The 144,179-nt window shown below is 41.2% G+C and overlaps 2 protein-coding genes across 4 annotated transcripts; both read left to right on the forward strand.

Annotated features, from left to right (window-relative positions):
• Positions 1–14,256: 14,256 nt before the first annotated feature.
• Positions 14,257–93,988, forward strand: LGR4 (leucine rich repeat containing G protein-coupled receptor 4). Its single transcript, XM_033063625.2, has 18 exons — positions 14,257–14,813; positions 49,142–49,213; positions 64,807–64,878; positions 67,156–67,227; positions 77,217–77,432; positions 78,057–78,128; positions 79,511–79,579; positions 80,754–80,825; positions 80,907–80,978; positions 81,627–81,695; positions 82,122–82,193; positions 83,292–83,357; positions 84,788–84,859; positions 85,708–85,779; positions 86,055–86,180; positions 87,318–87,439; positions 87,999–88,073; positions 91,021–93,988. The coding sequence occupies exons 1-18, from the start codon at positions 14,629–14,631 to the stop codon at positions 92,295–92,297; spliced, it is 2,853 nt and encodes a 950-aa protein (XP_032919516.1). The 5' UTR covers positions 14,257–14,628; the 3' UTR covers positions 92,298–93,988.
• A 7,951-nt stretch (positions 93,989–101,939) lies between these two features.
• On the forward strand, positions 101,940–127,679 carry CCDC34 (coiled-coil domain containing 34). Of its 3 annotated transcripts, none has more exons than XM_033063626.2 (6): positions 101,940–102,169; positions 105,833–105,965; positions 110,063–110,170; positions 125,284–125,442; positions 125,888–126,029; positions 127,218–127,679. In XM_033063626.2, exons 1-6 carry the CDS (start codon positions 102,006–102,008, stop codon positions 127,412–127,414), a joined length of 903 nt encoding a protein of 300 aa, XP_032919517.1. In that variant the 5' UTR covers positions 101,940–102,005; the 3' UTR covers positions 127,415–127,679. The 3 variants fall into 3 exon arrangements, with proteins under 3 accessions (XP_032919517.1, XP_032919518.1, XP_032919519.1); XM_033063627.2 differs by lacking the exon at positions 101,940–102,169 and adding an exon at positions 102,206–103,530; XM_033063628.2 differs by lacking the exon at positions 101,940–102,169 and adding an exon at positions 103,537–105,549.
• The last annotated feature ends 16,500 nt before the right edge of the window (positions 127,680–144,179 follow it).

The following is a 144,179-nucleotide window of genomic DNA, read 5'->3' on the forward strand; positions in this document are numbered from 1 at the left end:
AGAAGTTGGTTTCAGGGCAAAGTCTGGGTTGCACTGTTCACTTTTACAGAGGAATTGTCCGTAGTTGGGAGAGTCTAAGATGGCACACTCAACAAAAGACATCCAAGATTCAGAAGTGGGCCTCAGGATAAGATTGATTGGTAATTCTCAGCATTAAAAAACCCCAATAAAACTGCCCTTTAAAATTAAGTTAGAAAAAATTTAAAGATTTGATGTATTACTGTTTCCTGTTACTTTACAGACATGTCAGGTTTCGAGTGACAAAATCATGAAAAGTAAAACATGCTCTCTATCCCTCACTTTCCTTGGCTTTAATTGTGTGGTTGGTTGGGATTTTAGGGGGCAGGGTTGAGTAAATTGGGCATTTCATTGGTAACCAAAGTTTTAAAGTAAGTCTCCACAGATACTTGTTAATAATTTCTTACCTACTCCTCAAAAAAATAGCCAAAAGAACCTTGCCACACATTGCAAGGCTTAAGAAACTGCATCTATTAATTCCAAACTGAGCAATCCTCAGATCTCTGTGTGACTTTTGTATCTGTTTAATTGTATCATTTGATATATTGATAAATCTTGTCTAAAGAATGGCTTCTATATAATAATTAATAATATTAATATAAATTAATATAAGTTAATATAAAAGTTGGAGTAAGATGGATACCTTCCAATATTGCTGGATGTCTGTGTTCAGTCTATTAAAGCCTTACATGGGAATGGTGCCCTGTGGAGAAACAGTGTTATTGAAACAGTTGTTTTCTCCATCTTGAGTAACCTTCCATGCTGTGTTCTCCTCCCCACCACAGAATTTTTTTAAACAGAATATTTTTATTTTTCTGTCTGGTTGATCTCATTTGATAGAATAGAATGCAAACATGGCTCTAAGTACAACTCAGGGTTTTGTGTGAAGTTACTGATTTTTTTTTTCCGTTGTAACCTGTTTTAGGCACTCAGATATACATTCTTTGATGTTTCTGATTTCTCCCTGGCTTTCTAGAAGATCGATCTGTCGAGGGGGGAAAACTTGAAACAACTAAGCACTTCCCTCCCAACCCCACCATAAAGTTATCTTCCTAAACAATACAAGACTTCTAATTCTAGAAGAAAGTAAAACCACCTGTACCTGGTTCTAAGATAATCGCAGCTCTGCTACTCTGAGTGAGCAATACAGTAGGATTGTCTGAATAAAATCTCATCAGTGCTGGAGACTCGATGGCTAACAGCAGGGAAATAAGTCATCAGGCCTTCCACTTACTTCAAGTGGTAGCTGTAAGCAAAAGGCAAAAGTTAGGAATTTATTGCATTCCTGGCATTGCAGTAGTGTATGAAAGTCCTGGGTTTGAATTTGAGTTTGAAAATGCACACTGTACTGACCATATATTACCTTCCATTCTTGTAAATGACAGTGAAGTATAGTGACCTACTTTGCCTTCCCCTGACATTACAAAAATATAGAAAACAAGGGTCAGAGCAGCCAAACAGCATCAGAATATACACATAACGGACATTGAGAGCCATCTGAGGCTCAGGCATTTTTAGATTTCCTTATTGCAGAATGCTAAATTGGATTGTTGTGGACCTGCACTGTGCACCTTAGGCATTGGTCATCACACATAACTAGACATACTGATGCTTTAAGTTTTAGCTTTTATATTTTTCAGATTCTGCACTGCATTGGTGTGTGACTCTGAACTTCATATAAAGTGTTAGCAAGCTCTCCTCACAGTTTAGATAGACAAAACAGTCCTTTTCCAACCTGAGAACCAACTGAGGACACCGTTGCAGCCTCAGACCCACAAGTATAAAACCAGGAAATTGGTGAGAGCAATCTGGGAGGATGGGACTTCATAACCTGAAACTGTAATTAGACAATTAACCCAAATATGTAAATGAACCAAAACTTGTAGAAGTGTGAAAATTCATGACCAGTTGTGCATTTTGCATAGAGCCACTGCCAGGCTCTTGTACTACCCATTGAAGACTTTTTATTAAATACCCACTTGATTCCTTTAACACTGTCCAGCCTCTGTTCCAGGTAGTCTCTTTAGGCATCAATACAATGAAACTAAAGTGAATAATAATTTTGGTGAGTATTTTGAGGATTTTTCTGCAAAATCCTCATAGAGAGTTTTTGGAGCAGTCCACAATCTTCCCTAGTCCTCTAAGAACTGGGATCCTGTTCCATTTTGCAAAAGTAGAACAAATAGTTTGTCTCTAGAAGGCCTCTATCTATGGCTAAGAAATTTTAATTTTTATAGCTGGCATCATACCACTTCTGAGGAGTGGTAAAAAAATACAGTATAAGAAAATTAAATATGTGTTTTTGCAGTTTTCTGTATGATTTCATTTGAGGCAATTTTTTTTCCTTCAAGAAGTACAAAAGTGAGCTGTCCCTCAGCATGAGCAAACAGTTTAAGATGCAAAATTGGTATATTTATTAAAACTTGGGGGTTTTTGGCAGGCTTCTGACTGTATCCTTACTGAAGCTGAGAGCCATGGTTTTTTTCAGTTGCTTCTACGATAAATGTGGAGTACCTAAGAAGTTGTATTTGTCTTGCTGCTTCACAAAATTATTACAAAATTGCAGAATCAATTAGACTGGAAAAGACTTATGAGGTTGAGTCCAACCTATGACCAAACACCACATTGTCAACCAGACCATGGCACTAAGTGCCACATCCAGCCTTTCCTTAAATATCTGCAGGGACAGTGATTCCACCAGCTCCCTGGGCAGTCCATTCCAATGCCCAGTCACCCCTTCTGTAAGAAATTCTTGCTTGTGTCCAAGCTGAACCTCCCCTGGTGCATCTTAAGACTGTGTGTTCTTGTCCTGTTGTTGGTTGCCTGAGAGAAAGGACTGACAGCTGGCTACAGCCTCTTTCAGAGAGCTACCGACAGCATTAAGGTGAGCATGAGCCTCCTCTTCTCCAGGCTAAACAACTCCAACTCCCTCAGCCACTCCCAAGTCATGCACTACATGAGCTTTGTTGCCCTTGTCTAGACCAACTCCAGCACCTCCATGATCCTGAATTAAGGGGCCCTGCTGGCCACACTATTTATTCTTGGCCTTCTTGGCCACCTGGGTGCTGCTGACTCATGGTCACTGTTGACCAGCACACCTAAATCCTTTTCCGCTGGGCTGCTTCCCAGTCACTGTACCGCCACCTGTAGCAATGCAGGGGTTGTTGTGGCCAGAGTCCAGGACCCAGCATTGGGTCTGGCTGACCCTCATGCCATCGGCCTTGGCCCATCAATCCAGCCTGGCCAGGTGCTGCTGCAGAGCCTTCCTGCCCTCCAACAGATCAACACTGACCCAATTGGTGTCATCCACGAGTTTGCTGACAGCAGACACAATTCCAGCACCCAGATCATCAATAAAGATGTTAAACACGACTGGGCCCAACACCGATCCCTGAGGGACACTGTGTCAGGGACCAAAGATAGGTCTGAGGCCTGACATATTTGGTCTGCAGTTGTGCACATCAACAAGGTAACGTGGAAGAAGAACTTACTGTTAGCTGGTAGGACTTCAGAAATGAAACAATGTATCAGTCACCTGGTGGGATTTATCCCATGAAAGAGGTACAATATACAATAAAGCCATTGTTGGCATGGAGGTGTGACCATGCGCTGTTGTGACCTGATCTCATGCGTAGGTCCCACATGAGATGATGTTGAAACTGGGCACTCCTGAGGAGGAGATATAAGGTGTGGTCCTGGGGTGGAGAGCAAGGATGACATGATGCACACCGTTTTCATCCAGGGGACACCCTGATGGTGTGCTGCCCTCCTGCCCCTCCCACTCAGGAGCCATTCTCTTATGTCCTTCTCCTACTTGGCAGCTTCTCCAGCATCCAGGGGTCAGTATGTATTTATTGGTAACATGACTAATAAAATTTACTTGCTTTGCTATTTTGACCTGTCTTGACTTTTTTTGTGCATGGGCATCCTTCTGAACCCATAACAGACACCACTGGTGACTGGCTACCAACTAGATGTGGCACCATTCACCACAACTCTCTGGCCTGGCCATCCAACCAGTTCTGAACCCAGCAAAGAGCGCACCTGTCCGAGCCATGGGCTGCCAGCTTTTCCAGGAGAATGCCACGAGAGGAAGTGACAAAGGCTCTGCTGACATCCAGGTAGACAACATCCATGTGTATAACATGTGTGAGCTGCTGGTGGTGTTAGGCTGGATCACACTGCAGTTTAATCATGTGCAGCAGCAGCTTTAGATAGGTGCAAGGATGTTCTCAAATGATACAGCAAGAGTAATTGTAATTAGACAAGAAGAATCCAATTAACTAAGGAAAAAGAAGGATCACGATAAAAGACTACTGTTGCTTAAGAATTGTGATGGTTCTGTCTTTTCTAAAGCATTGCTAAATAGGCTTGTTGCCTTGTCCTAGGAGTCCCCAAAAGTTTTTACTTGCATTTTCATGTCCTGTAGCAGTTTATCAGGTTCTGGTAGGTTTGCTCCCCTCCCCAGTATCCTGCAATGTGCCTGGTCCCCTTAGAGGACATCAGTGCAAGCATGTGTCAGTACGGGAGCCTTTGTGGGGGACGGTGGTCAGGACAAACTCAGGCACTCTCTATATTCTGGTCTTGAAGTTTGCAGTTTATTGCATAGGGCATGGGTATAAAGGGCCCTGCCAGGAGCTGTCAGCCGCAGCTCTGAGCAGGACAGAAACAGAGTGAGGGGTGGTAGGAGTTCTAAGAGATAAGGGAGGGGAGTAAGAGGATGAAGTAAGAGAAGTAAGAGAAGTAAGAGCAGTAAAGAAGCATGTTGTGGGCTGGCGAGGTTTAGAAATTTTTCCCATTATTATATTAAGCTAGCCGGGATGGCTCCCCTATTAGCCGTTAAGAGCTGAAGACAAAGGAATGGCTGAACCAGCCCGATGGCTCCATTAGGGAAAGGTGGAGTCCTGCTTTTGTTTTTCGGCAAGTAGGAGGACACTCGGAGTAAGAGAACTCTCGCAGCTCGCAGCTCGCTGGCTGAACTCGAGGAGAGAGGTTCCTTTCTCCGTGGTTGGGATCAGGCTTCTTGGATTCGGACTGCTAAAGCTTTCCTGCTTCCTCTGAACAACTGGGAAGTGGGACGCCCACGGTGAGCAGAGTTCTTTCCTCACCCTTTCTTCCACCTGGGGCGGTGCCGCCACCTCGCCCCCCTGCTCCTGCAGCAGCCGCGACTGAGAGGCCGCCTGCCCTGCTCCATCGGACTGTGTGGAGGAGGAGAGCCATCGGTGACTGAAAAAAAGGGACTGGGACTGAGTTCCGTTCTCTTCTGTCACTGTTTTTTTTTTCTTTCATATAGCTGATGCTGTTTTTGTTTGTCTTATAAATATATCAGTAAAGAACTGTTATTCCCAACCTATACCTTTTTTGCCTGAGTTCCTGAATTTCCTTTTCCTGGTAATACTGTCCCTTTAAACCAGGACAAAGTAAGAGCATGATTTTTCATTTACAATACAATAAATCTTCTTCTGTGTTGAATATTCCAATTTCCACTAACCAATCTAATACAAGATACAAATTCTCTAACATTTGCATACAACCTATAGAAATCGCTATATTACCATGCTTTACTGCTTTCTTATCTCTAAACCTTATCTTGGACCCTTCCTGTCATGCCTGAAGAGGATCTCTGCTGGCTCTTTGGTATTTGTAGCATCTGGCATTATCTAAACAAAGGAAGGAGGCCTTCAAGCACCCACATTGTTGCTCTCAGCCACACAGTTGAAAACTGCTATCATTTCTATCTCGCTTATGATTTTCATATTCTCAAAATCTTTTGCTAGACAATCATATTTATAAGGTTTTCCTGATTCATTCTTCCCAACATGTCAGTTCTTGAATCAGCGCTGTAAGTATGTACTGTGTTTTACAGAACAAAACTTGAACCTCTCTGCATGGCAAACCAGAGAGAAATTACGAGAAATGATCTATCAGTGAGAAAAAAAGACAACGATAAAAAACTGTGAAAGTACTGAAATAGGATAAATTGCCCCAAAATTATGCTCCAAATTTTGAAGATAGCTTGGTGTCTCTGTTTGAAAGACAGGTGTCTGCCAAGGAAGGCAGGAATCTCCCCTGGAATAGAGAATATACAGTAATTTCACGACCATAAGGCGCACCGGACTACAAGGTGCACTTCCGGGTTCAGGGGAAAATTTTAGTCAAAAGGGTGCACCTTATAGTCGTGAAATTACTGTAATCCCCTTCCCTCCAAATTATTATAACTTTTAAATTAAGGGGCTTTCAGGCAAAGCTATGGGAAAAGGAATAACAGTTCTTTGCTGTATATTTATGTGTTACAAAGTAGATTTTAAGGTCAATTCTACTGAAACTATGGCACCCAAAGATTAGTAATGTACTTCTTCAAAATATGAGTAAAATACAAAATATTAATAAAAATACAAATATTTGCTCTGCTGCAGCATTTGAGAGACAAAGGAAAACATAAAGTGTTAGACAGTGCTGAGGAATTGGGTACTAAAACAAAGCAAACATAACACTTCTGTTCACCTTTAAAGCTCCAGGAAGAAATTGGTTTCATGCAGTGACCTAGTAATTTCAGAGAATGTCCCCAAAAAAGCTATCTGGCATAGGTGCAAACATGATATAAAATCAGTGCATTGTATCCAGGATGTTCATTGTCTAATTTATACAAATAGAAAATTCTACCCAAAACTTAGGAGGTGTGCATCTTCACAGTCTTCATCATGATATTAAAAAGAAACAATTTGTTACCACTACACTGAAAATTCTTCACTGTGCTATTCACAGAATTCACAGAATGACTAGGTTGGAAGAGACCTTCAAGATCGTCAAGTCCAACCCATGCCCTAACACCTCAACTAGACGATGGCACCAAGTGCCACATCCAGTCTTTTTTCAAGCACATCCAGGGATGGTGATTCTACCACCTCCCTGGGCAGACCATTCCAGTACTTTATCACTCTTCCAGTACTTTATCACTGTTTTAGATGCATGGAATGATAATTGGCTCTTGCAATTAAGAGATGAATATTGTGTGTGTGTTATGGGAAGTTTTGTTGAGAGGGATATATAAGGAAAATATTTGAATATGTATTTGGCTGATGCAACACCAGCGGTATACAAGGCGGAGCTGCCATTCTGGGGTGTGCCTCTGGCTGCAGCTAAGCAGCCAGCACTGTCCCTTTTTCCTTATTCAGTCCCCTGGTTGTGTTGTTGAGGTTTAAGAAACCTTTAAAATTTTAACGTGAGCAGTCACTTTTACAATTACCAAATTATTACATTATGATCAATTGTTTCCTTGTAAGATCTCCCGTATTTCTTCATGTGTATTTCTTTTTCCAAAGCATCTGAAGATAAGTTTACTCCTTCACACAACTTGGTCTCCACTATAAATTTTCAAAATAGGGTTTAAATAGAATTCAGAGCTATGTGCTCCTTAAGCTGGTCCTCTGCATTTCATCCTTGAAACACTGCATTGTTTACGTTTTTAATCCCTGGTGTATGTCTTGCCTTCAATTTTATACTGGTCAGCATTATGGTGGCTTATAAAAAAATAACAGTTTGTGTGACTTAAAAATGTGATTCTTATTGTTTCTTATGGAAGATCTCAGGGAAAGGGGTATTGACAGGTGGGAGCTGCTCTGGGTGGCTGAGCTCACTCTAGATGCTGCTGGAGAGCCCCTGTCTGCACCTGCCCACTCCCCATTCAAAGTGCTCTTTCTACTGCTTCTCAATTGGCCACATATGGTGAAATATGCCAAAATGAATAAAATATGTATTGGTGGATATGGATGTTGCCTTTTCATGGGATATGGATGCTGCCTTTTCATGCATTGACTCAGGCACCAGGTTTGGCTTTGAACTGCTCAGCTTTGTTCTTGCAGGTTGTTTCCCTATGTAGGTCTCAGTGGCTCTGTCATCACTAAATTCCACATATTACTTTATAACTCCTTTCCTGTGAAGTATTTGTTCAGCATATATAAACCGGCCCTCCTCATGAGCTGATTTTGTTTTGGTTACCCTTTGATTTGTCTTAATGTTTAAAGTATTTCACTCTAGAATGTCTGCAGAAATCCTTATTGTGCTGTATTTCTAATGAATATTCCATAGAAGAAAGTTTATTTTTAAGTTGTCTGCATTTTAGCACCAAGCATTCTGATTTCTTTCAGAAGAGCTCATTTCAGAAGAGCATCATTCAGAAGAGTTCATTAGCTCTGTCTAATTCTAAACTACGTTGAGTTACTGGAAAGTGCCTACAAAGTAAAATGATGCTCAAATCGAAACCAGGAAGCAAGTGGTCAGAAGACAGGCAAGATGCACAGTGTCTGCCCCATTGTGGTGTTCTTCCAAAGGCCTGCAGTTTGCGGTGGGTAGGGATTTCATCTGAAAGTGGGAGAAGCTCGGATTCTGACCAGGGAAGTGATGAGTCACTGTCACAGGTTGCACAGAGAAGCTGTGGCTGCCCCAACCCTGGAAGGGTTCAAGATCAGGTTGGATGGGGCTTGGAGGAACTTGGCCTAGTGGAAGGTATCCCTGCCCATGGCTGGGAGTTTGGAACTGGATGATCTTTAAGGTTCCTTCCAATCCAAACCATTCTGTGATTAGGCTGCCCATTGTTGCTCTGGGTTGGCTGGGTGTGGGAAGCCCGAGAAGGTGCAAAAGAAACAGGTGCTTGATGTTTTCTGCCTTATGCCTACTTCCATACAGTAAGACAGAAATGTTTTGTACTGTCTACTTACAGTGGAATGCCTCTAAAAGTTGCAAAATATTAATTAAAGCCTGTTCTTTTATTACAAAAACTTTCTAGATAGAATGCAGACTGACATGAATATTGGACTAAACCCTGAATTTAATTTTGTCCTAAATTGCTTTTTAATTCCTGTATGGCTAACTAATTTCAGCTGATGACTGGGTTAGAGCGACAAGATAAAATTAATTTGTTATTATGCTATTATGGTGTCCCTCTGTTATAAAGGAGAACAGATAGTACTGGAGTTAATTAACTCCAGAGTTAATTCTAGATAGCAGAAAACCTGGCACATCTAGGCTGAAAAACTCAAACAAAAAAACAAACAAAAAAAGAACAAAATAATACAAATAATAACCCTCCACACACACTTTTGTGAGCTGTCCTCTCTTTTGACTTTGCTTTATCCAATTTACAGAAGGTGTTGGAATAAACTGCCTGCAGTCATTCTCTTTTAGCTATAGTACAGCATCTCATTTCTACTTCCAGCTCAGCTCATTGCTTTTCAGAAGAATCTTTGGGAATAATCGAGCAAGGATATAATCACCAGGCCAAACTGTAAAATAAGTTATGCTCTGGATCATATAGAAAATGCATACACAGCAACAGTGGTAGAGACACTGTACCATTGGAAGTAAAGCATTGTTTACACATAAAGGTAATACTTAATCATAATCAATTTTAAAATTAATTTTCTCTCAGGTTTCTATTTAATATTTAACTTGTATATTTTTACCTTCACTCCCAATGGATCTTAGTGGTCTTGCTTGTCCTCAATAGTTTTTCTTGTTTTACAAAGGCATAAAGTAGATATGGGGAAACAAGTTTTCTGGGGAAACTTTTGACCCTACCACAATAATTTTTCAGAAGTTTTAAATAATTTCTGTATTTCTGCTACACTATGATTTGAATCTTTACCTTAATTTTCTTAACAAAGCTTTGAACTTGGCTGAGCCTTTCTTCTGTCACTTGTTTCCTGAAGTGACTTTCAGTCCTACTTCAACTGAGTAAAAGTTTCAGCCTTTTTTGTGGGAAGAAGTATACTTCCATTTTAAAGAGAACTTGTTTGTGAATGCAGATATTCCAGACTGCTCTTTTTTCACACACAGCAGCTCTTTGTCATGTTCTCCAGCATAACTTTAATTTCCTTGTGTCATAGTGTAACCCCAACCAGCCAAACCCACCACACCATGTAACTAAAATCCAAGTGTTAATTTAATTTCCCAGCAGTATGGGGCTAAATAACAGCAGCAGCAGCTTTTGCACATGATGCTTCTTCACAGTAAGCTTTGGATGAATCCTTCAGGTCAATTTCTAGCCTATTGGAGTATAAAGCTTATTTTTATCACTAGACAGAGATAAAATTTAAAGCTGTTCTAAACGGCATACATTTCTTTGTTTACATATGCATACTAAACTGAGTCTGGGCAATCCTTAGGGAGGGGAACAACCCTTGGGGCACATCCTGTCACACTAGCATTTCTTATGTAGGATAATTTGGATGCATGAAACCAGTGGTGATGGAAACCATGGATGAAACACCTCAACTTGCAGGACTAAAACACTGACTTACCCCAATTCATAAATGAAAATCTCCATGCAAATCCCATTTTTTTCCTGTAAAGTCTAATAAATTAGTAAAAGAAAACAAAGTTTTTATCATGACTATGATCTTTACACTCCACCTACCATCCTCTCATGGCACACTCTAGCATCAAGGAATTCTCATGCTCCAGTCTACCTTCACTTTGTATTTATTTTTGTGGCCATGCTTCAGGTCTTAATCTGCATCAAATTCCACATCAAACTCCCATTAAATCCAAATGAATTCATATCTCTGATGTGAAATTTTGTCAGAAGTGGGTACATTGCTGGACAATGTGGCAATAGAAGAAAAAAATCCAATATTCATACTTCTGTATTTTCCCCCTATATCTCAAGCTTTCCTAAGGCCTTTTCATCAAATGTCTGACAAAAGTTTCAAAACCATGTGCCTATACATCAGGCATGAAGTCCTGAAGATGTTATGCAGTAATAAATCACTTTATGGTGCTTATAATTTTCCCTGAAGAAGAACAGAGAATAGTTTCTCCACAGCTCAACCAAAATGAGCTAGTTTTATCTATTTTTTAAAATGACTTGATAGTTTGACCCTCATCTTCTTCACCTGGTTTAAAACACACCTCAGGATTTTTTTCTCCTTTACAGGTTTTTTTTTTGTTTTTTGGGTTTTTTTTAAAAATTAAATTAGCTAATTGCTGCCTTATGTTGTATTTTGGGGGATGCTTCTTGGAATTTGTGATATTAAGGGTTGCTTCAGACTAGATTTTTAAATTATGGCAATTTCAAAATCCAGTATAATTTTTAGTTAAATAGGTCATTTAGTAAAATACGGCTATTTTTTTGGCTTAAAAACATCTTAGCATGTAGATCTTTGTTACATAAATAAACCAGCTTCACAGAAAATGTTAGGGTTTTATTTTTAAAGGAAAATAAAATCAATAAATGACTGCTAGCAGGTGTCTGCCTAAGCAGAAAGTGCGAGAAATGGGAGTTGCTGATGGAGAAGGGAGAGCAGGGATCCATCAGTACTAGCAAGGGAGAAAAACTAAGGAAAGTATTAATTTGCTAGGACAAGTTACGGACTAACTGGAAGCAGCAAATCTGTATTGATGACTGGATAAAAAGGGGAAGTGGATTGTTCCTAGGACAGGAGTTTCAAATTTGGAGACTTCAGACAGCTGCACTAAGGAAAATACATCTGAAATGATGCTGGTAAAAGAGAAAGATTGAAATCAGGGAAGGATTGAGAGGAAAAGCTAGACTATTCCAGTGTTTCAAAGCATGCAGAAAAAAAAAAAAAAAGCTCTTACTAGGGTCCTTTTGTTCAGAGAACTTCTTGTGGCATTATAGAGTATCACTGCTAACCTCCAAGCTGCTATTTGTCTTCCAAAATCCAAGCAGGCACTGAGGGCCATTTCTGCTCCCATTATCTTTGGTTAGTGAACTGAAACTATTTGCAGAGTGAGTGCAACTGCTTTGTTATTTTTCTTTGCCAGTAGTAGAAGGAAAAGGTCATTTTTTCTTATGGGGGTTGGTTTGGATCTGTTTTGTTGAAGTAAGTTGAGAGAACTCCTTTAATTTTTTTCCCCTTCTATTCTGGTTGCTGCTTCTCCACTACTATCCCTGAGAACAGGCATGAAAAGTGACATGAATGCATGGTGTCTTTGACCCTGACATTTCTTACAACAACATGGCTTTGACAACAGCATTTCTCTGCCAAGATCAGCCAGGCAGGACAAAATATTACCTTATGTGTCTGTACTTTTACAGCAAAGTTTTAGCATACATTGGTAGATTCAACTTTGAGAATTTCGTATTTCTCACAAGGTACAGGACAAGCACACAGCCTGTTATTTAAATGGCCTTACTTTTTCACTTATAAGTGATGATGTTCATATAAAATCAGTGCATCAGGAACAGGATTCCTAAGTGCAAGAAAATAATTTTTTTTGCAACAAGATAAAATAATGCTAACACTTTTAGAAAGGAGTTAAAAGTTGAAAAATGATGAGAAGTGTAGGAGATGGAGGTGGTGGTGGCTGGAGGATCTGTATTGCTAGGGTCCTCACTGTGCATTCTACTTTCTTGGGCAGAGATGATTTAAAATCTTCAGGTCTCCACTATTTACATGCCTGATTTTTAATTTTCACCAAGTGACCATATTTTAAGCAAAGACTTTTGCTTTTTTTGCCCCACTTCAGTCAGCTCAAGAATTAGCATAGACCTCAGCCTTGCATGGGGTGTCCTCTGGGATGTCATAGTTGTTACAGGCAGTCGTTGGAAGGTGAAGTGTAAGGTATGAGCTCCTCAACTCCCAGCTGACCAGCACATGATCAGAGCACCAGTGCCAGGCCAGGGTTGCTATGAACACTCTCTCTTCACTGTGTGTCTGCTGGAAGCAGGCCTGATCCATCCCTGACCTGTTTGCCTTACCATGTATTTGCTGGTATTCAGCATTTTTTGTGTGCAATTGCAGGAACTTGAAGTAACTGCCACCAAGCCATGTGACACCCTTGCACAATTGCTTTTTCTTGGGATTAAGGGTTCAGTTATCCCTGCTCCTGGCTTTAGGGAAGTTTGGTGGAGCTCTGTGTATACACAGTGGTGTGGTTCATCCCATTTCCCTGCTGCAGCAGAGGCAGGTTGACAGGCACTGACCACTTTCTGTGCTTTTCCATGATTTATCTACAGAATGGACAGAATGGTATGTAGGTCTGTAGTGGGCTGTGTAGGTTTGTGGGGTTTAGGTTGGGCTGCACAGACACCTGCTTGGGTGTGACTCAAGCTGTGCTGGCAGTGTAGCTGGGCCAGCAACTTCCCAGGCAAGCTCAGAGCACCCAAATGAAACATGTAAAATAGGTGGTATGGGTGTGCATTAGGACAAGATCTGGTGACTTTGCTGTGCTTTCTTCAGCCAGGTCTGTTGGCTCAGAGCCTCTTGTGGGGTCTGGACCAGAGTGGGCCAACAGTGGGAAGTCTCATCTGGTTACCCCAGTACTGCTGTGACATCCCCAGTGAGATGTGGTGACTGCAATGGAGCATGGTACATGAGTGAGCTAAGCTAATGCAGCAGACTTATTCCTGGCGGTGGCTGTAGGTTAGAAGCATCCAAAGGAAAGCATTAAAAAAATCAGATGATGGAGGGCACTAACAACAAGGATAGACAGGGTTTCAGTTTCGTTTAGTACTCTTTTTTTTAAGGTAGTTAGGAGAAAAGGACCCAGACTGGCACAGGTTTGGTTGCAATGTGTATGTTGAATAAAAGCCAGGTACCACAGTAGTGTTTTGTGTGGGAAGGAAACAGCTTCTTTCAAAGCAAACCGGTTTCGAGAAGAGATTGTGCTGCAGTCACTGCTGCTTTAACAGGAGTGTGAAACGCTTTTGTGTCCCTGAGGCAGAAGGACGGCATGGCATCGTGCGCTCATTCGCAGGGAATGGATGTGCCGTGCCAGCTGGAATCCTCTAGTGACGGACTCGGAACGGGGTTGCCATTATCTCCTCCCGCTGCACTGTTGGGGCCCTATCGGGCCCGGTGCCTGCCGGCTGCGAGGGGATGCGGGCCCAGGCGCTCGCCCGCTCCTGCCGCGCAATGCTGGAGCTGGAAATGGTGTCCTGAGCTCACCATACGGCGCTGCCCTCACTCACAGGCCAGCCTGGCCCCTGTCCCGCGACTGCTCGGCTCAGTCGGTCCCGTTTCTGTGCGCACCAACACCAGGGGCCTGGGGGTCCGGGAGGTCCAGGCGCCGTCCTGGGAGCGGCCCCGGGGGAGCGGCGGCAGCGGGGGAAGAAGGGGCTGTCCCGCCCCGACCCCGCCCCATGCGCCCATTGGTTGCGGTCGAGCTGGTTTTTAGATATTCCCCGCCCCTCGCCGTCTCTGCACCAATAGCAGCGCGGGTGCGGCTGTCTCATTAGCATGCGCACCTCTGGTCTGGGCACGGAGTGCTTGCAGCACCGAGGGCTGGGAGGGGCGGGTGCTCCGAGTGGAGCCGCGGCTGCCGAGGGACTGGGGCGGACGGCCCGGCACCGCCGCGGCCTCCCCCTTGCTCTGCCTGCGGGGCTGAGATGAGCGGTGGCGAGCAGCACTGCGGGCTGTGCACGGGGCAGGCGGGCGGCGGAGGGCTGACTTCCTGCTAAGGCAGCCCCAGAGCCGCGCCGTACGGAGGAGCCTCTTTTTTTGATTTTTTTTTTGGTCGTTGTTATTTTTGGTGGGTTTTTACACGTTTTCTCGGCAGCCGGCCAGGCTCGGTACGGGAGAGCGCCAGCGGAGAGCCGCAGGCCGAGCCTAGCCGGGCCGGGGGGCTGGGCAGTCGGTGAGGTCGGCGATGCGGTGTCTCGCTCTGCTTGGCCTCGTCGCCTGGGGCCTGGGGAGCTGGGTCGGACACAGCGGCGGAGCGTCCACCCCGCCCTGCCCGGCTCCTTGCAGCTGCGACGGCGACCGCGGCGTGGACTGCTCCGGGCGGGGGCTTGCGGCCGTGCCTCCGGGACTCAGCGCCTTCACGCACGCCCTGTGAGTCGGGGCGTAGGCCGGGCTGGGGACGGGCGGGCAGGTAGCCGCGGTGGGTGCCGCCGACAATTGTGTGTACGTGGTTGTTGTTGTGGCTGCGGATCTAACGCGGCCGACTCCGGGGGGCCGCGCTCCCCCGGCCGAGCTCGCCGTGCGGCCTCCGGGCCCCACGCAGGGCCCGGCGCCGCTGGGGCAGGTGAGCTTGGCAGGGCCTGAGGCGGCACCTGGGGGACGTGAGCCCGAAGGGATCGGCCCTGGCGGTTTTAACAGACTGGGAGGAAGCTGCTCGGATCCTGTGGCAGCGAAAGGGGTGGTCTCGGGGGGTTCGGTGGGGCCCAAGTCGATCCCGGTGCCGCCCTGAGTCAGGGGGGGAGCTGCTGCCCTCACATGTGTGTGCTTCAGCGTGGTGTCCTCGCCCTGAATTGCCTTTCTCCTAGTTCTTCTCCAGAAACCAATTGCTAGGCTAGCCAGTTTCCTCACAAAGGTTAAGGCATTTTCAGTCCGATGAGCATCTAAGTCTGACTAAATACGGTGTCTTGGCTTTTACAAAATCTTTACTATAGTAAAGCACAGGGGAACCTTGAAAAAAACAGCATAACCAAACACCGAAGGTTCATCGGGTTTTGCTCGGGAATGAAGCTAAACATAAAGTCTTAAAACATGTTAATCCCATATTCTATGATAATGTTGTAAAGCAGGCAGAAACTTGTAGATCTTGTGTGGAGTTTTGGTAATTTTAATAATAAAATTTTAATTGAGGAATGAGCGCTGTTCTGCAGAGACATGACCGAGGAGGGATTTGCAGCTTTCAATACGTTAGCTTTGCTAATCCACAAACCTGTTAAGTTTCACAATAAAACCTGTCAGTCTTGCCCCACTTCTCAGCGCAGATTTCACAGGGTGGAGCAAGGTCTAGTATGGGCCAGTGGTCAAGTCTGGTATTACTGAAGCTTTGCCGTGTTTACAACATATAATACAGCACGCTACAACTAATGATGGTGCATAGTTTCAGAATTGCTGTTTTGTTAGAATACAACAGTGGTGTATGCCTTTGAAAATTGCACTTTTTACTTTTTTTTTTGCCTACACTTAATATGCAAAGTGTATTCTTAGTTTCTGGATATTTAGTTTACTGAGGCATTTCCAATTTCTCCTATGTATTTGGATTGGTTCTTTTAGTTGTTCAGGCTGGGTGGAGAAGGATTACTGGGCTTTTTTTCTTGTCTAGTATTTGATGGATGGTAGAAGTTGCAGGTCTCAGTTTTCACCTGTGCTTAAATATTTTGTTTCTATTTTTGTGCTCATAAGGTGCTAAGTGGGACCTCACTTTGTGGTGTTTTTCCTGTGGGCAGAAATGGTGGTTTCTGAGTGTTTGGGTTAGAGAGTTAGGTGCTGCCATCGTGAGCCCTTGGACTTAGTGTTAAACAGTCTTTTTCCTCTGCTGATAAAACAGGGAAGTTACCCACATTAATAAAGTCCTCAAAGCCTCTCTGGTAAAAGCTGAATTTAAGCATAAGATTTTATGTCTTCTATATTGTCTGGCTGTCTTTTAAAATGGACTGAGTGTCTGCAACATGACATGAGTTGTCTAATGGGCACAAGTTGCCATAGCCAGCACCCATTAGAGATAAAACTACCAAAGAGTTTCAGTTTATAAGTTTCTCCTTACTGTACAGGTAAATGTCACACAGCCAACGTGACACTTCTGGCAAAAGTGAGAGGAGACCTGCACACACTTCGGGGTATTTTGGAATGAGTTTTTGTAGGGTTTGATTTTATGCTCTTTAAACTTGAGAAGAAACTTTCTTGAACTTGAGAAGAATCCATGTGATGCTGTGGCAGTGGAGGATACCCTTGATCCCTGTTTGTGTATAGTTCCTGCTTCCTTACTTACAGAAGGAAAAAAAAAATTGATGACTTCTTGGTACTTCTGGGATTAACTAGTCTTTTGTGTAGGGAACCCTCTAGAAGTTTATGGTATGTAGAAGACAGTTTTGGAGACAATAAAAAACTCACTTCTGACCTGCTTGAACTGGACAATGTATAGTTTTGCCAGAGATGCTGAGCTGGTTAGTGTGAAAGAAGACATGAAAATAAAATTACACCCCTACATGACATCTTTGTCTCGTGGCAAAGCACCTTAGCTATGTAAAGACAACTTTCCTGTGCTCTGTCAGGCACCTTAATGATGTCAGGAAAGTCCCTTGGCATTACTACAGGGCTAGTTTTTGATTATAACCATGGCAGCAGAGAGCCTGTAGCATAGAGATAGCTGGAAGAGTGTTACAGGTGACGTTCTGTGATACTAAATCTATGCCTAGATTTTTGCTTTGGCCATGAGAGAGCAACAGAAGAAGAGTTGCTTACAATTAATGTTGGCAGTGAATGATTTCCAAGGCAGTTGAAAATTATGGAAGGAAGCTGGTATTTCATTTTTACTGTTTCTGTTTTCCTGAAGTCTTAATTTCTTTGTATTAAGCCTAATCATTTAGCCTAGCTTCCCAGGTGCTACCATGAATGGTCAGGCTAGGTTTTCTATAGAGCCTTAAAGGCATATTTATGGAATACCTTTCACATTCCTTATTTCGGTATATTCAGCTCTTGGCTGATCCCCTGCTCGTTTCTTGCTTACTGTGGTGGTTTAAAAGCAGAGAAAGAGGGGCTGGTGTTATAGTGGGGGTTTATATGATTACCCAAGTATGGTGAAGTCTCTTTAGGATAATTCTATCAGACTGTGCAGCTTGAAAAGATAGAGGATATGGTCACTCACTACTTTGGAGTCACTGGTGAACTTTGAGAGGTGATATTTGAATAAAACTGTCCCAGCTGCAGACATCTCAGTGAAGAGCTTACTGGGAGATGTACAAGTGCTCAGAAAAGACAGGTGACAGCACTCGATCGGAACTTCTGAGGGGATGGGATGGATGGGGAGGAGCTCAGAGGGAGTTTGGATGACATGACGAAGGATAATTGCTTGATACTTTTACTGTAGGCAACTGTTCGTTCTGTATAATTTAGGTAGGTGTTTATGTAACTCTTAATTACCATCTGCCAGTTTTTCTGTTTATGAAGATTCAGTTTGCTTGGTTGCAAAATAACTGTTGTCTGTGCAAGTGGTGCATGTGCTAAAATATGAAAATCGTCTTGGTTTGGGTTTTTTTAATGATGTATGCTCCTGATTTTTGCTGTGGTATTTCATGTGCCATGTTCTAGGAAACTTCATGCCAGTGAGTGGAAATTGCGGTAAGGCATACATGTTCCTGTGCTTCTTGTGGATGTCAGTTTGACAACTCAAATTCCAGTTTGGAGGGTTTAATATTTGTATGAGTCTTGTGCAGGAGATTAAAAGCAAATAATTCTAGATAATTACTTTTGGAGAGGTGTGTGGGCCTAGCTTGACTTAGGACTTGCCTGATAACCATGATGAATATAGTCCCTTCTCAGTGCCTGCTATTATATTTTAGGCACCTGAAATAAGAAAACAATGCGGGTAGTTTTCATTCTAGTGCTTCTTGTGTGTATTTTTAGGGTAGGGTCCCTTACTTTAAGTTTACTTTCTTTGAGTTGTGAAAGGGGGGGGGGGGGGGTGGGGGGCAGCTTGCACTCTGGTGGCCATAGAGTAGGGGATAGACCTTCAGGATGGACTTGTCATCTTGATCTTTTATGTTTTATTGCTCATTTAACCTAATAGTGCTGTATTTCTGTGTGCTGTTATGCACTGGTTTGGTGAGGTCGAGATGTGGCAGTTGAGATCCTTTTTCCACTTGTTTTTTACTACAGATTGCTTCAGCAATCACTGAGAGTTGACAATCTGTATTTTGGTATACATGCTATCTAAAAGTACCTACATGCTCTCACAATTGAGTGAGATGCCTTGCTCTGTTTATGTATAAATGGCAAAATGATGTGGTTCTGTTTGGACTGAGCGGAACTTACACTTTTTTTTTTGTCTTTTTAGCTATCACTGTTGATTTTTTGTAGAATGGTGATAAAATATAGTAGGAAGGTGTGAGATGTCTTCTTCTGATATACCTGGTATAAAAATAGAGATATTTAGCATACTGCTATGGTCAGATATCTAAGTATAGTAAGGACCTGGTTGAGTTTTATTAATGATGTCTGGTAGAGTTGTTATGGTTAAAAGTGACAATGTCCAGATGTCACCTGGAGTTTGGAAAATATTACATAATGCTATCTCTCCTGAGATAGAAAAGCCTTATCTAATTAGAGGTTTGAAGGTGTTAGAGGTAAACCATTTAGTTTTTTGCTTGCCTGTGCTACATATTGGTGATGTGATGGCAAGTAGTAATTCCATACTTCTTCTCGAAAGACACAGTCATGTCATTTCAATTTGAATATTCCTGTAAGTCAGCAGAACTGTTGTCATATTTGTACAGGCCTGTGAAATCCTACAGACAGGAGGAGTATTTCAGGTTGCTGACCACTCAGTGGTTCCAGCAACAGTCTTTCCAGCATGTATCACCTAAGGGTTGTAGTCTTTACCTTCATTTTAAGCAGGCCAATCGTCGTCAGTCTTGTAAAAAAAGTAGATGCTTTTAGGTAGTGTACCTAAAGTGAACCTGTTAGTGTTTCAGAGTTGCTATCAAATTTTGTGTTTTCCTCTTTACCTTTTATCCCTCCCCCCAAAATCCCCAATCTTCTGCCATAACATCTAATTCTGAGGTATTTGGCATTTGTTTTGTACACTGAGCTCATTTGTATCAACAGTATGTAATTTCTTGTTTGACGCTTACTAGCAGAGGCTTGTAAGTGTGATTTTGGGGAATAAATACTAAGATAAGTCTGCAACATGGAATAAAGTTGGACTTTAGTGTAAGCAAGTTTATGCTAGTAAATAATTGCAGTTTCAGTTCTTGAGAGGAATTTGCTGGTAACTATCTAGTTGAGAGGGGAAAAATATGGAAGCTGTAATATAAGGACTAAAAACCAAAACAAAACTAAAAAAAACCTCCTCTGCAAGGATCTTTGTTTTGTGTTTTACGTCTAAGCCAGCAATTTTTGCAGAACACAAACTCTTATTTACCCAGAGAAAATTACTGGCCTAGATTCCCAAAGGGCTGAGCACCCCTATCACATTTTAGAGAGCATGGTAGCTGTGGGGCTCTGGGAATATCTCTGAATGTCAGAGATACTCTTCTCAGCTACTCTTGTGAGTCTCCTAAAAGCTTCTTTGTAAAGATGAGTCTCCCCTTGGGAATGGGAAGGAGCTGATGTTCCGTTTATGTTCTGGGGGATTTGCCAACAGCCCAGGTTTGCCCGCTCCTTGTTTTACAAAAAAGCAAGGGAGTGAAATGGCTGGAACGGGTTTGTTTTAGCAAGGCTGCATGAAACTTCATGGCCCCTCTGTTAAGGGGTGAATGTGTTTCAGGCAGCAGCTCTGTGCTGCCAAACTGGCTTTTTGGGTCACTTTATGGAAGAAGCAGAAAGTCACAAATAGCTCGAGGAAGAATTAGGGAGATTTGTATGATCCTAGAAATAGGAGACAAAGGTAGGAGACGGTACGTAAGAGCAGAAGCAGCCATTCCCTTCTTGAATAAACTTGTAAATTGAAGCAACAGAGTTTTAAATGTTACATGACCTTTGCTTACAGAGATCAATAATATGTCATGGATTAGAGGTCTGTGGCCATTCTCTCCACCTTGTAGATTCACCATCTGCTTCAACAGTGACCTAGGATTTTGCTCCAGAGAAATACTCTTCTGTAGTTTTTCATATCTACCTTTCAGTTACTGTTGGAGTTTCTGATAAGATGTTCTCAAACTTTGGCCTGAAAATTGATTTCTGGTCATGTGGTGTTGATTCTCAGTGCACTCACACCACTTGTCCTGCACCACTGTGGAGGTAGCTATTGATATTTCCTTTGTTGATAGGTGAGCAGCTGGTTCCATTGATGCTGAATTGCATGCAGTGATGGTTGTCACAGGAACTCACACAGAGAGGAGGAGATCTTGGGGTTACTATATAAATACTGTTCTCACTATAAATATATCTGAGAGCTTTTCTTTCAGAATCAGGCCTACATTTATTTTGTTTCAAATAAAGCTGGTATGTTCAAATTTGAAACATGTGGCAACAGATATAAGGGTACCTGGAAAGTATAATTAAATAATGAAAAAATGTCCTGTGATGTACCTGCAAAACAGTTGACCTTTTTTGCCTTTTTTTTTAAGTTCATGTTCCTGTCAGTGAGTTTCACTGGAGTTGAAAGTTTCCAGAATTTTCAAATCATATGTACAGTAATTTCACGAGTATAAGCTGCACTTCCGGGTATGAGCAATTTTTTGTTCTTTGTCCATATATAAGCCGCACCGAATTATAAGCTGCACTTTCATTCACAGTGAGGATCCGTGCGCAATAAAGTAACGAATTAGTAACAGAATCATGCGATCACGGGGTTTACTGGCTCGGGGCCGTGCAGGCTCAACCTCGCTCGGGGCTGCCGATGGGGCCAGATGGCCCAGCTTGGCGCCGCTGCTTGGCGGGGCCGCTCGGCAGGGCGGTCTGCACTGCTGCTGCTGGGTTCACCTGGTCCGGTGGTGCCCCGCGGTGTTGGCGGGAGCCTGCTCCCCACCCCCTCCGTGCAACAGAGTAACCAATTTGTAACAATCATGCAATCACGGGTTTTACTGGCAGGTGCTCAATTTGCGAACTCGGCTCGGCCCGCAGCTCGTGCTTCTGGGTTGGCAAATTTCCCAAACTTTGTTCATATATTGGCCACTCCAGATTATAAGCCGCACTTCCAGGTTTGGACCAAAATTTTAGGCAAAAGGGTGCGGCTCATACTCGTGAAAATACATACTTAGCAGAACCCATTTTTTACTCTTGATTGTGACAAGGTCAGATCTTTCCACTTCCCAGAAACATACTCTTGTTCCTGAAAGAGTAAGGGAATTCTGTATTTCATCTTCACCACAAATTTGAAGGCCCAATGATATTATACATCTCTTACAAAACCACGGAGATCTGTAGTCACTGTAGTGATCTCAAAAATGACAGTTTAAAGTTCGTGTCTGAAAACTGCTATTGAATTTGAATGGGTAATAGCCAATTGATAGTATTATGCACAATGTCAGCCAATAGAGAACATGTTTTAGATAATACATATATAGTAATTTCATGAAAAGCTGCACGGACTATAAGCCGCATCTCTGGATGTTGACAAACATTTCGTTCTTTGTCCATAAATAAGCCGTTCTGTCGTTCACAGCGAGGACCCGCGTGCAACAAAGTTGCCAAATAGTAACAGAACCGCGGCAGGGCAGGGTTTACTGGCTCAGCTAAGGCTGTGCAGGCTCGGCCCACTTGGGGCTGCTGACGGGGCCAGGTGGCCCAGCTCGGCGCTGCTGCTCGGCGGGACCGCTCGGGGCCGGCCGCTGCTGCCACTGGGCTCAGTCACCCTGGCCCGGCGCTGCCCTGCGGTGGCAGGCAGGCACGGAGCCCCCCCTCACCCGCTGCGGCGGGCGGGGGCGGAGCCTGCCTGCTCCTGCTGCAGTAGCGGCAGGCGGGGATGGAGCTTCCCCGCTCCTGCCGCAGCGGCAGTGGGTGGGGATGGAGCCTGCCTGCTCCTGCCGCGGCAGGCGGGGGCAGGAGCCCCCCACTTACCCCCCAGGCCGCGGGGAAGGCAGCACGGGGCGCCCCCCCCCCCCCCCCCCCCCCCGTCTCTCCCCCCCGGGCTGTGGCAGAGGAGGGAAGGAGAGAGCTCTCCCTCCTCTCTCCCCGCCCCCTGTGCTGCCTGCAGGGAGCCAGACTCCACCTGCGGTGCAACAGAGTAACAATTTGTAACAATCGCGAAATGCCGGCTTTTACTGGCAAGTTGCTTGACTCGGCACCTTGGTTTCCACTTCTGGGGGTGGAAATGTCAGAAAATTATTCACATATTAGCCGCTCCTGAGTATTAGCCGCATTTCCGGTTTGGAAGCAAAATTTTAGTCAAAATGATGCGACTTGTATTCGTGAAACTACTGTAGCTATTTTTGAACAGGTGATGTTGATATGTATTCACTGGTGGACTGTGGGTCTGATGTCTGTGATGGATGTTTTGATTTTGGGAAATAAGAATATCACTTCAGGAATTTTTATCAGCTTCTTTTTCTTCCTGTGTTTATTTTATATTTGGTATTTACTGAGTTAAAAGGAAGTAATATTTTTCTTTGGTGACCAGTTTAGTCATACAGTATGTTTTGGAGTTAGTAAAACTTTGGCTGAGTTTTGAACTTTTTTTTTTTTTAAACCTACGTAAAGGTATGCTATTAAATATATTTTGTTTGGTTTGATGTCTTAATGGAAGAATGGTCTCCATAGCATGGCAGAAACAAACATTAATTCCTTAGGTTTTCTTTGTGTGTTTTTTGCATACATATCTGATGAGTGCAGTTCATTAAGGATACATATGAAGTAATGAGTGTGTGGAAGATAAGAATGATATCTTCACAATTCAAAAAAGTTTCTCAAGTCATAGCAGTTTTAAATGTGTTTGTATGTTTGTTGGTATAATGTCAAATGACTGTTAAACATTTAAGATTTTTTGCTGAAATTTGATGTTTGGTGTGCATCAGTATTGAGGTTTTTTGTTGATGTTCAAATCTAGTATTGATAAGCAGAGATTTTTAATTATGTGTATTTGTAACTTGGTCACCTTTAGGTAATTGAGACAGTGGTTAGTCTCAAGATTTTGCAGAGTAAATATATACTTGAAGTAATTGGAGTCTGAAAATTTTTTGTTTTGTTTTTGATCTAAAATTAAAATTATGAAAGGTAAAATTTTCCTTACAACTAGGAAATATGTTGCAAAAACTAGGAACACCATCACTTTTTTCAAATGTAGTAACTAATTCCTGCATGCTTTGCCTTAAAAAACGAGGAACCTCAAATCATTATGGTCTGGAAGATGGAATTGAAGTTGCACAGAAGGTTCTGTCTATGGGGCAGATTCCAAGAGAGCAAGTGCTGATTATTTACTTGGGGAAAAAACCACCAAAATGAATAAAAATCCAAAGTCAGGTGAAGTTGTTGAGAGGTCTGTGGAGAGCATCGTCAGAAGTCAGGTTCTTGGAGAGTAAACAGCCATCTTTGCAGCTCTCATTTGAACACTTTCTTTCTGAAATATGAAGGCTTTTTTTTTTTTTTCCTTTTAAAGTGATGTGCCCCCTCCTTATCTCTTTTCAACCAATTGTGGTGAAATGCTAGGTCTTGCAAGGACTTTTTTTGCCCTAAAACTTTTAAGCAAATATGTCTGGACTTTTAAATGGTTACATGATTAGTAGTGAATCATAAATGAATGTGCAATTTCAGAGGTACGTTTAATTTAGCTTAATAATGTTGCAGATATAGTTGTATATTTTATAAGGTTGCTCTCCAAAAATGTGTTTTAATCTGGGAGTTTTGCCATTACCTTCTTGACATCTGCATACAGATTAACAGCCTGACCCAGTGCCCCAGTGGGGAGAGCAGCATGGCTGTGCTTTCAATAGACATGTCTCTGACAATGAAAACATATGGACTATTTCACTCCCATCTTTGAAAGCCATGTATAGGGCTGTAAGGGCAGGGGGCTGGGGGCTTCAGACTTAATGGTTGTTTGGTAAACTAACCATAAGGTTTACTGTGAGCAATCAAAATGCTTTTACCAAAGCTGTTACGCTTTGCCTGACACTGTTTTGTGGGGGCACAAGAACCCTGGATGTAGAACAATACTGTTTTGACATTGCAGTAATGAAATGTATTGCAGAGACTATGCAGTACAGTTCGCTGTGGTTGTGTTTCATTCTTTTGTATGTGATACTATACAGTGTTTTTTCTCAATCATTTCGGCGCTATGGTGGTTGGTATTTGGTGTTCAGTAGATGCAGAAGACATGAATGCAGGTATTGGTCCTGCTGGGATGTACCTGGGGGTTGTTTCTCCTGTGTCCACTGCTTTCCCTTTCACAGCACAAAATGGCACCTGCTGTTCCTTGCCAACCAAAACAGGACATGGCAGCGTGTTAGCTTTCAAAGTGAAAATTTGTTTTCCTGCACTCAGGGCTTTAGGGTTGTGACAGGAAAGCAGGACAATTTGCTCCTTTTGCTGAAGGAGGAGAGGATGCAAGTCAGGAAAGGATGATTGGGGAAGTTTGCTGCTCCTTGACTGGCAGAAGGAGTCGGTGGTGTATAGCATCAGTCCTTTCTTTGTTAGTAGAATTTGATATATGGGATAAACTGACTGTCCTTTTTAAAACTTTGTCTCATTTTATTTTAAAAATAACTCTTACTTGAGAAGTTTCTTCACTGTTTTCTAAATTCTGATCCAGATTAGTAGCAGATGCAATTTGTTCATCTAGATAAGTGAAAAGACTGTGAAACCTGTGACTTTGGAGTGCAGGCTTCTCTCTCTGGTGCAGTAGGTCGTTATGTCTGGAAACACATGCATGGTGCTTTTCATGTGGCAGACCTGGTGGATCTGACCTTCACTCCACTTGTGCATGTAGAATCTGAAGAGGTGGTCATTTTTTTCAGGTACCATGGTTGGTTTTTTTTTTTTTTGACTAGAGGAAACCTTTCTGAGACTGGGGGATATGCCTGTAGTAGTGCTCTTAGCAGTTCTGTGAGCTCCTCCTGCAAATTGGAGTCCTTTAACCCACTGAAGGGAGCCCTGCACTGTTTTTCCAGAAGGTAGTTGCCAGACTTACCTGTTCTTTAAGGTAATTTTGCAAAGCCATTGTCAGCAGCAACCTACATATTTCTTGTTCATCTCCTTTATTTACGGTTTCACTCAAGTACCTGTTCTCTTGAGACATGAAATGCTCACCATGCTGGGTGTCCTCTTGCGGTCTTGGTGGCCCTTCCTGGAATTAGCTGGGGAGAGAAAAGGAAATGATCTTTACAAAGAGTCCTGCTCTGAGAATGTAGTTACTGATGATTTGGGCCTGCACAGGCTTCTGCCTTTTGGTAATGTTTTGCTGCTGTTGGTTTTAACATTTGGGTTAAAAAAAAACAGTGGACATGGATGGGCTAATATTGACCAAACTGTTAATATTTTACCGAACCTAGTGTGAGTCTTGCTGGGTGTAAAAAATAAAAAATCCATGTCTTTTGCAAGGGTAAATCTGTTGTCTCTGTGTTAGTATTGCTAAATATTGACTGGAGTCATTCTATCTCTTCAATATAATTTATTTAAAATTTACTTACTCTTGCTTGACATTTTTTTCAAAAATTTCAGCTAGCTTGTTTGCATGTTGTTTTTCTTTAACTTGCTTACTGCAAAGGCAGGTCTCTAGTTTTCAGACCAAAAATGTACAGTATCTCAATGTGCAAGAGGATTAAGCAGGGATTTAATTTGTTTTTGGGATAATAACTGGAAGTTGTTTACTTCTTCTGCAGAATACTTTACAGTATTGCAGCAAGACCGGTTTTTCCTCCTTAAAACTCTTCAACTCTCCTAAGCAACTACACCAGTAAAGCAAGTCTATGTATTCAAAAAACATGGAAACAATAATATATCTGAAATCCTGCTTAAGAATAGGACTGCTTGCACTGATTGTATATTCACTTACACAAAATATTTTTTTTCCCCTGATAGCATGATTGGGAGAAATTCTGTAACAAACATCAGATAAATATTCAAATACCCTTGGTATTTGTCTCACCAGATATATTCCCAATGTCCTTTAGGCAAAGTGCATCACCTCCTGGGTTTGTTCAGTGCCATCAAGAACAGAGAATAGCAGAATAATAATGTGAACATTTTAAAAAAGTGTTCCTCATGCCATTTTTCATTGAACTTGCCTCTGAATTTGGTGCTCAGTCTGATTTATTTTATTATAAAAAGGTCAAGATTTATATTGTTGGACACTTTACTGTGCAAATTGACTTTCCTACCAGTTTGTCCTTTGGCATCTTCAATGGGAATAGGCAGCTTCTGTTTCATCTCTGGCCTCCAATACCCATCACTCCAGAGGTACTGGAGAAGCTGAGGTTTCTACAGTGTTTATGATATATGTACATATTTCAGAAAAATCTGCTTCTTTCAAAAATGATACATCATTGTGCATTGTGCTGTTACTGAGAAAAAGAACAAGAATTATGTGGTGTCTGCTGCTATCCCATGTGCTAAGTAAGTTTTAATTGTTGGTGCCTTCCTTGAACTGTCAATTGAAAAGTGGTTTCTTAAGAGAACTTACAACTCTCAGTGTGAACCAACAGGCAAAGTGTAGAGTTAGTTTCCGTATGACCACTTTCAGTCTTGCAAGTCTTTTGCCTCTAATTTAAAGAAAGAAAAACTGTTGAATAGTAGCACCCTGCCTTGGGATTTGAGCCCTGCTCATGTTTGTGTTGAAGCAGAAGCTTTATGTATGATAGTGGTGAATTCTGTTTAGCTCTGCTGTACATCAGTGGGAATCTGCAGGAATTTATAGATATCTGGCTTAGTGACTTAATCTGAGGGCTTTGCTAAAAGAGCTGAGAGTGACTTACAAAATTTTAAGGTTTGGTAGAGGAGACAGGTTCTTGCAGCGGGAGCAGTGCTAGCAGATGCTTCTTTTGAGACAGCAGATATCTTAACTATCCATATCTGCAAAAGTATTGGGAAAGCCTTAGGATCTGTCAGTGTTGGAGATGTTGCTTAACTCTTTTGGGACCTCAAACATATAACCTTAAATGGGATTACTTCTTAACCTTTCACTATGAAGTAGTCGGTCTTGGTTTAGGTCTCCCTGAAGTGCATAGGATATTAAAAATACAGGATCTTGCTCCACATTTGCTTTGTATTTTAAAAGAAATTAACACATAGTATAATTTAAGAGAATATATGCAGATCACCCAAGAAGCTTCAGCAGATAATCACTGCATGTGCAGTTAAAAACACAAACAGGCCCTATTGTGCTGCCTTCTTGTCAGCAGCAGCAGTGCACTGCTGGTGTATCGAAACGCCTCTTTTCTCCAGGTGTGAAATTTGTAAGGCGGAGATTGAGTTACAGCTTTTCTTTACCAGCTTTTCAGCGCAAATAGCTTTCTGTAAGCTTTCACACAGTAGCCCAAGGCTTTTTGGGGAAGGACTAGGCTGGAAACTCAGCACTCTTGTTGTCATGTGTTGCGTGCATTTAGACAAGGTGGTGAATGAAGCACAAGAAGCATTTTAAACATTGAAAATCTTGGTCATATTTTAAGCTTTTTTTTAACTGTTATAAAGATAACATCTGTGGAGAGATTAATGAGCAATAAGTAAACTGTGTTGAATCCAGGATTGCAGAATGCAGTTTAACTGCTTTAGGTTTCAGCACACTCATTTAGTTACTGGGTTTCTGAAGGTTTTCTCTGCTGTGGGGAGTGTGTGTGTGTAAGGGAAAATGTGAACGTTTATACAAAGAACTGTGAATGCAGTTTGGGGATATTGCCTTCTTGTTGCCTACACAATCCCACTTCATATTATCCCTGCCTTAATTTCGTTCAAGAAGATTGTGGATAGGTCTTGCTATCACTTAAACTCAATTAATTATTTCAGTGTTCACTTCCCCATGTGATTTAACACACACAAGTTTAGTTATTCTTTTCTGGCCTAGGGAGAGATTTCCTTCCAGTAATTACCTTTACTGCCCTTTTCGCTTCTGCACATTAGTTTGTTTGGAGAAACATAGTTGCTTGGTAAGCAACTCCAAACAAGGCAGTGCCTGGAGCCGTCTTGGAAACATAAATTATACCTTTTAAATATCATGTTAAGCTTCAGTTTGCAGAAAGTAAACTACCAGATGGACTGAATAAGCAAACTTTTAACATTTCTCCCCTAACTAAAGGCCCTATGAGTTCAGCAGGAAAGCACCAGTTCACACTGCCCTTCAGTACTCTATTGGGGCAATACAAAGGAAGAAACATTCAAGTTACCTAATAACACCCATTAATTCAACCATTTCTTTCTACTGGCAGCTGTTTAGTCATACAGTATTAAAATGTATTTATAAGATGAATGTGAATGCTACCAGACAGATTTGCTCCTATGGTAGCAAAGAAATCCATATTTAATCTTGTGGAAATTTCACAGGATTATATCCTTCTGTTTGGCTTCCATGATGACCTACTTAAGACATAGTATGGATGAAAGAAAAGAAAATACAAATAGTAACCACCAGCAGGGATAAAGTGCATACATTCTTTGTTAAAACCATTTTTGTTTGAATTCAGTAGTAACTAGAAGAGAGAATTTCTTGAACTGCGTGGTACAGAATTAGTTCTAAAAGCTGCTTCATTTGCAACATTTATTAATCTGTAGGCTGTAAAAAATAGTCTGATATGTCTGGGATGGGTTGCTCTACTACATTTACTATAAATTGTCCTTATATCTAACTATTTTGTGGTAAATATAATGAAAAGTAGCAAAAGTTCCATTTGTCTTGAACCTTTGAATATTTAGTGTTCTTATTAAGATGGAATAATGATTTAACGCTACTGTTAATGACAGTATATATTTGTAAAGTTGACTGTCATTGTGTATGTGGAAAAAATTAACTGTTTTAACTTGAGAAAGCTATGCATGTTTTAAAATAAAATTTTCTTTATTGTACCCTGGTATTTGTTCAAAAACAGACAAAAAGTGATCATGTTTAGTGTGTTTCCTCACCATTTCCCCAAAGGTAGTCTCTTAAGCCACTAATCTGATCACCTGTCCCTCAACTAACATTTAAAATAAATCACTGCGTCTGCTTTACACTTTTCAGATTGGGTAGCGAATATAAAATATATTCTTATTTATTGTGGAATCTGACACTGTAGTTGTGGAGTATTATTTCATTTGTTGCATTAAAAATAACTTACCAGTTTCAATAGTAACCTTTTCACACTGTAAACTTTCAGGGCATTAATTTATTATTTTAATGTTATCTTCATAGTTTTGTGGGTGATAAATTGGAAAAATGAGTGTGTTAATGGAAGTAAATAATTAAATTGGTAATGAGGAAACAGGCTGTCAGTAGCTTAGAGGTGTCTGTGTTAGGAGCAGGTTTCAAGCTGCATGACAAGTTTTACTGGCCTTGGTTTTCTGATCCAATAAGACTCATAGTCTTTCAAGGTAGAAGGAACGAGACTTCTTCAAAACAAGCAAGACAAACCAGATCATGTTATTAATGGAGCTTGGGAAGGATACATTTTGTCCACCTTGTATCCATTACAGTTGTCTTAATCTGAATTTACATTGGTCTGTGGCCTTTAGGTAAGATCTGGAGTGTATTTCCTTGCCTATAGAATAGCTATGATGATGTAAAAATATGTCCATGTTTGTCATGTGGAGGTAACCAAGGAGACAAGTGTTCATAAGCCAAGTTGTGGTTTTGTTTTTTTTTTTTTTTTGGAGTTTATCTGTAAAATGCATGTACTATTTCTATCTATAAGCAAGCTAGAAATACATGCAGATTACTTGGTTGCCTTTTGTGGGTTGTTTGCTTTTCGATCATACATTAATTGGATATGTTTGTATAAAAATTGATTCTGTGTACATGATCAAAGTTGACAAGCATTAATCTCTATTGCAAAGAGTGTGGACCAGCTAGTTAATGTGTTAGATCTTCATTTTTCGTATGAATTCTTGAAATGTTCGTTTGCATTAAGTTATTTTTTTTCTTGACAGTTCAGCGATTAAAATCTGATCAGTTTTAAATAAATTTAAATAGTCATTTAAATACTGAGAACAAAGTTAAACTGAAGCGATAACCTTTTCAAGAAAATCACTAGTAATAAGTACTTCCTTGACCTCTTTTTTATAATTGCAAGTGATGGCTATCAGTGCTTTTTGGTAGGGGGTTTCTGTGAAGCACTTCATATGTTTGTATACATTTAACTTAAAAATTAGAAAATATGTTAAGTTTTTATTGGCTTATGTTGTTGGGTCGGCAATCGTAAATATTACTAATTTTATTCATGTTAGGGCAGAATCCAGAAGTCCAGAGCTGTCCTGCTAAATTTGATTAGAACAAATATCCAGTTGGGGATGCAATTCCTAACCAATAGTCATATTTGTGTGTGCCTCCAATGTCTGAGTAGATTTGGGGCATTTGTTTGGTTTCATTTTTTTCACAGAATTGTTGGGGTTGGGGGGACCTCTGGAGATCATCCAGTCTAACCCCCTGCCAAGGCAAGATCACCTGGAGCAGGTGACACAGGTACGTGTCCAGGTGGGGTTTGAATGTCCCCAGAGGGGGACTCAATGACTTCCCTGGGCAGCCTCTAATAGTGCTCTGCCCCTCTCAATGTAAAGAAGTACTTCCTCATCTTGTTGCCTGAATGAAACTTCCTGTGTTATAATTTGTGGCCATATTTGCTTGGTCTGGTTAGTTGTTGTTGTTTGTTTGAGGGTTTTTGATGACTTGTTAGATTGGGGGGAGTATTTGTTTCTTGACAACAGCAGATTAGACACTGAGGCATGCAACTTTGAGTGGCAAAACCTCACCTTCATGTGGGCCTTGGGTTGCACAGGATGGATGGAGTCTTGTCATGCTTTTTTATGTTACATTGCAATGGCATATTCTCACATTATATTGCAGCTTTATCAGATATTCCAGCAGTATTTTTATCAGCTTGATTTGGATTGTAGCTGATGTGTTGGATGCACTTAGGATGAGCTTTCATGCTTGGTTTTAGAATGTAAATTACAGTAATTTCAGGAGTATAACCCGCACATGATTATAAGCTGCACTTCTGGGTGTCGGCAACTTTTCGCCGGGGCTGGGCAGACGCTGCAGCTCAGTGCTGTTCTGCCACCGGGGCTGGGCGGGCTCGCACTTCCACGTTGGCAAATTTCTGAACTTCGTCCATATATATTGCCCGCTCCAGCGTATAAACCGCACTTCTGGGTTTGGACCTAAATTTTAGTAAAAAGGGTGCGACTTATACTTGTGAAATTACTGTTCTTTTCTTCCAGTTTGCTGCTAGAGAAGAGTTCTTCCTGAACTGCTGTGGTAAATGATCACAGAAATTGTCAATAATGTAACAGAACTTGAGTGCAAATACTTCCTTTATCAATATCCAACTCTGTTAAGGTCAGTGATATGAGACCTTCTGATAAAGGCCTGCGAATAGGTTTTCCGAAAATGTGCTTGGAGTTAGGCCTTCAAACCAAGCCATGCAGATATTGCTGTGCTTTTTTTCCCTTTTTTTTTTATTTTTGTATAGTTGCATCCTATTTTCTTGTAGGAGGAGGAAACAGGAACACCATTTAGGACAGGTGGTCATCATGTGTTATTTGTTGTGACCTTAATTCTGTGGTTTAAGGTAAGGCTAGAAAGAGATTTTGGTGTATAATACCGAAGTATTATAGGCCATCTTATCTTTGAGAAGCAAAATCACTGAGTACCATTAGATTACCATTGGTGAAAGGAAAGTTGCTTCTTTAATTATGTGAACAGAGTTACAAGCAGCTGACACTCTGGTGGGTTTTAAAAAATTACAAAAGGGTTTTTTATTATTTAAAAAAATAATGTAAAGGTCTATGTTGATTTGTACCCAGTTGCATTCTTATAAAATCATAGAATGGTTTGGATTGGAAGGGACTAAAGATCACTAGTTCCAACCCCCCTGCCATGTGCAGGGGCATTTTTTACTAGACCATGTTGCTCAGACTCCCATCCAACCTGGCCTTGAACAAGAGATGTTCCAGGGACGAGGCACACACAACTTCTCTGGGGAGCTTGTTCCAGTGTCTCACCACCCTTACACTAATTAGTGTCTTCCTACTATTTAATGTAAGCCTACTGTCTTTCAGTTTGATGCCATTCCCTGTTATTCTGCCACTACATGCTCATGTAAATAGTCTTTTTCCATTTCTTTTTTAGGTTCCCTTCAGGTATTGAGAGGCTGCAATTAGGTCACCCCAAAAGCTTCTCTTTTCCAAGCTGAACAATCCCAGGTTTTGCCTAGACACAGTTTTCTTTGTAGCATGTGGTACTTGTTAAAGAGTGCCTGCCTGATACGTAGGTGGTGTAGAGAGGATTTTAAAATACTGCTTTTTGCATTCACTGAGGTTGGTGTTTGTATTAAAAATCTTTTTGTCTGTTCTTCATGTTTTGGGAATTTCTGTCAATCACAAAAAGGCTATTCCCATTTTCTTTCAGGGGAGAAAGTGTTTTAGAGATTACCAGAGCCTCAGCCTGTAGTTCTTTGATGTGAAAAATATCCTCTGATAATGATTCTGGTGGTTTTTGGCTGGACTGGTTGTGCCAATCTCCTGCAGGAAGCTGCTTGTATTCACAGGACAAGGGCATTTACAGGATAATGGAGTAAGGCAGCAGCACACTGGAGGGTTTGGACCATGGTTGGGCAGGTGGTGGCTTTAAGTGGTGGTTGTACCTGGTAATCCCTACCCACCCCTCAGCCCTTTACCACATGTGTTGGATGCCTCCCAAAAAATAGTGACCACATTAGTCTGCTGCTTTGACTGGTTTGGAGTGGGAAGGGGTTAGATGATTAGGTTTCCTCCAATCAACCTGCATCTATGAAGATGATATTTCAGTGGTGTTTTCTTAAAACTGTTTTGTGTTTGGGGCTCAAATATTATGAGTTTCTGTCAAACAGAATCTGCCTACACTGCTGAAAAGCACATGTAATCCTCAAATGTCCTGTTTAATACACAGTCATCGGTATTACATCAGTTTGGTCCTAAATAGTGGAGTGCAAATTACTTTCATTCTGTTAAATGCAGGTAGATATTTAATTGTGTGAGAGGCCAATTGCATAGCAAGGTTTATACTTTAGCTTTCACCAACTCTGTTTTCAGACAATACTGATGTGTCATGTGCAGTGTCAGTGGTACCCGGTTCTTTCTCAGCTGTCTGCTTCAGGATGACCAGGGTTGTTTCATCAACAGCCATTGTTCCACATGCTTTCATATTGGGAGCTGCTATCTTGTGATAGGTTTGAGTGAGCTGTTGCAGATAGGCTAGTTTTACGGCTACCTGTATGGGTAGCAAGGGGATATATATATAAAGCAAAGAATGAGCTTAGTAAGCTTGAACTACTAGCTTAGTAAGCTTGAACTTCTTAGATATTGATGATAATATTTAAAAGCTAAAATATAACAGTATTTCAGTTGTGAATACGTGGAAATTGTGTGTACTGCTTAATGTGTTTCAGAAATCCCTGTTACTTTTCTTCTTTCAATACGAGAAAACAGGCGTGTAATGCTTCATTGAAAGAAGCCTGTAGGGGTGCTTTGTGAGGGACTTAATTAAGGGCTTTGAAAGACTAAACAAAAGGAAAAAGAAAATGCTACAGGGTTATTGTTATTCCAGCCCATTGGCTCAGAGAGCTGACCATCCATTGGTGCCTTCTATCCTTTTGGGGGCTGAATGACACTTTTGTTCATGGTTAACAGAGGTGAAAGAAGCCAATTATTGGCTGTCTTTTCCACAGGGCAGCTGTAGAGGGATTTCACTGCAGGCATATACGGACTTTTCTACCACAAGGATGGTTGTGATGACAGTTATTTTTGTGTAATTGTGTGAAAGAAAACAGATCTTTTTTTTGCCTTCCAGTGACTTGTCTAGATGTTTATTGAAAACTACTGTGAATATGCTGGCAGGGAATGGGAATGCGTGAGGGACTGGATTCCCCATGCGAACAGTGTACTCAACTTTTTCTGTGAGTGTGTTAATGACTGAGGTTTTGAAATTTATTTTTCTTCTTTCTTTTTTACCTTGAAACTGCAGTTGATTTTAACTGTAGAGTTTTTCTAATTGGTGCAGTGTTCTTTTAACTCTTATAGCTTGCCAGCTCAGGCTGTGCTGGCTCCTTTGTATGCAGTAATGATAGAGAGACAACCTCTGCAGGTTACTGGGAAACCCTACAGCAGCAAAACACATCAGCATGCCATTAAGGACCCCAGAAAGTGTCTCTGTGCCTGAAACCTGTCACTCCTTCTCCCACATCTTATTGCTTGGTCCAGTACATTATAAAAATCTTTTCCCCAAACTCTTTCTTCTATAAAATGTACTCTTTTCCCAGTAAACTTACTTTCAGTAGTTGTAGTTTAAATGTGTAATGAGACTCAGTTGACTAAGAACCACATTCTCTTAACTATTGGGATTCTGGAGAAGTCTCTTCTGGTTAGGGGAAGATTTTTAAACAAGGGCCAATGTCTCAGAGTTGAGTCATCTTTGTTATATTAGAAGACTTATTGTCATGTTAGCTGCTCATTAGGCTTGTCAGTTGTTGAGGTGGGCAGCTTGTGATAGCCTCTTTGCATTTAGGCATAGCTCACAGTAATACTATTAAACAAAAGGACAAAAGTGATGTTCCTCAACTTATGTGGCTTTCTGCTGCATGTCAGAGGAGAGTCTGCCTTTTGTCCTCAGCCCCTGGAAGTGGAAATACTGAGTACAGTAATTTCATGATTACGAGCCACACCATTTTGACTAAAATTTTGCTCCCACCCTGGAAATGCGGCTTACACTCAGGAGCGGCTAATATGTGAATAATTTTCTGACATTTACAACCCTGGAAGTGCCAGCCAGGGTGCCGAGCCGAGCACCTGCCAGTAAAACCCAGGATTTTGTGATTGTTACAAATTGGTTACTGTGTTGCATGGCAGGTGGGGCCAGCTCAGTGCCGGCAGCCCGGTGGGGGGAGGGAGGCGGGGGAGCTCCCCGCTTCAGGCGGCGAAGAGGCGGGAGGCTCTGTGCTGACATCCCCACGGCTTGGGGAGGAGGCGGGGGCTCCGTGCTGCCATCCCCATGGCCCGTGGGGTAAGCGGGGGGATCCTGCCCCTACCTGCCACGGCAGGAGCAGGCAGGCTCTGCCCCTGCCTGCTGCGGCAGGAGCAGGGGAGGCTCCTTCCCCTCCCGCCGCTGCAGGTGCCGGGGGGCTCAGTCCCTGCCTACCACCACGGGGCAGCGCTGGGGCGGGCGAGCAAGCCCGGTGGCAACGGCGGCCAGCCCCGAGCGGCCCCGCCGAGCTGGGCCACCTGGCCCCGTCGGCAGCCCTGAGCAGGCCGAACCTGCACAGCCCAAGCAGAGCCAGCAAACCCGGTTTATTGTTACTGTTTGGCAACTTTGTTGCACGCAGGTCCTCGCTGCGAACAACAGAGCGGCTTATAATCGGGTGCGGCTTATTTATGGACAAAGAATGAAATATTTGCCAACACCCGGAGATGCAGCTTATAGTCCATGTGGCTTGTAACTGTGAAATTACTGTACATTCTGCCTTTATCTCTTGGTGAATAAACAGGAGGTTTTTTGCTTTCATTTGGTTTCTCTTTATCTAGACGGATTTTTTTTTTTGTTTGTTTGTTTTTCTGGTTTATTTTATGGAATGGCCTATTACCCGCGGACAGGACTACTCCTGCCAGATCGTACTGTATTGCTAACCCACATTGATTGAAGTTAATTGTACCCCCATGAGTTTAGCATGGTGCAGGCAGCATTGTCTGAGACTCTTGAATCCTTAGAGGATATGACTTTGAGGCACTTGTCATTTGTGGGCCAGTGTCAGTTGTAGGGTTGTGCTTCTGCCAGATTCCTGAGAATGAGAGATGTGTACATGTGCGGGGCTGTGCAGTTGTCTGCATAATGCCGGCAGCAATTGGCAGTGATCAGGGTGACTCTCCTGGGCCTGGAGCCTGTCTGAGGGAATGGGCAAGCAGCCTGGCTCTCAGGGAAGTAACCAAGAAGAGTTGTGTGTTTTTTCACATGGTAAAAAGCATACATGAATTTGGCTTACTGAAATGAAATAATTAGCTGTGTGATAAGTCAGATAATAACAAGATAATTCCTGGCACTCTGTATGAGAAGTAGTAAAATTGGGTTTGAATACTTCCCTTGATGTCCCTTGTTCAGTCCTGTACTATTGAAATAGAAACTGAACCTGTAGCTCTTCTCTAAGTGTCCTGGCAGATAATTTTGGCAGCTTTCATTTTAATTCATGTCTAAGGTTCACTGGAAGCTAAGATTGATGCTTAACCCATGTCTTCTTATGTATCTATAAAGAGCTTGGACATTGATTTCAAATCAAAATAAGAAATGTAGATTAAACAGTCATAACTTCACAGATCAGGAAGGCTGATGAGGCTGTTTGGATTTTTGTATTCAGCTACACTCCTTGTCAATAGGCAGCAACTTTGCTATTTGTTGCAGGCACAGTTTCCTGAGAGAAATACAAGGGTTGTGTGTCAGCACACATGAACTCTGCCACATGGAGAACTTCAGGCAGACTTTATTCCTTTAAATGTCATAAAGTAGAAATTACTCATGTTAAAATGCTGTGCAATAATTGATGACCAAAAATTTTTGGAACTCGTTTTACATCCTATCAGCTTATTTAAGATACCTTGAAAATTGCTACATAAAACCATGTTTGGTTCTAAAAAAGACCCTTCCAGGTGCTGCCATGGAGTCTATTTTGGCACTAGGAAGTTGTACTATGTGCTTTTAGTTTTCCCACAGTGTAGATATTTTGAGTGCTTTTTTGCCAGAAATAATTTTTAGTTACATCCAAGTTACATGTTATATGTGAATGAAAAAAATTCTTAAATGCTAAAGCTGTTGTATATAGGTTTGGAGTAAGCATGACATCTAGATTTTATCATCTGGCTTCATTGTATCAGGGGCTCTGTCCATTCACCAATTTTGTTTTGCTTTTTTTTTTTGTTTTTAGCCTTCTAAAAATGTAGGTCTTTCCCAGACTTTTGAGGCTCTGCTTGCTTTCCAAATGTTGGGTGGGACAGACTAGAAGACCAAAATAAACCAGAGGAAAGTGAATAAAATTCAAAGTACTAAGAGTTACTAAAGTTGGCATTCTTATGAAATTGGATTTGTAGCTGTTTATGTTCTCGTTTTGCAGCAGAGCAAAAACACACAGTGAAAATGCAACAGAAGATTTTTTTTTTAATATATGTGTGAATTGGTATCACTGCTTTTTTATCAGCAAACAGATTTAAGGCTCTGTCTGGACAGCTCAGATACATGGGTGGCCTTGGCCTCCTTCTACCTCACAGAGATGCAGAAATATTCTCTTTTGAACTCAAGACTTGGGAAGGAAAGCAACCTGTCTAAACCCATAAAATATATCTCTGCTGGAGCAAGGCAAGGCGCTGAACCTCTCTAGATCTGTGTCCGGAGGTATAACTGGGAGTTTATGGTGTGAAACATTTGTTGTTTTAAATAGTGTTGCTAGGTGGAGAGGGATATAATGTCGTTGGAGTCCGAAGGGTGACTGTGACTCCCGATGCTCCTGTTAAGGCGGTTTAGGTTTTATGGAATTGCCCTTGAAGTTATTAAATGGAATGAAATGTGCCTTGTAGGTGTTGGTGGTTATGCAGCAGAAACCTGAGACTAGAGCGGTGGCGGGGGGCGGGGGAGGAACGGGACGAGAACCAGATCTCATTAAACTGGTTGGGTTACATACTTTGGTGATGTTCTTGGTGTTTCAGCAATGGTTGTTCATGAAGGTTTTTGATAAGGGAAAAGTGCTGGAGAACTTCCTCAGTAGTAATGAACAAAACTGTGGCTTAGGTATGTGTGAAGTGTTGGAGTTTTGCAATATGTTTTTACTTAAAACACACATAGATATTAAACCTGGAACTGACACCTCAATAAAGAAAAATCAGAGTTGTCTAAAAATTGCAGTTAGCATCAGTGACTGATGATTCAGTATGATTCCATTATGGTAAAGGAGAGTTGATGCAGCTGGCAATGCTACCCTATTTTAACTTAGCTGCAGGTATAGTGTTAAACTTTACTTACTTAAAACATAACAAATTCCCTTCCATAAAACTCCTTTAGGTTTTCTGGTCTTGATTTCATTACTGGCATGAGCTACACGTGACATTTTTTATTAGTGTGAAGTTCCCAGTGTCTTCTTCAGTGCTTTTCCCTCCTACTACCGTAGGAGCCTGCTGCTCCATAGGAGCATAAAAGGCAGCTAGCACCATCTGATTACCAAAAAACATAAACAAAAACAACAAAAAAACCCACCACAGAAACATACCCCTAGGGTATAGTTGGTTGAGCTCTTAAGTGTGTCACCTGTTGCTGCATTCCCCTTTTCCTTATGTGCGGAGACTTATGGGTTAAAAGAAATATAAATATTTCTGTTTTCCTTTACTGACTTCTACAAATAATCTCAAGTCTTGCCAAAAATAATGGCTGTAGTGTATGACTTTGGATGCATATGTCATGGGCTAAGATGATCTTACTTTGTATAAGTTATTTTAAAAATGTCTCAAGTCAGAGGGTAGCTGCGATGTAACCATGCTGGAAGGTTTCCTATCAGATTGATAGCGGGTTGTGCAAACTGGTTAAACATGAGGGATGTGGATGACCTGAGTTCCCATCTGATTTGGTCCATGGACCACTTTGTGGTCTTACTGGTTATTCACATTTTGTGATTAATACGCAAAGGTACAGGAGAAGCATCTTGGTACAGACTTGCCCTCAGATTGCTTGATTAGTGTGCCTGTCACATGGTTTGATTTTTTTTTTTTTTTTGTACTCAATTCCCTGGCATTGCTGTATTCCATAGAGTAAATTATTATGAAACTGAATTTTACTCTATGCTATAAATCATCTCTGGGTAAAAGAAATACTCCTGCACTGAAAGACATTTTGTTGCCTTCTCCTGTTTACAATAAGCCCTTCATTTAGGCTGTAATCTGCACCCAAAATGTTGCTCTTAAAAATTAACTGATGAGTTTGTTAATTTGCACTATATTCCTATTCTGGGATTGGATCACTTTCATAATAATGCAGTGGAATTTTTTGCTAGGTGAATTCCCTACCATGCATCAACATAAGCCATTAAATGTATGTGTGATTGCTCAATGGCTGGCCTGCACTGGCTCAAATACCAGTTCAAAATAGGGCTCTGCATACAGGTATTGTTCTCTCTAAGATCTTGATGATGGCTTGATTGGCACATGAATAGGGTACATCAGAGCTCGTTACTGTGTCTGAAAGAAAACTAAAACAACATGTTGAACTTAAAAAAAAAAACAACCAACCGGTTGATATGACAGGGGAAAGAGGAGGTGGGAGAAAGGGAGATTTTATTTCTCTTGCAGGAAGAGGCCTGCCTGAAGTTCTGCAAGTTTTCGGTTGCTACCAGCAAAAATGTTGTAGGTCCTGCTTCAGCAAAATGCTAAAAGTTTACTGAAATCAACAGGATTTACGTGCTGCTTTAAAAAAAAATAAAAAGGGCTCTGTGTACCACTATTTACTAAAACTTCTGATAATCAAAATCCTCTCTAATAGCCAGGGTCAGTGGGTGATGTGAAGTTTGATTATTTCCTTGGAAAAAAATCAGGTGAAGTGCTTAATCCCCAAGTCAGCTGTCCCATAGTTTCCAATTAGAACCACAGAAAAATGAATGGAAATGTTGCATGTAAGTTAGACCATAATTTCTTTCTGCTGCTACCAAATGGAGAAAACCAGCATATCTAGCAAACAAATTGTCACGATATTCTCCTGTCATGTTTTCCTGCTAAACAAACAAAAGGGGCAGGGGAAGAAAAGATGTGATAGGTAGTAGCTGGGCATAGAATGTGGGAGCAGCCTTGGTCAACTGGAGGGGGCTTCGGGCTCTGTTGGTGATTTTTGGACAGCTTACTTCATGTACTTCTGCATACTTGTTTTCCTTGCCATGCTGTTTTAGTGCATTTAGGCAGCAAACTCCTCTAGGTGAGGAGTGTGTATTTGTACAGCACCAATCCATTAACGTGTTGAACAGGCCCTTACTTCTCGTTGCAATACAAACAACAGGTGATAAGACCTTGTGCTCATTAGCGAGATAGCATGGGTACTTAGGAAATGGCAGGTGCATTTGCTGGGTGGGAATGCAACCTGTGTCTTACTTAGCCAGTCACAGCAGATACTGACTAAGGCTTTAAATATTTGGGTTATTTCATTTGTTCTAAGAATGTTTTCCTGGAAGAATTGAAAAATGAAGCATGCTTGTAGATGAAAAAATGTTATATCTCATAGACTTTGTTACTCTAGAATGGACTGTGAGTTCAGAACAGGTTTCTGTGCTTTTAAGTTTTCGGGGTATCTGTGATCATGCCAGAGGCAGTAGGGGAATGCTTAAAGATTGCTGGGGGAAAGATGGAATAACAAGAAGAAATATCTATATTAATGTAAAAGGTTGAAATTCTTCCCTTTTGTCATTAACAGCTTTGCGTGTAGGTAAAGATCAGGAGGAAAAAATGTGTTGGGACATGGCAGTAAGGATTGGCGATAAGGGATGGCTCATACTACAGAGTTCTGACTGTTGGAATACCCAGTGGGCCCTTCCCACTGGAAGATGGGCACTAACAGTTGTGACTGTCGGAAATAGAGATAATGCAAACTTTGAATACAATGCCAGTCTGACACTGGGGTCCTATCACCATAGAAATGTTGACTAATACTATAGGTATTATACTACCTATATTTCAGTAATACATGTAGGTAATACAAAATGGCAAGAAATTAATTTCTCAGCATGTTATTTAGACTTTATTTTGAACTCAAACATCATTGTGAACTCAAACACTTTCCAAGTGTAGGTTCCTCTGTAAACATCATCTTTACCTGGTATTTATTTTCTTTCTATTCATGATTTTTCACTGTTGGGATTGGCATGTCTGCATGTAACATGTATCTTTGGAGTTTAGCTGCACTCTTTGGGTTCATAGTGCAGTTACCATTCCAACCAGTAGCTGTGATGTGGTGCTTCTGGAAGAGTATCGTTTGCTTCTTGTCATCAGGAAGATACAATAAAACTCTACTACTAAATTTGTTTCTTTTTAATTTAATGGAAAATTTCTTGCTGATCCTCTAGGCTTTCCATGCTTTCATTAGATACTGAGTACAATTAAGATGTGGGACAGTATTGGTGCAAATTTATTTATTTTGGCCCTTCAGTGGTTTTATCACCATCCTGAAGGAACTGGCCAAATGGGAAAAAATATTTAAACCAGGGATGTAATTCTGATCTTTATCTCCTATGAGATTGACTGCTGAGGGGTGTGATTTGAATGAAAATTCGTTTTCATCATGTGAACATGTTCCTATGAAGAGTTAGGCACTGAATGTATTTCTTCAAGACTGTAGCACTGCACTATAACTTAGTATTAGTCTAACCTTGAGTTTTTCTGATTTCTTGTCTTCTCCTGCCCACTTGTCTTGGCTACAGTGTCTGCCTGTCCCTGCTGCCACTACACCAGGAAGTTCTCTTGGTTAACACAGATATGAACTGGACAAAACTTGAAGTACTGACCATTGCCATGCAGTGTAAAATTGGTCCTTTTTGTTTGTGTGTGGGTTTTTTGTTCTTGTTGTTTTTTTGTTTTGTTTTTGGTAATTGGTGAAGAACTGTTGGTGTTGTATGCCGAGAAGAATATATGTTGCTTTGTCTTTATTCTTACCAGTGTTAATGTAATCAGATCATTATCCATGTTATCACCGGTCCAAATGGTAACAGATGGTTGATTTTTGCTGGGTACTTCCCAGCATCATGTTGAGGTGTGTTTGCAATATCTTGACTTATTTAATGTAGTTTCTAAAAATATAAACAGCCTCAGCTTTTCCTAGTACTACCTAGTACTAATTAAACTGGATCATGGCTACTACTGGGGAATTTTATATAAGATTAAGACCTATTACCTAATGGTTTTGTACAAGTAGGTAGGAGGGCTTTGTTCAAATATAGCCAGCTCTGCCTAAGTAATTTTCTACGTGTTATAATTAAATAACTCAGTGGCAGATGGCCCAGACATTTGAAAAGACTGAATGGAGCCTACATTATTACATGCTATTATCTATCAACAAACAGGTTACGCTTGCTCAGAGGCAGTATTTTACAGGAATTTAAAGGTGCCTCATTGAAACATGATCATCTTTCCTTCAACCAACACTCCTCTCTCTTTCTATCTCACTGCTTCCCTTTCTTATTTTCTAAACCTGATGGAGTCAAAAAGCCAAAAAGTAGATAGCTATTAATCAAGTTCTGGGAAACACAGGGGTGGGGTATGGTTTGATCTTATTTGTTTTAAACAGCCAATCTCAATTTGATTTTGATGAGATTTAATTTTGCTTTTCTGTAGCTAGGTATTTAATGGTTTGTTTGACTTAAGATCGTTTTTACAAGGTGGTGTGTTTTAGGTCATTAGCATGTATTTGGATGCAGTGCATGAATGTGGTGGGAAGATCTGTGTGATCCCAGTTCAGTGCAGATCCAAGTGTTGAGAGAGGAGACTGTGGTCCCTTTTTGTTATTGCAGCTTTTCTTCTCATGCAAGAATTACTGTCCCACTCTTCCCTTTCCATCATCTAGTCACCTGTTCTTTCTAGCCAGAATCGTGCTCTGGCCATTGGTAAGAGAGAAATCTAACAAGGGTCAGGCTCCTTTACAGTAGAGGCAGTACTTTAAAATGATAGAGAAGTCTACCTGTTCCTGCAGGAGACACTATAACATGCTGTGCATTGCATCTAATTCTCTTTTGTGTGATGCCACTTATGAAAGCTGTGGTTGAAGCTACTATTTAAAGATGAGTGTTTCTGTTCTTAAAATATGAGAGAATTAGTAAGTTGCCATCCAAGAGACAAAGTATTCCTGCTCATCCTGAAGCCTGGAGATGTTTGACTTTGGTTAGCGGTAAAATCAACAGTCCTTGAAAAAAAAAAAAAATTCCAAGTAACTAAAACCTTGCCTTAGGAACTGGAATTCTTGAAGAAGGAGTATAATAAAAGGTTTAAGTGCATTGTGTTTTTCTAGTTCACTTTTCTGAAGTCTCCACTGCTGGTTGATTTAAAAGTGATTAAATATCTTGCATGATGCATGATGAGATGTGGTTTTGTGTGTTTTTTACTGTGTCCAGCAAAGCTGCTTTCCTCTTGCTAGGAAAATGGACACAATAGCTTTAAATGGGGAAAATCCAACCCTTTTGTATTCACAAGAAAACAGAAATCTCATTTTGATGCCTATTTTCAATAGAGGGAGGTTTTCATTGTTTTTACTATTGTTGCTAGTTAGTATAAGTATTTTTAATTACTTTAAGGTGTTTCTGTATTAGGTGAAAGCAGGAAACTGCTAAACTCAGCTGGAAATGAATATTCAAGTAGTTGTCAGAATAAGCTGAAAGGATCTACTTGAGCAACCTGGAGACAGCAAATGAGTTCTGGAGTACCGTGGCTTGACTGTTCACCTTTTGCCTGTAGAAGATTAATCTCTGCATTACCCGGGATGGCAAAATAACATTTACAGTTACAAGCTACTAATTTTAGTTATTTTTATTATTTTCTGTAGTACTTTCTTGGAAGAAGGGCAAGGCTTCTGGCAGAGTGTAAGAAGTCTTATTCATCATTCAAAACTGCAGCCATGACACTGTAGGATGGAGTGCTGTTCTGTTTATTTTGTGTTACATCTCTCCTACCTGAAAGGTGAAACTAATTGTAATTATAAGACTGTGATTCATGTTATTCCCCCAAGATGCAGCCTCTTGCTAAAGAGGTTACCACCTTTGGCAGGTCATATTTTAGTTTCAATGCCAGTTTCTTGGCCATCATTTTGGTTTCAATGCTAGCTTCTTGCCTCATCATGCCCTTCAATATTTCCAGGAATGGGGCATCTCCCAGCTGTGTCTTGGCTAATGTTAGTGAATAAGTGAATAGTTAGCCTGTTTAGTACAGATAAATCTAGTTAATGGCTATCTGCTGGAAGGTGCAGGTCTACCCTGCTTTCTCCTTATTCCTGATGTATCTGCAGTGTAAACCCAGGGCATTACCATAATCTTATATGTCTTAGAGCTGTTGTCTGCTTTGCACTTTCTGGGGAAAACATCCCAAATATAAATGTGGGTCTGAACTTAAAATTAAGTCAGAGGTGTAGTTTGCTGGGCTGACAGACCATACTGAGGATGTGTTGGAAGAATAAGAAAACTATTATAAGCCTTTTATATACTGAGTCTGAACTTCAGTTTACTAGTAAAATTTAGGGCAAACGTGTGTAGGTTTTGATGTTTTGTTTGTTGGGAGTTGTGTGTGTACATGCGTTTGGTGGTAATTCAAAGATTTGCAGGTGTTGTGCTGTTTTTAGGGAACTTACATGTGGATGTAATAACCCAATCCATTCTAGGTGTTCTAGCTTAGTCCCACTGTTTTAGGCAGCTACTGACATGATCCTCCTGTTGCATGATAGTATCATTGCCATGAACACTACTAGAGGCTGGGATAGAACTATTAATATTCTTTTATTCATTCTTAGGAACTTTTTTTGGTGTATTAGCTCCCTAAATGATTTCTGGCCTTATAGACCTGAGGGCTTTTTAGTAGAGAAACAGGTGATGTATGACAGCTTCTCAGTGGAGATTTCTTTGACATGTCAAGGGGCATACTAATACTTATCTTTATTAAATAGACAGTCTTCTTGATACTGCATGGACTGATCCCCTTTTTTTTTCAAGTTTAGGAGTAGTAAAATGACTATTTCTAAAATACAGCAGAAACTTAGCAAGGGCTGTTTGTGTTTAGGACTGTAGTTTTGGGGATTATGTCATTATTTTGTCATAGTATACTGTGCTCCACCATTTTTTGTTGCAATACTTCTATTAATTATGTGTTATTAAGAGTATCTTCCCAAATTAACTTGGTAAACTTTATGGAGACTGGTTATTAAGTCATCTACTTTTAGTGTCATGGGTGTTCCTAATATTTTTCTAAATTCTTGCTCATGAAGTACTTGATATTTTATTACCAGCATATAGTGCCTGTGAACCCATTCTTTAAGGAGACTTTGCAGAGTGAAGTAAAAAGAAAAAATATTTTGTATGTATACACGTGTGTATATCTGTATCAGCAAAGATGCTTTTACATAATGTTCTTAATTAAACAAGAATTCTTTTAAAACTTGTATGATGATCATTAGGAAACTTTCAGAGTTGGTGCTCTGACATTCCCGAAGGTTTTCAAATCTGTGCTATAAAGGTGAACTTATTTAGTAAGAACTGCTATCACATGCAATGAAGGCAAATGCAGATACTTCATAAAAATTTCAGCTTTTCAGTAAGTCATCATGATAAGCAGTCCCTGAAGATTCACATGATAGACAATCGCAGTTTATATTCATTTGGTTTTGTTACAAATTCAGCTTCATTGAAAATAGATTTCATTAGAATTTGAGGATATTGATGATGGTTCTTAACTCCTCATTACTCAGGTGATCTGTTTCATGCTTGCATCCAAAGAATCTACTTCCTAAATTCAAATTGTAGAGCCTAATACTTGAAGCTACATGGAAAAACATTTTTAGTTACAGTAATTTCACTATTATAAGCCGCACCATTTTGACTAAAATTTTGGTCCGAACCTGGAAGTGCGGCTTATAATCAGGTGCGGCTTATATATGGACAAAGAATGAAAAGTTGCTGTTTTAGTTTGGAGGACAGGTGTCTGCTGAGAAAGGCAGGAGCTTCTCTTTGAAATGGAGAATGTAAACCCCCTCCTTCCAAATTATTAGAATTTTGAAATCAAGGGGATTTCAGGTGAAGATATGGGAATTAGGAATAACAGTTCTTTACTAGGGAAATTAAAATAGAAATACAGTACTACAAAGAAACAAACTCCAAACCCTGACAAAGTCAGGGTACAACCTGACACCCCGTCAGGCAAGGTGTTGGTAGCAGTCCCATTAAATGGTGGCTGCATCCTCCTGCAGTGACAGATGTGGTTCAGTTGGAGCAGTGCTCCTGCAGGCGGTGCAGTTTCCCTCCGGAGGTCCAGTGGTGATGTGGAGAAATCTGGTTTTCCTCTGGAGTCCAGTGGAGAAAGGGGCTCCCTTAGTGTCCCAAAACCTGTTTTTATCTTGGTAAGAAATACTGGGCTCTTCCCCCTGGCTGGAGCAACTTCCAATGGGATGCAGTAATTTTATCAGTCATACAGTGGGACTCAGTGAGCCATTAGCAGAAAATGACTGGCTGGAGGAAGGATGGGTTGTGAAAAGATAAAGAACAATGCCCTGCCTGGTTTCAATGGATGGCCCAACAGCAGAATATCTCCCACGGAGATAAGGATCACTGCCCCCACCCTCAACAGATGGTGGTAGAATAGATACGTTTTATCACACTCTGTATTGTAACCCAAGACAGTTGTCGACACCCGGATGTACGACTTGTAATTGTGAAATTATGTAATTTCAGATCCCAGAGAAAGCCAAAATTGCTTTGAAATTGGATGTCAGCCATTCTGTGTCTGCATGGTTTCCATTGACTTTGTTTAGGATTCTGTAGGGCACTTCTGAAATTGGGCATTTATAGCTCTGGAAATTTCAAGACCATTGCTTTCAGGTGGATGTGATTTCCTTACCTCAGCTGTCAAAAAGAGCTACCGTGTGGTGCATCACATGTGGATGCAGCCAAAATCTTTGCCGGAGTGATGCGTAAGCATTCTTACAGTGCTTTCTGATGCTATGTACTGTTGACTTATTTTTACTACCACTGTTTATTATGGTGTATGTGACAGTAAGGTTTTATATCACCTGGAGAGTTTTTTGATCGCTGTGATTTTTCTTGCACAGGTTACTGTTTCTTAAAATTAGGGTCTCTGCTCTCTTACTCTTCTGCTCTATTCATAAATGCTTCCCAGCTGGTAATAAAAGTGGATTTGCAGTCCTGTAGAAAGGCGAAGACAAACCTGGATGTGTGAAATGTGTGTATTTATGACAATTTGAAAAATGTGTGGGAGTAGAAGTTGCAGTCTCCCATGGAGCAGACAGATGACAGTTCATGTACCTGATACATTGTTTATTCTCCTGCACAAGATGAAAAACGTCATCAGCAGCAACATTGTACTGTGACCAGGCTGCTGTCAAGGCACAAAGCACTGCTTAAAGCATGTGGGCTCTAGAGTCTGGGGATAAAGCATCTCGAGTTCAGCTCCTTCTGGAGCTTACTGAAGGGAGTCTTTTGTACCACAGTGGATTTTTTTGGGCTCTTAACACAGTTTGGTTTATTTTGTATATGCTGAACCTTATTTTGGTGTCACTGCTCTTGAGTTAGGTTTGTATACTACTAGCAGCTGCTGAAGAGTAGCTTTCTTAGTTTATGCTGGAAAATGAGAAATGAAGTTTTTGGACTATTGTTTAATTAACATTTATTTTAGAGGACTGTTTAATTGACATTTATTTTAGAGAAATGGTTGCCTATGGATTTAGTGTAAGAATGTAGTTTTGACATTGGCAGAACCTGAGGGTCCCTGCTGCACAGGTGATTCAGCAGATCAGTTGGCAGTTACTTGTTAATGTCATGGAGGAGTTTCAGTGGTACTTGTTAGCCACTAGTGAGATAAAAGGAGAGTTTGGCTTTGCTTTTTGTAATCTGAATTATGTAAGGAGGTGGCACATGGACACTAGAGAACAACATGTGGAAGACAGCAAGCAGGAAAGGCTCTACTAACAAGTGTTACTGAATTGCTTATTTACTGCATAATAAAAAAACCCAAACTAGCAACCAAGATTAAAGGAAAGTAAGAACTTTGATTATGTCACGAATTGTTGCGCAGTTAAATTATCAAACCAAATTGTTTTCATGCTACTTTTATTCACACTGAGTAATAATTTGCTTTAGGACTGGATTATCTGTGATCATTGTGTAGGTGTGAACTGTGGTGATGTCACTAAGTTTGCCGCTTACTGCTACTTTGGAAAGAAAAAAGCTGAGCAGGCCTGCATACCTATCATGTAAGCGCTTGCTGCCAGGTTCCCTCTGCTCATGGATTGAGAATGAAATCTGCTTAAAACTATTACCTCGAGGACTTAATAGGTTTTGTAGAAGAAAAACAAAACAAAAAAAGTCTGTGGTAGAGCTAGGACGTGTATGTGCTATTCTTGCCAGTTCCAGAAGCCTTGTTTGCCAGAAGCTATTTATTAAGTTCTAATGCATTTATTTTTTTTAAGACACTGTGGGATGAAAGTTTGCACAGTGGGTGGTCACAATATTTTTTTTCATATGCTTGTGGTTTTAGAGTAGTCTTAATCATCTGAGTTAAAACTGTAAGTATAAGTTGGTAAAAATTAGTACTGGAGATAACAATACTGTAGAGCCTCCATGTATGCCTTCCCTGTAGTTTCACAGTAATTATTTTTGTTTAGAGGTGTTGGAAAACTTTCTTTTGTCAACTTCCCATTTTTATTGGTCTTTGCCGCAACCTGTTTCTCAAATTACAGTGACTTGAAAGTTTAGCATGCAAATTTCTATGAAGATGCATCACTGTGTGATACTAGAATAGTTTTTTTTCTGTTACCATACCATCTCATGAGGCTTTCTTTTTCTTATCCTTTCCATAGAGTGTAAAAATCCTTTCCTGGTTATTGATAAATCTGTATTTGTTCTTTCCAGAGATATCAGCATGAATAACATCACAAGACTACCAGAAGATGCCTTCAAGAGCTTTCCCTACTTGGAAGAGTTGTAAGTATTTTACACATGTTAAAGTTTTGCTACAACATCATATGGCTGTATAAAGTGGAAAGTGGGTGGAGAAACACTGTTAAGTGGAACTGTGAACAGAAAAACCAATTATACTTTAAAAATGTAATCTTGTACATGTTTGGAAACCAGGACAGTAAATGCTACTTACAAGGGACTTTTTACGGTAATTATTTTAATCATGGCTAGAGTGATGACACATACTAATTACAGTGTTATCCAAAGATAACACAAGAGTTGTGTAATTACCATTGTTTCTGAAGGAGCTGCAGAAGGAGTATAGCTGTTGCATAAGTTCCATGAAATAGATGTTGCTTCATTTATTGAGTGGCTGACTTCCGTTGGCCTTGAAGGCTGCAATGCTCACAAGCCCGTCCTGACCTGTATCAGAAGTTGTGTGGTACAGGACTTCTTTTTCTCAATTTCTCTGGCAGAAATTTCTTCCCCACTTCCCACCTCCCTTTTTGTCCTACTTTCATTTTAGCTTTCTTTTTTTATATGTTACTTAGCTGCTACTTGGATTTCTGAATCTTCAATCTCATGTGCTCAGTATTTTGCTGAAGTCTTTAATAGGATGCATAGGCAAAGCTGAAACATGCTTTCAACAGCATAGTCTTTAATTAGGTTGGGTTTCAGACTCGGTAAACAGGGAGGCAGGTTTAACATTCACTTTACTGCTTTAAGTACTATTACATGACTAGCACCTTCTGTGCCTTATAGTTCCCTTATCAGTGAAGAGAGGATAATGGTTCAACCTTTGTAAGAGAGCTTTGAGAACTTCCAGTACTAAGCAATAGATAAGAAAAACCCCTTGCAATTTGCTTTGCCTCTTATATTTGCAGTGACACAGTAGAATTTCTCATATTAAAGAACATTTAAAGTACAAATTAAAGTTGGCTCTATTTGTGACCTTGGCAAGACTAGGACTATGAATGCTGCATTTTCAGTAAATCGCCTTAGGGAAAGAACAGCTCATTTCCCCAAGGAGACCACCCTTATGAGGTAGGGAAGTGTTCTTCTGACTTTACCAATGAGGAAACAAGGAAAGAATGAAAACCATTTGTAGAGGGCGAAAGGATAAATTAGACCCTCTAGCAAAACAGCAGGTTAAGCCCTGAACCCTTTGACTCTGGTTATCTATTTTAACCAGTACAACCACTGCACCTCACTGGAACAAAGATACTGAGAAATTGATAAGCGATGGATTGCTTGCTTCTGAAGAAAGACTTGGGTTCCTGAAAGCTTCTTTGCACCTCAGCCTCACTGGTTGCTCTGATAAGGTGTTCCACCTCTCCTTAGAATTTTGATCTCTTTTATATCCTGATAATGTAGCAGCAACCATTATTAATTCACTTAAATAACTCCATTTACCTGGTTCTTAAATAGTTTGATTCAGATCAGTACAACTGTGAAGTGCAGTTAAGTTGATTTATGTCAGATAAATTGTGTGAGATAGGTTATTTCATGTTTAACTGGTTCTGGTTTATTCCCTCTGATTTTAGGTATTGCTTAAGTCTGTGATGTAGTCAGGAATGCTTTATGAAGAAAAATAGGTTTTCAGATGGTGCATTTGTGTTGACAAATGCAGAACTTGACAGAATTTAAGAAAGGCATGAGTGGTCACTTGGGAAAAGTGGTCTAGGAAGGCTTGTTTGGCTTCAGAATATATGCTAGCCAACATTCCATTTGTGCTTTATAATATGTGCTTCTGTATGTATGTTTTTTTAGACTAGATTTGTAACCCCCTTTTTTATTTTAATTCTTCATAGGCATATTTCACACTAGAAGTTGAAAAGCCCAAACAATTCTGTTTATCCAACTTGGATGACTGTGGGAGACTTCTTTTTTTTTTTTCTCCAAAAAGTAATTAAGCAATAAAACCTAATGGGTGGGTGTGCATATTGTGTAACTTCATAAACCTTAAGGTGTGTCAGGAGATAAAGAGGAAAGGCAGAGCCTTCAGCCATCATCTGTTGCGCTTATTGCCGAAGGGCTGTTTGCTACACGTACCTCATTGTCCCCCTAAATTCCAGGTTTTCAGTTTGGAAAAATAAAAATAGGCTAGCATTAAGCTCAGGATTATATGCGAACACCTAGAAGCTTTAAATCATTCTTAGCATGCTTACTTTAAAGCAGCTTCTGGGGAAAAAAAAACCCCAAAACAAAAACACAAGTCAACTCTAGATTCTTCTGTTTCAGTTCAAGTTATTAAATGGGAATATAATAAAGTAGATTCAAATGAAAGCAGCTTTCCTCCTTAACAGAAATGACCAGCACCAGATAGGACACTTTTCTGCTTTGTTCTCCCTGTTCCTTTTTCTCTATGGGACAAGGTACAAAAATATTTCATTCTTTATTTTTGCTGGTAATGAACAGGAACAGCTCAACTCTCATACTTCCTACTGTACAACCACAATTTTTCCTTTCTATGATTTTCAGAGTTCCTTCCTGGCTTTTATTTATAGTTGAATAGATCCAAATTCTGACTGCTGAACCCTTGCAAAGTTGCTTTTTCAGCATGCAAAACTGGGGGTTAGTGTCCATGCCAAAGAAAAGTAATATAAAGAAAAGACTTAAGGTGGTGTTGGAATCTGTGCTATAAGTGACTTTTCATTGAGAATTCTCCCACGAATTACGCACAAGAAAATGAAAATCCCACCAACTAATGGGAATGCAGTAAGTACCCACAGCGGCATGCAGTCTAGTGTGTCTCAATCAAGGAGACAGCCCCAGACACCTTTATTTTCATATCATGCCATAACCCTGCCATTGTCAAATGCTGTGTTTGATTAGCCTTTGCCAGAGTTTGCTAATTAGTGTTGCAAAATAGTATCACAGAATTTAATTGAATGGAAATGTAAGACAATTAGAATGTATTATTTAGGCAACTGAGTTGCATGTATGAAGAGGCTGAGATAAAGTGGAGTAGGAGCCATTTGAAATGGGGGTTGTCATTTCTTCAATGAAATTAATTATTTGGTAGTCTGCAAAGACTTCAGAGGATCGTTTTCCAAATCCTAAAATGAACATGAGTGGAAGAAGCAGAGTACCAGATTTGGAAAAGCTGGCTGCTCAATTCCCAAGTGTCTCCTGTTCAACAAAGAGGAAGCAACTTGGGTGCTTCAGTTGTGCATCCCAGGCTGTTTTTAAATGTTCTGGATCATCCAAGACACCTGTGCCAGACTGACATGTCTGATATAGATGGGAAACCAGTGGGTGCTGTGAATGGCAATTTTGGGACCAGGTGGAAGCAGACATCTGAAATGGCACTAAATGCACAGCTGATACCCCAGCAAGGAATCAAATTTAGAGGAATAATCTGGGATTTTGTAACTTTGAGATAATGTCCTATTGGAGTATTTTTCACAGGTACAAGCAAAGGGATCTGGACTTGTCCATGGGCAGAATCCAACCATTGGGTTGAGTGCTCCTCATTCACAGCCTCATCATGTACGTTACTATATAGCACACTTGCCATATGTCAGCAGGATTCTAGCATTATTTATAAATGTTATAAAAATTCTCCATGTCTGTGTAACTGATACCCATCTGGAAGTAATTTGCAAACGATTGAAATGGCAATGGTCAGAGTCAGGGATAAGCAGACCACCAAGGGTTTTGCTTTAGCAGTTAATGATGTGTATTCTTCAGAAAATGCTAACATAAATATGATGCAGTCTTAAACATGATATGGAAACTAAAAATTCTTGAACTTTGCCATGATTTTCTAACCATGCCTGAAGTATTTATAGAAGGCTAAAAGAGGAAAATATAACAAGTGTCTTTAGAAAGCAGAAACCATTTTCCAGTGTGAATTTTTAACTGGAATATCCATGTTGTGTTATGTTTTGATGGCCTTTTTAAAAGGTGTCAGTCCTTTTCAATATGTAAAGTTATCTGAAGTAGTTTGAAGGATTTTACTCTCTATTTGTGAATGATCTGCTAGATTAATTAAAAAGGCAGTCTCTTATTGAGGAAGGCAAAATCAAAATTATTTTTATTCTTGGCCAATTTTCCAGTCTGTCATCAGAAACTTGAACCATTCCAATAAAGCAGAAGTATCTTAGACATAATGACCTTTTAAGCTTGCTTTGATTTCCACTCTTAACCCTTTAGAATGTTGTCATCTTATTTACCTTGCACTCATGGGCAAAATTTAGATGATAAGCTTTTAGCTCTCTGGCTGCTGGTCCATGTGAGAAGCAGAGGGCTGCAGTCTGTTTCATGTCTGTCTGTAGGTTAGTTGTGACAGAAGGATGTGATTGTCTGAAGGAGAGCGCAGGTAATATCCCAACCAGTCAGCCTTAGGGTAGGGCCCTGACTTTCTCCAGCAAGGGTTAGAGAGGGTGCCCTCGCTCTGACTTGGGTATAAAAACCATATCACACCCAGTATTACTGCAAAGAAAATACAGTAATTTCACGACTATAAGGCGCACCCTTTTGACTAAAACTTTCCCTGGAACCCGGAAGTGCGCCTTATAGTCCGGTGCGCCTTATCTGATCTACAAAGTTCAAAAAAATTGCCTACCCGGAAGTGTGAGCTGCGAGCCACGGGGGGAGCCGGCAGGGCCATGGCTGCCAGGTGGAGGTGGGGCGGAGCAGGGGCGGGCACGCCCCAGCCCTGTGGAGGCGGAGCCGCCCCTCCAGAGGCACGCCCCGGCCCCGTGCAGGCGGAGCCGCCCCTACACAGGCACACCCCGGCCCCGTGCAGGCGGGATGGCCCCTCTAGAAGCACCCACCGACCTCGTGGAGGCGGAGCCGCCCCTCCACAGGCACCCTCCAGCCCTGTGGAGGCGGAGCCGCCCCTCCACAAGCACCCTCCAGCCCTGTGGAGGCGGAGCCGCCCCTCCACAGGCACCCACCGGCCCCGTGGAGGCGGAGCCGTCCCTCCAGAGGCACCCCCCAGCCCCGTGCAAGCGGGACGGCCCCTCTAGAGGCACCCCCCGGCCCCGTGCAAGCGGGATGGCCCCCCACAAGCAGCCCCCGGCCCCGTGGAGGTGGAGCCGCCCCTCCACAGGCACCCCCTGGCCCCGTGGAGGCGGCACGGCCCCTACAGAGGCACGCCCCGGCCCCGTGCAGGCGGAGCCGCCCCTACACAGGCACACCCCGGCCCCGTGCAGGCGGGATGGCCCCTCTAGAAGCACCCACCGACCTCGTGGAGGCAGAGCCGCCCCTCCACAGGCACCCCCCGGCCCCGTGGAGGCGGAGCCGCCCCTCCACAGGCACCCTCCAGCCCTGTGGAGGCGGAGCCGCCCCTCCACAAGCACCCTCCAGCCCTGTGGAGGCGGAGCCGCCCCTCCACAGGCACCCACCGGCCCCGTGGAGGCGGAGCTGTCCCTCCAGAGGCACGCCCCAGCCCCGTGCAAGCGGGACGGCCCGTCCAGAGGCACACCCCGGCCCCATACAAGCGGGACGGCCCCTCTAGAGGGACCCCCCGGCCCCGTGCAAGCGGGACGGCCCCTCCACAAGCACCCCCCGGCCCCGTGGAGGTGGAGCCGCCCCTCCACAGGCACCCCCCGGCCCCGTGGAGGTGGAGCCACCCCTCCACAGGCACCCTCCAGCCCCGTGGAGGCGGAGCCGCCCCTCCACAGGCACCCACCGGCCCCGTGGAGGCGGAGCCGTCCCTCCAGAGGCACCCCCCAGCCCCGTGCAAGCGGGACGGCCCCTCTAGAGGCACCCCCCGGCCCCGTGCAAGCGGGATGGCCCCCCACAACCAGCCCCCGGCCCCGTGGAGGTGGAGCCGCCCCTCCACAGGCACCCCCTGGCCCCGTGGAGGCGGCACGGCCCCTACAGAGGCACGCCCGGGCCTCGTGGAGGCAGAGCCGCCCCTCCACAGGCACCCTCCAGCCCCGTGGAGGCGGAGCCGCCCCTACACAGGCACGCCCCGGCCCCGTGCAGGCGGAGCCGTCCCTCCAGAGGCAACCTCCAGCCCCGTGCAAGCAGGACGGCCCCTCCAGAGGCACCCCCCGGCCCCGTGCAGGCAGAGCTGCCCCTCCACAGGCACGCCCGGGCCCCGTGGAGGCGGAGCCGCCCCTCCACAGGCACCCCCTGGCCCCGTGGAGGCGGAGCCGCCCCTCCACAGGCACCCACCGGCCCCGTGCAGGCAGCACGGAGGGGCGGCGGCCATAGCCCGGCCCCGGAGAGGCAGCGCGGAGGGGCGGCGGCCATAGCCCGGCCCCGGAGAGGCAGCGCGGAGGGGCGGCGGCCATAGCCCGGCCCCGGAGAGGCAGCGCGGAGGGGCGGCGGCCATAGCCCGGCCCCGGAGAGGCAGCGCGGAGGGGCGGCGGCCATAGCCCGGCCCCGTGCAGGCAGCACGGAGGGGTGGCGGCCATAGCCTGGCCCCGTGCAGGCAGCACGGAGGGGTGGCGGCCATGCCCCGGCCCCGCCGGATGCAGGCGGGCCTGGGGCCCCGCGGCACCGCCCCTGCCAGGTACAGGCGGGCCCGGGGGCCAATGACTGCCAGGTTGAGGCGGGGCCTCGACCAGCAACCGCGCGGAGGGAGCTGGGGGCGGAGCCTCGCTGCAAAAAAAAAGTGCGCCCTATAGTCCGGTGCGCCTTATCTGATCTACAAAGTTGCGAATTTTGCCAACTCCCGGCGGGTGCGCCTTATAGTCCGGTGCGCCTTATGGTTGTGAAATTACTGTAATCCTTCCTGAAGCACCAACAGACACAAGTGCTTCATTACCTTCCAGATGTATACTGATACCAAGATCTGTTATGTTTTTGGTTTTTACTCATATGTAATATGAAATAAACTCTCTCCTGTGGCACTTCCTTCAGATACTGTTCATTTTATCCAGCAAGGGCAAAAACCTCCTTATTTAATGGCTGGGAAGATACAGTAGTAAAATGAAGAGTTAGATCCATAAAAGTTTTCTCTTTTCTGACACACAATGTTAATCTGCTTTTTGGGACGTGAATAAAGACTGAGTAAGAGACCACACATGTGCAACTAATTTTTGCAAGAAAATAAATAGTGTGACTGAGTATTTGCTTGATTATTTAATTATATCCATGTTGATTGCGAGTCTTAAGAGGTCTTGCTTAAACATCTCCTCACCTCCCTTCCCTGTCCAGAGTCTCTGAAAATGAGGTAGGATTTTGCCATAAGGTTGTAATCAGGAAGTTCCTGCAAGGGAAATGTCTAGAGTTATTTTCTGTCTTGACTGCAGTTGAAGATGACCACCTGGCTGAAATGCCACAACTGCTTGTCTGTGTGTAATTTAGATGGTACACTTCCTCCTAATTTCTCCATCAGCACCAAGTTGTATTATCCTTGGGCAGGGAGAGGGAGTAAAGTGTATTTTTTATTACTTGAGTTTTATGAATAAGACATCTCTTGGAGTTATGCCAAGGCTGGGCTGTTAGTTTAGGATGCTGTGTCTTTCCTCACCTGACTGTGGAACACTTGATGGAAAGATTTGCTTTGTCCTTCATGCTAGATCTTTTAAGAGCAGTATTTTCAAGGTCGTATGCAAAAACAATTATTTTCTCTTTCATATATGTGAAAAATCCCAAGCTTTATAGTTAGAAACTGGAGATGAAGGACTTGTTTTGAGTAGAAAAGGTAAGAATGAATCTTCTTGTTTTCCTGATGCCTTTTGTTAACATATGGTAAGTAAAACTGTGATTAAACATCCTCTTGGAGAACAGGCTGGCACTATTGGAGATATTACTGCCCCATCTCGATCCATTCAGCCCCACCAACAGACTCTGAGGAGCAGGCAGAGATCTTCAGCTCCTTTTTTACAAAGGTAGCCAGTGTAGATACCAGCTGTTGATTCCTCAGAAATAGCAATATGACATAGGGTTGGAAGCCAATGAGTGCCCTTCATCGATCTACCAGCTCTGAATATTTGAACAACTGGAGGAGGTGATTTCCTTAGTTGATCCAGCCTGAATTCCAAGAGGTAAAACTTAAATGAAAAAAATGCGAGGGATAGGTTTCTCATGTGGTAGCAAGTTAAAAGCCTAACAACTTGACCAACCTGCTCACATTAGTGCCTTGTGTGCACCAGAACTTTACAAAGTCATCAGCATGTTGTAACTTGCACCTTCAAATTCTAGTCAAGACAAACCTTTAGGCAAAGACTCCCAAGTAGAATTAACCACAGTCAGCTAAGATATTTTTAAACATCATTTACTTGGTCTTCATTAAATGCTAAATGATGTTTCAAAACATGTTGGCCAACCTGTGTTTAATTAGTGTTTTCTTATCTCTGTGAGTCCTAAATCAATTTGATTCTGGATGAATTTTAGTCATGCTGATACGAGAATATTTCTGTAGCTTGGAAGGTTCTTAATCTGCTTGACAGCTGCATGTTTTTTCCTGTTTGTGGGGATAGATGCTAGTAGGTTGAGTAAATTCCATTGTTTTTTTGAAGATGAGAGGGTTTTTTTCTTTCCTGTTTCTGTTTCTACATGTTAATTTCCAAAGTTGACAGTCCCAAGACTGGTTATTCTGCTGCAAGTACTTTTAGAGAACAACAAAACTTTTTCCTTATCTGTCAGTTTTTCTGAGTTTCAGTGTTCTGCTCACATGCACACACATAGAAGCTGGCTTAGCTAAATGGCCTGAAGGCTGGGCTTTCCAGTGTTACACTTCAAGACCAGTCTTAAAGCCTTATTATGCTGCCAGGTTGGGGCTGTCTGATGGTATAAGCCAGATACGAAGCTTCTGGAGGCTAAGCAGTAACTTGAGAAGCCCTTAAGCTGTGTCTCTCCAAGAAGTGGCCTCCAAATGGTGCTTGTACAATGCAGTCCTCCCTCCTCCTTTTGGTTTCAGAAATTGGAGTGTGGAGCAAAAGATGAATGCGTGTGAGTGATTAGGTAGCCAATTCAAGGCTAGGGTCTGAAGAGTCATCACAGGAACTCTATGAAAACCTTAGACAAAAAAGGAGAAGAAATAAATTCTGTTTGTTGAAGGTAAACGCCTTATACTCTGAGAATGTACAGTAATTTCATTACTATAAGGCTCACTTCCAGGTGTTGGCAAATTTCCAAACTTTTGCTGATATATAAGGCGCACTGGACTATAAGGTGCACTTTTTTTTGCAGTGAAGATCCGCTACCGGCTCCCCCTGCGTGGTTGCTGGCCGAGGCCCTGCCTCCACCTGGCAGCCGTGGCACTGTGGGCCCGCCTGTACCCGGCAACTGTGGCCCTGCAACCCCACCTCCACCCAGCAGCCACAGCCCTGCCGGCTCCCTCCATGGCTCGCAGCTCGTGCCAACACTTCTGGGTTGGCAAATTTCTGAACTTTGTCCATATATAAGGCGCACAGGACTATAAGGCACACTTCCGAGTTTGGGCCAAAATTTTAGTTAAAAGAGTGTGCCTATATAGTAGTGAAATTACTGTAATTGAGTATATGCTATCATTATAGTTTCATAGTATGATGCTATATGTAACTATAAGAAGACATGGTAACGTCATTCTTTTCCCTCCTTTCCTCCCCTCTGCTTGGGTGGTTATATTCTTGTATATTTTGTTAGTACAGAAGTACTCTTGGTTAATTAACCTTGACAGACGTCCTGGCACAGAAATAGTAAGCAGACTCCTATAAAGTTATTTTTCCTGCCCTTCTTATATAAAAATAAAATTCTAGATGATTCTGTTAAAATATTTGTTTTTATTCCAGCACGAAAAAAGCTAACAGTCAACCTACACTGAATCATAGAATCATACTGAAAATTAGCTGCATTTGTTTAAGGTCATTCGTTGTGAAAGTGTCTGCAGAACCTGGGTCTTGCATTTACCCAATATGCAGTAAGAAAACCAGTAAAAGAAATTTAATTGCAAATATATGTACAGTTAACCCACTTCCCCATTTTGCATTGTCACTTGCTAGATGCATGGTCATTTAAAGAGCCCATGCCTAGATAGCCAATAAATGCCAAGACAAGAGACAAGGCTGTATAACAGATAAAGCAACTTTTGACGATTTACTATAACAGCAGCAGTTTTTTCACCCTCTCATGTCTCACCATTAACATATTTCATGATCTTGAAAACTGTCTGAGCATCCAAGTACCACTATCTGCTAAAAGCATAAATCTGTAGTTGAGTTGTTTCATCCCAGTTGATCAAAACCCAGCTCGATGGCTTTCATCTGTGTCTCTGCTGTGCAGACTAGGTAAGTGAAATGCATTATTACTTGAGAGTTTAGATAGCTATCGAGAGAAAGCTCTGTCTGGCCTACGGTAAAGCAAAGCAAAATTACCACAACACAGTACAAGATATGCAAAGGCAAGTAGGGAGAAAAGAATGTATTTTATAATATATATTCTGCATTTTGCTTTGGAGGTGAGAGGAATCAAAATTGTTTATTGCAACAACTCAGCATTGCTGTAGAATAAATGTTAACCAGTTTAAAAGACACCATGGTGTTATTGCTTATGTTTGACGTATATGTCCATGTTAAAAAAATTTATGCAAACTTCTGAGATTTTTTGCTGCAGAATACTAGTTGAGATTACAAAGACCACTTGTTTCAACAACTTGTAGTGTATAACAAATGTTAAAATATTTCTATCAATGCATGTGTAGCAGCCTATGGGTTCTGCTTTGAGGTTTTGCCCACGTACAGATACTGCTTGAAAATTAAGGGATGGAGCGTATTTTGCATGGTGGCAAATGCTTGCCTTCTTGAAAATCCATTGTAACTTATTTTCCTGTTTTTGATAGTCTATGAAAAGTGTTACCATAGAGCATATTTTGTCTTGTGGTAGATGATGGTGATTCTTGCTGGCAATTTAACCATAGAACTTAGGAACTTTTTAATCAGTCAGTTTAGTTTACTTAGGTATTTTACCTTTTCAGACCAGAAATGCATTTTGAAAACAAGCAATTATCTTAAAGCTCAATATAACTTTGAGAAAGCTGTAAATACTGGAGAGGGAACGATCATGACAAAAAGTGGAGTTGATGCGGTTTTGGTGCTACTGTAGTTACAGTACCCTTTTTCAGTCATGATGCGTCTTGGTGTAGGTACACATAATTTTATAAATAATGGTTGAGGTTGTATAATGCTAAAACTACTGCAAGAAAAGGAGGAGTCAAATGCATTTTCTGTTAGCAGTAGCAAAATAAAGTATCCATTCAATTTTTTTAAATTGGTAGGGAGGAATTTGGAGTAACCTGTAGGAAATAGATTGGTTTCTCAGCAATTCAGCAGGCTGCAGCTGACAGAAGTCCCAAAGGGGCTGTTAGCTACTCACAGATAATCAAAGCTGAGTTTAGTCTGGAGATAGGGCTTCCATTTACCAGCTCCTCCCTTTCTGCAGCTGCCCATTTTGGGTGGGAGCTGTCTCCATAGGCAGGGCATCCACCCCTGCATAAGGGATGCAGTGAAACCCTGTATTTTCCTGAAAATGACTGTACCTCTCCTGTAGAGCTTTAAACCTTAATTAATAAATTGTAGCACCTAAATAGGCATCAGCTATTAAGAAAAACAGATTTATGTTCCAGAGTAACTGCTATTTTGGCATGGATGGAGACTAAAGCTCTTTTCTGGAGGAACCACTTGCTGGGCATAATGGATTAAGTTATCTATGAGGCATTTTCAAAGATTACTTCTGTTGTGGGGGAACTTAAAGTAAAATTCAAGTTTGTATTTGGAAAACACAGAGAACCTAGAAAAGATGGAAGTTAGGGATAGGCATTGAAAGATAGTAGAATAGTTGAATGTAAGACAGCACAAAATATAGAGTTTGCAAAAATTCAGGTGGAGAGGCAGTGTATTGTTCTCCAATAGGATGAAATTAGGTAGGTAAAAGTTGGATAGCTAAAAGTGGATGTTGACCAGGCAGAGGAACAGTGATTGATATTGAAGGCTCAGGCTTGACCAAACCTTGAAATAGGAGTCTTGGGTCTTACCACAAAGCAGCTAATGTAGAAATAAAAATAATATATCAGGTGTTTTATTGTGACATATCAGGATTGCAGTCTCTGTCACTTTGATCTGTGGAGAAAGTAACCTATGTATAATCAGAGACAAGATAGAGAAAAGGTTAGGAGCATTCCACCAAGAGGAAAAGAAAAAAGCAACCCAAATTCCACAGAAAAAACATTTTCTGTATGGGCATAAGACCTTAGAAGGACAGAAGGAGATGAAACTCTTTGCTCAAGTTCCCTACTAAGGTAATGACTATTCTGGGATGCAAGACGAGTGATGATTTTAATTGTTACAGGCAAAAATATATCCTTGGAACACCCTTCCTGACTTTTGGAGCAACACCAGTGATTAACTTGGCTTGGTTAAGATGCAGCTGGGTTGCCAGACTCATAATTGCAAAAGTTTTAATTTCCCAAAAGAGAGAAAATAGTATTAGCTGCTGTTTCAGTGCAAGAAACTAGACTTGCTGTGTACTCTGGGAATGAGACACCACAAAATGCTAGTCTTTAACTACATTGTATCCTGATGTCTGTAATAACAGTAAGGTGTCCTCCACATCTGTAGATTATTTACTGTGTCACTTTAAGTAAGGATTACAGGGTATTGCTCACCTCTGTGTGACAGGTTAGTAGCACTATTTTGTTCTCCATGTGTCCTACTCTGTTATCCTGCTATGCTGAAATTGAGTCTGTAAATTTTAATTTGTCCAAATTTACCATTAAAACACTTAATATTTATTTTTAAAGTAAAAATAGAAGACTACAACATTCAATGCTAAGCAATTACAAGAAGGATACCTACTTTGGCCATGCATTACATCTGTGATTCCACTGGAGCAACCTCCAAGGTTTAACTCAGACGCACTAATTCCAGATACTTGCAGTCCCTTGCAAAGTCTCCAAACAAGGAGAGTCAGGACTGAGTTAGCAGAAAAGTTCATGGTCAGCGTGATACATGTTTACATCCCACTTCAGATGATGTCTGCTGCTGTGTTTGTGCCTTGAGAAGTAAGAGAGAGCAAATAAAGTTTTTTGTGGCCTTATAGCGTGGCAGGACACTCTACAATTGTCTGTTTAAATAACGTTTTACTGTCTTTGGATGAATCTGTTTTGTAGCCATCTGCCTTTTGGAAAAAGCTCTAATTAATGGTGATGTACCATGGTTCAATGGCAACAGATGGACTTTCAGATTAGGTATCTCTAACTATTTCCGCTCAGAATGACGGGAAGGATAGGTGCTCAGCCCTTGGTAGTGTAAATGTAGAGCTGCCTTAGGGTGCTGCTTTGTGGCAATGTCAAGTTGTCTCACCATAGAGCAAGACATTTCCAGAGCTGCTCTCAAGCAGGATAGTGAGTCTTGCTGCCAGGAGATGAGTGTTGTGTCTTTCCTGTTGTGTTAGAGCTTTGACCTTGGTAAAACTGTGAGTTCCATTAGCCCATTTACCATGTGTGTGTGAGAGAGAGAGCAATAGAGGCTTTAAAACTATTTAATAATAAATACTTTTAAGACTTGCTGAAAGAAGGTAATATGGAAAACCTGACTGGATGATTTCAATGGCATCCTAATTTATAATGCTGCATGTGTGCTATATTGTATGCTATCAAATTTTCAGTTGTCTCTTTAAAATGAACCTGGTTATGTAAAGAGAAACATTTCCATCCTTCCAACTGTTGCATGGGAAGAGTGTTGAGAGCAGTGTGTGATATACTGATCTTTGCCTGATTAAGAGCTGCAGTTGGAACCTCCTGATGAGCAGCTCCCCAAGGCTAGGACATGAACAATAAATGTATATTTGGCAAACGGATTAGCAAAGCCTTTCCACACTTCCTGGAACACTGCCGGATAGTGGAGAAATGGAAATGTAATTGACCACAAGGGTTTTTTTCTGGTGGTTGGAAAAAGGCTGAAGAAGCAGGAGTTGCCTTGAGAGAAGCAAAGTCATACTATTTGAAGTCAGACAAGTCTTGTTCTGGCTCAACTGTAATTTGTTTCCAGTGCTCTTTAGGTGTTGTTAGTGACATTCAGGTTGAGGGATACTATTCAACTGTATTTAGTTTAACTTTTTAAAAGCTGAAGTTATAATCCCCAGTCTCATTGGGAGAGGGAACAGATGCCTGACAAGCCTCACACACACCGGATTAATGGGGAACCTTGGCTGAACTGCAGCCGGAGCTGCCTGACACATTTACCAGGACTGCCACTCACTGAATTGTGTAATATGTAATCATAGTAATGTTTGTATGCAAAATGATTAGGTGCTACAGCCTCAGCTGAATTTTGTTTGATTTAAGGATCTGTATTGTGCTCTTTCAAACACATTTTAGCATAAACATGTTTTGCAGATTACTGACTCTCTGCTGTAGAGACCCAGCATGTTTCATGAGTACTTCTTTCTCTTTACAGTGAACTTCTTAAGAAATTAGATGTCGCTCTTGTTGTTTCCTTTGATTGCCTCTTTGAAATAATATTTTCCCTTTACTGTGTCTGGCTTGCTTCGTAGTGCCTTGTAACAACAGAGGTGGGTTTTGATATTCTGGAGCCTTTGTTAAAGCACAATGTTTTTTAATTATTAACTCTTATTGGATTGTACATAGTATTTCCACAGGTGATTCATTGCACAACCTTGTTCAACATTGCTTTTGCTTAGCTTGGATATGAAACCCAAGTCTAAAAGCAAGTACTTTGGCTGAAACTTTTGCATCTTTTGTCAATTATGGATTACCAGGTGTTTTGCATTATTGTCTTTACCCTTGATAAAATACAGCTATTAGCAGCTCAACCAAGGCTGGACTGCACAGGATGTGCTGGTCAGAGGAGAAGTAAAACATTGAGGGGGGGGAAAAAAAAAGAGTGGGGGAAGGGGGAATGAGTTGTTTGGAAGCACCTGTTTTGACTACTGTTTCTGATTTTCCTGCTTTGTATTCTACAGCATCTCTTGTCTTTATTACTTTTAATATCATGGTGATTTTCATAATTTACTTTGTGTTAATGTCTAGCAGTCCAAATTTGAAACCATCCACATTTTGAGAGAGTGTGTATGGTTGAGAATCCTGTTCTATTTCCCTGCCCCAAAAGAGTTCTCTTTCTTGAAAAGTTCTTCCAAATAGCTGATCAAAAAGACGAAATATTACCAATATTATGTCTTGGTCATATTCAGCACATGTCCTGTCAGTTGTCAGCACTGGGTGAAAATACCACTTGCTTCTGAATATTGTTTTTATGTTTGGGATTTCATGTTCTCATAGAGACTTCACTGCTGCTTTGCTGTAGCATCTAGCTGTTTTTGACTTCGTACTTTCTTGAGAAACTGCTGTATATATTAAAAACATGTGGGTACCAGAGCATGTGTTTCAGTGGAGCAATGCTGAAAGCCAGAGGATTGTGTTGGTAGATGCACTTTCAAACCTAGTACCCTAAGAAGGTTCTTCATCATTCTAGGGTGTGTTTTTTCCAGCATGTTTGCAAAAGAATATCCACAAGGCTGAGTGATGCATATTCATTGTTAAAAATGTGATATAAGTAAAATAAATGTTACAAATATGGAAGATTGTGAATATAGTGTAACTGAATGCAAAATGCATAATTGCTTGCGGGATTTGATATAGGCGTGATTTTCCTTGTTAGATGGTTGTAGGAGTACTGTATTTTGTGACTGAAATTACTATCACAATTTTTTTCCAGGCGACTGGCTGGCAATGACCTTACTTTTATCCATCCAAAGGCCTTGTCTGGGTTGAAAGAACTCAAAGTTCTGTAAGTAATTGGGTTTTAGAGTTTCATAGCTAGCTGTATGCTTTCTTAGTGCATAGCCAGACTGTTTACTGGTAGGCTGGAGGAAACTTTTTTGCCCTCTGTCCTCCTAAAGTATAGCTCTCCTACTTTGTTTTTTTTTTTTCTTTACAAAGTCTGCTGGATTTAGTTAAGATGACAAGATGAACTTGACTAAACTATAATTATTACATTTTATTAGAACACTTCTTTGTTTCTGAAGTATATTTTGTAGCAGAAGAATCAGAGGAAAAACCCTAAAAAGGACATGTAAGCTTTTGTTGTTCTCTACCCCTTCAGCATACTCTGTCAGGTGCCCTGACATTATCAGGTAGTACTGTTATAGGTAGTTTAAAAAATAGCAGACCTTACGATGTTAAAGAAAAAAACAGACACTATTACCAGGTACAGATTAGGGAAATGCCCATTTGCAATACTATTTAATATGATATTTTGTAGATTGAATGCAAAGTGTCAAAGCTCTTGAAGGCATATCCATTGCAATACTAACACTGGAGGTGCCTGAAATTCTAGCAGTTCTTGGAAAAATGCAGGATATGTCTTAATTAACAGTTAACTTGTCTGCTTGATTTTTTTACCCTAGTATGCACCAAAACTGAGTAAGATTTTATAAGGTTATTTACAGTAAATTCACGAATACAAGCCGCACTGAGTATAAGCTGCATCTCTGAGTGTTGGCAAACATTTCGGTTTTTGTCCATAGATAAGCCGCACCCGAATATAAGCCGCTTTGTCGTTCGCAGCGAGGACCCGCGTGCAATTAGTAACTGAACCGCGGGAGGGCGGGGTTTACTGGCTGAGCTAAGGCTGTGCAGGCTCGGCCCGCTAGGGGCCGCTGACGGGGCTAGGTGGCCCAGCACGGTGCTGCAGCTCGGGGCCGGCCGCCGCTACCACTGGGCTCGGTCACCCCGGGTCGGCGCTGCCCCGCGGTGGCAGGCAGGGACGGAGCTTCCCCTGCTCCTACGGCAGCGGCGGCAGGCGGGGACGGAGCTTCCCCGCGCCCGTGGCGCCGGCGGCGGGCAGGGACGGAGTTTCCCCGCTCCTGCCGCGGCGGCGGCGGGCGGGGACAAAGCACCCCATCGGCTCCCCAAGCCGCGGCAATGGCTGCGCGGGGCTCCCGTTGGCTCCCCGGGCCACAGCAATGGCTTGCGTGGGGCTCCTGTCGGCTCCCCGAGCCGCAGCAATGGCGGCGCGCACTTCCCCCCCCCCCCTCCCCGGGCCGCAGCAATGGCGGCGCGCGCTTTCCCCCCCCTCCCTGGGCCACAGCAATGGCAGCGTGGGGCTCCCATCGGCTCCCCGAGCCGCAGCAATGGCGGCGCACACTTCCCCCCCACCTCCAGGGGCCGCAGCAATGGCGGCGCGGGCTTCCCCCCCCCCCTCCCCGGGCCGCGGCAATGGCGGCGCCGGGCCCCCCCCCGTCTCTCCCCTGGGCTGTGGCAGAGGAGGAAAGAGAGCTCTCCCGCCTCTCTCCCAGCCCCCCGTGCTGCCTACAGGGAGCCAGGCTCCACCCGCGGTGCAACAGAGTAGCGATTTGTAACAATCGCAAAATGCCGACTTTGCAGCTGCTCGGCTCAGCACTCTGGCTGGCACTTCTGAGGTTGTATTAGCCGCTCCTGATTATTAGCCGCATTTCCGGTTTAGGAGCAAAATCTTAGTCAAATTGGTGCGGCTTGTATTCGTGAAATTACTGTATATTATCTTTATAAAAGAACTCACATGGCACACATTGTCCTGTAAGACAATTTTGAAGAAACCCACAACAGTATAGCTTAATTTCGCTTGGGTCAATAGCGCTTTGTTGTGAGTACACTTTTTAAATCTGATTGTTAATGCATTGTGTATTGATGTAACTTCAGTAAAAATTAGAGGTTTGTGTGTTTTCTAGCATATATAAGATAATTCCACAAGAAAACAATAAAATATCATCTCTTGTAGCAAATTTGTCCTAGTGTCCAGTTGTTTAATCTCTCCAGTGAATTCCCAAGGGAATTTCGCATATTGTGTCAGAGTTTGTTCTCTGCAAATTAATGTTGTTGATGAATGAGTTGTAAATAAAACTGAAATATACCATTTTCTTGCTTCATTGTTGCCTTTGGGTATGTGGTCTTGATAATTCTACATGCATTTACATACCCTAGAAATCTGGGAAACCATAACAGGACTATGGGCTTTTCTGTTACCTCTACCTTTGATAAAGATGATTGTCAAATTCTACTTTATTAACACAGTAGATTTTTACAGAACCTTACAGAACAATCAGCTGAAGACTGTACCTAATGAGGCCATCAGAGGATTAAGCGGCTTGCAGTCCTTGTAAGTTGCCTTACTTTGCTTTTGGTTTTGGATTGTTCTCCAAGTTGTATTTTCAGTCACTGTACACCTTTGCTTCATCCTATAGAGTTATGAAGTACAATAATGTATGGGTAATAATGGACCTAGAATTTTTGAAAGTGCAAGTGCAATTAATGAGGAATTTTATTTGTTATCTTTCATTGCGTGACTGAAATGTAAACTCTTTCAAAACTCAAACACCAGGTGCCAAGATTGCTGTATGAATGCAGGGGTGTTGTAGTTAAACTCTAAACCCTCTTGCACATCCTGAGGTATTTAAACAATTCTTAAATGTTGTGCAAAGATGAATGATGCCCAAATCTTTTGTATCCAGAGCAGGAAAAGGGATTTCTGTGAAGAAGTATTACTTTAGACATGCATAATATTGGCTTTACGGGAAAGGCATTGAAATCTCACAGACAGTTATGAATATCTCAGCAATTATTGCTAGTTGCGCAGAAGGTATTTAATGTGTGTTTATACTATCTCATGACTTATTATGTTTTATAAAGCATTTTAATCAGACCTTAATAGTTAGTTACAGCTCTCTAGGTGGTAGATGCCTATCACTGTGAGGAGGAGGAGGAGATGGGGCTGCAAAATTTTTCCTCCTTCCGGCTTGCCTCCAGAGAGTGAGAGGGGGAAAGAGAGTGTAAATTATTTATTCTCTCTGTGCCAAAGTTCAGGTTTCTGGCCCAAGACCCCGTTTCTTTTAGATTATGGACTTCTGAAAAAAAAATTAGTTTTGTAAAATAGGTTTGCAAACTATTACACGATTTTTGCAAAGGTATTTTTCGTCATTCCTTAAGCTTGGATCTTGCCCCAACTTGTAGCTGCTTGGTTATTCCAGTAAGTAGTGAATTCAATGTCCGCATTTAACTCTTGTTTTAGCGTGTGCGTAGAAGAGAGAACACTTCGATCTTGGTGCAAATACTATGGATTGTAATAAAAGCCCTTCAAATTGCATAAGAATAAACCTTTAGTAATAATCTGGAACAAAACAAGAACATCTTCCTGACTTCTAGCTTTTCTTTGATGCTGAAAAGAGAAAATGCTTTAGTAAAAATGTTCGTCTACAAATAATCCATTTCATTTTTGGTGAACTTTCTTTTTTCTATACATATTTACAGTAATGTTTGTTCTCTAATTAAAGTTTAAAATTGTAAATCTCCAGTTGCTAGAGATGCTAATTTGATTATAATTTTATGTGCAAAAGGGAACAAAATTTAAGAGAAAAGTAATGTATAAACTAAGCGTCATCTATAATTTTTAAAAAATTCATAATGTTCTTTAATATTTTTGGAAAGATGACTGTTAGAGCTATTTTTAAAAAAGCAAACATTTTAGTTTTGAAAAAATAATAGGTTGTTTATGTAAGATTGTGTAATTTAATCATTATAATCACTTAACCAAAGCATCCTTACAATTAAGATATAATAGTAACAATTTAAAATATGGTGAGATTTCCCTTTCTAGGAGCTTCATTGTTCAAGGGCAAATGATGAACTATATCAATTTTAGGTTGGTGAAAAAGGAGGAAATTAGGTTAGTAGGTAGTAGCAAACTAATTGTTACTACTTTTTCTGAGGAAAACCAAATTGAGATTTCCACATAACTGTTGAAAATATGGTGGGCAAATCCAATCTGGAAGTCACTGGTATCAGAATCAGAGTTGGATCAGAATCAGAATTCTGAGTTGGAAGGATTACTGAATCCAGCTCTCTAGTGAATGGTCCACACAGGGATTGAACCTTTGACCTTGGTGTTAGTAGCACCATGCTCTAACCAATTGAGATAATCTGGCAAGCTCAGGAAGATATTGTCATGGGTTTTTGGTTTTTTTTTTCTTCCATCCACTGATGTGACTCAGCCTTTGGTTTGTCCCTCTCCCTTCCTGAGAATATCTGTCTGCATTGCAAGACCACTGTAATTTGTTAGAATGGGCAGGAATTTGAGAATAAATTGGATTTTGAGACAAGTGTAGTTGGAGGTGAAAAGCATTTTTTCTATGCAATTTGTTTATTTTACCAGAATGCATTTCTGTGATGTTAATGAATTTCAGGAAAACTTTGTTAGCATTACTCATTCATAATTATACTGATTATGCATATCCTCTAGTAATGTAGATAGCACCTTCTGGCAAGGGAATATAAGAATGGTCCTCTGAATTTGGTGTCTGAACATGGAAATGTGTCAGCATCCTGCTTTAGTGTATTAAAAAAAAAAAAGGAAAAAAGTTTATTCCCCTCCCTAAGGAATTGTTGTGAATTCAAAACTCCCAAGTTGCTTCTTTTAAAACAAATAACTCATTGCAGAATATATGTTAGAAAGCCTGCTTCTTCTTTCATACAGTCTCCATCCCAAACCTGCAAGTTTAAACATTACTGAACTGTCCCTCTTTTGGCAGTTTCCCAGTTTGCTCTGAAGTATTGCTCAGGGGTATTTTTTTTCTTGGTGAAGGCACAAATTACTTCCTCATAAGACTTCATAGTGTATTGATAATTTCATTTGAAACACCTTTAAAACTATTTTCTGTCTTAATGTGCTCCCATTTTTAGCTTCATAGGTATGTGGTATGTATTAACAAACTCAGTAAACATACCAGGGTGGAAATAAAGAAGATAGTTACAGGAGCTTCATGATCTGTAGTGTTTATATTACAGCTGATGAGTAGCCAGCCTGGTTCAGAATACTATATGACAACTCTTTCTGTTCTGTTTGCATTGAATATTTTTCCCAGCTCTGGCCTCCAAAAGAGAGTTAGAATTGGGTTCTTTACATGGAGGTGAAATTCAGCAAAATTAAGGAGTTTTCTTGAATAGAAGCTTGCTGTGTAGCACCCCAGAAAAGTTTATCTGGCAGGATGTATACTCACATTGCAAGATGCTGTGATAGGTGCAACTGTGAGACAGCTCTACCAAGGGAGAAGCCACTGGTTGTCCAGCTTGTGCCTGCCTCTTTTAGTAGCAGAAAAACCTGACAAAGAGCTTCACAAGTGTAAACAATAGTCTTGATGCATTTTGATTGCTGCAAAGCATCAACAGCATGTTTTTGTTATTACAAAGCCATGAAGTTGTATCCTTTATATTTTAGATCTGGAAATAGTATTGGTGAGATTATGGGCAATCCAAGGGTCATGCAGAAAGCAAGAGGTGTACAGCAGTGTGCTACTCAGCAGTTTGTGAAGCTCCTTCCTGAGAATGACCCAGAAGCCATTAAATAGAAAGTCACTCCTTTAAGTGCCTTGGCATATTTGACTGTGATGACTTATTTTGGTAACACTATTTATTCTGAGTCTTGACCCAGAATCTGGAGGTTTGTAAAATGGGTCTGTAAACTGTAGCAATTTTTAGGCTTGCTCTGATTTACCTCAGAAACCTCTTCTAGTTCACAATTCCCAATGTGTGACAAATGTTGTAACTACACTATTTAAACAAAGACTTTCAGATGCTTTACAAAGGAAAACTTTATTCTATTTGAATAACAAACCCACAAACCTAATTACCACTGTGCATTTGCCACCAAATCCAGGAGTCTTTTGAAAGCCTGTCAATATCTGCTGGTATATTTGGTGTGATTTATTATAATTGTAGTTCTACTGTCCCAGGACATTTGCACACTTGTCCACGTGCAGGGAATATTAAAGCATTCTGCAGCAACAGTTCAAAGCACTGCTGCCTAGCTGTTCTGCCAGATTCCCAAACTGTGGGATTTGAGATCGTGCCAGTGTGATACTCAACTGTGATAGCTGCTGCCTTTCTTGTTGCGTGGGTATTCATCTGAGCTGCATGGGTGTCTTCATGCATATGATTAGCAGTCATTTTCTGCAGTACACTGGTGGCACTTCTGGCTCCCTGAACAGCCCAGTCTACTCACAGCAGGATCATAACCAATTTTTAGGTCTGCTTTCCTATCTTAGGAGGCTGGAGCAGGCTCGAGGCAGAATAAGGCAGGCTGCATGAATGTGCTGAACTGGGATGGGATAATATTTTCTGGGAGTGGGAATCATCTTGGCCCAGGTAGGATAGACTAGGTTCCTATTGTAATAAATCAGCCAAGACTCCATTTTCTTCATGCAGGAAAAGCCAATTCTTTATTCACACAACTTATTTTATACAGTTTTTACAGACCTCATGTGTGACTAATTGGTTTTCTTGCCAATTACTCCATTGGTTAGTAAAAGGTATTTTACTTGTCTATCAAATTTCTCTATTCTTGGTTAGTTTATATATTTTGTTCACTGATTCCCATGAGACAGATTTCTTGTTTATTGCAGGTGCAAATGGTTTTCTTAATAGAATAGCTTGTTGTGTTAATTATTTTCATGCTTAATGTTGTTTTCACTTGGGAGCAGGCAAGTTGCTTAGCTGCACATACAGCAGAGAGCAAGGCCTGATTTGATGAGGCCTTTCTTTTATAATTTATCTACCTGACTGCAACAGGGTCCTAATGTAGAATTGAAAGGAATGTGAGCAGAATCATGCTTTGCAGGGTAAAAATGTATGGCAGAACCACGGGGACAGAGAATGGAAGCATATTTTGGTCAGGACACATTTAAAAAATGTTCTCTAGCACATATCAGCTACAGTCTTGCATTTCTAGCTTTTTTGTATTTTAGGAAGGATTGCTTATAAAGATCAAGTTAATATCTGTATTTATTTTAAAAGTCAAATCTAGAAACATTCTGCTGTTAATGAAACTGCCTGATTTTAAGCCATAGTTTGTGTTGCTGACAATTTCAGTAATGTAAACCATAAATGCAAAATGTGTCAGAAGGGAGGATTCCCGAATTTGGAGAGAACGATGCAAACATAATCTTATATAAAAAAATACACAGTTCTATTCTAATTCTGCTATTTTCTTCTTAAAGAGTGCCTTAGGGCTCCTGTTAATAGTTTTGTGATTCTGCATTATAGAGTTTGGAAGGACAAGACTTGTCTGTAGGGACAATAGTGTCTGGGAGGCTGTAGAAGTTGTTCTTCAACAGCAATGATTAGATGAAGTTAAGAAACTTTAAGTGGTTTTATGTAATATGCACCCCTAACTGTGGCAGGTGTCTTTTCAGCTAAGCAACTTTTAATGGTTTGTCTTCAGAGGTTTTCTAGTTTCCTGCTTTGTGGTTATTAAGGGGTTAAAGGGCCTCAGCCCTTAGATTTAGTCTTGTTAAGATATGGGATTAATCAGAATGGGAATGGAAGAAATTGACACATTTTCTCTTTAATCTGCAAAACCAATACAGACTTAAATACACTGCATATTTTTCTTCCTTGAATGTTTAGAGTTAAGAATATATAAGAGCTCTTCTGAACATATCTGATTGTGCTGAAAAATCTTTAAATATAGTGCTTTGTATACTTCATATGTTTTTCTATGCCATCTTTACCTTTAGAAGGTGTTCTGGTTTTCTTGAAAGTGAGACAAAAACAAATGTTTTTTTGTGAACTTCAGGAATTTCTGGGATTATTGTAGCGTTTTGTTTTTTTAAATTGTCTGGGCTTGCTTAAGGAATTGCTAAATTTAAATTAAATCAGGGAATTATTTAGAAATTGAATGATCAAAAACTTACATGGTAAGTTAAATAGCATGTAGGCAAAATTAACTGAATCCTCTGTGAATACTTTGCAGCAAACTGACCTCTGAGTGGTACCATCAACATTTAGATGGAAGAAACATGCTGGCACATCAGTACTAGTGATTGAAATAGCTTTGGCGTGTATCATTAGTTTCTGCTGTAAATTTGTCTTTGAATAAAGCAAATCCTTGTATTGATGTTCTCAACATAGAGTGCACAGAGAGCTGCTGCTTGATACAGTGAGCAAACTCTCAAGAGTGTTTTAAAGTACCTATGTTAACATGGGTTATTGCCTCCCGTTGTAGCAGGATTTCTGAGGTACCAGGCTTATCAGTACTCAACTTCAAGACCTAAAAATCTACTCCACTGTTATTGGAGTGATTTCTTTGAAGTTTTTGAAGGAGCACTTTAAAGAGCAATGTTCTTTAATGATTGCCATTGAGCAGAAGTGGTTTAACACAAGAGCTGGGAGTGATTTGCCTTTTATTAACATCAGCAGTAAACTCCTGCTGTACAAGGCTGTTAATTAGGCTATTTAGCTAAAAGTTAGGCTCTTAAAATTTCCTGCTCGCTGAAGCCTGGAAGACTGCCTGTGGTCACAGATGAGAGCTAGTGATGCTGAGAGGCTGGTCCTGGAGGCCTCTCAGGTGTTACCTATAGGGGATGCAGGCAGTGTGTGTACATTTGTATGTAAAATTTCATTTATGTGTGTGTGTTAGATTTGGAACTTAATTCATTTGAACTGAGGCAGGTGTTCTTACTAGTTCTGGTTTCTTTAAAGAAGAGTCAATTGTTTGCAGACATTGCTATATGCTGTTTTAACAATATATCAAATACTGATGTAAGAGCTGATGAATGTTTAGGTTTCTGTCGTCCTTCTGCTCTTTTCTTCTTCTGGAGTTAGTGCTTGTGTGAGGAGGGAATATCAGATGAATAAAAGTGATGATGACAACTCCACAACTGAACTCTTAATTAATAGACTAAAATCTAAAGGTCTCTCACAAGCCTGTAAGAAAGCTGGAATTGAAGTAGCTTCTGAGAGATTAAGGGACATGCTGCAAGCTCTAATTTAAAGAATATACTAGTATCTTTAAAATATAATGAAAAAGACAGTCTTTCTACAAGTCCAGTCCAGAAAAAAAAATAACCATGGCATATTAGGCTCTTAGGAGGAGTAAAAGAACACAAAAAAAAATTGTCTGAGGCCAAATAACGTAAAAATATCTCTTCCACTTTGCAAACATCCCTGCTCAATGTTAGTGGTGGGTGGTGGTGTTCCTCCCCCCTTATCTTCCCTGCTGTGGGCTGGAGCAAATAAATACAACTGAATGGATGGCTGTGGACAGCCATCAGTTTAAAGTATGGTTACTTAGGTGCTCGATCCACCTGTTCTGGGGCACAGAGGCCATGGCAGAGCAGACTAAAAATTCAGGGTCTGACATCTCCATGACCATCTTTGTTCTCCCTGGCTGAGTTCAACTTCCTTGAGTGTCTGTTCACCTCCTTTAAGGATGGGAGAGGAGGAGCAGGATGTGCAGCTTTTTTGTATGCTTTTGTTTTCCAAAGTCTCCTAGAATAAATGGATTTTAGCAAGGTACCAGTGCAAGTACAAGTGGACTAGACGAGTAGGCACAATAGTTGAGGCCTGTCTCTTGAGTATGCTACTTCTCTTAAAAAAAAAAACCCAAACCAACCCCTTCCCCCAACAAAAAATAACCCCTCAGAAAAAAAAGGGGGGAGGGGTAGAGAGAAATTATAAGACTCAGATACGTTTATTCCATTTGGAAATAGTTCTTTGATCTTCAGGAATCTGTGTAAATTTAGGAGAGAAGAAAGATGTAATTTCTAGTTGATTTTTTTCTGAAGAAGAACCTCAGGCTTTTTTCCTCTCTCCCCCGAAGCCTCTTTGTTTTCTTCTTTTATTATCATCAGACTTCAGTTTCTCTGAAAATGTTCTAGTCTCCATGCAGCCTAAGAGCACCCAAATAGAGTATCATACACACCTGTCAGACATGGGGCAAATAATAAGGGGATGACAGTATATGAACCATCAGATTTAACTCCTTGACATACAGCTTTAGAGCTAATGACACCTCACTCATCTTAGGAGAGAGCTTTGACTGCAGATAATTTTGTAAGTTCCCACTTAATAGTAATAGTATATTTTTTGCTTAATTGGATGTATTTTTTGGCTTTTTATTATATGGAAATTCAGCTGATAACTTTTTTTAATAATAATTTGAAATATGCAAACCATGTGCATCACAACAACAAACCTCTGTTTTAAGGAAGAAGATTGTGTTAAATTTGTGATCAGACTTGTCTGTGTTAAATCTGTGATCAGGCTTGTCTTCTCCCTTTGAATTCTATATGTCCTTTAAGTGTTGGGATCCAGATCTGTTGTGACTTTGCCTGGGGACAAAATGTAGTAAAATCACTTGATCCACACCACCTGCCCAGAGAAGGATAGCATGAATGGCTGGAGGAAATTACTTCTGAAACTAACCCAACTAGACTTTCAAGAGCATATCTGATCATGACTTTAGAAACCAGAGAGTGCTAATGTAATTCCAGAGCTGTGCTGATTTGTATCTTAGTGAGCATCCATGTTAATTGAGGAGGGTATATGTGTTCTGTCTCCCTGCGCGGCAGCACAAGGTGCCATAGCTGGTATAACACATTTCAAATCAGTTGTGCAAGGTGCTTTCTTTTGCAGTGAAGTTCAGCTGTATGTCGACCTAGAGAAGACAACCTTTAGGTCAGAGGACCATCAAATATTGCCCAGTGCTCTCTGCTCTGTGCTTTCTCAGACCCATTAAAGTGCATGGACTATGAATGTTTTGCTTCTTCCCATGATATTGAATAACCTCTGAGTCCTAAATATGTCCCCTTGTCCCCTCTTAGTTACTGTGAAAATTAACCCTGTTGTGGCTGGAACCAGGACAGTTATATATATTTAATTTTGCAATTGGCATTCCTTTAGGGAAAAAGCATGATGACAAATCCAGTGAGGTACGATAGTTTATAATGCTGACATGCTATTTAGCATTTTGTTGTGGAGAATGTTAGAAATGATCAGGTTGCAAGACAAGAGACCAATCAGTTTTAGTTGTGATGTTTTATTTGTTGGGATGATTTATAACTCTGTTCACAAACAGCTTTTAACAATCTTGTTCTCTAAAGTAGTTGCTTTGTTACAGCAGTACCACAAAATAAAGTGTACAACAGTATACAATGCTATAAACAAGGCAGATGTAGGGATAATCCATTCAAATAAGTAAATGCTTCTGCAATCTTAGATGTGCTATCAAGCTACTGTTCTAAGGATTTGTTGCAGTGTTAGAAGCTAGGGGTTTTGTGGGAGATACCTTATAGAGTTTTAAATTCATTTTTGTTAGCTGATTATAAGCATATGAATTTGTTCAAATGCTTTATAAAAAATGTTCGACAAGTTTATTATGAAACTTTATTTTATGGGCTCTTCATTTGCCTTGAAAGGGCTTTCATGCATCTTTCAATAAAACTTCAAGCTTTGCAGTATTGAATTACAGTAATTTCACGAATACAAGCCACACGGACTATAAGCCGCATCTCTGGGTGTTGGCAAACATTTCGTTCTTTGTCCATAAATAAGCCGCACCTGAGTATAAGCCGCTCTGTCGTTCGCAGCAAGGACCCGCGTGCAACAAAGTTGCCAAATAGTAACAGAACCGCGGCATGGGGGGGTTTACTGGCTCGGCTCAGGCTATGCAGGCTCGGCCTGCTCAGGGCTGCTGACGGGGCCAGGTGGCCCAGCCCGGCGCTGCTGCTCGGCAGGGCCGCTTGGGGCCGGCTGCCACTTCTGGCCCGGCGCTGGCCCATGGTGGCAGGCAGGGACAGAGCCCCCCGCCGCCTCCCTGAGCTGCGGCGATGGCGGCACGGGGCCCCCGCCTTCCCCCCGGGCCGCGGCGATGGCAGCACGGGGCCTCCCCGTCTCTCCCCCGGGCTGCGGCAGAGGAGGGAAGGAGAGAGGTCTCCTGCCTCTCTCCCCGCCCCCCATGCTGCCTGCAGGGAGCCAGGCTCCACCCGCGGCACAACAGAGTAAACAATTTGTAACAGTCGCAAAATACCGGCTTTTACTAGCAGCTGCTCAGCTCAGCACCCTGGCTGGCACTTCTGAGGTTGTAAATGTCAGAAAATTATTCACATATTAGCCGCTCCTGAGTATAAGCCGCATTTCCGGTGTGGGAGCAAAATTTTAGTCAAAATGGTGCGGCTTGTATTCGTGAAATTACTGTATTTCCGTGAAAGATACGTAAACTTGAAAAAAGATGTTCATTAATAGCAGGACTTCAACTGCTATTTTTGCTGATCTGTAGTTTGTGAATTTGTTACACAAATTCTTTTTGTTTTAACACAGGCGTTTAGATGCTAACCATATCACTGCCATACCAGAGGACAGCTTTGAGGGTCTTGTGCAGCTTCGTCACCTTTGGTTAGATGACAACAGTTTGACAGAGGTTCCCATCTATCCGCTCAGCAATCTCCCCTCTCTGCAAGCTCTAACCCTGGCTCTCAACAAAATTACACACATTCCTGACTATGCATTTACAAACCTTTCAAGTCTTGTTGTTCTGTGAGTATTTGTATTTCATAGATCATTTTGCTTTTCTCCTTACAGTTTTGATTAATCTAGGGTGGCATTGAAAATGGTTATTTTGCTCAGTTGACTAGTAACAACCTATACTGCCAACATGAGATGATACCATGTATGTTAGAGAACCTGCTGAAGGTTTGATAAAGACTTTCTCCTAAACAAAAAGTCACATAGGCTATGGATAGTGAGATTTGATTTCTGACATCTCATTATATAATGAATATTTCAAAACAATGGATGTCAGAGAAAGCTTCCAGAGATACTAAAGAAGAAAAATTTATCTATTTTATCTGAAAACTGTTTCTTTGTAGTTGTAAAATCTCCATGGAATAATATGAAAAATGAGTTCGATTTCTGTGTTTGTTATATTTTTATCACGTTTCTGAATAGTGATTAAAGATTTAAAATAGATTGTCTTGACTGCAAGCAATCAATTGTTTTTCCATTTGAGGATGAAATATTTTGCGTGTGAGATATTCTGCATAATCCACTGCATGCAATTTTTTTTTCCCTGAGCTATTTAACTCTCTTGATTTCGTAGAAATATCTGCTAATTTGTTAACCTATATGAAATCATTCACTTGTTTTGGTTTTGTTTTTCAGACATCTTCATAATAATAAAATCAAAACTGTAGGAAAACACTGTTTTGATGGATTAGACAACCTTGAAACCTTGTGAGTGTCATTCTTAAAATAGTTTGTGGATGGTGTTTGTATCAATCTCAGCTTAATCAAGGTTACCATACTGATATGATGAAAGTTTTGCATATCAGGTGTATATGCACTGTGCAACACATGCCACTGACACTTAGGTCCAGCTCAGGTTTTGGGCCTGAAGGTTGGTATCAGTGCACTGCTCCACCAAAAACTAATTAAATATGTTGAGAAGCAGGTAAAGATTAGCCTGGGTGAAATGTCATGCTGAATAATGTGGCTGTAGCCACAATGTTCCTAGCTCTGGTCTTGCTTGGTGTATCTTTGCATAGCACTCTGCTGAGTCAGGTGGATACATCACAAGTGTTTGAGTGGCCTCATGAGTGATAAGGGACAAATATTTGTTTCTCAGATTTCCTGTAGGGTTAAATATATATATAGGATACGTTGCCAAAGCTATTGTGTGACAATAGGAGGTTTCTGAGAGGGTCTCAGAGGGCTGTTGCTCCACTGTTCCCCATCCTAAAACTCTGGAGTGCCTCACTGGCAAGGAATGGCTTTCAACCGTTTGCGTTGCATTTCCCATTTCCCTTCAGCTCACTCAGTGAATGTCTAATAAGCAATATCTCCCTCAGCAATGCCTTTTTTTGAAAATGCTTTGGAGAATGCTAAATAAGTGAAACTAATGAAGGAGGGCAAGGGCAAGCCAGTGACAACATCTGTTAACATGGGATGTTTGCATGAGTCCAGAAATGCTGCTTACTTCATCTTGTCATCATCTTATAACCTCAGTTAAGAAATGATGTGCAAGATTCTGAACATGTTTTTTGCCGTTTACAAGGAATCCCTTTTGCAGAGGTCCTGATATTACTGCTAGAATAGTGACAAGTTAACCGAGAATTCAACAGATCCCCATCGCCAATCTGTCATGAGGTTTTTTTGTGCTTCTAATCAGTATTTATAATTGGTTTTGCTACACAATCTGCTTTTACATAATGGCTTATTTACTGTTTTTTATAAAATCTTGAGAAAAAATATTCTTATAAAATGATGATAAAGAGTAGTCATTTGTATCTACTTCTTTCCAGTCTTTGAAATCATGGTTCATTTCTGTGCAAATTCTGTTGAAATATCTGTGAGGTATTGAAAAATACTGAGCTTTGCTGTAAGGAAATATTATTTGACTTAATATGAATAATCCCCGGGTAATATTAAATATCTTACCTGGTTGTAAAGCATGTAAAGCATCCGAAGACTAAATCTAAGTTGAAGTTATTCTGTGGTCTAGTTAAAGGAATTCTGAGAACTTTTTTCTTTCATTGGACTGTCTTAAACAGAAATTATTTTGACAATTCATGGCTACTGTTAAAAATTTTACAATGTTCTTGCTTTGTTTCTTCTAGGGATTTAAATTATAATAACATGGTAGAGTTCCCTGAAGCCATAAAAGCACTTCCAAGTCTAAAGGAGTTGTGAGTATTACTTACTCTCCCTCTTTACCACTTTTCTTTCTCCTTTTCATAAATAAAAATGGAAAAAAAACCTCTGGATTTAAGAATGCTTGTCTTATTGTGCAGGAGCCTAAATTAGGTTAAGTTATGCTAAGTGAGGCTATAATTAAAAGAAAATATAACCATCATCTAGAGAGGGCATGTGTTGAAAATTATTTTGGAGTTACATAAGCAGGCAATTTATTCAGGAAAACCATTAGCATAGATCTTAATCAAGAGAGGGTTTTGGCCTCCAGTAGCAGATTAGATACTCATTGATGTACTCATTGAGGTACAGTAATTTCATAACTATAAGGCGCACCCTTTTGACTAAAATTTTCCCTCGAACCCGGAAGTGTGCCTTATAGTCCGGTGCGCCTTATATGATGTACGAAGTTGCGAAATTTGCCAAACCGGAAGTGTGAGCTGTGAACCATGGGGGAAGCTGGCAGTGCCATGGCAGCCGGCTGGAGGCGGCCCTGGGGGCCCGCGGCACCGCCCCTGCTGGGTGGAGACAGGCCTGGGGGCCCATGGCTGCCAGGTGAAGGCGGGCCAGGGGGCCCACGGCACCGCCCCTCCCGGATCCAGAGGGTCCCAGGGGCCCATGGCTGCCGGGGGAAGGCGGGCCCGGTGGCTCGCAGCACCGCCTCTCCCGGGTACAGGCGGGCCTGGGGGCCAGTGGCTGCCAGGTTGAGGCAGCGCCTCAGCCAGCAACCGGGCGGGGGGAGCTGGGGGCGGAGCCTCACTGCAAAAAAAAATGTGTGTGCTTATAGTCCGGTGCGCCTTATATGATCTACAAAATTGTGAGTTTTGCCGACTCCTGGCGGGGTGTGCCTTATAGTCCGGTGCGCCTTATGGTCGTGAAATTACTCTACTCATTTCCTTGTCCCCTCCTTAAGAGATGAGTAAGGAAAGTGAAAATACACCATCACATTTGTTCAAAATAATTTCTTTCTAATGAAATATTTTCAGTTTAGCTGATGTTAGTAGACAGAAATCATGCCGTTAACATTATTCCTACAGATTAACTTAGTCCTCTTGCTGTACTTGTTATGGCAGGATTGGGAATTGAGTAGATATAATGAAAATGACTACTGGTTATATCTCTTGGCAGTATAGTTTTAAATGTTGTGGTTTTTTTTACTGATATCTCTAGGGGAATTCACAGTAACTACATTTCCATAATTCCTGATGGTGCATTTGCAGGAAACCCTCTTCTAAGAACGATGTAAGTAATTTTCATCAGTTTTTAGCCTTTAATGGACAGAGACTGTAAGAACAAACACTGAAACATTTTTCCATTTCCCAGACATTTGTATGATAATCCTTTGTCTTTTGTGGGGAACTCAGCATTTCAGAATCTTTCAGAGCTGCATTCCTTGTAAGTACCTTCTTAACAATACAGTACAATAAATGGGTATGAAATGTTGTGGCTAAGAACTCAAAATAAATAAATATTCTGACTCGCTCTTATATTAGTCTTTTTTCAGTAAGTTAATAAATATCGTTATTGTTGGGAATATCTAGTTTCTTAAGAAACTCAATAATATATGCTCTGCAACTTTTTTTTTTTTAATTGCCTTTCTTAAGATACATAACCCAAGGCCAAATGCTCAGATTCTTAGTTAAACAATCTGCAATATGTCCTTGGTGGTTTTTTGAGCAGGGATGTGCATTGTGAGAATGTTTTGCAGGTTAGTGCATGTATACTCTTAAAAGATCACTTCTGGGAGTGATGAATAAGCAGAATGGAGTGAGACTTTAACTAGAAACTACACTTTTCATAGCACTCTTTGGATTTGGATGAATTCCAATTGTTTGCTTATGGAGGAGTAATTTATTAAGCAAATGAGTAGCATTAGAAGCAGTGAAAAGACGATCTTTCACACATTATTCAAGTGTAAAATTTAAAAGCAGTAAGAATGTCATAATGTCTCCTTGGTGTAAATATCTACCTGATAATAAGACTGAACGTCAAAATTCAAGTTCATAATTGTTCACAGCTAATTTTCATGGGGATTTTTTTTAGGGTCATTCGGGGTGCCAGCATGGTGCAGTGGTTTCCTAATCTGACAGGAACCATAAATCTGGAGAGCTTGTAAGTGTCTTCTGCAGAAATAAATTCTTGGGTTTACCTCTTGTGAAGTAATTGAAATATGATTAGTGAATCTGGAGAGCAACTGTATATATGTTCTCTTCCATCAATAAATGTAATGATACAGTTTCTCTCACTGTGATACCTGAGTGCCACTTAATTTTTTTTGCGTTTTTTTTAAGCAGTTGGGGAAGCTGAGAAAAGCCTTTGAAAAAGGCCATTTATACTAACACCCTCTCCCAGAAAATGAAAACAGAAAAATTTTCCTCTTCCAAAAAAAAAAAAAGCAAAAACAGGGAAAAATTTTGGTTGGCAAATCTAGCACACTGATAGCATTCTATTCGTATATGTCCTTGTTATGCCATCTGTCATAAACAAAACAAGCATTTATATGTGTGGGTTTGTTGGATTTTTTTTTTTTCCCCACAGAACTCTTACAGGGACCAAGATAAACAGTATTCCTGTTAATTTATGCCAAGAGCAAAAAGTGCTTCGAACTTTGTAAGTATACATATTGTGCCTCTCTTCATTGCATCAGAATGTTGTGGAAGAAACTTAATCTAATTTAAAGTGTTGCTTTGAATTTTTCATCCTAGTAGTTCTACCAAAGTTGGAAGTGTGTTTTCTTAATTGTTCAAATCAAGATTTTTGGCCTTACATTCCTTAAACAGAATCCCCTTTTTAGGTATATGTTGCATTTCTTTCACATGTTATGAGAGATATGTAAGGTGGTGCTGCAGAGACTAATCTTCAAATTTGTTCTGCCCCCATTCATTCTTAACACAACAGTAGTCATCTACTTTCAAAGGTTAAAGAAGAGTTTAGTTATAGTGCTTTGACTTTTTGTGCTCAGGAACAGAGGAGAGAGCATCAGGAACCAAAAGAAATGGAGATGAGAATTAGGAAGAAGATCGCAATACAAAGGCTAGACATAAAAAGCAGGGAGGATGTATTAAAATTAATGCAAAAACACCTGAACTGGTAACTGAAACCATTAAGAGAATGGGGACAAACCATGTTTGCAAAGGATGCACACAGGAAAATGTGGAACAAAAACAAATCCTGAAAAAGGGAGGAGAAAAAATACTCTGTTTGATAGAAAAACTGGGGAGGAAAAAATGATGAGGTGGAATTTATTTTCAAACAACCATTTACCTTTCAAATAGAAATTTTAAGATTGTTTGCTTGTTTCTAGTCTGTTTTTACTGCATTGTTTCACAGAACATTCTGAGCTTTCCTAGCTTTGCTTAAGCAATTACCAGCACACTAAACAAAATTGGCACCAAATTTGTGCTTTACATACAATTAACCTAGTTTATTTGAAAAAAAAAAATGGGTTATAAATACAGTTTTTAGATTGTAACTCTCAGAATTCAGGGAGCATGTCCTAAATGTTTTTAGGATATGTGTATACTGAGATGTAGAGTTCACACTTTTGATTCCCTCTGTGATTTTATCTAAACTACCTTTAGTGTTTCAGCAGAATGGTACTAATAGGATGATTCTTCTGACAGTCTATTTAAGAGTTACAAGCAATGAGATGTTTTCAAGTAGAAAGGAGTTGAACTAAGCACCCTTCTCCGATTTTCTGTTTTGAAGGGACCTGTCTTATAACAATATAAAGGACCTCCCAAGTTTTAAGGGCTGCCACACCTTGGAAGAAATGTAAGTAGAAATAAGTGTTGTTTATTTTTATAAACTCCTTAGTATTCTGAGTCCACATCTCTAGAGACTTTTTTGTTTCATGTTTGATCTTAATTTTCAAAAACTAAGGACAGAGAGAGATAATATGATAATCTCATATCAGAAGTGTGCTGCACAGAGAATTAAACCACTTGAGCTTTCCTTAATTATCTGATATTTAATTATTCCTGTTTCACAAAAGACATGAAAGACACATCTTAATATTGCATTTCATAGTAGTATTGCTATACTCATAAATGGAATTGTTAGAATATGCCTAAAAGACTCCATGCAGAATGGAGAGTTGTTTTACATTTCAGTATGATTCTTCAGTGTTATTTTTATCTCAAAGTAATTCAGTCTACACTTAATAGTCTCTTCTAAATTGAGCTGTGAATTGGGATTGGGCAGAGGTGCCATGAAAGTGCTTCATGGTTGTATTAACATAACTGATGCAAAATACAGTAATTTCACGAATACAAGCCGCATCATTTTGACTAAAATTTTGCTCCCACACCAAAAATGTGGCTAATACTCAGGAGCGGCTAATACGTGAATAATTTTCTGACATTTCCACCCCCAGAAGTGGAAACCAAGGTGCTGAGTGGAGCAACTTGCCAGTAAAAGCTGACATTTCGCGATTGTTACAAATTGTTACTCTGTTGCGCCGCGGGTGGAGCCTGGCTCCCTGCAGGCAGCACAGGGGGTGGGGAGAGAGGCGGGAGAGCTTCCTCCTTCCCTCCTCTCCTGCAACCCCCGGGGAGAGACAGGGGGGCCCCCGTGCTGCCATCGCCGCAACCTGGGGGGAAGGCAGGGGCTCCGTGCCGTCATCCCCGCGGCCCATGGGGTAAGCGGGGGGCTCCTGTCCCCACCTCCCATGGCAGGAGCCGGCAGGCTCCATCTCTGCCCGCTGCCGCGGGAGCTGGGAGGGCTCCATCCCTGCCTGCCACCGCGGGGCAGCGCCAGGCCGGGGTGACCGAGCCCAGTGGCAGCGGCGGCCGTCCCCGAGCGGCCCCGCCAAGCGGCAGCGCCGAGCTGGGCCACCTGGCCCCGTCAGCAGCCCTGAGCAGGCCGAGCCTGCACAGCCTTAGCTGAGCCAGTAAAGCCCACCATGCCGCGGTTCTGTTACTATTTGGCAACTTTGTTGCACACGGGTCCTCGCTGCAAATGACAGAGCGGCTTATACTCAGGTGCGGCTTATTTATGGACAAAGAACGAAATGTTTGCCAACACCCGGCGATGCGGCTTATAGTTAGTGTGGCTTGTATTCGTGAAATTACTGTACTTAACAGTCTGTCTACAAGGGGAAATGAGTAAAATCTTGTCATTGATAAGGCTAAGCCCATCTGTTAGCAGACAACAACCTATCCCTTTGAAATCAGCTAGTAAAATTCTACTTCTTCCCTTTGCAGTTCCTTGCAACATAATCAAATCTATGAAATTGCAGAGGACACCTTTCAAGGACTATCCTCCCTTCGTGTCCTGTAAGTCCATATATAGCTGCATGCTGAGTAAAACAAGATTGTTTTTTTGATTCCCATCTAAACTGATGTTGGGGTTTGGTGTTAAAAATTTGATGGCAAAATGCCAGCAGCCAGTTTCAGCCCCGTTCCTTCTATTCTCCTTTTTAATTTTCTAGCCTATAGAAATATTTTTATAAATATGAAATCTAAAAAAGGAGATTTTTTTCAGTGGTCCAGTATTTTGCATTGTAACCATTATTATTTCATTATATAGTATTTGTCGGAGAGATCCTATCTGTTTTCCTCAGGAGAAGTAGATAAGTAAACAAAATTATCCTCTCCCCTTACAACTCAAGCTATATTAAGTTAGCAGGAAAAACAATCCAGAAATAGACAGATATTTTAAGAAGAATGTTATAAGTAATGATGGTCCAGCAAAAGCTGGAGCTGGATTTGGAATCCAGCAAAGCAGATGTTCTTCTGCTTGTCTTCCCCCGCCTCTGCCAACATGTCCTGCTACAGATGCAGTTGTCACCAAAGTGGTCATCCTGGCACCTTCATGCTGGGAATAGGTGATGCCAGAGCCAGCCTCTGCCTTGGGAGCTCAGGTTGTGCTCGTAGTGTCAGAAAGAAAGGGAAAGGGAGCAGGAATGGGAGATGGATTCTACTTCAGCAATGAGGTGAAGCAGGATACAGCTGCATTACCAAGGAATTTGGCTGCTATTGCACCTGGCTGAATGGGAAGAGAGAGGGTATGTTCTGCTTTTCTGATAAAGGCATGATATATTTGTCACCTTAGCTTTTTTTGTCAGTACAATGGCTGTTACATTTGATGAAACTGCCAAAATAATCTTTGGCATTCATTGCAGGGACCTGAGTAGAAATCGGATCCATCAGATCCACAAGGGAGCTTTCATCACTGTTGGAGCTCTTCTTAACCTGTAAGTAGGCTGTTCTGTGCAGTCAGCTCGTCTCTCTATCATTAAACTGCTGAGATAATAAATACTTTTAGCTTAAATGTGATGCGTTCATCACTTGTTTACTATCTGTGAATCAGAAAGGCTCTTGCTAGTTGAATATATGCAGGGCACACTTCTTTACAGTGCCTGCTGCACTGACAGGCATTTCTAGACCACAGCCTCCATACTTTAATGAAATGTATGCCAGAGGATCTTCAAACTTACTTTGTAACACAGTCTTAATATTCACATTCCAGAGACCTAAGTTTCAATGACCTCAGTTCAGTTCCAGTTGAAGGATTGAGTGGACTGAACCAACTTAAACTCACAGGCAATTCTGAGTTGAAAGAAGCTTTGGCAGCAAAGAACTTCGCAAAACTCCGGTATGTTGGTAAATAACACCCCAGAGTGCTTGCTGTACCAAGCAATGTGACAATAAATGTATATATTAATAAGTGTATATAGTACTCATGACAAATGATCAGGCCCTTTGCTGAGTCCTGTAGTAACTCTATGCTGATCTATATAAAGGGCATCTGACTGTTCTGGTATAGAAGCTAGTTGCAGATAATTTTCTTGGGATTTTTAATATTTTTCCTCCAGCACTTTTCAGGCAGCTTTTTTTCATCTGTCTAGAGAGTAGTGCTTTGGGTCGATTTTTCCATTTGTTACTGAACTGAGCACATCTGTCTTTCACAGTGTGGAAAACATGAACAGACACGCAGGTGTCTCATTACATAATCCCCACGCTTTATGTATATTTACTTGGAGGAAAATGATAAGAATAAAAATAATTGTTCTAATGGAAACCTGTAATTGACTTTTGTGAGAGATGGATCAGACAGTAATGAACTGTTCTCCATTCTACAAAGATCTTTCTGCACATTAAGAAGAAGCAGTCTGATGTTCCTCCTAAATATTTTCAAGAAGAATTCAGGATAGTTCATATTGTAGTCCTGAGTGAAAAAAGGGATTCTGGTCTGCTGTTCCCTCCCTGATTATGTGGTTTCTTTAGAAGTCTGTGTGAAGATGTACTTCTTCTCTGCCAGAATAACAGTATGTACCATTTCTGCCAAACACGCAAAAAAATAGAAATCTTATTTTGGTATCACAGAATGAATTGAGGAGTGAGAAGGAAAGATGTAACACAAGCTTGTGGTCATCTGGAAATTAACTTTCTTACTAAACAGTTACTCTTTAATTAGCTGACTTAATTACTTTTCAGTTTAATTTCTACAACAATGCCACAAACTAAGCCTGATCAGAATTTGGTTTGTATATGGAGTAGAAAGAATGTTAGAGAGCTAAATATCGTAACATCTTTGTACTTCCCACTTGTATACATCACCTGTCCTTTATCTCGTGCAAGAGTTCATTAGATATGGTTATACCTGATCCAATTTGAAATAGTTTTTATCAGCCACTGTTAGCACTGAAGTGTGCTACTTCAATATTTTTAATAGGTGGTAATCTTAACATTGGTTAAAAAGCTTAACGGTCTTCCTTGTTCTTCATTTCAGGTCACTCTCTGTACCATATGCGTATCAGTGCTGTGCATTTTGGGGTTGTGATTCTTATCTTAACTCTAATACTGAAGATTCCAGTCACCAAGATCAAGGTGCCTTGATGGATCATGAGAAGGGTAAATGTTTAATCATACTTAACCAGCAGTATTGTTTTGTACCAGACTAGAATAACAGTGTTTGTTGCCTTTGAATAAAGGCATATTAAAAATGTTACTCTTTATAGGGATACAAAAGCAGTCTTTGAAAGTGCTTAACAATTGCTTACAAATCAGCAGTGCCAGGTTCCTTCTAAACATGTGAAAGATATGTTGAACACTGTAAGGCTTGCCTGTCTGAAAAAAGAAATAGTAATTAAAAAAATATTCAAACTGCAAGTATTGCTTCTGTCACGGTTTTATTGTTCTCAGTGTTTTAGCCTTTCAATTCAGACAGGACTTGTTCTTCCACTGTCTACTTCAGGCTCCATAGATCTTTCCCCAGTGATTAAAGATGTTGTTTTGTTACAAAGCCTTGTAAGGAGCAACTTCTGCTGAGCATCTGACCTTATGTGGCAAACTAGAAAAACTTCACTTGTCAAAAAGCTCAGGTGCTCAGGTGAACTACTTCCATCCTAGGCAGCTTCAATGCCACTTCACTTATTTTTCTTCCTACAAATAATGTTTTTCCCTTTTACAGCTAATGCAGATGTTATAAGAAATGCGAAAAATGAGGAACTGGGACAGACTATTATTCACTGTACACCAGCAACAGGTAAATCTTATAATGTGCTTTAACCACACTGAACTTCAGGCATGGTGTTATGCAAAGAGTTGAGTGCAGAATTACATCTTTCATTCCTGCTAGTCATTCTGTATATAGAAGATTAAATTCTCCAGTGCTTTTGGTAAAACTTGATTTGATGTCAGTGTTGTTTTGGATGAGCAATCACAAAGATTTGACTCAGGTTTAGACACATAGCCCTTCATTGGAGAACTATGCTAGAAAAAATACCAAAATTTCTTTCCATAAGCAGAATAATGAAGAGTGTAATACCCATATTTGGAGTCTGCTAATGCACTGCCTCCTAATTCTGCCTTATTTTTGCTAGGGTGATGTTCATCTGTTTCAGTGAGAGTTCAGCCTGTGCTTTAAAAGCTTCACTCAAACTGCTATCTATCATGGGTGGTTTTAACAAAACTTGATGTCTTTCCAGGAGAGAGGATAAGGAGCATTCATGTGATCTGTTCCCCTGCCCTGTTATAGCCACATTAACTGTGAGCAGAGGGCTGTTGCAAGTAGCTGGAGTAGGCAGTAGCCATCTTAAACTGCAGTGAATAGTCTTATTGGCGTACCAGATTTACTCCAATTCAGGCTTGAACAGTCCAGGAGTGTTGAAAGTCTTTGTTGCAATGAATATTTTCATTCTAGTCAGCTTTGTTTCTGCCCTTCTGTTTCTCTTACTCGAACTTAAAATTTCTGTACACTCTTCCACTCAGCTCCTAAAGGACTTGGTGTCTCGTGCTTTCTCGCCTTTGCCACAGCCTCTCCAGAGGATTCCTTCCATATATCTTGTACCATTTTGTCTGCATAAACAGGAACATGCAGATGCAGTATGCTTCCAATGAAGTAACTGCTGGATGAGCAGGAGTTTTCCAAGTCTTGTTTCTTTCTCTTCTCCTAACTACTATTTTATGTTATGAAAATCTGTTTATCTTTTGAGCTAGCTCTGGCTTTAATATCCATAATACCATAAGAATTTTTTGGTCACAGACAAAAAAACTTTCTGTAGTCAGAAAGTAAAATACATTAATGTAATTGTACATAATCATAATCTGAAAGTTAACTTGTTAAAGGTGCTTATTTGCTTTTGATCTCCTGTTTACAGAATGAGAATTGAGATGGTATGTTACATGGGTTAAATTTTTAAAGTCTTTAGCTCTTTCTGTCCATGCCAGAAATGCTGTATTAGGTCTGACAGAAAGAGCTTGGTCTACAAGTTCACGTTTTGCGTTGTTTTTCACCAGTCCCTCTCATACTAACAAGTTTCTATTTCATGCTGCCATCTGGTCATAAGATACTCCACCATGTAAGTTCTGAATTACTTCTCAGCCTGTAGATCCACTTTCCCCTTTGTCTAAAGAATGGATTGCTGAATAGTTGTGCTCAAGTAGCTCAAGTTCACTGAAACATCCTTCTGAGCATGAATTTTTGCCCCCTCCCAGCATAGGCTAGAAATATCAGTGTGAGAGGAGGGTAACTTTTAACTCAAAGGATAGCTGGACTTTTGGAGGAAGACAGGAAAGGGTGGAGGCTTTCATTTGTCTAAAGTACAGCTACTAGAAAAATGTCTTCAAATTGATTTTTGGAAGCACAGAATTGACATTTTAAAATTTCATAAGTTGTTTTTGTTGTTAAGTAGATCAGCTTAGCAGGTATTGTGTCACATGAATGTATCGTAAAGTTAATTATTCTGTCACTGTTTTAATTGGGAATACCTGCTAAAAAGGAGTTTTACTCCAGATTTTCTGATAATCCAGTGGGCATCATTATTTTATGCCCAGAAATGAAGCTTGATCATTTAAACAAACAGGTTTTTTTTGTTTTTGCTTGTCAGTTCATTAATTTCTGGAAGTTGCTTTAGGCTTTCGGAGATATTTGCACTGACATTTAGTCATTTTTGGCAGATTTGTTCCTGCCCATGTTAGGGATGGGTTGTCCTTACCTTTCCCCTGTCTAAAGGGAAGGCATGTACTGCACAGGGCCAGGGTCACAGGCTGAATCCAGCTCAGAAACTCCAACCTTTGCAGTTAAGTATTTTTCTTCAACTCCCTGCAGGGAGGGATCCTGAGCTATTGTGCTTAGGACAATCAGCAGTGCCTAATGGATACAGGAGAGGTTAAATTCTTCTAATTGTTACTTAAAATCAGTAGGACTTCCCTATGGAATAAACAGCAGTTAGGGGGATTAGAAGGGTGTGCAATAGTAGTTGCCTTTTTTCCTTGTCTTGTCTCCTATTATTTTGTTTGTTGGACTTTTTTATTATGTAAGCCGTGTCAAGTGGCAAAAGAAGAAGAAAAAAAAAAATCATTTTCTCATATGACTTTTCAAACTCACAGTGCCTTTCAGTGGTGAGGCTGGGAAGACAAGGCATGTGGTAAATTCCTGTCCCTGTTAAAGCTGATTAAACTGAATTTGTCTGCTGTTCTACAGATGTTTCATTGTGACCAAAAGTTACTCCAGAAGGCATGTTTGTGAATAATTTTTTAAGAGAACATGTTCCTTCTAAAAAATTCTTCTCCCTTACAAGGGGATTGTGAACATTCATTTTTATATTTTTTGCCAACTTTCTTTATGAAATATGAAATCTGCATGAAATATAAAAGTATTTAGGTGGCACTGAAAAAAGCTATTTTGAATAGCTAAAAGGTAAGTCCGTTTGTTTAGCTAGCTTGTTTATACAAAATGTTCTCAAGTGACCATTCACTGCAGTAATTATTTCTGGCATAATTAATTAGTAAATAACTTCAGCAGAATAGTTTACTTTCAACTGACCTATGTAGCAGTTCAACTATGTATTCTATTAATGAATTAATGAGGAGTATGCTTTTAAGACCTTTTCAAAATCTTGCTTATTAAGGCAGAATTTTTTTCCTAAACTGGTTGTCCTTCTGTTTGTTTGTTTGTTTGTTTGTTGTTTTTTTGTTTTGTTTTCTTCTAGGTGCTTTTAAGCCTTGTGAATATTTATTGGGCAGCTGGATGATTCGCCTTACTGTCTGGTTTATTTTTTTGGTTGCTTTGTTCTTCAACCTGCTTGTCATGTTAACAATATTTGCATCCTGTACTACTCTGCCATCTTCCAAACTGTTTATAAGCCTGATTTCTATCTCTAACTTATTTATGGGAGTTTATACTGGTATTTTAACTTTCTTGGATGCTGTATCTTGGGGAAGATTTGCTGAGTTTGGCATATGGTGGGAGACTGGCAGTGGTTGCAGAATTGCTGGGTTTCTTGCAGTTTTTTCGTCAGAAAGTGCCATTTTTTTCCTGATGTTGGCAGCTGTTGAACGGAGCTTCTCTGCAAAGGAGTTTATTAAAAAGGGGAAAAACAATCGCCAAAAACAGTTTCAAATTGCAGCGTTTTTTGCTTTCCTTTGTGCTGTCGTAGCGGGATGCTTACCACTTTTTTATAAAGCAGAGTATTCAGCATCACCCCTTTGCTTGCCCTTCCCCACTGGAGAAACACCTTTGTTAGGTTTCACAGTAGCTGTAGTGCTACTGAATTCATTAGCATTTTTGCTAATGGCTGTTATCTACACTAAACTCTATTGCAACTTGGAAAAAGAGGATCTCTCCGAAAACTCACAGTCCAGCACTATTAAGCATGTTGCTTGGCTAATCTTCACAAACTGCATCTTTTTCTGTCCTGTTGCATTCTTCTCATTTGCACCATTGATCACTGCAATTTCTATCAGCCCTGAAATCATGAAGTCTGTTACTTTGATATTTTTCCCATTGCCTGCTTGCCTGAATCCAGTCCTGTACGTATTCTTCAACCCAAAGTTCAAGGAAGACTGGAAGCTGCTCAGGCGCCATCTGACCAGGAAGAACGGAGCAGTAGCCATTGCTGTCAGTGCTCAAGGGGGCTGCACGACACAGGATTTTTACTACGACTGTGGCATTTATACCCACTTGCGGGGTAACATTGCTCTGTGTGAATGTTGCGAATCACTCCTTTTATCCAAGCCCGTGCCCTGTAAACATTTAATAAAATCCCACAGCTGTCCTGCACTGGCAGTGGTGCCTTGCCAGAGGCCAGATGGCTACTGGTCAGACTGTGGCACCCAGTCAGCCCACTCGGACTATGCGGATGAGGACGACTCCTTTGTGTCAGACAGCTCAGACCAAGTGCAGGCCTGTGGCCGTGCATGTTTCTACCAAAGCAGAGGGTTCCCTTTGGTTCGTTATGCCTACAACATACCAAGAATTAAAGACTGAAAAGGCTTCTACCATCAACTGTTCCAATAAAAGAGTACAATGTTTTGCAGACTGTTGCCTGTTTTGACCTTTCAAGCAGGAAGCACTTTTGTAATTGTTATTTAGTGTCATTTGTAAAGAAGGGAAGTGGGCAGTAACTTCTTGAGCCATACAGTTTTTAAAAATTAAATAAGTCAATTGCCCTGACTGTAAATAATTGGTAAACCAAAACTGTTACCCAATATTTTTACACTTTTCACACAATAGTGGTTTCTTTTATACAGTTTTTACATGCTAATGGTGTTTCCACATCATATTGCAGTTGTACTTTACTTCTTCTGGTGGTGAGGTAAGTTCTGTTGACTTTTTTTTTCTCCCCTCCTGCAAAAGCACAATATAAAGGACAGCTGTTTAATATTATAGAAATTATTTTTAAATGTCTTTTTTATAATTAAACAAAAAAAATCTATTGCTAACTTTGTATAGTATATCCAGCATTGAATCTCAGGATGCATTTTATTGCAGGGCCAAAAAAGGGATTAATTCTCCCATATGTAACTGACAGCAATATCAGAATACTGTTTGTTTCATATTTTAGCTAATGTTCAATTAAAAAAAAAAAGTTTGTTGCAGTAAAGTAATTGTAATCCGCAATATTCTGTAGATTTATTGTAATAAGAATATTAACAGCTGTCAGGAATAATAGGGTTAAATAAATTTTTCCAGTGATGATGCATTACTTCAAGTGAACCACAGCAAGTTTCTTCAGTATTATGCAGTTGAGTTGTACCATTGGAAGGAGTGTTGATTGTCGAGATGTTAGCAGAGCTGTCACTGTATACAGCTCATGTCTGCAATAAGACTGGCTAATACTCTGCCGCCTGTTGAGAGTTACAGCGCTCCAGTAATACCTATGGGTAGACTGAGATCTTAGGAAATGGAGGGAAAATGCAAGGCAATTTGGAGGTAAAAAAGAAAGCATTTTTCCAATTACTTTATTGACAGTGAAGTATACTGTGCAAAGTCACTGATTTTTCACATAAATCAGTGCAATCTTTTTAAAGCATTAAAGTTCTGAGACACAAATTATTTAAGTACAACCAGTGATCAATTTTTTATATTTAGTTTGAAATATGATCAATTCAAAGTTAATAATGCATGATTAAGCAATTATGTAAGGTTTTTAGACAATACACTAGATCAAGAGTAAATCCACTGCCATCCCAGTTACTCTGGAGAAATTCTTGTTAAGATGTAAAGCTAGATTACTGTTTTGAGAATTAAACTGTATATACTGTTCATACAATGAATTTTTATCTTTGTATTGTAAGTTATTTGATAGAACCCATGATGGGAAATGAGGCTTCAGTTCATTTTGTTAATTAAAGCTACCTCCTAAACAATAGTGGCTGCCAGTAGCAGAATGTTTAAAATGTGGTTTATGTACTTTTTTCATTGTAAATAGACGTGGTTGTATATTTTCACTATAATAAAAACAGGATCCTTGTATATTGAAATCATGTAGTTTGTACAAAGTATGGGAGGAATATTTACTGTATGGCATTAATTTGTAAGCCAAAATATTCAACTGTAAAAAGGGAAGAAAACCATCCAAGAGTTGTTAATTCTTATATTTACACTCACGAATATTAGATCTGCAATTAGCATGGAATGTTACACTGAAAGCAAATAAAAGGTACATGAATACCTATGGTTTTTTATCTCTGTTTTTCAAAAGTTAAAGCTGAAAATGGTGCACATGGAGAATTATTGAGTGTAAATTATGTCTCATCTGCTGTTGTCTACATGTAGTGAAAGTTTCAGGAAAGAACGGCCAGAAAAATAAGAGAGTTGCAAGAGTTTACAAGTGAGAGTTTACAAGTGATTTTATGGTTTCAGAATAATACTGACTCTTGGCATGCAAAAGCTTAAAAACCTTAAGCAAAGTGTTAGCCCTCGTATGAAGCAGTCTCTTGATTAAAGGTGTGATGTGTTTGAGTGGAAATGTTCTGAGTATGTTTTGAATAATTATACAGATTATAATTTTCAAATTGATACTTTATGATGAAAATTGTGGGAGTTTTTTAAGCCATCATTGTATAAGAGTCATAGCTTGTCCCACATTCCCTCTGTCGGCCAACCTGTCAAAGGTAATAAGAATGCTTCTCAAAAAGGACTGTAAATGTCAGCTGCCATTTATAATCAGTAGGGAAGGAAATCTAACCATGAAGCTTCAAGAAAGCCCGTTGTATTTTCAGTGTTCTTGCATACGGATTTATTTCTTTTGTTTTATAAGTGAGTCTTCACTGCCATGCTGTTTAAAAAGGTTGGATGTGATGCATATGAAGCTCTAGTATTTCACTGTATTTCAGTATGTTTTTGGAGTTCAGCTATACTAGTAATTAACTCTTTAGTGCAGTCAGCCCCCTGTCTTCCAGCACATGCTGGTTCTGTCTGATGCTGGTAGAGGGGAAGGAATATGGGCAGCAGCTACTGAAGCCAGCCTGTTAAGAAGTACAGCAAAACCTGCTTCTCAACATGACCACGTGCATGACACCCACAGATGATCACATAAGGAGAATCCAGACAAATCCAGCCACCATGTGCTTACTGCCAACTTCCCTCGTGTCTTTGCTGGTCAAGCTGATCTCAGGCCAGGGCACAGTGGAATGTTCAGATGTTCTCATTCAGTGAGATTTTCAAAAGCAATGTTGAAATAAATGGGGACAGCTTGCCTTAAAGCTGATTTAGCAATGGGTGGGATTTTTGTTACCTGTGTACCAGTGGCTTTCTGAGCTGTCACCTCAGCAGTCCCTTCAGCTATGTAAAACTTCCTAATTCCAATTTTGAGACTGAAACAAGTGAAACCACAAGTTACACCCTTCTGGGGTACCCACAGAAAATAAATACTCTAATTTTCTAGAGTCTAAAGCTATCTGAAACTGTTCTTAGAGTTGCAGTGTCACATATCTTGCCTCTAGACCTTTCAACAACTGTCATACTGAGCTCCAGTGCTGGGTTTAGCAGTCAAAAAGGCTTTGCTGTTGACCTTAAATGAAAAACATAGGGCAAGGAGAGCATTTTGTTATTGTTTTTGTTCCTTATCTTCTGATATTGGGAAGAAGCACCTTTGCAGGGAGATGGTCACAAATAAAATTGCCAAAAGTATTCCTAGCTTCCCCCCATTAAGAGTACAGTAGTTTCACGAATACAAGCCGCACGGATTATAAGCCGCACCCCCGGTGCCTCGACAATGTTGCTGTCTTTGTCAATAGATAAGCCGCACCCCGAATATTAGCCGCACTTTCGTTCGTCGCGAGAATCCGTGCGCAGCTTTCACAAATTGGCCAATTAGTAAGAGGATCGCGGCATAGCGGGCTTTACTGGCTCGGGGCGGGGCCAGGCAGGCTCGGCCCGCTCATGGTTGCCGACGGGGCCGGGTGGCCCAGCTCAGCGCCACGGCTCGGCGGGGCTGGCCGGGTGGTGCTGCTGCCGCCACCGCCGGGCTCGCTGGCCCCCCTCTCCCGTCAGCACCGCCCCGCTGCCGCGTTCGCTCGCCCGGCTGGCAGGGCTGCCGCCGCCGGGCTCGCCGTCCGCCCCGCTGCCGCTTTCGCTCGCCCCGCGCCGCGCCTCGCGAGCGCCGCGCCCGCCCCGCGGCGCTTTCGCGGCTCGCGGTTCGCGGCTCGCGGTTCGCGGCTCGCGGTTCGCGGCTCGCGGCTCGCGGTTCGCGGCGGCGCGCTTGCGGCTCGCGGCTCGCGGCTCGCGGCTCGCGGTTCGCGGCTCGCGGCGGCGCTTTCGCGGCTCGCGGTTCGCGGCTCGCGGTTCGCGGCTCGCGGCTCGCGGCGGCGCTTTCGCGGCTCGCGGTTCGCGGCTCGCGGCGGCGCTTTCGCGGCTCGCGGCTCGCGGCTCGCGGCGGCGCTTTCGCGAGCGGCGGCGCTTTCGCTCGCCGAGCGGCGCTTTCGCGAGTGCCGCTTTCGCTCGCCCCGCCGGCAGGGCTGCCGCCGCCGCCACCACGCTCGCCGGCCGCCCCCTCCCGTCTGCACCGCCGCCGCGTTTCCTCGCCCTGGCCGGCACTGCAGGCCCCCGCACCGCCGGGCTCCCCCACGCTGCTGGCCCCGATTATGCTGGGCTTCCCCCGCTGCCAGGCAGCCCCACCCGCCGGCCTTCCTGCTTCTGCCATGCTCCCCTGCACTGCTAGCCCCAGTTCTCCCGGGCTCCCCCGCCCTGCTGGCTCAGGCTCTGCCGCCCCCCCTGCCCCGCCCTGCTGGCTCAGGCTCTGCCGCCCGCCCCCCACACTGCTGGCCCCGCCTCTGCCAGGCTTTCCCACCTCTGCCGGGGCCGGCCGGGCTCCAGCTTGGCTTGGGGCTGCCGCGGGCTCTCACTTCCGTGTTGGCAGCTTTTAGAATTTTGTTAATAGATTAGCCGCCCCGGAATATTAGCCGCACTTCCGGGTTTCCACCAAAATTTTGGTCAAATTGGTGCGGCTTGTATTCGTGAAATTACTGTAATTTCTTACAGATTTCTATTAGCCTTCTCTGTGGCAATATGCTGGTGAAAGCTCTTCATTTGAAATTGAACTTTTTCATTCTCTTATAAAAGTAATGTATCTGCTTTGCAACTTTTTAGTCTATACACCTTTTGCCTTATTTCTTTCTAGTAGAATTTCTTGTTTATTAATTTACTCAAATTTCAAACTTACACAAAGATACTTCAGTAACTCTTTTCACTTTGATTACTAATGCCTTCCATTTAAATTTACAGGGTAATATTTTTAATTAAAAGCACAATGCACAGTTTTTTATATGTACTCTCAGTAATTTCTAATTACATAAATGCTTTTGATCTGTTACTGTTAGCATAAGCTTATTTTAGGAGGAGATTTTTTTCAATATTTTCTTTCACATATTGTACTGTAGAGTCTGATTTAGCTAGACTTCAGTTGAGATGATTCAATAAATAAGGAGATGAAATCTGAAATGAGATAATATATCACAGATTGCTGTTTTCTGTACCATCGTATACTGTAAGAACTTGGAAGGGGAATGGATATATTTCATATGTTGCACTTATAGCATTACTCCAATATAAAGTAACATCGTTAAGTAAAACTGAAACAAATACTAGTTAGCAGTCACTGTGGTGTTTGCTTATAGGGAACTAATTTTGATTTGAGGATAACAAAATATTAAGTGTCTCACTGGTTTCCAGTAACAAAAGCATAACCTGTGTTCTGAAATTTCCAGCCCAAAAATGAGTAAGTAAATCTTTAAAAGAGAGAGAGACTTTATGCAGAACTATAAACTAGCTAAAGAAATGAAGGCTGTTCAAAAGCAGGAGGGCTGTGATCTCCAACTAACATAAAACAGCTGGGTCGAGTGAGAATCCTGCTAGTGATTCACAAAGATGTGATTTTAAACTAAGTGTGTTACACAGAGTTCTTGCACATGTCCCCAGATGTGAGAAATTCTCATCTCAACGCCTTGTCCCTTTAAAGCAGATGGTTCCACATCTGTAGTCAGCAGAATCTGGGCTGGGACTTAGCAGTGTGTACACTATACTGCAAGGATGAGAATACATCATACTGTGAAGGAAAGTGAAACACCAGCACCTCTCAGGTTTCACAGCCTCTAATCAAACAGAACTATATATTCAGGCACAAAAATAACGAGTAGACAAGTATAGGCAGTGTTCCTTGAGCTCTGACATGGAGTGTGAGTCAAGTAGCTTTCTCCCTTGCTCCCATGCTTGCCACACTATTTTCTTCTTACGCTGGAAAATCTGAAGACTTAAGAAAACTTGAATTCAACTATATTTGGTTCAAATTTTCTACTTTTTTCACAGTTGCAAGTAAAATAGTATCTTCTTCAAGCTTAAAGCTTGATGTCTAAGCCTCTGTTTCTTCCAAAATTTAGTAATTTCTTTTCCCTATGTGATTATTTTTATGCTGCTATGTTCCTTAATGCCTAGTGGGGAATTAGACATGACATCTGCAAGCAATCTAATCTCATTCTTTTCATTAAATCTGGCTAGTATTCATCAAGTTGAACTGAGACGTTTCCTTCTGCTGACTCTTGTGTTTTCAGAGACAGTTCATCAGATTACAACTGAATTTCTAAAACTGAATACTTTAATAAACAAGAGTTGGCAAATCAAGGTGATTAGTGATTCAGAATAGTTGATTTGTGTCTAGAATATAAATTTTTTCTATGTCCATTACCTAAGGAATTGCTTTCGTGGTATTTTATGTGTAAGATTTTTTTTAAATACTGTGGGTGGCTATTAGGAAATACTTCTGAGAAATTTGTCACGAGCAGTTGGTTGTTCAGACATGCTGATTGGCATGACCATGAAGACAGAAAGTATAGGTCTGTGAACAGATCATGTTGTTTTTACTCTGAATTTTACTCTCTATTGCTAGATAGCTCTACGTATTTCTTCTATAGTCTATGACATTCAGCTACCACTGAAAGGCTGAAGGTAGTTTTTGTAGTGAGAAATAAGGATGATTTTTCACACTGCTATCAATCATAGGAGTGTGTGTATATATTTATTCACTACATTAAGTTGTTTGAAAACTGTGCTTCATTGTGTTTGATTTTGCCTATGGGTTTTAGCAGTGTTGACATGTAAATCTTGCCAGGGCAGCTGCTTCTGCTATTCAGTTCACAGAATTAAGACTTTGCTATCCTTGCAACATGCTATTTATCTTGTCAGTCCTTCTGTGGCCATAGAAACTGTGTACCTGAACCTGCAAGTTCGTTGTTATAATGTTTTTTTCACAAAATTACATTATTTGGGTTCATACCTTTCCTGTGTTAACTGGGGCGCAGTAGCTGTGGAGCTGGCTTGACAAGTTGGGCAGAATGGTCAGAGGGATAGTAACAATATTATTTTATGTCTTCATATTTCTTCAGACTAGAAATGCTTCTGCCATTCCAGCAGCAATGCTTTAATTTCCCAAAGGGTGAACTGGCTTTTGCCACCCTCTCTATGGGTGGTCTTGATGCATAAACTCTACTAGCTTGTCCTGATGCTAAGGTTTGTTAATATAAGTTATTGGCCCAATATCTACTCCCACATCCAGAGAAATTCTTATATTCTGTATAATAGGATAGGAAGGGAATAGGCAAGCTCAAATGTTTGTGTTTGGCAAAATTGCTGCTACCTCATCTTGAGACATCCATTTCATAGTTTCTGGCCATTCCAGGTGATGTAAGCCTCCATTAGAAGTGAGAGATGCCCAGTGCAGTGAATTGGGAATTCCTCAATTTATTGAGACAACATGGGGCTTTTCATTTTTCCTATTCATTTATGATTGTTGCCAATCTTCACTATGAGATGAGCTTTAAGGTTAGGGAAGGTTTTCAAGCCTTCCTGAGATGTTTTGAAATTACCTTGGTCTGCAGCTTGTTGAAATACTGGAAGTTTTCCTGCTTGCCGTGACATGGAGCTTTGCTCACAGTGCTTGAGTAGCCATGGGTGAGCAACTTTTATGCTGCTTTTTATTTCTTAGATGAATGCAACATGTATACAAAAGTTCCTGTGAAACCAGAGGTGGTTTGCGCTGAACAAAGCTGAAGCATTGGATTGTGTAACTTGTATCCTAAGAATTCAGCCAATTTGACATTTTCTTCTTCCTGTAACTTTACTTGGCATGAAATTTAGATTCTAGTGATATTCTGTTGTCTCCAATACTTGCATCATCAACTTCAATTATTTCAACAGGTGTAATTTGTTTGTTAGATACTGTGGCTAATCATATTCGATTCTTTATTTTAACATAATCAGCTCAACAATCTACTACAACTGGATGGAGTTATTCAAGCATCACGAGCATCAATTTGGTGCATAGTGATGTATTCAATATTCTGGGCTTAGATCAGAGATGTATTCAGGCCTTTTTTTTTTGTTTTTCAGCTTGCTGGAAAACAGTTCTGTATGATTTTCTGGTGATCAGTGACACAGTAATATTTGGGGTTTTTTTACAGGAACCATAATGTTATTTTTCCAGTCTGTCAAAACTGCAGTTCCTTGTGAAATGGTAAGCCAAATGCAGAAGCTCCACTACTGAAAGGCAAAAATCCTAAATCCCTTGCACCTCACCTCTGCCTCTCCCTTTTAGTTTGTGGCTGTATATTCCTGTCACTTGCCTGGTTTTGGCCTCAGCAGTTGTTTGATACATCCCTGAGCTTTAACTTGTTTGGCCAAATATTTTTCTACCACTTTAGTAAGGTTTTGTGGGTCAGTAAAGGGTCCAATGAGCAAGAGGGAGGGAGAAGTACATGCTCTTGGGAGACAGGGATGCAGCCTGTTTGTCACAGAAATTACAGATTTGGGTGCCTATCAGTCTGCAGCCCAAGCACCAAACATCCCATCTTAAATTTTCAAATATGACCATTTTAGGCATCTTTTAGGACTGTTAATGATGGCATTGAGATGTCTCCTGTCTCACAGCACTCATTTTTGGTTTGGTGTTTAGTTACAGATAATGGTTGTATAGATTTGAAGACCTTTTTGTATTATTCAGCTACTGAAAGTCAATTTTTATGGCAACTCAATTGCCTCAGATGTCACAATTGACTTTCTTGGGTAAGACAAAGCATTTTAAATGCTGTTTCTTATTTTTCAACCTGCCTATCCAAATAAAAATTCTTGTTAAAGTCAACTGAAGAATCTTTACAAGAACAATTAATATAGCAGCCAAATTTACAGTAATTTTCAAACTTCTGTATCTCATATTAATACTAGTAATGCTTCTGCTTAGTCAGCCAGAGCAAAATTACTCAAAGTTTTGTAAAAATTTACCAACTGCTTGATCAGCAGTTCTCTCCTTGGTTGATGAAATTTGAAGGTAATGAAAAGCTATGGTAATGCAAATGTTTGTTGCTGATCCTGCTTAAGATTTGGCTAAAAGGGGGTGGGGGGATCAGGGTGGCCCAGCATAAGCAATGAATGGGGACTGTTCCTGGGATTTGGAACCCAAATAGAAAGCTGACAAAGAATCTGGTGGCAAGCAAGGATAGGGAAATATAGATATATAATCTGATCTATTTATTACAGATAATTGTAGACTCAGTGGGGAATTAACTGATAAAGAAGACAAAGGACACCCTTTTGCTAGCAGAGGTGTATGAAAACCAAGTGTTTAGAACTTTGAATCAGAAACAAGTTTGTAATTGTGAGAACTGAAATGGGATTTTGCAATTTAACGCAAATTCAGATTACAAATTTCACCTGGCTGATTGAAAACGTTAAGATGCCTTTTTCTGATGTGTTGGGATTGTCACCTGCAGATGAGGTTACTGGTTCCTGTTTATTGGACTGGTGGTGTGCAAAAACGTTGAGGAAGAAAGAACAAATATAAAGTTACGTGTGTCAGTGATCGCCCTGGAGATGCCGCGGGCCAGGCAGGCAGTCCCGGATCTGCAGCCTCTCCTGGGCCGGGTGTCTCCGTCATTTCCCGTGTGCTGGGGAGGACTTAAGCTCTTGACCAGTGAGTCATCGGGGCCGCCGGTTCTGACCCCGGCTCTTCCCGGTGTCTGTTCGCAGGCACTGCCTCGCCCTTGGCCGCGCCGGCCGCAGCATACCCAGTTGCTCCGCGGCGGAAGCGGGGCGGGGCCGGGCCGGGCCGGGCGCGCAGGGACTGAGGGTGGGCGGCCCCCGCCGGCGACCGCCCCTGCCGTGACTGCTCGTCGCCGTCTCCGTCGCCTCCCGCCACTGCTCCGCGCCATGAGCGGTGGTGGGGCCGAGGTCCTCGGCCCGCCGCCCGCTGAGGGCGAGCGCCCCCTCAGCCCCTCCGAAGGCTCGCCGCTCTCCCTGGCCTCCCGCTCCAGCTCCCCGGGCTGTGAGGAAGAGGAGCGGCTGGCGGCCTCTCGGAGCCCGCCAGGCCATAGGTAACCCCCTGCAGGGATCGGGGCTGCCCTTTGTTGGCCAGCCGGGCCCCTGCACTAGCTTCCCTCCGCTTGGGGACAGAAGATTATTTTACATAAATATAGTCTTGTTTGAATAGATAAGCACTTTTAGCACTTTGTGGTTTTTTGGGAGTTTTTTTAAGTGTCTTGGAAGGTCTTCTCAGTGGACATTTTTATGGGTATTTTTATAGGCTATAAATTGTCTATTAGCAGTTGACCTGAGCCTGATAAAAAGCTATAGTCTTTCCCTCTTTAATTTAAAAGTGCTTGTAGACTAAAGGGTTGTTTTGCATATTTTATATAGCTCGGTCCAGAGACAGGTTTTGTATGTATGCACTGAACAGCTCCTGCTCCGGTGGCTTAATCTTATTCCATTTTAATTATATGCAAACATAATATGCATTCTTTTTATTTGGGATCTCGCTAGCTTGACAGGAGACTTAGCATTTCTTATTCTTCTCTTTAAAATAGAAGGGGGAAGAGCAGAGAGAGCCTATCCTATTCTAGAATACAACTTCATGGTGGAAACTTCAGAGATTTGTGCATTAACTGGTGGTGAATGTGACTAGCAAGGCTGAACTGAGCTAAAAGTGGCAGTGGAGTAAAGGAAGGACAGCAGTGCTTCACAGGGGTGCAGGTTTCCAGCATGGTTCTTAAATTTCCGTGGAGTGCAGTGAAGGAATATGTACCACACTGAACTTTGTTATGAACTTTGGTAACTGAAATGTTAAAAACATTTCTTGAAAAAGGTGATAAAAGTCCAGAGAAGGAGTGTTCAAATGTAGTCAGAAGCTTCAGAGTGAAGAGATCAGCCAGTTTATGGTCCCTTCTCTTTCCGTTTTTCTGTTACCTCTCTGTATACTACTTCCCAATAAGCAATTTTGTTCTTGTACCTTGAAGTTCTGTTGCAGTTTTTTCAAGCTACAACACGTCTTTGCAGCTTCAGAGGCTGTTTGAAACAGCTCCCAACTCTTGGGCCTGTTGTTGCAGTATTCTCTGGCAGCAATAAGATGCAGCTGAAGACAACCTCTTTTAGGGCCTGAGTTGGCAGTCTTATTAAACCGTGGGCAAAGTACATGCTTTGCTGATTTAGACACTGCTTCTGAGTAACACTGCTGCTGTGTTGCACTAAGTGCCTACCAAGTGTTCCTATAGCAACCTCTGTGTATAACTGTCAAGATCTCAGAAGTATAATAATACAAAACACTTCTTATGTACCTCCCATGTACGCATGCACTCTGAATCCTTTTGGTGTTGTTGTTACTGTCCTCTTAAAACTATGCAAAAATTAGCTGGAGGCAGATGCTCAATGTGGGAAGTGCAATATTTGCAGAAGAGAGAAGGTAAAAACAAGGCCTTGTTAATGGGTTAGGCATTTTCATCCTTTTGTTTTGAATCCAGTGTTACGTTTGATGGTGTAACCTTAGTGAATATACGGCAAATGATAATCACGGTTTTCTATTAATCAGATTTAAGTCTAATACCACATGTGTCTAGTTTGATTAAAGATACTTATTTAGAAATAAATGTGCACTTGACAATGGGATATTTTAAGAAGTCTATTATTTTAATTATTTTGAAGACGTTCATAACTGCTAGAATTTCAGAAAATGATCCTGTGAAATTCAAGATCTTTGTGGTTTAAAATGCATGGTTGGTGTGCCAGGGAGGGTGTGATTGGTGGCTGTGATGCACATCAAGAAAGACTGGCTTCTGGTGCAATTGTAGAGCTTTAGGTGCAGTATTGAAGTGTTCCTCCTAACAGGACTTAATACTGAACTTGTCTTTTCCTCTGTTTAAGCTTCATTTTCTGTTATTTCTTACTTGTCTATAGTAAGTTTTCAATCTATTACTGTGAATAACTTTTTTGAGAAGTTGACAGCTTGAATTTCATGAGTACTGATAGAAGACATAATAAATATTATTTTTCTTAATTTATTCGTTCTCCTTTCTAAGGTTGGTTTGATTTATCAGTCGTGTTTCACTAGATACCATAACACAAATCATGCAAAGCAAAAGAATGTATTGAGGAAGTTTCCCTGCCCAAAATGTCAAGTCTGTATAAAGTTACGGGGTTTTTTTCCTGAATGTGAATGTATAATACTTTTATCTTTTAATAAAGTTTCAGAGACTTATTTTCTTACAAAACGTGTTATTAGGCATTCTTGAGTGGCATCTCTTATTATATGTATGTGTTTAAAAGCTGTCTCTGTTAAAATTTTTTGCCTTTATTAATGCTGTAGCATTAAAGCCCTGGAGTGCAGCAGAATGTGTGGGACTGTGCTAGGCTTGAGAGTGTTTGGTCTGTACTGCTGCTGTCCTTGCGTTCTCTGTGTGTCAGTTCTGTTAGTCTGCATTTCACACTATAAAAGTGGCTTTGTCTGAGGAAATAAACCTATTCCAGGTTCTGTGTAAATCAGTTACCCTGACTTGACCAGCAAGCAGTCCTGTTAGTGCAAATGCATATGGATAAAACAACAGGGAAGAGTAGGACAAAGATCCTACATTGTCTCCAAATGCTTTCTACCACAGAAATGTATTCTAAACATGACTGGGACAGAAAATGTGCAATTGAGTATTGGATTGCTGCTGTGTCCTGTGAATATGTTGTACTTTTTATATTGATAAAATCCAGATATCTTGTATTTAAACGAATTGATTTTTGGAGCATTAGCATAATATGCTTGTTGGATGCTTCTTCTGTAGCTTAGATCCAGCAAACAATATTCCTTCCTGTAGTGAAGTATGTATGTAGGTAGGTATTTCCAGAGCTTGTACATCCATGTGAAATAGTAAAGTGCTAGTTTCATTGCTTTGTTCTCAAGAAAAAATTCTGTGGCAGATAAAAGAAATTTTTAAAAGAAATCTCTTTGCATGTTTTGAAATTTTGCTGACTTGGACCCTAATACACTGTGTTACTTACAAAATAGTACATGTACAGAATATTATAAAAGATATTTCTGACCTGGGGCTAGGATTGCTGCATTATTAATGAGTAAAGAAGTTATGGGTGACTTATGTAAGACATCCTATTAAATGTCTAAAAGAACCTTGTATAATACCATCAAGTATTGCATGCTAGCTGTATTCCTTAAGCACATTTCCTGTGAAAGTGTTTTAAGGTGGAAAACTTACTGGATTGAATGGATGGATTCCTAATGAACGGATTCATACTGCTGAGGTTGCTTGATACCATGAATCCACTTGTATAAGACTTGAATAAAGAAAATAACATTTTTGCTTTGCTTTTGCTAAAGACCACTTGATACATGCAGTTTCTTGTGACCAAGGATAGGATGTTAATGCTAAATCTCTTTTTCCTGGGCTTCCATGTGTAAGAAGGAAAGTGACACATTGATGTTGTGAGTATTCTTTTTGTTTAGTTCCTAAAAGGTGATGTTTGAATCTGTTCCACAGTTTAGAATTTAGTAAGTAAAATATATACTGTAAAGGAGATGGTCAGAGGTGCATCATAAATGCCATTTATCCTTAAGGGAGATTACTGAGCAAGTAGAAAAATTATGTTACATTATGCCATAAAAGAAAAGTACTTTTTCATGACAGTAACACTGTTAAACACAGTTTAACTTTTCAGTCAAATACATTATAGATAATACTCTCTTATGTTTCTTGTTCTTAATTCAGGAGGGCTGAACATTCTGAAATAGCAGGAAGAAGAAAAGTGTCACTTTTGAAAGATAACCTTTCACCATGGGAAGAATGGTTCATTAGCAAAGAGAAGGAGTTGCGTGCCCGCTTACAAGCTAGAGCTGCAGAGGTGATTACATCCAATTATTTTGATTCTAAGTCTAATAAAAGATTGCATATTTAGGACTTCCTTTTCGTTGGTTGTCAAAACACAAGTAGTTGGTTTTTTTATTTTTTTTTATGTCTTAGTCCTCCATAGTGCTTGTGTTTGTCAGTGCTGGCATGATTCATGTTATGTGCATTTTCTTTTACTACATGTTATGCTTCATTGAACTGGTGCTGTATAATATTTAGATTATCCAACTGTCAGGTAATGGTTCGATGTTAGAAGATTAAAACATTTATATAATTACTACATTGATTTTCAGCATGGGTATGTACGCCTGCATGTGGGTTGTAGAAGAAAATGGGACGTGTGCTGATTATAAATATGCCAGGCTGCTTGGTTAGTTTTGTGACACAGTGCTGTTACCCACTTAGCATGTACAGTAATTTCACAATTATACGGCACACTTCTGGGTGTCGGCAAATTTCCAAACTTTTTCCATATATAAGACGCACTGGATTATAAGGCGCACCTTTTTTTTGCAGCAAGGATCCACGCACAACAAAGTAACGAATTGCTAACAGAATCGCGCAATCGCGGGTTTACTGGCAGGTGCTCAATTTGCAAACATTTTTCACGGATTGGCGTAACCTTTAAACGCAACCTGAAAAGGAATTAAAACACTAAAAAAAAAAACCCAAAGAAAAATCAATCACTTTTATTAAACCTGCAGCTCCACTCTTGCGCAGGTGAGACCCAGGGAGGTGAGGGCAGCGGGAAAGTTTCCTGGTGAGCGGCAGAGCCCCCCGAGTGCCGTGCTGGCCGGACCGGTGCCGGGGTGGCCCAGGCGCCTAGGGCTGTGGGATACTCGGTGCTGCTGCCCCCCACCCTGGGCAGTGTTCCCGGGTGCCGCGGGCCCTGGAATCCTGCAGCCGCCGTTCTCCTGCACCCTGCAGCTGGCACCGGGCGGGCCCCACTGCTCACCGGCCAGGCTTGTGCCCTGCCCCGGGACGTGGATGCGGCCCACGTTTGCCTCCGCACCCCGGGACCCTGCGGTAGAAAAAACCTCTCTCCTACACGTTCGGGCCAGCTAGTGCCAGTGACCCCTGGAAGGAAAAAAAAGGAAACCACAACCGTCCATCCCAACCACTCAAACCCCCCCAGCAATTGAGACATTGAGAGCACCCACCCATCTCTTTTGTCTTGAGCAATTAAAAGCTAAGGGAGCTGCCCTGCCAGCTTTGTTAGCATGATAATGGGAAAAATTTCTCCACAGAGGGAAAAAGTACTCTGCCTGCTCGTGGTCATTTGATTGTGAGCTTCATGTTTGTTGCTGCACAATGTGAAACAGAAATTGTTTCGAGATCCCTTCAATACTCAAACTTTTTCAATATATAAGGGGAACTGGATTATAAGGCACACTTCTGGGTTTCAATCAAAATTTTAGGCTTTAAGGTACGCCTTATAGTCATGAAATTACTGTAATTTTACAACTGTTTGGTGTCCTTTTCCAGGATAGGGATCCCTGTTACAGCATTTTTTTCCCCTCATTCTATCTTTTGCCCCCTTGCAGATGAGCAGTTCTTGAGAACCAGGGCTGGGATACAATTAAGTGAGAGCACTCTGTCTTGATTACTCTGTTTGTAGTTGCAGTTTGGTTAAATTATACTGTTGTTAAAAATCCAATGGGAAGTATTGGGTAGTGATTAGAACAATCACATGAAAGTTAGATAATTTCTCGCTTTAGTTACTGATTAACTATTTGACCTTGGATGTTTTCCTAGCCTTTCTGTGATTATCTGTAAAGTGAATATAGCATATAACTGTTTTATGTATGCTACCTCATGTTGTTTATGAAACACCTACCACTGGAAGGTTCGGGAACAAAATTTTACAGGTCAACAGTACACTAAAGTAGTTTGTTAAATTTGAGGAATATGCTTTGATCCATTAATCCCCATCCACCAAACATTTTGTGATTTCCCAATTATATTCTGGATTGGTAATGGAAATGTAAGCTAGCAGATATCTTTCAACTAAGTATTAAGAAAATAATAGAACAAGCATTACTTAAAGCTATGTAGAAAATAGTCGTATAGGTAAATTTTCTTAGTTTGTAAGATTTTGAAAACATTAGATGTTAAACTGCAGCAAGACAGTATGAAAAACTTATATTTGGGGGGGAAATATAATCAACATTTTTGTAAGATGCCAGAAGAGAATATGTGATATTTATATAAGAAAATATTGCTACATTTACAGTAATTTCATGAATACAAGCTGCACTGAGTGTAAGCCGCATCTCTGGGTGCTGGCAAATATTTCGTTCTTTGTCCATAAATAAGCCGCACCTGAGTATAAGCCGCTCTGTCGTTCGCAGCGAGGACCCGCGTGCAGCAAAGTTGCCAAATAGTAACAGAACCGCGGCATGGCGGGGTTTACTGACTCAGCTCGGGCCGTGCGGGCTCGGCCTGCTCAGGGCTGCCGACGGCGCCAGGTGGCTCAGCTCGGCGCTGCCGCTCAGGGCCGGCCACCGCTGCCACTGGGCTCAGTCACCATGACCCGGCGCTGCCCCATGGTGGCAGGCAGGGACGGAGCCCGCTCCCGTGGTGGCGGGCGGGGACGGAGCACCCCACCTCCTCCCCGGGCTGTGGCAATAGCGGCACGGGGCCCCCGCCGCCTCGCCCCCCCTTCTCTCCCCCGGGCTGCAGCAGAGGAGGGAAGGAGAGAGCTCTCCCTCCTCTCTCCCTGCCCCCCGTGCTGCCTGCAGGGAGCCAGGCTCCACCCGCGGTGCAACAGAGTAACAATTTGTAACAATCGCGAAATGCCGGCTTTTACTGGCAACTGCTTGGCTCGGCGCCCTGGCTGGCACTTCTGAGTTTGTAAATGTCAGAAAATTATTCACATATTGGCCACTCCTGAGTATAAGCCGCATTTCCGGTTTGGGAACAAAATCTTAGTCAAAATGGTGCGGCTTGTATTCGTGAAATTACTGTACATATTAAAAGCATTCTAAAGTCAGAAACAACCGTATAGTCCCAGATCTTCTGCTGACATTTATACCAAGTCTGCCTTGAATGTCAAAAATGTGGATAAATGGAGTGGAATTAGATTGAGTCTTCTAAGGTGCTTACACTGCCATCAGCTTTTACAGAAACTGAGATCCCTGCAATGCAGATGTCTTGGAACTCAAGAGAAGTTATTTGCTGTAACTTTGCCTCATTACAGCAACAACTGCATTTTCAAACGGACTTAGTATTGTGGGGTTTTGAGCTTGCTGTAAGCTTTCTGTTGCTGTCCTACTAAACTGAAATTCAATGTCCTAAGAAAAGGAGGTTTTCAGTGAAGCTGACTGTAGTGTAGGAACCATAAAATCAGTTTCATGGAAATAATTTCATCTGTCTGTATTTGAAAGTATGAATTTTCATTGAAAATTAGCACTTAGTGTTAATGCTACTGCTGGAAAAGCTAGATGTCTCAAATTGTTTCCTTAGTTATGTGTTTTCTTTTAACTTCACTGGAGAGATACAAATGATTGCATATATACTGTATGTCATATAAGTATACTTTGAATTTTCTTCTCTCATCTTCAAAATAAAACACCTGTTTCAAAATCTGCTAGAATCTGCAATGATTTTGGCTTTAGTAAGCCTTGAGTTAAGCCCTAAAGTTCTAGTAGTTCTAGTACTACAAATCACCAGTGAATAATATTTCACTTAGCTTTTGATACCTTTCACAGTGCAGAGCAGTACACAGTACAAATTTTAAATATTGTGGGAAAGTACTGCTGCAAATTAGGAGTCTGCTGACTAAAAAGGCATTTCAATAAACTGAGGAGTGATTTGAAATATTTAATCGCTTCCAAAGCCTAATTAAAATATGTATTTCCAGTTAATATCCTAAAAATTATGCATTTTCATTGACTATATTTAATGTGTTTGTGTATTTCTGTGTTGACTGCCATTTTTCTTCTCCAAAATCTTAATGAAGGAAAAATACATATTGTTACGGTAAATATGAAGGAAAATGTAATCTTTACATTGTTTTAACTGCAGTACTATTGCCACTATTGCTGTAAATGGTCACCACAAGTTTGAAATGTATATTTTTTCTGTAATTAGGAAAGGAATAAACAGCTTGAGAAAATGAAGGAAAATCAAGAATATGAAAGAAGAAAAAGGATAGCTGAAGAGAAACACAAGGAATGGGTCCAAAAAAAAAGAGAAGAGGTAAATATTGCTTTGACTGGAAGTATTCTAGTACATGCCATGCATGAGTAAACCTATGTAAAATTTACTCAGTCTGTTTGGGCATCCATGTTTTCAGTTTGCTGGGTAAATGGCTGCGTTAATTGACTGCCAAAGCAGCTACACATTTTTTCCACACTGATTTTTTTTTCTTTCTGTAAAGTACAGAGGGATTTGTTTTCTGAGGAGTCAGATAACTGACAAGTGGTGTACGTCTTGTGCAGTAGCTTTCTACTGATTATAACTGTGGCTTTGGCCTTTAATATACCCAGACTTCCCAGGTTCAGTGCCCAAACATTTTTGGTTAAGTGTGCATCTTGACTGTACACAATGTTTTGTGCACCAAGTAGAGCCAGAAGAAGGATTTAGTTAAATATCACCATGGACAGGCAAAGAGTGTTTACCATAGGATATGGTGTAAGGGATAATTGAGATATGGGGACAGATTGAGGGATTTCTTAGTAGACCGCAGTTAGTAATTGGGAATTCCTTCAGTCAGTAATTAATTTCTGGGTGATGCAAAAATTTTTTTAAGTACTTTTGAGGGAGTGCCTGAGTCCAGGGTAAGAAACAGACAGATCATGATCTCAGTGGGACTCTGTAAACAGAGCTGTGTCACACTAAGTGAACATATGCACTTGATGGCAGAAATGGGAACTCCTGGGAGACCAGGGCATGTACAACCCCTGGTAGTTCGTGGGTGGATGTGTTCTTCACCTTATGGTCTGTAGCAATACCAGCTGTTTACTGTTCTATACTTCAGTTTCTGAATAAAATCAGATGAAAATTCACTAAAAACATCACAATAGCACTAGCTGAGTTGGATGGGCAGAGCTCATACATTTGTTTTCACAATTTTAGAACTCCTTGAGATTCATTCTAGAACCACAGGAATAACATATATTTGGATTGAACCTACAGTAATTTCACGATTATAAGCTGCACTTCCAGGTGTCAGCAACATTTCGTTCTTCATCCATATATAAGCCACACCAGATTATAAGCCGCACTTTCATTCACAGCGAGGATCCACGTGCATCTTTCACAAAGTTGCCAATTAGTAACAGAATTGTGGGATTGCGGGATTTACTGACTCGGCTTGGGGCCATGCAGACTTGGCTCAGCGCTGCCCTTTCGGACCGGGGCTGGACGGGCTCCGGCTCAGCTTGGGGCTGCTGCGGACTTGCACTTCCGAGTTGGCAAATTTCTGAACTTCATTCATATATTTGCTGCTCCTGAGTGTAAGCCGCACTTCCGGGTTGGGACCAAAATTTTAGTCAAAATGGTGCGGCTTATAATCATGAACTTACTGTAATTAGTCTTAATGCTGGTTGGATATTTGGCAGAAACCCATGGCAGAGCCGATCCTGCTCTTTTAATTTATTATGATTTATATTCCTAATTAAAGTACACAGGAAAAAGTTGATTTATTATTCAGCACATACAATTCCATTTTGCTCTTCCAAAATGAAATTCAAATTAAAATTAAATTCTGAGTGTCTTTAACTATTCATTGGCCTCTTAAAATAGTTCCACTTACCACTCAAATCAAGGATAAACTGAATTTAAAAGCTTAACTGTCCTTAGAATATTAACATTTGTGCTGCATAGACTGTCCCACTTCAAGTTTCCACAAGATTATTTGTGGATCTGGACACAGACTAGAGGACAAATATGTCAATTCAGAGACTGAGGTGTTTAAAGTCAAGATTTCACCTGCATTTAAGATAAGAGTCATGAGCATTGACAGTTGATACAATTTTCTTGGGGAGCGTGTATGTATCTCCTGTTTGGAAAGCACTTTCAAAAAAAAAAAGGTATCCAAAGATGCTTCTTGAGGCAAAACTTGTAGGTTTTTTTACTAAAATTTGTATTAAGCAAGTTATTGATTCTGAGCCCTGTGTGTAAAGTGCAGAAAATGCTTTATTTGGCAAGAGGCAGTACTTTCAGGGAACTTACCTCTGTAATCTCCACAAATCCTTTTCCATTGCTAAGTACCATAGTGGTAAAGAACATCAGGCACACTTGAGCATACATGAAACTTCTTCGTTCATTTTGAGCATCCGGCACCAGAAGACGCTGCTGGAAGGGTCTTTATACTGTGAATATGAGAGACATTTATGTCAAAAATAAAATGTTTGTCTATGCATAAAAGAATTCTGATTTTCTGTATGTCAAGCTAGTATTCTTGCATGACAGTTTTAGTTGTGATACTTTCTCTAACTTAAATATAGTGAAGTACAGTAATTGCACGACTATAAGGCGCACCCTTTTGACTAAAATTTTCCCCCGAACCCGGAAGTGAGCCTTATAGTCCGGTGCGCCTTATATGATGTACAAAGTTACGACATTTGCCACCCCGGAAGTGTGAGCCCGCAACAGTCCCCAGCCGAGCAGAGCCTGCCTGGCGGCGGCATTGGGCCAGTGCCGGGCCGGGGCGAGCCCAACGGCTTCAGGGCAGCGGCCGCACAGGGGACGGGAAAGCACGGTGGCGCAGTATGGATGGGGGGGCAAAGCCGCCTGCATCGGGGCAACGGCGGCCCAGCGCAGGCCCACTGGCATCGGGGAGGCAGCCCTGCGGGGCGGTGCCACCGGCATCGGGGATGGGACCCTGCAGGGTGGTCCCACCGGCATCAGGGTGGCGGCCACACGGGGGTGAGAAAGCCACTGGAATCGGGGCACCCAGAGCACCAGGGGATTCCTGGAGCGCACGGGCAGCGTGGTATTCCCGGAGCGCCAGGGGGGCGCGTGACACCCAGAGCGCCAGGGAACTCTCAGAGCAGCGGGGCCCTGGGGACACTGCACGCAGTGACCGCGGACATAGCCCGGCCCCGGGGACACTGCATGCAGCGGTGGTGGGCATGCCCCGGCCCCCGGGATGCTGCACGCAGTGGCAGTGGGCATAGCCCTGCCCTGCCAGGTACAGACGGGCCTGGGGGCCCATGGCTGCCGGGTTGAGGCGGGGCCTGGGGGCGGATCCTTGCTGCAAAAAGTGCGCCTTATAGTCCGGTGCACCTTATATGATCTACAAAGTTGCGAAATTTCCCGACTCCCAGGGGGTGCGCCTTATATTCCAGTGCGCCTTATGGTTGTGAAGTTACTGTATAGTCTTTCTGGTGAGGTTAGGAGGTAAAACTTGAACACTATTTTTGTTCATTATTGGTTTTTATTATTATTTAATATGGATTAAAAGTCATATGGTCTACAGTTTTTTTGTGCTTCTAATAATTTTACAGAAACTATTTTTGCAAGTACAGTAATTTCATGACTATAAGGCGCACCCTTTTGACTAAAATTTTCCCTCGAACCCGGAAGTGTGCCTTATAGTCCGGTGCACCTTATCTGATGGACAAAGTTGTGACATTTGCCACCCCGGAAGTGCGAACTGTGAGCCGAGCCAGGACCCGCGGGAGGTGCGGCTGCCATGCGGGGAGAGAGCCGGGACCTGCAGGAGGCACGACCGCCACGCGGGAGCCGAGTCCCACCAGGAACTGCAGCCAAGGTGGGGAGCCGGGACACAGCTGGGACCTGCAGCCGCAGGGAGGGACCCGGACTGTCCATGGTTCGGGATTGTCTTGGTTCAGGGCTGCTTGCCCTCGGCTGGGCATCTGGTGTGGTCACCCTTCTCAGCATGTCCTCTGGTATTGGTCTGTCTCTGTAGTCTCCTGGGAATGCTCTTCATTTACTCAACAGGAGGACGTGCTAACGAGTATTGCACTCAGTGTCTGTAAGCACCTAATTACCAGGATTGCATAACAAAGGGCATTTCATTACACCAAGGGACCTGGTTGTCCCCTCAGGCGTTGCAACCACTGGAGCAGTGAAGCGAGATGGCACCACCAGGGCTGTCGTCCCAGGTTTGAGAAGAGTGAAGGGAAAAAAACTCCCCAAAAAAATTTCCTAACTGCATTTCTATTTCCATGTTGTTTTGCATGGTTGATTGCTTTTAATTTAAAATGTGTGTTGTAAGCTAGTCTCCTCTGTGGAGCCATGCCGAACTCACGCTCATCGGTAACACTCACCCTCAGTAACGCCTTCACCCCCCGCGCAGGCAAGAAGCTTTTCTCTGATTGGTTTATCGTGGTCAGAAATGTGGGATTTGTCTAAATCTCCACGCCAAAACAATCCCGGGGGAAGCCGGGACCCGCGTTTCTGACCACAATAAACCAATCAGAGAAAACCTTCTTGCCTACCCATGGGAGAAGGCATTACTGAGGGTCGTTGTTAACGGCGAGAGTGAGTTCGACATGGACCACACCAGATCCCAGCCACCAGCGAGCAGTCCCTCCCCACGGGCAGTCTGGCTCCCTCCCTGTGGCTAGAGCTCCCGGCTGTGTCCCCACTGTCTGCGGGCATCTACCTCTGCTTTCTGCCTGCTCTGTTGGGGCTGTATCCCTGCTGTCTGCCTCTGCTTTCTGCCCGCTCTGTTCCGACTGTGTCCCCACTGTCTGCCGGCTGCCTGCCTCTACTTTCTACCCGCTCTGTTGGGGCTGTATCCCTGCTGTCTGCCGGCTGTCTACCTCTGCTTTCTGCCCGCTCTTTCCCAGCTGTGTCCCCACTGTCTGCCGACTGCCTGCCTCCGCTCTCTCCCCGCTCTGTCCCAGCTGTGTCCCCGCTCTGTCGGCTCTCTCCCAGCTCTTTCCCAGCTCCTGCCTGGCGGTAGTGGGCAGTCCCCAGTCGCCCCGAACTGCGGGCAGTCCCGAACCGCGCCAGCCGGCGTCAGCAGCGTGCAGGAGTGCCAGGGCCTGCCTGCGCACGGGGAGGGAGCCTGGGGCTGCATTTAAAGGCTACACCAATCTGTTAAAATGCTTCCAATTCGAGCACATGCCAGTAAACCAGCAATGGCGCGATTCTGTTACTAATTCGGTACTTTGTTGCGCGCCACACGGCTCCTCGCTGCAAAACAAAAGTGCGCCTTATAGTCCAGTGTGCCTTATCTGATCTACAAAGTTGCGAAATGTGCCGGTTCCCGGGGGGTGTGCCTTATAGTCTGGTGCGTCTTATGGTAGTGAAATTACTGTAAAGGAATTCTAGCTAATAATCTTCTATGTAAATAATTTTTGTAGTTCTTAAAGGTTGTAAATGAACTGGAATATTTTGAAATATGAACCATAAAAGAACATTCTAAGCCATGAAATATGTTAATACAAATATTTGTTCATGGCAAAATTTTTCATCTCACTAGGATTTGAAAGCTTAATAAAATCAGTTTTTAGGCACTATCTTGGAACCTAATAATGCCTTTACAATTTTCAGTAAGATACTGGATCGCTCCTGGACAAAAATAGTCCTACTTTTTCTCCCTCTTAAAGTTGAGCCATTTGTGGGCGAACAGTAAATTGTCTGTTGGTTTTTTAGCAAGTATCAATTGAAATATTTTGACCCTAAAATAACTCTAAGCATGCTTTTGATTGCAGAAGAAAAAATGAACGTAACATGATTTTTTATGTGACTAAAACTTATATTTCTGTTTTACTGTTAGATTTATTGATAAAAATGAAGAGGCTATGGTTATAAATACTGACTGAGTAAATTTCGTGTTCAGTTCCTGTTTTTATGTGAACTTTTGATCCTGTAATGAAATCTCTTTCATTCCTATCAGTGTGGGATTGAACACTTTAGTAAGCTACCTGTAATTGTGGAATTACTGGTTAAATCAAAATACTGGTTTCAAATCAAAGTATGAAAAGCTTTTGAGAAATGCATTGTAAATGCATAAACTGAGAAGAGCCTGTAAACTGCCACAAGTGTTTAATTCTTAAACACTGTCATCACAGAATGTTTTACGAATTATTGCTGAATAAAATATTAGGATTAGAGGTCAGGCCTGATGACAACAACTTTTTGATTGCATATTAAAAAATCCACTCTGTTGCAGTGCACTCCCCCTTCTACAATCTAATATGGTATCTTCAAATCGTATTTATCCACCTTTACTGACTCTGCAAAGCTGCTTCATTTTTATGATGGCAATAGAACCTGAACTTTAAAATATCTATAGTGTATTCAATTTATATGTATACATGTGTGTACATATAAATATTTGTATTATGTATTGTTGTGGGTTAGCCCCAGGAGGCAGCTGAGACCCCACTTGCTCCCACCAGCTTCTGTTACTGAGGTTGGTTGGCATCAGTTGTTCTGGCTGTGCCCCCTCCCAACTATTTGTGCATCCCCATACTATACACTGGTGGGATGGGGTGAGAACCAGAAAAGATCTTGAAGCTTTGTAAGCACTGCTTACTAATAACTTACTGTGTTATCAACAAACATTATTTTGTTCACAAATCCAAACAGCACAACAGGAACTGCTATGAAGAAAATTAACTCCATCCAAACCAAAACCCACTACATGTGTTATGCATATGTTTGCAACAGTAACAGAAATCCCAAATAGGAATACAGTAGTTTCACGAATACAAGCCGCACGGATTATAAGCCGCACCCCCGGTGCCTCGACAATGTTGCTGTCTTTGTCAATAGATAAGCCGCACCCCGAATATTAGCCGCACTTTCGTTCGTAGCGAGAATCCGTGCGCAGCTTTCACAAATTGGCCAATTAGCAACAGGATCGCGGCATAGTGGGCTTTACTGGCTCGGGGCGGGGCCAGGCAGGCTCGGCCCGCTCATGGTTGCCGATAGGGGTGGATGACCCGGCTCGGCGCTACGGCTTGGCTGGGCCGGCCGGGTGGTGTTGCTGCCGCCGCCGCCACCAGGCTCCCTGCTCCCGTCTGCACTGCCACTGCTGCGTTTGCTTGCCCTGCGGGCGGTGCTGCTGCCGCCGCCGCTGCCAGACTCCCTGGCTCCCCGCTCCCGTCTGCACCGCCGCTGCCATGTTGGCTCGCCCTGGCCGGCACTGCTGGCCGCCGCACCGACGGGCTCCCCCACGCTGCTAGCCCTGGTTCCCCTGGGCTCCCGTGCACTGCCAGCCCTGCTTCTAGGGGGCTTTTCCCTGCCACCGGGCAGCCCCGCGCCGCCGGGCTTCCTGCTTCTACTATCCTATCCTATGCAATGTGGCTCCCGTGCACTGCCAGCCCTGCTTCTAGGGGGCTTTTCCCTGCCGCCGGGCAGCCCCGCGCCACCGGGCTTCCTGCTTCTACTATCCTATCCTATGCAATGTGGCTCCCGTGCACTGCCAGCCCTGCTTCTAGGGGGCTTTTCCCTGCCGCCGGGCAGCCCCGCACCGCCGGGCTTCCTGCTTCTACTATCCTATCCTATGCAATGTGGCTCCTGTGCACTGCCAGCCCTGCTTCTAGGGGGCTTTTCCCCGCCGCCGGGCAGCCCCGCGCCGCCGGGCTTCCTGCTTCTACTATCCTATCCTATGCAATGTGGCTCCCGTGCACTGCCAGCCCTGCTTCTAGGGGGCTTTTCCCCGCCGCCGGGCAGCCCCGCGCCGCCGGGCTTCCTGCTTCTACTATCCTATCGTATGCAATGTGGCTCCCGTGCACTGCCAGCCCTGCTTCTAGGGGGCTTTTCCCTGCCGCCGGGCAGCCCCGCGCCGCCGGGCTTCCTGCTTCTACTATCCTATCCTATGCAATGTGGCTCCCGTGCACTGCCAGCCCTGCTTCTAGGGGGCTTTTCCCCGCCGCCGGGCTTCCTGCTTCTGCTATCTTCCCCTATGCAGTCGGGCTCCCCTGCACTGCTAGCCCCAGTTCTCCCGGGCTTCCCCGCCCTGCTGGCCCGGGCTCTGCCGCCCTCCCTGCCCCGCCCTGCTGGCTCAGGCTCTGCCGCCCGCCCCCAACACTGCTGGCCCCGCCTCTGCCCGGCTTTCCCACCTCAGCCGGGGCCGGCCGGGCTCCAGCTTGGCTTGGGGCTGCCGCGGGTTCTCACTTCCGTGTTGGCAGCTTTTAGAATTTTGTTAATGTATTAGCCGCCCCGGAATATTGGCCGCACATCCGGGTTTCCACCAAAATTTTGGTCAAATTGGTGCGGCTTGTATTCGTGAAATTACTGTACTTGCATTCCAAAATAACTGTAATTCTAAAACTCATTTTTTTAACATCCTTGTATTTAGTCTGCATGTAATTCTTTGTGCTGTAATAATGGGATACCTAGTCAAGTTGTAAAAGCATAAGTAATAAAGTTACAATTTTCTATTGGAAAAACCAATTATTCTAATACCAGTCAAAAATTGACTGTAGTATTTCTACTACTTTCTGCATTGTTGAATAGAGAATAAGGTAACACTTGGTAAATATGACCAAGCAGGCATTAAAAATAGAATTTGGATGTTCGACGGTTTTTATTGTTCTTTTCTTTTCAAGAAGTCCCCTTTAGTTACTGAAAACCATAATTTGTAGTGGAAACTAGGTACAGGATGGAAAAGTTCTGTTTGAATGTTTTTTCATTTTGTTCTTACCATTTACTGTGCTGTTGGCTGATAGTCTTAATGAGAAGCAAAAAGCAGTAAGAAGTATATGAAAGCCTGGAACCAACACACTATGTAGTAATGAAAGACAGTGTTCTTGGAGCAGACTTCTCTTTTTAGTGTGCTAATTCCTCCCAGAAAAGACACCTAGATACCAACTCTTACACCAAAGTCTTTTTTTTTAATGTGTATTTTATCTCAGCATGTTTAGTACAGAGTGCAGATTGTTCAACAGCTTGAGCATGACTTCTAAGTTCAAAAGCTATGCTTGCTCATGCTTTCTTTCTTTCATGCAATGGGTTGTTAATTATTTTGTGAGGAATAGTACCACTACCACAGAAGAGGTGGAGAATCCTGTCATCCCAGCCTGCAGCCTTGGGACATGTTAGTTGGAGTCTCCTCTGGCAGAAATGTCATGAAATCCAGATCTTCCCTGGCTTAGATGATTGTTCTTACAGCTGAACTGTTGTTGAGTCAAAGCTCTGGTTGCTAATGTAGAACCTCATGTTTTTGCTGACATTTTAGACTTGAAAGAGATGCTAAGATGTCCACTTTTGTTAAGACTGAACCCTATCAAGAAGTGTGTTTGTGAGGGAAGCTTCTAGTAGAAATGCTTTCCAATCATTAGAGCCAACTGCATTTAAGAGTAAAATTTTCTGTTACATACCTAAGTCTGTCTTTACATACTTAAATTTTTCTTGTGAGTCTGGGCTTAATTTCTTAAGATTTTTTTTTTCCTTTTTTTAATATTGTGGGTCTTTTAGTCTCTGGACCTGAAAAGTCTTTACACAGAATTTTTCTGTGATGTCATGCATGATTGAGGCCATGGTTGTAATTTTAGGTTGTACCTGAATCTTAATTACCGTAATTTCACGATTATAAGCTGCACCTGATTATAAGCCGCACTTCCGGGTGTCGGCAACTTTTCGTTCTTTGTCCATATATAAGCCACATCTGATTATAAGCCGCACGTTACAATACAGAGTGTGATAAAACGTATCTATTCTATCACCATCTGTTGAGGGTGGGGGCAGTGATCCTTATCTCCGTGGGAGATATTCTGCTAATGGGCCATCCATCGAAACCAGGCGGGGCATTGTTCTTTATCTTTTCACAACCCATCCTTTCTCCAGGGAGTCATTTTCTGCTAATGGCCCATTGAGTCCCACTGTGTGACTGATAAAATTACTTCATCCCGTTGGAAGTTGCTCCAGCCAAGGGGAAGAGCCCAACATTTCTTACCAAGATAAAACAGAGGTTTTAGGACACTAAGGTAGCCCCTTTCTCCACTGGACTCCAAAGGAATACTGGACTTCTCCACATCACCACTGGACCTTTAGAGGGAAACTGCACTTTCTGCAAGACCACTGCTTCAACTGAATCACATCTGTCACTGCAAGAGGACTGTAACCACCATTTAATGGGACTGCTACCAACGCCCTACCCTGCCTGGCAGGGTGTCAGGTTGTACTCTAACTTTGTCAGGGTTTGGAGTTTGTTTCTTTGTAGTACTGTATTATTATTTTAATTTCCCTAGAAAAGAACTGTTATTCCTAATTCCCATATCTTTGCCTGAAAGCTCCTTGATTTCAAAATTCTAATAATTTGGAGGGAGGGGGTTTACATTCTCCATTTCAAAGGGAAACTCCTGCCTTTCTTAGCAGACACCTGTCCTCCAAACTAAAACAGCAACTTTTCCTTCTTTGTCCATATATAAACCACACCTGATTATAAGCTGCGCTTCCAGGTTTGGGCCAAAATTTTAGTCAAAACGATATGGCTTATAATCGTGAGATTACTGTACCTTCAAATTTCCATAAGCAGAATAAACTAATTTCTCATGGTGAGTGTTAAATGAGTTTTAGACAGAGTTTTGGAAGAGGGATTCAGTGTGACAGGTGAATATGAGTCCTCATGTATTTCAGCAGCATTCATGGGGTCCACATTCTTCTGAAGATCCCAAGAGTGTTACAGGAACAAAGTGCACTAAAATTTTATACTTGTCCCATACATTTAATCCCCACATGAAATGAACACCATTTGGGAGAAAGATCCAGTAATTCTCCAGTTCCCAGACTGCAGTGGGGTCTACACTGACTGTGTGAACTTCAGCAGTAAATTGATACAAACCAACGTGTCCAAGGGCATCTGCAGCTCACACCTTTGTTGACCTACTTACTTGCATTTTGTTGTTTTTTTCACGTGGAAATTCTGGAGAGATTAGAGGAATATTTGTGTGGGCTAGGCTTGGTCACTGAGTTGTGTTATATGGCAAAATTGGAAATATAATTACAGTTGTTTGAACGACCCGGATTTCTAAGACTGCTAAAAGTGGTTGATGTCCACAATTGTTATGAGGATAAACAAGCGCACTTGGATGTGTGTTCTGATGTTGACAATGTGAGCTTTTCCTGCATTTTGCCATCATTCAGCATTAACTGATGCTAGAATATGCTAACTGTCAGCAAACAGCTGTGAAGTAGAACATTTACCTGTGAAAGCTGTTACCACGTTCTGCAGACCACAAGATGGAAAGGATTGCTTGAGAATTATCCTAAAAATATCAATCACATCATTAGTTTCTGGAAATATTTCTACTCAGTGACAGTCTACATAGAAAATGCAGAACAGAAAGCACCTCTGCACTTCACACCTTCCAGCCTCTCATTTAGTCATTGATGTGAAAGTAAGATATACATATTTTATTAGTTTTTATTAGTTTTCTTCCAGTTGGAGATAATGCCTCTGTTTGAAAAGCAATTAGGGCTTTTTTTCCTGAGTGGAAAATTATTTAATGTTTCTACCTTCTGTCAGGAAGGAAGTGGGACGCTTCTTCAAATTTTAAAATCCTTTGCCCATTCACCATATACATGCAGGTCTGATTTTTCTTGAAAAGTTAGTAGTTAGTACTGACTAAGACACATGCTGTGAACAGAGTCACCATCACTGCTTTGTGGGACAGATGGATTTGTGTTGGGTGGGGCATTTCCAAGTACCGACCTAAATCTGACTTCATTAGACTTCATAGAGTCACAGCACAGAGCAGGGAACCCTCAGGGTAGATTTGTATCCTTTCTCTTTAATTATGTGCTTGGTAGGGTGGCAGGAGAGCAAGGCTTTCTTGCAACGAGTAATTGGATGTTTTATAATCAATACCTTAATTTATGTAATACCCGCAATTATATTTTCGTCTATGTAAATTTGCTAATGGTTTAGTGAATAGATTGTGACTGTTTTGAACACAAAATCAAAGAGAATTTTTAAAACCCAATCTAAACAACACCAAGCATAAACAAATACTTTCTTCCCTCACATATACATGGAAGGAAAGTAAAAGGAGTGAAGAACATGTACAATAATATGCACATTCATAGCATTTTTTATAGACTTTTATAAATAGGATGGGAGAAAAGCTGGGAAAGCTGGTCAGGATGACAAAAGCTTGACATAAAACAGGTTACTAAAGCAGCTGGGAATGTGGTGTACACTAACTTTATGAAGGAAAATCTGTTTTGATTGTGAGAGAAGGAGGAAGCATTTCTGATTTGTCTGCAGAAAAATTTCAGGGGAGTGTAAAGTCTGCAATTCTGGAGGGACTCTCCCAGTCTTAAGAATGTCTCACTGGAAGTGAAACTTAGCAATAGTTGTGGCTTTCATGGTAATGTGTATGGCATATTATTGTTTGCATAGGACCTAATTTAACTTTGAATCAGCCTAGATAGTAGCTGAACTCATCTAAGTACAGTAATTTCACGACTATAAAGCGCACCCTTTTGACTAAAATTTTGTCCCAAACCTGGAAGTGCACCTTATAGTCCGGTGCGCCTTATATAATGTACAAAGTTTGGAAATTTGCCAACACAGAAGTGTGAGCTGCGAGCCGTGGGGGGAGCCGGCAGGGCTGTGGCAGCCAGGTGGAGGTGGGGCTGCGGTTCCGTGACAGCTGGGTGGAGGCGGGGCTGCAGGGGCGCAGCAGCTCAATGGAGGCGGGCCTGCGGGACCGTGGTGCCGTGGCAGCTGAGTAGAGGCAGGGCCGCGTTGCCGTGGCAGCCGGGTGGAGGCGGCGCCAGGGCCCCATGGCTGCCGAGTGAGGTAGGGCTGGGGGCCCATGTGCCCCTCCTGCTGGGGGAAGGCGGGCCCGAGGCCCCATGGCTGCCAGGTGGAGGCAGGACCCGGGGGCCTGCGGCACCCCTCCTGCTGGATACCGGTGGGCCCGGGGGCCCGGGGAAGCGGGGTTGAGCAGTGGCAGGTGTGCCCCGGCCCTGGGGAGGCGGGGCCGAGCAGCAGCAGGCATAGCCCTGCCCTGCCGGGTACAGGCAGCCCCCGGGGCCCATGGCTGCCGGGTTGAGGCAGGGCCTTGGCCAGCAACTGCGCGGGAGGAGCTGGGGGTGGATCCTCGCTGCAAAGAAAAAGTGCACCTTATAGTCCGGTGCGCCTTATGGTCTTGAAATTGCTGTATTATGATTTAAGATACATAATTTAAGAAGTTTTCCTGCCTTTCTTTGGTAGTATTTAGAAATATTTTTTAGTCCATTTTCTGCTTGTCATGGTTTTCCATTGTGGAATCATTCCCCTAAGTATGGAAGTAGCCCAGTTTTTTTCAGTTTTCTCCTATATTTATTTTCATGTCTTTTATGCAATACAATCCTTAGCTAAAGACTGTCGTTTGGGATGATCCTTAGTTTTGTAACTTACTTTCATGAACATCAGAGGTAAGTCAGTGAACAGCAAAACGTCTTAGATATTTGTAACCTTCTCCCATAGTTTAACTCAGATTTCACATATATCTCTTAGCTATATTAATGCTTGTTATGTGTCCCAGACAACCATTGTCTCAAAGCTGGAGTTGTGGACGCATTTGGGGAGTATTTAGTAATGAAGAGAGAGAAACAGCTCTGAATGAAAGAGGTTGAGATGAATTTTAGATGAAGATGGAGGGAAAGCTTAGGCGATTGGTGATTTGGGTTGTTTTGGAAAGGTGGTGTTTGAATAATTTTTCAAAAATATGTTATTTTTTCTTTTCAACATTTTAAAATATGGGAATGTTTGTTTCGAGTTAACAAAGGTCTTGTTTCCATGCTTCATTAGCGTAAAAACATTTCAGAATCTCAACTTTTTTTAGTTCTCAGAATGAAATGTATTTTTTCATTAGTGTTGGTTGTAAATAACTTTATCACACGTACAGACCTCACTGTTGTGAAGTCATATTAATGATACCAATTGTTTTATAATTGTGTGTAGTTTTACATTCCAGAATAAACATTGAAATTTGAATGTATTCATACTTGACCATTTTCCGTACACTGCAAAACAGCTGCAGTATTATGGCTTCTGCTTCATTATGCATAATTGGATTTTCCATAAGTGCAGTACACCTGGGGAAAAAGATGGGGGAGGGACACATGGAGAGAACTTCTAGTTTTCTTTTAATGGGAAAAATGGTAATATATAATGGTAAAATTGAAATGGGAATATATTTCTGGTTTTCTTGAGAATGTATTTTTTTCCTATATTTCATTTATTTCTTATACTTTGCAGCTGTAGTTCTAGGCATTTGATACCCATACTGCCAACTGTAATAATCCCGAGTCAGTATAAGTTCCTGGTAAGTTACATATCTCCTTTGTTCAAGAGGAGTATGCAGGGAAGTGTATAGGTAGAAGATTTCTTAGAAGAAAAAGAACATATTTTTTCAACAGTACTTTTCTAATAAAAGGAAACTGGTCTTAAGTCTTGTGTCTCTCCTCCAAGTCATGTGCACAGCTTGTCTGGTAGATTTTTGCTTCTGCAGGTATGCAGTTGCTTCAGAGCTGAGTTAAGCAAAAATACTATCACATCAGCAAATTCCAGACACTTCATAAAGCTTACAAGGAACAGAAATGAGAGCTATTGTTACTCTTCAATTGAAAATACCTCCCTCTCCAGATCGAGAAATGGACAGTGAGTACATGGTTGTTTGCTTAGATAAGGATCCTCAGAACATTGTTCATCGATACACACACACTGAAAAGATGTAGAAGTGAATGACACCTCTGGTGTATTCTGTCTTCCAAATCATACAGGCAGCCATTTCACTTCACACTCAAGTTAGCATTTTGCCTACCCTAGAATGTGCTTTCTCATTTTCCCTTTCATAATTTTAACAGGAGAAATGTGTGGATTGATTTATTGAAATAGTCCCTATGTGAATAAATTGAAGAGTATAGAAAACTTAAGAGAATACCACAAAACATGAACTGGATTTTTATGTGAACTCTTTTTTTCCTATAAATTTATGCTTAAGTGGGCTGAACAATCTACGTATCTCAAAGACTCTTAGAAGGAGGCAGTGTACCTGACTTCCATTTGGAACTGTAGTTTAACCTAGATTCACTGACGAGTAAAGCTAACACACCATTGTTGAGAATTGCAACATGTATTTCATTCCCATCAAATACTGAGATGTGTCTGAAGTGTTTGAAAAAAATCTGAACAAAACAGAGTAGTATACTTGAGGAGAACTGAAAGTAAAATTTTTATTATCTTTTTTGACAAGTTCATTTGTCTGTCATACCTGGAATCTAGTGATGAATAGCTTCTGACTTTAGAGAACTTACAATATCACACATTTTTTCAGGTTTATGATAATTCTCTTTGTGTAATAAAATTGACTGTATTCCTCAGAAGAATCACTCATTGAAATATACAAAAAAATTTCCATTTTGTTTCTTCCATATGTTTCATGTAGGAAAGAAGAGAAAGGAAACGAAAGGTGAGCAAAGAAATAGCGGAAAAAGCTACAAGGGAACTAGAAAAAATGCAATTACAAGAAAAGGCTGACATAAAGTATAAAGAATGGTTAAAGAAGAAGAGAACTGAAGAGGCAGAAAAGAAGAAAAAAGAGAAGGTATTAATGAACTGATTCTTTATTTGGATGGAGTCACTTAATCTGTAATTTACTATGGATTAAGATTTGATACATTGAATATTTTGAAATCAAATGGCAGTGTTGTACATGAAGGAAAATCTTTCAAGAGTTGCAGTGTTAGTGCATCAAAGACATTGTGGTATGGTCAGCAAAGTAAGATGCATGTTAGCATATTTTTGTTAATAGCCTTTGAGCTTTTCTCAGGGAAACACTGGAGTAATATGGAGGTTGGGGGTTGGCTGGGTTTTTTTCAGACTTAAACCAAAAAAAGCATCTTTTTCATTGTTAGGAAAAGGTGCTTGTATTTGAAGAAATATTTGGAATGTATTCAGCAGTCTGGAAATCTGCAAAAAATTATTTGCTATTTTGTGTACATTGTAAAGGGCTTTTGTCTAGGAGTACCTTCATTTTCTTTTCTTTTTAGGAAAAAGAAAAAGAACGGGAGGCTGAGCTACAGGAAAAGAGAACAAGATCAGAGAAAATCTTTAAGGAATGGCTGCAAAATGCTAGAAATAAACCACAACCTGCTTTAAATGGTTATGGTTTCCCACATGGGAAGTCTACAGGTTTGTACATATCGTACACAAATATGTAGCGACTTCGGTTTGAGGTTCCTTCGTTTTAATATTTTAATGTGAAATGGAGGCTGTTTAATACGTTCATCTAATATCTAATTTTGGCACATAGGAATGATTACTTATACCATAGTATAAGTCAGGGAAACAGCTTGAGACCTTTTGTGTATTTTTCTTAGCCTTTTTTTGTATTTGGGAGGAAAATTGCACTATTTGAGATAATTACGTGGCATACCAAATTATGATTTTATCTGATATTTTTCTTAGCTGGCATAGGAATCACTAGAGAAATCATTGGGTCCCGTGAAGCAAATTATTTATGTCAGCATCCGTGTAAAGTTAGTTTTCTTTCTTACAGAAGGTGTGTGTCACCTTAGTATGCCTGAATCCCCCTTAGAAAAAAAAGGTGGGGTTTTGAGACACAAGAGCAATTAGAAGCTGACAGAAGTCCTGTCTGAAAAAGGAGTCAGGGGCGTCAACCTGTATTCTGAACTAAGATTTCCTTTCTATTTCGCTTTTCGCCTGCACCTCCTTGGCTTCTGTAATCCTAGTTCTTTTTTTGTTTGAAAACATGTTATTTTTCTATGCAACTAAAATAATTGCTTCTGTTTGACTTTGCAACGGAAGTAGTTTTGAGACCAAAATTCAAGTCTCTGAATGTTTAAGAAACATGTATAAAGCAGGTGAACAACCTTTACTCTTCTGCTTACATTTATTTGCAAATAGTGATATACCTTGCCTTCGTCTTTTAGTTGGGCCTGCATTACATACTGACAGCTGCAATAATTTCCTTAAATAATTTTTGCAAAATATTTGTCTACTCACTTGTGTCATTCAGTGTAATGTATTGCAACTTTAAAATGTATCCATTGTGTGATTGGGTAAAACAAAGTAGCCGATTTGTAGACATTTGCAGATTTTAAGAACACAAAGGACTGAGCATTCAACCTGCTTATTATTTTAAGTAGAGGTGAAGAATATGTCAGTTACTGTTTAAAAAAAAGAAAAGGTGGAATATTTATTATTTTGGATCACTTAAACTTTGTGATGTGTCTATGCTGTCTTTCTCTGAAGATGTTGTGTTGTATTTAGTCCAGAAAATTATTATAACTGCTTGCATTGGAAAACTTGTAGTGTAAATATTCCTTCTTAGTTATGTTTATTTTCTAAATATTTTAGGGAGTGCTGATAGAAATTTGTATCCAGCCCCAGCATATTGTAACCCCATTCCTTGGAAACCGGTACATGTGCCTCCCCCACAGGATGACAGTGTTCTTACCATGAAGAAGAGTCGGCCACATGCATCTTTACCAATGGTGATTTCTAAGCCCAAGAATAACCCTTGTGTTGGATCTCTGTGCGGAAAGAAGTTGTAGTCCAGAAAAAATGTTCTTACAATCTTCAGCAAACTAGGTCATAAATGTGAAGTTCTGTGTAGTTATAGGTCCAAAGCAAATTGCTTTGTGCCTTTCTTTTTTTTTTTTTTTCATTTTTGTGAGCAGGTTTTGTGTTTGCTGCTAGTTGACCAATCAGATTTTTTATGTTTTTTCTATATTGCATTTTAGTGAAAAAAAAAGGAAAAAATAAATTGTAATGGGACTGTACCTCAATACCAATAAAATGCACAAGATTGTTTCTTCCTTTCCTCTCTCATTGTTGAAGTTCTTTTGTATATGTAATTATTCTTTTGGACAGCAGTATTAACGAAGTTATTTTAAAGATGCTATTTGTAACAAATTTTAAAACAAGTCTTGGCTTAATGTGGAAGGAATTCAAGGCCTATCAGTTCCAGGGTTATCATGTCACTGGGATTACAGAAATATAGTGGGAATGGATGCAGGCTCTTTAGGGAAACACAGACTATTTGCTGGACCTGATACATACAAACCAGGGAGAACTGCTCAGGCATGAGAAGTTTGGGGCTAGTAATGACATATGTGAGTCTGTGGGATTTGGTACGGTGCACCTGAGAATGCTGAGGAAGTGGAAAATATTGTAAGGATACTCTAAATTATCTTTGAGAGGTCTGGTGATAAGGGGAGGTTCCTGAGAACTAGAATAAAGCGAATGTCCACCCTGTCTTCAAGAAGGGTGTGTATGCAGAACTGCAGGTCAGTAGTCAGTCTCACCTCAGCCACATAGACAGATGAGGAATGTGGCAAGTGCTACCAGCAGCCTCCTGGGCTGCATGACGAAGAACACTGCCCAACAAAGGGAAACAGTCTGTCCCATGTACCATAACTACTTGAGATCACATTTGGAGTGCTATGCCCATTCCTGGGCATGCCAGTAAAAGACTGACATTGATGTTCTGGAACAAGCTCAGTGAAGGGCCACAAAGATGATTAAAGGATTGCAGCACCTGGCAGAACCTGGGAGAGCTGTGATTGTTCAGCATGAAGGGGAGAAAGTTCTGTAATGTCTGAGCAGTGTCTGTAAATATCTGATGGATGGAGAGAGAGAGCAGACCCTTCTCAGTAGTGCCCAGTGAGAGAAGAGGCAGTGAGTGCAAACTAAAATATAGGAAATTCCTTTTAAACATGAGGCAAAATTTTTTACAGGGAGAGTTATCAAATGCTGGGACAAATTGCCCAGTGATGTTGTGAAGTTTCCATTCTTGGACATACAGTAAATTCACGAATACAAGCCGCACTGAGTATAAGCCGTATCTCTGGGTGTTGGCAAATATTTCGGTTTTTGTCCATAGATAAGCCACACCGGAATATAAGCCGCTGTGTCGTTCGCAGCGAGGACCCGCGTGCAATTAGTAACAGAACCGTGGGAGGGCGGGGTTTACTGGCTGAGCTAAGACTGTGCAGGCTCGGCCCGCTAGGGGCCGCCGATGGGGCCAGGTGGCCCAGCCCGGTGCTGGCCGCCGCTGCCACTGGGCTCGGTCACCCCGGGTCGGCGCTGCCCCGCGGTGGCAGGCAGGGACGGAGCTTCCCCCGCTCCTACAGCAGCGGCAGCGGGCGGGGACGGAGCTTTCCCACGCCCGTGGCGCCGGCGGCAGGCGCGGACAAAGCACCCCGCCTCCTCCCCGAGCCGCGGCAATGGCTGCGCGGGGCTCCCGTCGGCTCCCCGAGCCGCGGCAATGGCGGCGTGCGCTTCCACCCGCCTCCCCAGGCCACAGCAATGGCTGCGCGGGGCTCCCGTCGGCTCCCCGAGACGCGGCAATGGCAGCACCCCCCACTCCCGTCCTCCCCGGGCCGCGGCAATGGCGGCGCGCACTTCCCCCCCCCTCCCCGGGCCACGGCAATGGCTGCGCAGGGCCCCCGTCGGCTCCCGGAGCCGCGGCAACGGCGGTGCCCCCCCCCCCGTCAGCTCCCCGGGCCGCGGCAATGGCGGCACCCCCCCGCCTCCTCCCCTGGGCTGCGGCAGAGGAGGGAAGAAGAGAGCTCTCCCGCCTCTCTCCCTGCCCCCCATGCTGCCTGCAGGGAGCCAGGGCAACAGAGTAACACTGTAACAATTGCGAAATGCCAGCTTTTACTGGCAGCTGCTTTTACTGGCAGCTGCTCGGCTCGGCAACCTGGCTGGCACTTCTGAGGTTGCAAATGTCAGAAAATTATTCACATATTAGCCGCTCCTGAGTATAAGCCGCATTTCCGGTTTGTGAGCAAAATCTTAGTCAAAATGATGCGGCTTGTATTCGTGAAATTACTGTACTCAAAACTTGACTGGACATAACCCTGAGAAACCTTTGCCAGTTTGGCCTCTTGAACAAACGAGTTGGACTAGACGATTTCTAGAGGTCCATTCCGATCTCAACAATTCTGTTATTAATGGTGAAAAGGAAAAAACAGAAAAGATTTATTTTTCCTGTTGTATCACTTTGAGAAATACCTTATTATCCCTTAAAAGTTATGGTATTAAAAAGTGTATTATATTATAAAATTTATGTGGTAAAAAACCACACTAAGTCACATTCTGGAATGTGAGTGTTCTATTGATTCTAGTTTTAGTCTTAATAGTATGTTTTAATTTCTTTAAAACAAGTTGTGGAAAATACTAAACTATCTAATGTCAAGTTTATACTTAATACATGTACCATTGCTTTGAGTGAATCAGTGAACAGTATGTGTGTTCTTTCTAGACGGTGGCAAATGCTAACAAGACTGCAACACCTTACAGTTGTGCTAATAGATTTTTTGGTTTGTGTTTGCATTTAGACTTTCACAAAGTCTTAATTTTACTGTACTTATTTAGGACAAGTCTAGAGTCTACAAAATACTTAGAACATCAAACTGTGTTTCCTGTTTCTGTTAAGTAGAAGCACACAGAAGTCTGCATTATTTTCAGGATGTAGAATTCTGTCTCCATCTTTTTCTATAAGGACCTCTGAATAGATGGGTATGAAACTAGTGGATTAATAGATTAGTTAATCTCACCGTTTCATCTTGCCACATGGAAATCAGAAGTTTCAGAATTACGTAAGCTATGTGAAGCTTGTGAGTGTGTAAGATGAAGGGACAGTAATGCAAATGATGAATTTTGGATTAGCTTACAGAGGTTTCTTGGGACTCTGATTAAGTTGAAAAGTCATATACTATTTTAGTGTTTTCTCTAACTGGTTCTCTGAACCAGTAAGGTGTGTTGACATAATTATTTGAGTGTATGTTCATGACTTGTATTTCTTTTCACATTTATTTGCTTGTAGTGAAATAAAATCAACTAGTGGACTTACTCACCCCTAAAATAGAAGCTTTAAGGTGAGACCCTTGCTGTAGCTTATCCATAGCATTGTAAAGACAATTCTGTCTTAGCTAAATTTAAAAAAAAGGTTAAGGCAAGATAGCTGCTGAATGCGCATATTGGCCTGAATTCAATCCACATAATGATTTTCCTACAGAAGAGAAATAATGTTAGAAATTTTTTGAACAAAATATCAGCTGCACAATAAAATGGACTGACCTTGTATAATTTAGGATGGTGTGCTACAGAAGACTAAAATTTTATGCCGTTGTGGGCATATAATTTACACTATTCTTTCTCAGTTGTTAGAAAATTGAATCTTGACACTTGGTTTTTATTCAAAGAGCATCCTCTATTCTTTTATTAAGGTCTCTCCTGGATTTCTCTGCTCCCAAAATTTCACAATAGATCAAGTTATGGAGTCTCAGGTTCCTGGAACCAATCTTGCCTCTTAATGCCTATGCTGCTAAAATAACATGAGGCTTAACCTCAGATTTTTTGCATCCCCATGCTTTTGCAGAACTTCTAAGAATTCATAAATCACTTCAAAATAATGACTGTTGTATCCTTGTAGGATTCATAGCTTTTCCACTTCTCTATATGTTTATCATAAATAGAATGCCACGCTCAACCTCATTTTGAAGGATTACATCTCCTGTGAGCTTCTGGGTTTGAAAATTGCTCTGTAGGTGCTCCATAAAGACTTTCCGGTAACTGATAGCAAATCTTCATGCAGTTGTGTCAGGGTTGAAAGTCTAAATGCAGTAAAGTGGATCAAAAGTCCTAAAGAGTATATAATGAGTAAGGGGGTCACTGTGATTGTAGAGAGCCTTGCTTTTGTAGGCAATAGTCTGGTTAATGTAGCACAATGCAACTCTACTGTTGGAAGTTTTGTTACCAATTCTAGTGTGGAGCCAAGGCTTCACCTGAACTAAATAACCTATTCCATCAGATTATAATCATGCCCTTGCCACTGTAATGTTTAGTTGTAAAATTAATTCCTTAATATATTCTTTAAAAAGTGAAATGAAAGAGCAGTCACAAGTTGTGATATGACTTTCACTATTTATGTAAGTATGGAAGACTTCAGCCGTTATTGCTTTGGTCAATGGTGAGTGTTCCATAGTGCTGTTACCTGTGCAAGATCAGAAGCTATGTTTAAATTCGATACCAAAAAGAAAATCTGATCCCCCTCATCTAGTAAAGCATATGAATACTTGGTTAACTTGAAATGTGTTAAGGAGATCATTGATAAGGGCTAAAGCTGTCATGCCGTCTGGAATTTGAGGCCTCTGACCTAAAACTTGTTCGGTTACCAAAACATCCATTTCATATGTAAAGTTATGTCCATGTTTTTGTATGTGTAGCTCATTTTACAATGGTGTATTAGACAATTCTCTAAAATTGTAGTTAAATGAGGCAAATTTTTGGAAAATCTGAAGGTTTTTTCTTCATTTTATGGACTTAAATATTTGGTTGGTCAGCTTACTGACTGAAACATGAATTGCAAGTATTTAATTGGATTTGCAGAAAAATGAATTTAAAGAAAAATGTCAGGGCAATTTGGAAAGTGATATACCTGAAGTTCGTAAAACCTATTGAACTATGCTGTGGACTGAGGCAAGGTTGCATTCAATTATGTTTCAGTTATGTTGATTCTAATGATAATGTGACAAAGGACTCAGGCTTTGGTTTCTTTCACTGGACTTACTACTGAAATTATTTCACTTTTACTTACACTAAACAATGGAAACTACCTTAACCCAACTTGATAAATATGAAAATAATTGCTTTTGTGTAGAGGTCCTGTGAAAGATGTCATTGACTTTTACAGGTAATTTGTTTAAACAGGGCAAGATTTTGTTTTGGGATTAAGGCAACAAGTTAATAAGAAGTCATCCAGCAATGCCAAGATGTTAATTGATACTTTTTAACTTGAGTCTGACTAAAACAACAAAAACCCCTGCAAGTTTTATTATACAATACCACCATATGTGGTTGTACAGGTGTGAAATTTATAATGTGTAGATCCTTTTTGGTAAATATTGATCAGGAAAAACTCTTCAATTTCTACTTTACATTAGCACATCCATCTTTACATATCAGTTCCTGAAAGATATGTAGAATATCAGTACCCAGCAGGAAAGCAAAATGATTGTGTTATGCCTGAGCTTGAAGAGCCCTTCAGATATACTGGTGTAAATACGTATCAGTCTTCCCTAACAAAATTGTGATCAAGTTGTAGAGGATGGGTCCAAGGAATTCTCATGTTGTTCTTGCTGATGGACAAGTTTAAAGGGCTAATACCAATGATTTTATTTCCACAGATCTGAAGTGGAAATCCTCTCTTTGTTAGGGTATCTGTTCCAGGTTGAGCATAGCTCACAGTACTCTGAGTTATGCAATGGCAGATATATAGGACATGTGTATTGGATCTGACTGAGCTGGAGTTCATTTCCCCATAGCAGTCCTCACAGTGCTATGCTTTGCATTGCTAGCTAGAAAGGTGTTGATAACAAAATTGCAAGAGCAATTTCTATACCAAATGTAACTGCTAGGATACAGGGAACAAAGATGAAAGGTAGAGGGATGGCAGGTGGGGCTGCAGCTGTGACTGGATACACTATGGTACCTCTGCTACATTATTTATTTCACATGATATCAGAATTTATGCAGTCTTGAAATGGGACAAGTGAGTTACTCTGCCCGTCCAGCACTTTCTCTTATGCCACTCTGCACGGTTTGTTGAGGTGTCCAAAGCCAAATGTGCTTGACAACAGCTTGAAGTACCCTCATCAGTAGAATCGACAGTGATATTTATTAAGCTAAGTACTAAAGCTACTGCACTGATACAGGGTTGAACATTAAATTTTTGGCTGGCACTTGCTTGTAATGTTCCAGCCTATTGCAGTTCACATAAGCTGTATGAAACTTCCTTGTGCATACTTCAAACACAAATGGCTTTCAGACCTTACTTTTGTTTCATAGCCAAATTCTTTTACTTCTCAGGAAGGAAAACAGGAGGGTAAAACTACCAGCATTCTTGGTGTTGGGAAAGTGGGTAATATAACCCCAATGAATTTAGCAAGGAATGTATTTTCATACTGGTTTAATCAGGTAGTAATACAAAATGTTACAGAAAATGTAATCTGAAGAAACTCTAGGATTTAGGTGCTGCTGATGAATTTTTTTGTTTGGTTTTTGTTTTTGTTAACTGGGTTTTTAGGCAGTTGTTATTACTGATTTATTTGTGCAGTTCATGTTTAAATGCTGACCAGGGAACTATTTTTGCTTCCATGTTAAAGCTGAACAGCTTTAAAAATTGAAAATATTTTATGCAAGCTCCTGAATGTGAAGGATGTGCTGATCATATTTCATGAGATTCCAAAACAAACAGATCTTGGAAAAAAATCTCCATAATTTTGTTATTTCAGGTGATCTGGGTGTGTTGTTCATACATAAAATTGTTAGGGTTCTAAGACTGCTTCAGAGGTATAAAATTTCAGGATTAAAATCCTAAAACAGGAGTAAGGACAATAAGCTTGAACTTTATGCCTTTTAAAACTATTGATCATTGCCACTTACCTTTAAGCCTTTGAGGCCTTTAAAGCATGATCATTTTTTAAAGCAGTTCAAATGCTTGGTTCAGTCACTGAAAATGTTAATATACTTCATGACTAGTTAAGTTAGACCAGTGATTTGTTGTTAATTTACTGTCCTTGTCAATAAATTTACAGAATTTGACCTCTCCCCTCTTGAAACATTTGACATTCCTCTTGAGATGGTTGTGATTTTTCTTCAGGTAATATTAAATCCAGAACCAGTGGCCTAGAAAATATGATATTTGAGTTTCAGTCTCAAATCCAAGAACTTTTACTTATATATGCAAAATAAAATACTTTCAGCAGAAGGATTAAACAGCTCAAGTAATATATTCTCTCACCTGAGTAGCCATGGGAGAAATGAAAATAACAAGTTTCCTGTCAAGAAATAGTGTTTTGATTATTTTTTTTTCCAGAAGGTCTGTGAAAAAATCTTTTAATCGTATTTATGATTTTTTAAAAATGTATATTAAATGCTGAGTGAACAATATTTTAGTCTTTTGCTGTCTATGGGAAGTTTAAGGTTGGGTTTGGATGCAGTTTGAATGATATTTCAGGGAAAGGACTGAGGTGGGAAAATGTACTTCCTCTGCTTATGATAAAATCCTTATTATTTTTGCAACTGTGTCCATTAGTATCTGAGTTAAACTTTTGCTGCACACAGCTGGTTGGCAGGACTTGAATGTGTGGATGGTAACTCATATTTGTGCACTGCAACTTGTGTTTCCCTGTGTATTCAACAAGAGGCTAGCTAGGAAGAGAAACATTTAATTGGCATTTTTACTTCACAAGTGTTGCAATACTGTACTACTGTTTCCTTTTAATTTTGTATGTGTTCAATTGTAAATTTTGGGTAAGTCTTATACAAGAAGGATTTACAATCTAGACTTTCCAGACCATACCACTCTAAGCAGAAGGCACACCTCATGAGCTAATGATATGATCTACAAAGTCTGTCTGGGGATTGGCTTGTTAGTACTATGAAGCATTTTAGTTCTGTTTTATCTTGGGACTTTTTCATGAGTAGAAACATATATGAAATGATGGGGGTTTTTGCATAAAAGATTTCATATATACTTCTCTCATAGTCTTAATATATATGTGTTTTTAAATATATGAAAATAATTTGATTAAGTTTTAGTATTGCTTCAGTTTCTTAACACAGAAGGGAAGTAAGTTGAATAATCATGAGCTTTTGAATTGTGTTCTCAAAAAATAATTCTTGTCTAGCCGTGTATAGAATTGCACAGTATGCTCTTTAATTAACATTGAGACAATATATAATGGGTAAAAAATGTTGCCTTGTAATGAAATCAAAGAACATTTAAAATTCATGAGTTATGTATCTGAATCTTTGCTAGATCAAGGACATGTTAAGTAACATCTCTCTACCAAAGTTATAGCATGTCTGAAAGGTGCTAGCTTTCATAAATTAGTACTTTTGATTGCCAGGTGAAAAACACCTATAGGAAACATGGTGCAGGAGGCTGGGTTACACTGCATAGCTGAGTGGTATTGGAGACTTCCAATTATCTGGGTTTTTGGTAATGGCTGGCATGTAAAGGAATACTTCAATTACACCAGTGATACATCACCATAAAAGCACTGTCTCAAGCAAATACAATTAAATATTATCTAGAAACCAGATCTTGACATGTTTTCCATTACTTTGTTTTAATTTTGTTTCTTATTTTACTGCCACGTTGTTGTTGTTAATTATGATTAAAGGCGTACTCTTCTAGGCATCTAAATCCACTTTGGAAATGTGAACTTTGAAAAATAATACAGTGAGAACTTACTGGTAGAACACAAACCAAGTTCAAACAATGTCTGGAACTAACATTACAAGGCAGAAGTGATTGCCCTTTCAAAAACAAAACCCCAGGAAAACCTTGGCAGTAAAGTAAATTATAACTAATTACATGAGTGCAATACCACACAAATAAATACTATGTATAGAGAAGTTATTAGTTAAAGTTTTCCTCTCTATTCCCAGTTATAAAAGATAACTTTTAGATTACTTTTCTGCACTTCAAGTCCACCCCTCAGTAGCAGGGTAGTAGTAGATTCCCTCAGTAGTTTTTTAGGGGAATCAAAACCAAAAACTGTTAAGACAAAAAAGCAACAGCAGCTCAACTAATCTAATATGAAACCTTGACTCACAACAGCTTGAGGCATAGTTTATAATCCAGCTTTCTGGAAAAACAAGTTCTCCCTGTTGCTGGAGCAGGGAGGGTAGAGATGAGAGTCTGTGTCACAGATTTCAAATGTAGCTTGATTTGTAGTATCAAGCACTGGTTGCAGTGCTCTGTACTTTCAAGAGTGGTTTTAAAGGCTGGTTTTTTTCTCGGGTAATAGGTTTATGATATGTGTCCAAGTAGGTAGATTTTTGAGGAAATTACCGTAATTTCATGCATAAAAGGCGCACCCCTTTGACTAAAATTTTGGTCCAAACCCGGAAGTGCGCCTTCTACCCTGGAGCGCCTTATATATGGACAAAGTTCGGAAATTTGCCAACCCGGAAGTGTGAGCCTGCAACAGCCCTGAGCCGAGCCCGCAACAGCCCTGAGCCGAGCCCGCACAGAGCAGCAGTGAGCGGCAGCTGCATGGCCCTGGGGGCAGGGCAGCGCTGAACCCACATGGCCCTGGCGGCCGCGCAGTGCCGGGCCGAGCCCACACAGCCCCGGCGGCAGGGCAGCGCCCAGCTGAGTCTGCCTGGCCCCGAGCTGAGCCAGTAAAACCCGCAATCACATGATTCCGTTACTAATTTGTTACTTTGTTGCACGTGGATCCTTGCTGGAAAAAAAAAGTGTGCCTTATACTCCAGTGTGCCTTATATATGGACAAAGTTCAGAAATTTGCCAACACCTGGAAGTGCGCCTTATACTCGTGAAATTACTGTACTTAGCAGTGTAAATCTGATAAGGCTTTCCTAAAATTTCTCTCAAGTAGTTGGAGGCGAAGGAACAGCAAAAGTTACTTGTGTTTGCTTTGATCTCACCTAACTTCAGATCCCTACCTTGTAAACTACTCCCACTATGTTGTTTTATATCTGTGAGAACATATTGGCATTCTCAGAGTGTAACAGTGGTCTTTGAGAAAGGCATATTATTGTTGATTTGTAAGCTAATGTTCCAGCAATTTACTCAGAATTAACTCATGCATGTTGTGCTTTTTGGTAAGCAGCATACTGACCAATCAAAACTAAATTTCTATTTGTTTAGGTTCCAGTTCCTCCCAGACATAAGTTGCCCCTGTCTGTCAGATTTTAGTTGTTAGCGTCTCATAGTTAACTTAATTCACAGTCAGATGGAGAAAACTGAGAAGCAGGTCTTAGAAGTTAAAAAGACAGATTTTTTCCATATGGTTATGTAGGTTTTGGGTAGCACAGAAGAGTCACTAGGAGCATGAATATCCTTAGTTCTTGAGGAGTTTCTAGAATCCCTTAAGAAATCAACAGTATGGATTGTGCATCTGGTCCCTAGCATCATTGTCTGTTGCAACAAAAGTATCATAACAAAGAAAAGCTAAAAATAATACTCCTAAATCTTTACTCTGTTAAATTAAACTCCCTGCAAATTGTCTGGAAGATGATTTTTGTATGAGACTTCTGGAGCCTGTGCATTTGAGAGAATGATGAGGTAGGTCATTGATGATATGCATAAATTTGCTGAGTACAGTGTAGTAATGATATTGCAGTATTGGAGATTATGATATGTTTTAAAAAATAGAATTTTCTAAATTAAATCTGATTAATGTACTTTAAAAATATATTCTTTCATTACAGTGGAATATCCAGTATATAACCTTTGATTTTGTGTTCACTATGCTTCTAGCTTACCTAACTCTCTTCTCTTCTGCCTTTCAGTAGCTGTGCAAACACCTTTTAAAATACAGACATGTTGCAACTAGTGAAATGTTTAGAAATTTCTGAGAAATTCTGGTTGAGGAATTTCTGGCAGGATTGTAATACAAGAGATTTGTAAAAAAGTAATTTGATGTGTAAAAATAACTAATGATGGAATCCATCTGAACTCAAGATTTATGGGATTTCTATGCTTTTCAATCCAAAATTTTCTCACATCACAAAAAGTAAAGTTTGCATACCAAGAAATCTGAAAATACCAGGTCAAACAAAAGCAATTAAAACCTAAGCAGGGTCCTAAACCAAGAATGTCTGGCCAATGGGTAATGTAAGGTCTACCTACATGTCAGCAGAAAGGGACAGTACATATTTTTCCCCTGAAGTTCTTTGAAAGAAAAAATAAATCCTTGTACTGTTGCTACTATTTTAAAGAATTAATTTTTCATAGTGAAAGATAGGGAAAGAAATACAGATATGGTGTATATGCTATTTATTTTGTAAAAAAAATTAATACTATTTTTTTAAGGTTGAAAAAATATAAATTGATCAAGAAAATTACAGTAATGTCACGATTATAAGCCGTGCTGTTTTGACTAAAATTTTGGTCCCAACCCAGAAGTGTGGCTTATAATCCAGAGCAGCCAATGTATGAACAAAGTTCAGAAATTTCCCAACCTGGAAGTGCGAGCCAAGCTCGCAAATTGAGCACCTGCCAGTAAAATCCGTGATTGCGTGATTGTTACAAATTGGTTACTCTGTTGCATGGCGGGGGGAGGTGGGCTCCCACTGGTCCTGTGGGGTGGGGGGGAGGTGGGGGCTCAGTCCCTGCTGGCCCTGTGGGGTGAGGGGGAGGCAGGGACTTGGTCCCCACTGGCCCTGCAGGGTAGGGGGGAGGCAGGGATGCTGTTCCTGCTGGCCTCGCGGGGGGAGCAGAGCTCACGAATTGAGCACCTGCCAGTAAAACCCGCGATCATGTGATTGTTACAAATTGGTTACTTTGCTGCGAACGAAAGTGCGGCTTACAATCTGGTGCAACTTATATATGTACACAGAACGAAATGTTGCCGACACCCGGATGTGTGGCTTACAATCAGGTGCGGCTTATAATCGTGGAATTACTATACATAAATCAGGGAATCTGACCTAAATTTTCAATTTCAAGGAATTTGAACATTTCTTATGATTTCTCAATCTTGCAACTAATAATGAACCTGTTACAATACATTGATCTATTTCCTTTTACCCTCAAATTTTTTGTTGTGATCATTTGGTAATTTCAACTTCAGTTTGAAGGAGTACATTTCTGTTTCTCAAATGCTATTCTTGTGTTGATGTTGCATCTTTCCTACCTATTTTTCTATATGTTTTCCTGGCAGAACATGAAGGGATCTGCTCTGAACTAATGTTCTTTATTTTGTGAGCCCTAAGAAGCAGTTCTGATGTGTTTGAAGCTGAGGATGGCAAATTTTTTTTGAAACAATTTTTTTTTAACAAATTTAAACAAATTTTGAACAAATTTTTGTGTTTGCCAGGGCCATAGGAAAAATAATTAGTTTGATCTTTTTATTAATCAGGAATAAAGTAATATTTTAGGTAAACAAAGTTGTGGAAAGTTTGTGCTTCCTTTCGAAAGGATGGTTTAGACATCCTGTACCAAGTGATTCATCCCAATTTCTAAACTGTAATTTAAATACACATGGTTTCTAGTGAAAAGTATGTCAACTATATGTTTAATGGGTAGGACTTAATGCCAGATCTGCACTATTGTAAACATGATTTCTCTGAGTTCGTATTGTTCTGGGTCTTTACTAAAGCAAGAACCTGATAAAAGACCAGAGCATTGCAATGAGACCCCATACCAGGTAGGTTTTGATGCAGAGTCATTTCTTTCCCTGAGAGCTGTAAGAATTGTAAACATACAGTGAAAAAATCATGTGGTAATAATTAACCTGCAGCAATGATCCCATAGACTTCTTACTCTCATAACTAAATCCTACACTGCTTAGTTTACATAGCATATAGTAATGCTACTTGCAATATAGTTTTCACTCACTAGATGTCTTAGTGCTCTGTAATATTCTGGACATTGTATGATTCTTGGTAAACTATGTCTTGAAAAAGAACTGTAGACATGACATTAACTGGATTCTTCAATATTTTTGAAATCATAATTAGCAAACCTCCCATTTCCCCCACCCCTTCATTTAAGAACCTCCTCTGGATTTAGGTATCTAAAATGTGCATTCCTTGTTGACTTCTGTGATGAGGATATAATTATACCATCTTTCACTAATTTTGCTTTTGAAGAAAGGAGGGACACTTTTGTATCTGAAAAACAATTCTGTCAAACAAAACAATCCTAGCATCAATTAAAGCTCTGTGTTGTTTGTCCAGTTATTGACTCAGTAGCAAATAGTGTTACTGTTCCCGTTAGCCTTAGTTTTGTACAATATGGCATTGTTCAACTTGATTTAAATAATAAAAATATTGTGAAGCAAATAATTGAAAGAAGATATCACTTAATCAGTGCATTAGGCAAATGGCAAGGAGTTTGCCTGTAAAGACATTTTCAATCTATCCTGTTTAAATGAAAATTTTGATAGCAATGAATGAGATTTTTTTTTCATTTAGTTGAATTCTGGGATGTGATGCATCTCAAGGTTCTCTTGTTATTGCTGGAAACTCATTCTCCTTAAGTGCTTTGGAATGTAAATGTTTCATCTTTGGAACAGAACACACCTCATACCTTCCAGGCCTTCTCTCCTGGAGTTGACTTCTTAACCTCCTAATAATATTTTATTTATCTCCTATTTCTCCTCCTCCAGGTAAGTCTTGATAGCACAGGCAGGTTACAGGAAGGTAAGGAAATAAAAGGATTTTTCTCCTTGAGTCACTAGACCAATATAAGGGAGGGGAGCAACAATTAATGTGCAGTCAATTCTGAGATATCAGCTAGTTTGACATGATCCTAACTGCATATAACCATTACTACTGTGGGCTTCCTTTTGATTCCTATTTCAGGGAAGTGTTATGCTTCCTGTAGATATTATGTAAAAAGTTTTTTTTTGTATATGTGCTTTAAAAAACTTTTCCAAGTTTCTTCAGACTGAGGAGGCAACTTTTAAACACTGCAGAGGATTCCTTTCACCGGTTGCTTAAATCTCAATCTGTATGTTTTAATTCTAATAAAAGCAGAAAGAGAACTTATATTTAATTACATTGTTAGAGGCTTGATTTTCACGAAGTATTTCATAAAGTGTTGTGGAAAGACTAAACTGCTATGGAAAGCAAGAATTTGACCTTACTGTTGTTTATATTGCTGAATATTTATGACTGGCTAAAATATTTACAAAAGAGCTGATCTACACATTTTAAAGAGGTTCCAAAAATTAAAAGCAGCTGAGGAGAGCAGGTCAATGTCTGGCAAAGGATCTGACTGTATTTTCTATATTGATATACATGTGAAATACAAGAAATTATATTCTATGTGTTAAGTCTGTGTGGTAAAGATTGAATGTCTGATTATGTGTGTCATTAGACTACAAGTATTGAAGCTCCATTTTTTTTTTAAAGTCGAATACATTAATGCAGGCATTAATTGTTGCCTTGGGGTGGTTTTCTATTCCCCGATAATCTGCTCTATGCCCAAAAATGGTTGCTGCAGAATTAAGGTGGGTCTGGGGCAGGGGGAGCTTTGGGGCACTTCTGCAGGCTCTTTCAGAGCCTAACTTGCAAGGCATCTGTAGTGCTATGTGGACAGAAACACTGATCTTAAAGAAATTAGGATTTTAGTTAAAAGTTAGAAGAAACTGGGCTTGAAACTAGTTATCTGAAACTTCCATAATTAATTGCCCTTAATGTTATGTTTGCTCAGCTGTGCTTTCTAACTTTAAATTGTTAGCAAGTCTTTTGTCTGTCACAGTTGAGTATCAGTATTAGACCAATACTCATATTTTGGTAAATCAGACTGGGTGTTTTTTGTTTTTTTTGCTTAGCTAAGTAGTGTTTTTTGCTGGCTTAGACAAGGAGGGTGATTTTTTTCCCTTTCCCTGGCCTTGGAGACTGAGATAGGATTCCTTTGGTGACTTTTGTGTTGAATTGGATGGTTTGATTCTGGTCCGAGCTCAGAGAGAATAATCAGTGGGGACCAGAGGGACAGTGAGGGGTTGCTCCGTTTCGATCCCAGACCTTAGGAAAGCAAAGAAAAGAATACCATATCACCTGCTTCATCTGCCGCTGTCTTGGGACGATTTTGTGATGATACAGTATTCCCTAACCTGCTTTATGCCCAGGAAATGGCTGCTGTAGCTGCAACATGAACCAGAATTTGGGAATCCTGGTGCAGGTTTTGTTCAAACTCTCCTCACTCTGGTGAGATCTGCTGTGGCACAGATTGTTTCTTCATTGCCTTTGCTGGATTAGTGTTTGCTAGTTTGGGCAAGGAGCTTCTTTATTTTTCCTTCTTTCATCAGCAAATCATTTTGGTGGCTTTTCAGGGTGTTTTTTTGGTGGTGTTTTTTGTTTTTGTTTTTGATTTTGTTTGTTTGTTTTTTTGTTTTTGGTTTTCCCTTGAACTGTTTTGGCTTGGCCTTTTTTCCAGTCTGTCTGGGGAGCCGGCAGGACCCGAGACCTTGGAAAGCAGAACCAACATGAAAAAGGAAATTAAACTCTACTAACTCCTGCTGCGAGGAGGAGACCCACCCTGTCAGAAACCAACACATTCCCAGCTGCTGTGTGAACTCTTTCCTCTCCGTCCCTGCTTCAAAGAGGGGCAGCCTCCACCTTTGCCTCATGACCACACAGTCTGGTGTCGAGAGTGGGGTTTAAGATTTTAAAATTTCAATCCTTTTCTGTGCCTTGCGGGCATCTCTCTCTCTCTCCTTCTCTCTCTCTCTCTCTCACTCTAATTTTTTTTTCGTGCGTTTTGTTTTGTTTATTTGTTTTGTTTTTTAAATAAACAGTTCTCTTTTTTTTCTACTTTCACTCACTGTATCCATTTCTCTCATTGGCAGGAGAGTTATTCAAGCTCTTTCTCTTTAGACTAAATGCTTATTCCAGGGCACTTTCTCCTGAAATTTGTTTTTAAACTGAGACAGCTGTGAAGAGAGGACCAACACCAGCAATACAACAGATTCCCAACTGTTTTGCCCAAGTTGTGGCATAAACCTTTTGTTTTGGCTTTTTTTCCCCCCTTGAGACAGAAGCCAGCACAATTGTTTTTTTCTCCTCACCATGTTGCCTCTTTCCCTGGCATTTTGGGTTTGTTTGGTTTTGTTTTTTTTTCCCCAGTGTGACTGCTTGTGTATGTGGGGGGTAAGGTCTGACAATTCAATATCTAGCATTTATTCACTCATCCCAGAGTGTTTTTCTCCTAAACTTGTCCCTAAATGGAGACAATTGTTCATCCTGGTTTTAAGCTGTAAATCCTCATCTTGTCTTGGCATCACTAGGGTGGATACCCCTTAGCTCTAAGAATTAAAACAATGCTATAGAGTTGGTTACCTAACCTTTGGCATGTGCATCCAGAGATCAGAGGGCAGGAGACTCTTAGACCATTCAGCATTTTAAGGTTAACTGATGATCTGTGTCATCCTCTGCTAACACAACTACATATGTATACATGTATATACTTGTATACATATATATACTGTGTATGTGAATGTTTATTTTGTCACTTTAATGGTGGCTCTGGAGACCCAAGTTAATGGAAAAAACATTTAAGAAATGTTCTTTGGGTTCTTGCTTACTTGATAGAACAAGCAGGAGGAAGCTACCAACAGGCAGCTGTTGGGATGCTGCCAGCCCACAGCATTTCTTGTGGCTTGCCTTTGTGCTTATTTCACTCTGTTTTCTAGCTCTTGTCGTGAGCTAGGCACAAAAATCCATGGAAAGTACAGTAATTTCCCGACTATAAGGTGCACACTTTTGACTAAAATTTTGATCGAAACCCAGAAGTGTGCCTTGTAATCCAGTGCACCTTATATA

This window comes from Catharus ustulatus, chromosome 6 (assembly GCF_009819885.2).
Source record: "Catharus ustulatus isolate bCatUst1 chromosome 6, bCatUst1.pri.v2, whole genome shotgun sequence".
NCBI classification, from domain to species: domain Eukaryota; kingdom Metazoa; phylum Chordata; class Aves; order Passeriformes; family Turdidae; genus Catharus; species Catharus ustulatus.

Excerpts from the sequence above, each read along its gene's own strand:
- LGR4 (XM_033063625.2), top strand. The coding sequence starts at position 14,629 with ATGCGGTGTCTCGCTCTGCTTGGCCTCGTCGCCTGGGGCCTGGGGAGC. Across the intron at positions 77,433-78,056 it reads CTTTCAAGTCTTGTTGTTCT|ACATCTTCATAATAATAAAA; the intron begins GTGAGTATTTGT and ends TTTGTTTTTCAG. Across the intron at positions 84,860-85,707 it reads CTATCCTCCCTTCGTGTCCT|GGACCTGAGTAGAAATCGGA; the intron begins GTAAGTCCATAT and ends CATTCATTGCAG.
- CCDC34 (XM_033063626.2), top strand. The coding sequence starts at position 102,006 with ATGAGCGGTGGTGGGGCCGAGGTCCTCGGCCCGCCGCCCGCTGAGGGC. Across the intron at positions 105,966-110,062 it reads TACAAGCTAGAGCTGCAGAG|GAAAGGAATAAACAGCTTGA; the intron begins GTGATTACATCC and ends TTCTGTAATTAG. Across the intron at positions 126,030-127,217 it reads CCCACATGGGAAGTCTACAG|GGAGTGCTGATAGAAATTTG; the intron begins GTTTGTACATAT and ends TAAATATTTTAG.